This window comes from Uranotaenia lowii, chromosome 2 (assembly GCF_029784155.1).
Source record: "Uranotaenia lowii strain MFRU-FL chromosome 2, ASM2978415v1, whole genome shotgun sequence".
NCBI classification, from domain to species: Eukaryota; Metazoa; Arthropoda; class Insecta; order Diptera; family Culicidae; genus Uranotaenia; species Uranotaenia lowii.
In genome coordinates this window covers 302,546,883-302,683,417 of record NC_073692.1, presented here as the reverse complement: position 1 = coordinate 302,683,417, position 136,535 = coordinate 302,546,883, and the positions used below count along the sequence as shown (strand labels likewise).

Here is a 136,535-nt window from a genome sequence, read left to right as displayed (position 1 = left end):
TATGAAATTTCGGAAAAATTAAAAAAGTTCTTGTACTTAGATTAAAATATCTCGGACGGCATAACAGTAATTTGAAATCTCTCTTTTGCATATTGAAGGTGAATAAATTTTCTATCGATCATCCGAATACTGTTTTTGCGTTTGACTAACAGTATTGTTGATATTAGTGACTTTATAAGGAAAAAAATTATAAAAAACGCATTTTTTTAGAGAAAATTTTGTTTCTACGAAAGTTTTAAACTCGATGATAGCATTTAAAAAATCTGATTTTCTTTTGCACTTAAATGTCAATTTAAAACAAAAATTTCAAGTGGTTATTTATTAAAATAGGTTGAAATTTGAAGAAGTTATGGCTACTTTACCATAACTGTAATTTTTGCAGTTTTTAATAATTTAACGAACCGCAGTACACTTATCATAGCATAGGAAGAATGAAACATGATAAATCTCACTCGCACCAAGTCAAAATTATTTATTAGCTTACCAGAAGGTCTCATGCCAAGTTTCAGGAAGATCTGACCATAGGAAGGGGTTGCTTGAGTCTCAAACGTGAATAAAATTTTGAGGTATTTTGCCCGGAAGGAACGAAAAATACTGGTTTTTCATCAATAACTTTTTTCATCACTAGCTGATTGTTTTTTATGGTTGATTTTCTTAAAGCCTAAGTTGAGACAAATATTTCACCCGAAGACTGTAACTCGATTGGATTTGAAACAGAAAAGTTATTGCGGTTTAAAGGCCGCAAATTTTGTCCAACACGCAATGAGTACTTTTTACCCATTGCGATTTATACGACAATTTTCGACCAAAATACAATCTTTGAACCGCAATAACTTTTCTGTTTCAAATCCAATCGAGTTACAGTCTTCGGGTGAAATATTTTTCTCAACTTAGGCTTTAAGAAAATCAACCATAAAAAACAATCAGATAGTGATGAAAAAAGTTATTGATGAAAAACCAGTATTTTTCGTTCCTTCCGGGCAAAATACCTCAAAATTTTATTCACGTTTGAGACTCAAGCAACCCCTTCCTATGGTCAGATCTTCCTGAAACTTGGCATGAGACCTTCTGGTAAGCTAATAAATAATTTTGACTTGGTGCGAGTGAGATTTATCATGTTTCATTCTTCCTATACTATGATAAGTGTACTGCGGCTCGTTAAAACTGCAAAAATTACAGTTATGGTAAAGCAGCCATAACTTCTTCGAATTTCAACCTATTTTAATAAATAACCACTTGAAATCTTCGTCTTAAATTGAAATTTAAGCGCAAAAGAAAATCAGATTTTTTAAATGCTATCATCGAGTTTAAAACTTTCGTAGAAACAAAATTTTCTCTAAAAAAATGCGTTTTTTATATTTTTTTTCTTCATAAAGTCACTAATATCAACAATACTGTTGGTCAAACGCAAAAACAGTATTCAGATGATCGATAGAAAATTTATTCACCTTCAATATGCAAAAGAGAGATTTCAAATTACTGTTATGCCGTCCGAGATATTTTAATCTAAGTACAAGAACTTTTTTAATTTTTCCGAAATTTCATATTTGGAGCATAACTCAAAAACGGTTCTACTGAGATTTTTTTGAATTTCATTTTCGGATTCAGCGCCCGATTTTACATTGGAAATGACTGTCAGTTTACTGAGTTCAAAAATGCTGTAAACTAGTGTTATTAGTCCTTGCACTACTAAGGTGGCAAGAAATGTCATAAAGCAATAGGATATCTCCATTGGCGGCGGCTCTTTCTTCCAGTGATACTATATAGTAATGTAATGGTGACATGTGAAAATTTGGTGGTGATCGGTCAAGTGATTTTTGAGATGTTATCAAACTTATTCACAAAGTTTAAGAAAAACTGTACGGCTAAAAGTAGTCTTGGCCATTCACAGGTTCGCTTTTTTAACAAATTCCATTGCGGAAACATTCCTAAACCCATTTTGATTTTCAGAAGGAACAACATTTTCCATGATGCCAAATGTATCCATCACATCAAAACTTTCCTTCGAATCTGGATATAATTGCTCTTTTGAATTCCGCGCAAAAAGTAAAAGTTTCGAATAGCTTTTACAGCTACGGTAATATGAGGTACTGGTGGATACCTCTAAAAACACGAAGTACAAATTTTCACTTCCCAGTTTGACTGCTTATGTATAGTTGGAAAACAGAACGGCATAAGTTCTGCTGGCATTTCAGCAAAACAACTCAATTAGAGCCAAAGCCAGGAGACGACATCCGGCAAGAGTTTTTCCCTGGCAACCCAACGAATGGCAGGCCACCAAAAATCGGCCTCAAAAATGTCGAAATCACTTGTTCGGTTCTTCTTAGCCGGAACAACACCGTGAGAGTTGGTTTCATCAGACCCGGAAAAGCGAATGGAGCCGGCAAAGTTCTCTACCAAATCGCAAAACTCAATTTGAATAAAGCTAATGACAAGTTCTAGCATTTTTCATTTTGGCACTCAGGGCGTGTGTCTGTACCTAGATTTTTTTTCTCGTTGCTTCTCGCAGCCGAAAGAATCTTCCCACCGAGCTGGAATTTACTTATTGCTTGTTTTTGGATTTTTCTGAGACGGATATTCTGTTTTTTTCTTCTGTCGTGTTGGTCGTCTTCCGTCGTAAACTGAGATTAAACTTCCACTAAATAGCTCCGAGGAATGATGGTAAAATGTGAAACTGGATTATTAAAACGATAAACGAGTACCGCTCCAGAAAGAGGAGCATACGAAAAAAGAAACAGAGATTGATGGTGGAATTTACAGGAATGAAAAAAAAAACTTTTCTCAGTTACTGTCCCGCGCTTTATATTTTTGGTAACGCCACCAAGTTATTCAATTTTGGAAGTTTTCGATTCCCTTTTCGTGAGTTTACTCTTTCGCATGGATTTGTCTCGTTTTACAAGAAAAAACATTTGATTCATGACTCATTAAATTTGTGTTTCTCTCTTTTCAGGTAAATCATCTTAAATCCATGCTACTGGAAATGATTCGTAAGTAGTATATATGTTTAATTATAGGAAAAAAACTTTTGAACAGCTTTTTTAACCCTCATCCGCATTAGATTTCATTACCCTAATCAGCACTAGGAGTGCTTTTTTTAGCGGTTAGCTAAAATCGTCATAACTCTTTTTATATCTAACCGATTACAATAAAACTTATATCACTAGAAACCTTGTGATGTAAGCTTTGAATTGAAAATAAAGGACTTAAACTGGAATAAAATTTCCAAAACGTTTGTTTTTTTTTGTACCAGACCTTCGAAAGTTCACTAATGAGGCCTTCAGAGCCAAAGGGGTATAAGAGCAAAAATTATCGATTGAAAGCCAAACGATCCCATATGCTTTTAACTATATCTGGAGATTTTTTCAGATTTCCAAAACTTTGTCACAACCCTAACGACATTGCATACTTAGAGGCGCTATTTTATATAATTAAGAGGAAATCGAATTTTTCGGCTCTTATTTCAGAAAATTATTGAAAAAATAAGATATTGGATAAATATTAGTTATATCATAATCAGTCATTATCATTATCAATTCACAAAAGAATATAGAGGAGAATGAGGATACTAAGTCTTGATCCCTGGGGATACGTGATTCCTTAGCTATCAAAGCAATGGAAAACCTCAACTTTTTTTTTTAAAATGTTTTCTAAAGTGTTGATTATGGGTACACTTGATTCCTTGAGTTCAAATCGGAATATTCGTCTTCTGAATGCATCGTGATCATTGCTGATTACGAGATTACTAATATTTTTCCAATAACTAATATTCATCCAACAACTGTCTAAAAAAAGGGCTAACATAACTAATTTTCTCATAATTATAGAAAATAGCGCCTTTAAGCATGCAATGTCTTTAGGGTTGAGACAAAGTTATAGAATTTTTTTTCGGATAGTTATGAATTAAGAAATGAGAAAAAAAACATGACCAAAATAGTCAATTGACATTCTATTTTGGGGTTTTGTTTGATTTTTTTTTCCAAGGATTAGAGCTTCCTGAAGGATCAAGTCTCCTTCAAAAGAAGATCAAGTCTCCCTTAACTTTAAAAATATCGCAATATTTTAACTCCCACGAAAATGCTTCTAGTTCATCTACGGTTTCTACGAGTTTCAATTTTTTTTTCAAAAAAATATGGTGAAAATAAGATAAGGGGCTAAAATATCCCCACTCTCCCCTACAGTTCTTAACTCTAGTGATCAATTGTACCCATAATAAACATTCAAGAAATTTTTTTCTGATAAAAGTTGAGAGTTTTATATTGCTTTGAAAATATGGTATTTTTAAGTTCATATTACACTATAACGATTAATGATTATAATTTTAATGGCATGTGCGGCGGAATGAAAACTAGAGAGAGAATTTATTTTATAGAATTTGAAAGAAAGGTGGATAGACAGGCATTAGTGCGCCACTAGGAGAAAGCTTGATAGGTGTTGAAATTTTAGGCTAGAGGGCATGTTGATGAAAAGCTCCCATGAATTGCTCCCGCCTTTGCTCTGCATTAGCTAACTATACATGAGAAACCCAGAAAGAGAATTCCCATGTAGTATAGCGAGCCCAATGGTTTGAGAGCGTGTTTTTACGCACACTTCAAACGAGCAAAAACGTAGCAACCCATGGGCCTACTGAGCTTTCCTTATGCGAGAACAGTTCTATCGACGTTGCCATTATTTCAGATTCGCTGCGAATAGTTGCTACTTGTCGATTTTTTCGCATTTCACATTTTATCTATTCCGCGTTCTAACTTTTTGGCCAAGTGTCAATTTTTTGAACCATATTTTTCTTGTTGTATTTTTTCTTTTTGCCAATGATTGTTTGATATATGATTTTAATCGCCGTAATTTGTATGATTATAATTTTAATGGCATGTGCGGCGGAATGAAAACTAGAGAGAGAATTTATTTTATAGAATTGGGCTCGCTATACATGGGAATTCTCTTTCTGGGTTTCTCATGTATAGTTAGCTAATGGAGAGCAAAGGCGGGAGCAATTCATGGGAGCTTTTCATCAACATGCCCTCTAGCCTAAAATTTCAACACCTATCAAGCTTTCTCCTAGTGGCGCACTAATGCCTGTCTATCCACCTTTCTTTCAAATTCTATAAAATAAATTCTCTCTCTAGTTTTCATTCCGCCGCACATGCCATTAAAATTATAATCATACAAATTACGGCGATTAAAATCATATATATAACGATTAATATATTGAAACATGTATATGTTGTAAATTTACGGAGATGAAAAAAGATTTTCAAGTCACGTTTTGTGGAATTTTTCAAACAAGGTGCAATAACTCAAAGAGAATTTTGTTAGAATTTATGAGCTCAAGGCATGGTTGCTTTGCTCCATTTGGCACATTTTTCTAGCTAGAACATTTGATCTTTGTAAAACATTCCAGTTCAGAGATATAGCTCAGGGATCAAGTATTCGCAAGGATCAAGTATATCCTCACTCTACTCCAAAGCTTGCATATTTTAAATTTAAGCTAAGGTCTAGCCTTAAAATCAAATCAAGAACCTAGAAGCAGTGTTGTGCTACTGTTTGAGGCATGAGAAAGCTATATTATATTTTTTATATTTGAAGTTTAAAGTGTTTAAAATTTGGAATTTTGGCACGGTTCGATTTTTGCAGCACACAATTCTCAAGCGTGTTGCCAAAAACGAAAGGGGCCGAAGTAAGAAAAAAAGTTGAGGAAAAAAATCGTTCGATTTTGGCAACACAAAATATTCGGGCGTATTGCCAAAAACAACCAGGGTCTGGTTCTTCTAGTTTAGTCCTTTCGTCCAATACCAATATTTTAGGGCTTTCGTGCAATTTTAAGTTATTTACAAAATTATCAAGTTAAGTGGAAGTCGCCATCTTGGATTTCAAGATGACGTCAGAAATAGGGATTCAACTTCTACTGTTTAGCCCTTTAACCTGTATGTCTCGGTGGTCGAGTGGTTAGCGTGGTAAGGCGGTAATCGCTGGTCCACTGACGGCATGGGTTCGATACCCATCTCGGTACTGGAAGTTAAATGTTAATCTTAAGTTGTCCACGTCATTTATTCAGTCTGTAAAGCCTAAATCGGCTAAGACGGTGTATGTCTTTTTAAACCCAATAATAAAAATGTGGACGTTTCATCAGTTTTCAGTGATTAACAGTATTTTAAAGCGAAGCGGAAGCCGCCATCTTGGATTTCAATATGGTGTCAGATAGCCAAATACGACTTTCCCTCGTTGATTTCTTTGAACTTATACCCACATTGTGGAGGGTTTATGCGATTTTCAGTTATTAAAATCATTTATATGTTCAGTAAAAGGCGCCATCTTAGATTTCAAGATGGCGCACATAAGAGTACTCTATGGGAAAAGTTGGCCAAAACCTGTTTTTCTCTTTAAAATGAATAAAAATCTTTTTTTCGTTGTTTTCAAGTATACACAACTCATTTATAACCAAAATTTCAAATTTCTTAATTTTTATCTTTTTGGGTCACTTGCTGCACCCTTATAAAATGTTTGTTTTCAAGTAAATTCCAAGCAAACCAGCCGATCAACTATCAGAAATGATGAAAAATACAATTTTTTTAACAAACAAATCAAACGCAATAAAAAACGTTTGTGTAACACAAAGTAAATGCATGGCATGCTTGCTATCTAAAAAAAAATTAGGGACAAAAATCGCTCAAATTTTTAGATTTCAAAATAGAAAATAGGTCGAGTTCGCAAGTATGCGCACGATTTTTCTTTTGGACATGTTTAAGGAAGTTAGAAGCATTCGTGTGTTATGTGAAATTTTTCCCGACGGAGCCCGGAAGATAAACTTCAACACTAATTTGTAAAAAATAATATAGGTTTGTTAAAAAAAACATTGCACTATTTTGTTTAGCTTCTCTACTACATGTGTTTATCAAGAAATGAACGCAATTTCAACCACAATTCATTGGTCATATTGAAACTGAAGATTTGTAGAAGCAATTTTGTTAATAGTCACATTATTCTGCGTGTTACGCAGTCTGTAATTGTACGTGTTTACACCAAAATTTGGAAGACAAAATTTATAATTTTGATACATCAATGTTTCGAGTTATGCCATTACGAACTCACTAAACCGATGGTTTAAAATCGACAATACTAATATACAACAACTATCTTACAATCAAAAAACCTAAACAAAATTAATTTTTCTCAAATTTTAATTTCGAGGTTTTGGCCAGGATTTGGGGTAAAATACTCCTGTGTGTGGCGTTTGATTACAAAATTCGACTTTTTTCCCCGTCTCAAGGCGGAGTTGGGAAAGAAAGACGAGAATAAGAAATATATGTATGAAGAAAATTTACTTTTTGCGTAGGTTGAAATATCTCTATTATTTGTAGTTCAATTTTTACAAAAACTAATTAAAAATTTTAGCTATGAGTCAGCTTTAAAAGGTTTCAAAATAAAGGAAGAAATGGTTGAGTTGTACAAAAACTACATTCGATGAAGCACTGTTTCAAGTTTGTTAGCCCCTGTGATTGTGCTATTTTTGAATAAAAAATCAATGAATTTTCTGCATCTATAAAGTTTTTCGAAGAAAAAAAAGTTGTAAATTGTAAGATGCTATGAGTTTTTCAGCAAAAAAAAAAAGTTAATTTTCATAGGATTAACTGGGTATTACAGTCATTTCACAAATTTTTGTTTTAAATATATGAAAATCCAGATAAAGCCTTCCAAAATCTTAAATCTATTCTCTGATTCTAATTTTAAGTTAAATATCAACTCTGCGTATTTATCATTTAAGTGATGTCTGGTTTTTGGGTCAAACTGTTTAATAATTTTTGTCGTTGAGGAGTTCCCAAGGATTTTTACGATCAATCAAGGGACTTTTTATGGTTTCTCTTGTACATAGATGTATAACAATCGGTTCGAAAGATCATAACGAGATGAGAAAAAATCACTATGATGCTAAAAAAGCTCTTTCATGGAAGGAAAAGTTATTATATAAATCAGTTGTTTTTATAACAAAATCAGTACAAATGTGACAAGGATTTGCCAGAATTGGCAATTTGGTATTTGGAGGTAAAGTTGTTAATACATTTGTTAAGTCACATCGTATGAAGCAGCATTTGCCGTAATTTTTGGTTTTGTTCGAACTAAATTCTTTATTTTTTATGTATAAAATGTTTGTAAAGAAAAAGCGTGAGGGTGCTGCACAAGGTTGCTGAAAAAAATTCTGTGTTTTTGAGAAAAAAAAATCTGACTTTCTGTGGTTTTACCCTAAATTCTGTGATGGTTTTCTGTGACGCTGTTTCTCTCAATTTCATTGAAAATTCATGATGAATTGTCTTTTTTTACATTTTAGCTGGGAAAAATCAATTGACATTACCAAGCTCATCATTTTTCCCTAATTCAAAGTAAGAAATCTAAATTTCTAAAAAAATGTCTTAAATAATAATAATTTTGAAAACCAATCAAAATTCTGTGAAATCTGTAAATATTTCAAAATTCTGTGTTGTGTGACACAGAATTCTGTGATGAAAATTTCCTCAAAATTCTGTGAATACAGATTAATCTGAGATTTCGGCAACCTGGGTGCTGCATACATTTAGGGGAAAAAACCTACATAAAATTCTACTAGTTGAATTAAAATAAATGTTGAAATGAAATTTAAAAAAATGGTAAAGAGATTAGAAAAGTGAATCTTTGATTAACATTTTGATGAATTTAAGCCCAGACAGGTTACTGAATTATTTTTTTTTCTATTTTGGTGATTGTCCGAAGAATATTTTTACACCAAAACTGTTGGATAGTAAAAGCAATATAAATTCTGACGGTGATATCATTAAGCTAATCCATCATTCTTGGTAAAGTTTTCTACGCCATCGAAAAATGTGAAAATATGTACATCTTTTGCTCGACTTTTAAAATTAACTATGAAAATTAAAAACTTTTAAAACTTTTAAAATTAACTATGAAAATTAAAAACTTTTAAAACCTATCTAACGATGTGAAAAGCTATGACATATTAGACTAGTTCACTTTTCGGCTTTTTTCGCTGATCACAACGCCAATTACAGGGTTTGATCCTCATTCATTTTCAAGAACTCTGGCCAAATTTGAGCTCATTTGAGTAAGTTTCCAGCGTGCGCTAGAAGTTTTATTGAAAAAAGTCCATTTTTCTGGAAAATTTCCATAGATGTGTTCTAGCAAGCTGTTGTTAATATAAAATGATTATTTTATAGTGCTCGGTGATTGGTATGACAAGCATTCGTATGGACCTGTTTTAGATAATTGACTAAATCAAACCGAAAAAAATAAAAAATTCATAAACTACCAACTTTTACAGAAAATTTACTTACAAGTTAAGAGCTAAAAATCAGTAGTAAATAGAAAAAAAATATTTTCGATATAAACTTTTCTTAAAAAGATAGCCTTATTTATAACCTTTAATTTGATGTATAACACTTAATTATCGCAACAGTACAAGCAAAGATATTCAAACATTCACATCACATTCTTTGAATCATAATGTTGTCTCCTTTCAAGTTTTAGCATCATGCAACCTGCAAAACGTGGCATCAAGAGGACTTGCTTACAACTTGATCAAAGCGCGCGCTTTTTTTAACTCCTGGCCCCGTCATGGGGTACTTGATTGAATAAAATATCCTTTCTTGTGCACAAGTTGGTGTGGAGCAAACTTGAATGAAAAATATTTTATCAAATCAAATTTGTTGCATAGATATTTGAATAACTTTGCTAGCACTCTTGCGATCATTAAGTGTTATACATCAAATTAAAGGTTATAAATAAGGCTATTATTTTATGAAAAGTTTATATCGAAAATATTTTTTTTTCTATTTACTACTGATTTTAAGCTCTCAACTTGTAAGTAAATTTTCTGTAAAAGTTGGTAGTTTTTGAATTTTTAAATTTTTTCGGTTTGATTTAGTCAATTATCTAAAACAGGTCCATACGAATGCTTGTCATACCAATCACCGAGCAATATAAAATTATCATTTTATATTAATAACAACTTGCTAGAACACATCTACGGAACTTTTCCAGAAAAATGGACTTTTTTCAATAAATCTCCTAGCGCACGCTGGAAACTTACTCAAATGAGCTCAAATTTGGCCAGAGTACTTGAAAATGAATGAGGATCAAACCTTGTAAGTGGCGTTGTGATCAGCGAAAAAAGCCGAAAAGTGAACTAGTCTAATGACATATGGCCGTAGGAACGGGGGGTGTTTTGGGGGTTACCCACCGCCCCCCCTCCCCATGATGGTCTGAAAAATGGTAAGCAAATTGTCTTCTCTAAATTCGAAATAAAAAAAAATGTAAATTCATGATAAAATATCGATGAACGGGTAAAGTTAATCAAGAGTAACAATCTCGACTCAGAACTAGACCAAAACCTCGAAATCTCATCCCAGGTCCACAATTCTACTATTCATTTTTAAAAATTTCTCAGTTGTTGATAGAAACTTAAAGACTGTACTCGAAAAACGCTATCGAAAGTTATTCACATAATAAGTTGGTGCATGAATTTTTGGTACATTACTTAGTCTCCAATTTCAAATTTTCAGAAAGATTGGACTCACTAAGGTTGCCTGATGGTCCAGATTTTACCCGAATGTTTTTACTTTTTCGCAAATTAATAGAAAAATTTAAATTGGTTGATAACCATTTCGTATTTTGCGTCCAAAACTATTTTTTTAGCATAGTTTATCCAAATAAACTGGCTGATTTGTTTCGATTAAAACAAATTTTAGAGTTTTTTCTTTTTGAATTTAATTGAAGAATTCCTAAACTTCCTTGAATATTGCCCAGGTTTAGGGTTGTCAACTTTGACATCTAATGCTTGGATTTTGCAAGATTTTTAAATAATATAGCCCAGATTTTCCTTGCCCGGATATTTACGAAAAAATATTTGGTGAGCTAAGTTTTGAATAATTTTTAATGTTCCGGTACAATTTTTTGTTTCATAAATCTTAATTTGCTGCTTGTGAGCGGATTGTGGATTCTGAATCTTTTTTATGATTCTTGATTTTCATTTTGGTTCATCATTGGGACAAACCCCTGATCCGAATCTTGGTTTTGCGTATGAAAGTGAAATAAGATTCATTTTACATGTTCGAAACTCATCATTCCGGAATATTTAAAAAAAATTAAATAACAAACCATTTCTAAAATTTGGATTTGAAATTTTTAATCGTAATTCTTATGCCGAATTGAAATTTTAAAAAGTTCCATAATGATGACCCCAGAAATGTAGTATCAGGGTTTCATCATTCGGAATTTTCAGTCAGGATAGGAATTCAAAATTTGTATTCAGGTTCAAAATGCAGAATTCAGATTCGGAATTAAAATTCAAAATTTCCCAAATCAAAACACAAACGGATTTGAACCCCAAACAAGTTTATTTTTCATATAAAATTTCCAAAATCTCTCATTATTTTTTTTTAATTAAAAAATCATATCACTTTTAGGACTTATTTTCGAAAGTAATGATTTGAAATGAATAACTTCTAGTAAAAAGAACTCAAACCCGAATAATGAGATACTTTTAGTACCAAATTTTTCATTATTCTTTATGTATGCATTTTTCAAGCTAAAATGTTCTAGGCAAAATTTTGTCACCAAAACCCCCCTGTAAGGCAATTTTTCCTACAGCCCTGCTATGACAACATCATTTCGTTACAATAAAACAATAACACTTTTACATTATCTACATCAAAATAAAAACTGAATAAGTGTTGCGGTATAAAAATGTTGAATCTAACCCCGCTGTTGCATGATGACCCGTTTGATAGTACCTAATTCATAGCACGTCTGACCTGCAGGTTAAACTGTTATATGTTATATTAGTTGAAGCGAAAGTTATAAATAAGAAATCACAAAATTTCAATCATTCATGAAAAACAACTTTTACATTTAATGTTAATCAACCTTGAGTTGACCCGTGAATTTTTATTCGTGACCCAGATTTTTCTGGGCGTAAACTTCGTCTATATTCCAAATTAACTACTTTTTCTATAATTAAACATGGCTTAAAAAATCATCAAAGTCCAACCAATTTCCAAATTCTCTTAGATCAATCAAATGAAGTACACTGATGCGCAACTGAACAGCAAGGTTGGTACCTGATGCCAGGAATTGAATCGAATAGTACTTGTTTTTCAGAGACAAATAGTTGGGTTTAACGAAACCGAACCAGATTGGTACCGTAATCTAGAAAATTCGGTCGGTCAGTTGGTCAAAATACGGCTCTCGTCTAGGACATTTGTCTAACATTTGTAGCCCTTGAAGCCGAAGAGGTATAAGTGCATTAGATCATATTTTGAGAAAACAAGCTTTGAATTTTGCCTGTTGTGCGTGTTGTTTTCAAACAAAAAAATTTAAAAAAATTTCTTAAAATATTTAAAATTGTACCAAATGTAGTTTGGAATATGAAGTATAGTTTGAAATAATTTACTCAAATTTGACCATTTTGTCACTTATACCCCTTTGGCTTCAAGGGACTCATTTGGCTTTGATGTTCATATCCCAAAAACTAAACTAGGAACCTTCCATCCTCACCTAGCTGCACGTTGGTTTTCGGTTGGCTCAGTTCAGCTTGGGTGTACTTAGTAGGGATGTTGAATGTTTGAACTAGTAAACAAATTGCTTCTCACATCCGTGTACGCCACATGGAAAATTCCAAACAAATAGCTATCGGATAAGCTCGGAGATGGTCCAGAGTCAGAATCCAGCTCAGCACCAATCGGAAGGCCAGTACTCTTCCGGATTGAACGATTCTTTGTGTTTCACACAGATTTCAAACCACTGCCCAAAAACGGATTCATGTTACGGATGGAAGTAAATCATGATCATCCCCCCTTACCGTTCGAAGTGCGCCTTCGTCTCAGAGAGCGGGGGAAGGAGTTTGCATTTATTTTCCAAGATCCAGTCGAGAAGAGCCCGTAAAAAGGCAAACCAAGTCCATTTCGTAGGGATTAACTGCGGTCCGGAAAAAAATCAGAACCAGTAAAAGCTTTCGGCCCAAAGCCTGCCGAAACTTCCACACATACCCGAACAGACACAATTCAACAAAATGGTCGCCCCAATAATGGACGTAATTTGTGGTCGATAGAAAAAAATGTAATCAAAGCAGTTTTGTGAATATTCACCCCGCACTCTCCGTCTTCTGTTTTTCCAATGCAATTTCTCTCCCCTTCTGAGGGAAACTCCGCCAACAACGTTCATGACCGATTCATAAAGTTAACAAAGGCGATTGGTGAAGGGACAAGCAACAACAAAAATACACCCCAACTCCGGAAAACAAGGATGCTGAATAGTTTGGACCGATTCCAATCCCCAGGAATGAATTTTTAGCTGTTCGAATCTGGGGAAGGAATAAAAAAACAACAAACAAGACTGGAGAAACCGTCTGCTTCCCACTATGAGGAAGGGAAAAGGGACGGTTTTATTTTGGTAGAAATTTGCCCTTTCATACTGTATGTGTATGGATCATTTTTTCACAATCTTTCGGATTTCGTCTCTTTGGTCTTTGATCAGACACAAAATGAAAAAAAAAACAACAACAACAAACCATTGCTACCCTGGGTAAATGGAAAACAGAGTTGTTTTGATGTTTGAGATGTGTCCCTTTTTCTTGAACCAGAATAAGGTTTGATGACCTGATTAGGTTCGAATTTCTTCTCTCATAATATTCTGATGTCGAGTTATGGTGATTAGAGCTTAGATACATGTGTGGATAATTTCTTAATAATCCATAGTTTTAGGGCCCTGGGTCTGGTTTGAGATTCAATAAGAATTTGAATGTTCTCAAAAGCAAAGACTGAGAAAAGGCCTGATGATTCTTTGTGAATTTAGACCGATAAGTAGTGACGTGAAGGAAAAAGTGTTTCTATATGCACCTTTTTTTAAGTTGGTAACCACAGATGATAAATCCTGGCTTACGGATTGCCGGCGAGCCACCGCATTTCCCCAGTTTACTACTCTGGGTCCATGGGTACAATGGGAAGACTCATGATATAGGTACTCCGTGTATACCCTCTACTCCGTAAACTCCACCTGGGGCCGCAGACCTAGTTCCTACCTCGAACTGTTTAGCACACTTTATTTCAATAGAGGGACGTCTATTCGCGCTAGTGCGCTCAGAGGCAATACTCATTAATGAGAGTACTTTCAGCAAAACCTCTCTTCTTTACGACTAGACGCCTGAACTCTCCTCTAACGACTTGAGAACCGACATCTCCTCGCAATGACTCGAGATTCCCACACAAACCTCTCCTCTTCGCGACTTGAGGCCTGATCTCTCCTCTAACGACTTGAGATCCGACCCCTCCTCGCATCGACACGAGGTTTACCTCTCCTCTGCACGATTCAAGGCCCGATCTCTCCTCTAACGACTTGAAATCTGACCTCTCCTCGTAATGACTCGAGGTGACCAGTTGTACCCCTCCTCTTGTTGGTAAGGGGCCTGATCCCTCCTCTTACGACTCGAAACCCGACCCCTTAGTGGTACTTCATGAAGCATCCATGACCAGTCAGGAATTGCGTTATATGGCAGTTCATTTCACCATGCCTTCTTCCGATCCATGCGATGTGCGGGATCAGACGATGGGTCCACCTTCCTCTCGCTGAGCTGTCCCACAGCTGCTGCCAGTTGAACATCGAGGCCTCATTGGCGAGATCTCCTACGTTGGGCGTGTCTTTGTTGTCATAGCAATAGACATCCTCCCCTAGCAAAACCAAAATGGGCATGACACCCGCCACTACACAGGCGGCTTCGGACGACATGGTCCGGTATCAGCTGATAACCCGCAGATTCATCAGCCGCTGAGCGCTGCTAAGTCGCTGCAGGTTACAGTGTCTTCCCAGGGACTGCTTCCAGGCCGCTGCTCCGTACCGCAAGATTGATGTGGTCACACTTGCCAGGATCCTCCTTTTACTACTGCAGATTGCCGAAGAGTTCGGCTTCATCCGTGAGAGTGCAGCCGTGGCCATTGCCGATTTCTTGCACACGTAGTCTACATGACTCGTAAAGCTGAGTCTGTCATCTATCATCCCCCCTAGGTAGCTCAACTTCCGCTGTTGAGGAGCCTCTCGCCAAGAAGACTACATCTTCCGCAAACCCTACGAGTTCAGCTCCCAATATGGGAGACTCATCGTATGTGATATTCCACAGAACCGGACCGAGTATTGACCCCTGTGGAACACCCGTCTCACCGGTCATATACTGCAGTTGGGGATTGTGGAAGTAACTTTCCACAAGCCTATACGGATATGCTGGGATCCTCATTTGGATGAGCGACGACGCAATCGCTTTCTAACTGACACTGTTGAAGGCGTTCTTCACGTCTAAAGTAACCACCGCGCAAAAGCGGAGCCCTCTCTTTTTTGTCAACCTAGCTCTGTCCATTACCTCGATGACCGAGCGGATGGCATCTACAGTACTACGACCTCTACGTACAGCAAAATGTTTTTCCGAGAGTCCGCCTTCGCTTTCAGTGTATCTCTGAAGTCGGTTCTGAATTACATTCTCCAGGACCTTACCCGCTGTATCTAGTAGGCAGATCGGCCGATACGCCAGCAATGGGTCTCTTGGAGGCTTACCCGATTTTGGCAGAAGGACGAGATTCTGCCATTTCCACTTGCCACGGAACACCCGTTCCTTCACGTATCGTTGGAACGATGTCCGGAACATATCGGGGAACTCCCTAATCGCGGCCTTGACTGCGAAGTTCGGAATGCCGTCTGGTCCGGGGGCCTTCTTCGGTTGGAGAGACTTAGCGATCTCGCGAAGTTCTTCCACGTAACATCGTGCTGTGGAAACAGCTCATTGATGATGACTCTAAGTTTTCCGGGCAAGTTTCTGCCCATGACTATCCGATAGGCATCACCCCATGGACAGTCGTTGGTGTCACGGTATAACTGCGTGAAACTTGCCCTCTTACTTGCCTTGATGGCCCTGCGGAGGGCCGATCTCGCGCTTTTGAAGAGTGGTCTATGCTCCGTTCTCTCTTCTTGGGTCCTTGCGTTCTGCATTCTGCGCCTTGCCCTATGGCAGTCGGCAGGCAGACCCGCGATTTCCTCTGTCTACCAGTAGACGGGTGGCCTAGTGTTTTTACGCTTGGCCCTTCTTGTCATCGTCAACCCTCGTCAGTTCTTCCACGGATAGGTTGTAAAGGTTCCTCTCTCAGTTCAACACTTCGACAAAGACGTTATGGTCGAACTGTGTTGTCTTCCAGAGGCGTTCCCCTGTCCCAGACTCACGTCTAAATGTCCCCGTACTTGAGCCTAACGAATAGCGAATCGCGAATTACACTTGAAAGTCAAAACTAAAACACGTTTTCCAGTACAGAAGAAGTTGAATCTATCACAGCTTTTTAAAACACTGCCAAACGGCTTGTGATATAGCTGATATAGGATATAGGATAAGTTTTTCAATAACGATCCGCCGACTGCAACGTTGATAAAGTCGCGAATGCCATAAAGATGGTAAAACGACTATAATCGAAACCAAAAAAAACACTGCCAGTTATACCTGTTGAATGTTCAATGCCAGCTATACAATCAATACAATTGTCAAAAATCTTTCTAGAGAACATACATACATAAGAATTTGTTTCTTATACTCCTGTCTTAAGTGAATAAATTTGATTCTTGACTTTCTTTTCTGTTCTTAGTTTAAAAATTAACCGTTTATATAACTGGATAACGTTTGACTTTACATTAGAGTGCTCCAAATTTGAATGGGGAATTTAAAACCTTTTTTTTTCTTAATTTGGAAACATTTTTTTCTTAATTTGGAAACATTTTAGACTGACTCAAGACTACATTTTTTTGGAATTGTTGTTAAAATTGTTTAACAAATAACTGAGGTTTTTTTTTTTAATTTTAGAAGCATGCTCGATAGCAGATTTATCGATTCATTTAAACGTAATAAATTTATCTAATAAGCAATTCCAAACATCAACTTAATTTACTCTTACCTGATTAAAACACTTTTTTCAATCAACAGCGAATAAAACGAATAAACCTTCATTCTTGATTCAAAAAGTACTTTCGCTAGGAGAATCTTAGAAACGAAAGAAAACTGTAAGTTGAATTATTTTACGAAAAATTAACATTTTTGCAGCATTAGAAATCCTTGGTCCATGTGTTTTTCTCTCTGGTGGTTCTGATTGATACAACCATTCTAGATTGGTTTAAAAAGATCCTATGTTTGGTAGAAGAGATGAAACATAAACCTCGCCAAAAGTCGTACAAATATGTACAATGTTTACATTTCGTATAAGTTGAGTTATTTCAGTTGTATGTGAAACAATTTAAACAAGAATTATAAAGAAATGATGCCTTGAGTCAGTCTAAAATGTTTCCAAATTAAGGAAAAAATAGTTGTGAAAAGCATTACAACCGAAAAAAGTCCTGATCCATGCCCCTGTGGTTATGCAATTTAAGGAAAAATGGTCAACAATTTATCCTCAACAATGAAGTTTTTCGTTTAGCAATCATCACAGTTAGCTTATGAATATTTTTATGCGAAAACGGGGCTTTTGGGGGTAATTTTCACTTGAAAATATGATGAAAAAAGCTTTATCGGTGAGGGTTAAAGAGTTGAAAATGAAAGACGGATAGAAGAACAGGAAAAAATTCTAAGGTGGTGAAAAGAGCGAAGAGCATTTGGAATAGAAGCTTGACCACATACACAGTACACAGGTGGTCAAGCTTCTATTCCAAATGCTCTTTGCTCTTTTCATCACCTTAGAATTTTCTTCTGATCTTCTATCCGTCTTTCATTTTCAACTCTTTTACCTCCACCTATTAAGCCGCAACTTAATTTTATAAAGCAAATTCACGATGATTTCTCTTCTTAAATTCTTAAAAAAAAAATTCAATAAGATCGGCTTGGAAACAATTGACCCAGCAAACATTTTTGTAGGTATATTTCTCAAGAATTTTATTATACGTCTCATATACATTATAAAATAATCGTATGAAACTCGAAAAAAATAGCATTTATCCACCAAAGTTGAGGCAATATACGTATATATTTTTAACTTTTGGCTTAAACGATAAGAGTTTACGATTTGGGCGATATTCGACACCATATTCATACATACTGAAAGAATGCAAGAGAGCACAAGTTTTTTCTCTCAATGCATGCTAAACGTCAACCAAATCCCAGAAAGTCGTTTTAGGACCAATTTTTTTAGATATCACCAGATTTTTACACATTTTTAAGTCATTTGACATCAAAATCAAAATTTCAAGTTTTACGATTTCGTTTGGAGCCCCATTTAGTGATTTTTTAAAAGTAACAAACCCGAAACTATGAGCGCTTTGAGGCACCCCTAAATCTAGTCCGATTGTGCTGAAATTTGGCACAGGTCAGTTTTTTGGTCCAATCCACAAAATGTATATGGTCCGTTTGCGAAACTCGACATGATCCATTTGGCTGCCACCCTATTCTACATATTAATTCAGTTTTCCAGATAGTCGTGTTTATTCTGTTTGGGGAAAACAAATCGTGATAAAAAAAAAGTGAAACGAGGTGGCTAAACTGCGTTGAACCAACTGCTGTTGATCTGTCTATTAAAAGTTGTTATACGCTTTTTTGGCGGAAAACTTGCCCAAGATATGGTTTCAATTTGGACCACCACCACCACCGACATCAGCTTTCGGGAACATTGTGCGCAAATCTTCATTTAGAAACCACCCCCACAATCGAGATTGTTTCGGACTTTTTTCCTCATCATTTCTGCTGGAATGATCTGAATGTTCGGAACCAAAATATTGGCCGTGAATGGCGGTGGTTCACTTTCTTTTTGTTTGCTCGCTCCTCTTCGGCAATGCAGTCTCGTCTCATTAGAGCTCTGGAATTTGTTTCGTCTTTCGAAGTCTGCTGCTAGGTTATAGAAATCTGACGCAGACGACGACCGACCTTTGGAATGGGGAAATGATGTTTGCTGTCTAAACTTGGCCAAAGTTCAATTTCCTACAGCAGCAGCACAAATAATTCGGGATAGGGTCTGGGTCAAGAAAGCGCGTTTTCACAAAAAAGTCAAGTTTAGCTGCGAGGATGTTGGTGTAAAGAGTGAAAAAAACACGATTCGCTCAGACAATTCGCTTTTGTTAGCTTTGCGATTGGATTGCAAATTTCAAGTTTTTCACCTGAAAATACGTTTCGGATGAAATAGATATAGGATTTTTCTTCAGAATTTTCAATTTAGAAAATGTTTCGGAACTTTCAACTTATAGTATGTTTAATTTTGAAGATCATTAACTGCGATTTTGCTTCCAAAAACTCTTAAATTCATCCGAAAAGATGATTTTTTTTACCAAACTCAATAAGGACGCGAAAATGTGGCTATGACATGAATTTTCGAGATGCTTGTGAAAATATACCTAATTGTTAAATTTTCAAGATCAGCGCGAGAACTATCAAACCTGTTTCAACTGCCAGCATAACATGATCTACTGGGCCTTTTCGTACATATTTATTGCATACCTTCAGGCGTTTTAAAGATGGGCGGCTGCAAAACAAGAGGCTAATTCAAAGATTGAAGTGCAACTCCAAAAAATTGAAGCGCGGAATCCTCAAGATAATTATTGCTACGTAATCAATGTACGTGTGGAATTTTTGACTTCTATTTTTTTCTATAAAGAACTTTACTTTACTTCTATCTCTTAACACGCATAAAATGCACAAAATTATCGAAAAATTGAACTTTAAAGGAACAAAAGTAAAAGGTTTGAGCGACAATTTTACTAAAATAAACCAAATCAAATAAATGCATTTGTTATTTGTCTTATCTCATACCGTTGTGAACTCGATTTTTCCATAAAACTTCGGAGTTCTTCATAAATCATAAGTTTTTTTTACCGATCGGCTGAAAAACTTTGTTTGTTTTTTACTACCTTTAACTTGATTTAAATTAAACGGTGATCAAAAACATAAATAAAATATGACTTAGATTTTATGATTAATGCCTCTCAAGGCCTAAATTGAAGATTTTTACGTTTTATTCATGACTTAACAACTTCACGAATTGAAACCTCACTGTTTGAATTTGCATTACCAATCAGAATCATAATATGTTGATAATGATGAAAAAATTTATCAAGTTCCAAAATATGCATTTATTATCCTGATTCAAAACTTCATCAACAAATTACAGTTTAATTCTTGATTCATTCATCTCAATTTCAATTCTTAAAGTTGAAATCTGAATTAAATACCAGAATTTTAATCAGAATTCTAAATATAGAATCTAAATTGGTATTCAGAATAAAAATTATTATATTGATATCAAATTTGAAAAAGATTGGATTATTCGAATTTTCGGATGGATGGGTAGAAAAAATACGAAATTTGAATCAGAACTTTGAAAATAATTTATGAATGAAAAAAGTTATCAAAGTTCTCCCAGTTTACGGTACGTCAAAAGTCATGTTCCTTAGCGCCTGTAGTTATGCAATTAAGGAAAAAATTGCCATAAAAAATTCGAAACAATAAAATTTTTCCTTGAATGAAAGTTGTTGAAAATCTTAAAGCTTAGCTTTTGTGAGGTCCCAAAGAAAAAAATGGTTTTTAAGAGGGTTAATGTTTGGGCTTTCTTCCACTGGCAGCACTGGAATTATAATCGATCTCTGCTTTCTTTATGCGATCCTAGATCCAAGATCCATCACAATCGGAAATCTCAACGGAAGAGGAATTTGGGGTTATTTGAAGAGATGACGTCTACTAAGCATTGTTGAGCTGAGACCGTATTGCCGTCGGAAGAAGCCAAGATTTGGTTTGTTCGTCCTAGAACAAGTTTTTTTTTTCGGAAACAATTAAACTGCCACAAAACACACTTTTAAGCTGATTTATTTATTATTTTTTTCATGTTTTAAGTCTGAATGATAAACTTAACTCGAAAAAAAAATTACTGACGAATCTAATGCCACCGTATGACCAGTTTTGAACTGAAGAAAAGTAAAACTTACTAAACATAAGAAACAATGCAAGTTTTCGAATGGTACCGATTCGCAAACTCCTAAAATCTATTTACACATGTATACATCATCGTTAGAGTCCTATTTACACACTTCATGGGAATTTTCTTTTTAATGGGACGATAGTGTCTTACACTTTTAGTTAAGATACTGCACGGTAACTGAAATCAGGAATGAAGGTCTGATACCTCTATTTTGGATGGGAACCTTCTAGCATGCCAAAAGTTTAGCGACCAAAGCCAAAACAGCCATCGACAAAACGCTCACACTCATTTGGGCTGCCCCACTTCGTTTGCTGCTGAAGACTCCTGCCGTTTCCAATCTGCTAGAAATAGGAGTCGTCGACGAGATTCCATAATTAAGTAAACTGTTATCGACTTCGCCGTCGTATCGATACTTCAGGTCGTTGTTGAACACGTTGTCTGGGGTATCAACGTAGCTCAAAGCTCCCGTTTTGGCGCGTAGAATCCGAAAGTTGACCTCATTAGAATTCAGTTTTCCGGCTACGAAGTTGTGCAATCGGTTGACAACTACGTAAAGGTATCCTTCATGGTCGAAACCCATTCCATCAACCCATTGGATGTGGGTCTTGTCCTTTGCCACCACGATTTGGTTTTTAGGAGTAAAAGGTAGGTAAGAGTCCCACCGCGCGATCGCGTGTTCCCCCAAAAGGCCGTAGTACAGCTCACCTTGATTGTCCATGATCATTCCATCAGTTTGGGACATTTTTCGACCATAGTCAGTGACAGACTCCAGGATGTCTCGAGGACTTGCCTTCGCAACAAACTCCGGATCACGGAGCAGCGAAGCCGGAAGTGAGTACAGATGGTAGCTGGATAGAGGACTGTAGTAAACATTTCGTTCGTAGTTTTGGTTAGCCAGCAGCGGATCAACATGAGGATCGATGTCGTTCTGAATGTGAGGATTGTAGAAAGGTCCCAAGGCGATCCCGTCAATGTGAATCGAGAAGTTCAGCTCAGTTCCATTGATTCCAAATCGAACAGCGTTCTGAGCGGCTCTCATTGAGTTGTTTTCCCGGACCTTCCAGGATCGGTTCAGCCGACGGGAGTAAACGACAATACCAGGGTCACCTCCACTGTTATCGGTGATGTAAGCGAATCCTCCGAAAGCGTCATCTACGACAATTTTGTTCAGATAGTTCATACCAGCCGGGACGACATCTTCGGGGAATTCGTAGCGCCACACGACGGTTCCGTTACGCTTCAAGTCCAGCAGCAGCAGTTTAGGTGGGCATGTTACGTGGTTGGTTCCTGAAAATAGAAAATAATACGAAAAATGTTTCATTTCAAACTGTAATCGATGAAATAATATCGTGATTTTTGCCTTTTGAAAAGAATTTGAATTTAAAACAAATTAATTTGAATAAAAAAGGAACAATTTAAGAAAAAAAACTCTACAATCCAAAATCTTATATCTAGAGCCGAATTCATATTTCGATAGCATGTTTAAAACTGAGAAAATGACATTTTTGCAAAAGTTTTGGTATTTTTTTTTTAAGTTTCATCAAGCAAGCTGTTTTTGCAAAAAACTATAGGGGGGAATGGGGATACTTGATCCCTTTTTCTAATTTTCATCATACCATTTTGGAAAAAAAAAATTGCGGATCGTAGTCTTTTGCATTTTCTGACAGAGTATAACTTCAAGTTTATATGCTGAAAAAGTTAGATCGATATATGAAACCTTAGATGACCAAGAAGCGTTTTCGAAAGACTTAAAAAATTGTGATATTTCAAAAGTTAAAAGAGAGTCGATCCTTTAATTAGGTGCCCTAAACTTTCGCAAAAATCATGCAAAATATTTAAGATAAAAGTTCCGTCGACTTTTTGGCCTAGTTTGTTTTCATTTCAGAGTTTTTAAGTGTCAGACAAAAAGAATTATAAAAGTTTTTCTAATACTCTATATTCATTGCATACATAAAGGCGCATTTTTCTAATTTTAAGATAAAAGCACTTTAAAGGTTCATTCTATTTGAAAACTGATGGATAAACGCTAGTGCATTGAATATATATGAATAATTTCGTGCTTAGCAATGAATAACATCTATTTAGATGGAAAATATGTCTTTTTGAACTCGAGGGATCAAGTCAATCCTAAAAATACATTCTGGAAAACTTGTTCTTAAAAAGTGGAGGGTTTACATTTGCTTTGAAAATATCCCATTATAATATTCATATAATACTCTAACGATTGACATATTGTAAAAAATATTTTTATTATAATTTTTTCGAGAGGGAAACATTTTAGAGTGATTAAAAATGATTTTCTAGTCACATTTTGTAAGATTTTTCGAACAAAATGCAATTAAATTGATAAACTTTTATTATATAACGACAACTGGGGCATCATGCAACACTTTTCAACTTCAATGGCGTCTAAAAACTTATTGTTCACAGATAATCATACCGCTTGTACATCAAAAGTATCAAGTTTAATGGGACATTGAATTAACGTAGTCAGAAAAATTGTTGGTGTCACGAGTTATCTTTTAATTAACAATAACAAGCGTAAGCTAAGAAAAAGAGGAAAGGCAACAAACTTTGTTTTTAATGAAAAATCAAAGGAAAACGTTTGAAAAATTACAGTTTTTGATATATTTGTGATGTCATTACGCATAAAACACCAATTGCAATATTTCTTGGTTATGTTCGAAATAAATTTTTCATTTTTTTCTGCCTGAATTGTTATTGAAGAGTGCTGCATACATTTAGGAATCGACCCGCGACCGAATATATCTTTTAATCGCATGAACTCTCTGACAATGTGAAACCAAGTTTTCCTTCGTGAAATTTGTCTTTAAACTGAATAGTTTTTAATTTCACTCCCGTTCGTATTTTCTTTCTCACCTTCACCTCTACGAAAGAATTTCTCTCAGTACTAAGCCTTTTTACCAAGGGTCAATTGTCAATAGAAGAGTTGATCAATTTATCAACTTCCTTAGCCAGTATCAAATAGAGGTGTCCACAATTATTATTCCTTTAACTATGTTATTCGGATTATTTTTTTTGTCCTCATCTTATTTCCTACATCCGTGTTTACCTCTATACTATTTTTAAGTTCTAAATGATAACGTCTATTTTTGTTTTGGAATTTCTCCAATTTTTTCCTTAACCACTTTCCATTTGCATCATATAATCCTTCTATCTCAGAAATTTCCAATTACCAAAAAAATAGAAATGGACGCTCGCATCGCACCGACCGTGCCATTGTCGAAACCGACCGAATTTATTTTCCTCGTACTCTCTGACAATGTGAAACCGAACCTTTCTTCGTTAAATTCGTCTGTAAACTGATTCATTCTTTTTTCATTCCACTGGCGTTCATATTTTCGTTCTCAGCTTCACCTTTATGAGAGATTTTTCAACAACCAGCGATGGAACCAGTACCGACTTTTCGGTATTTACATATACCGATTTTTCACAAAATTTTCGACAAAGAATCGGTACATACCGAAGACCGATTTTGGGCAAAACAATCCGATTTCATACCGGTTTAAAAAAAAATTCAGTTGTTTGTTTATAACTTAAGAATCAAGATATGTGCACGTTCGTGACAAATAGCATTTAATATTGAGAGTTCGGTAGCATGATATTAATGTTTTGAGTGAATAACACAATATAACAATTTTTAACATTAAATATGATGTTTTAAAAGCGATTCAAAGCCAATGTCAAATCGCCAGCCAGCCTTTTATTAAGCATGACTAATGATTGATGCGAAGATAAATCCCAGCCAACATGAAATCGTAATAGAAATGACAATCCATATCGAATATTAAGACATTTTCAATATCCATCGTAAACACGTTGGAATTGGGTGATTTTCTTTCATTCATTTATACATACAGTGGTTTTAAAATAGATAATCCAGTTGAGATAATCCAGGAAGGCGGTGAGCTCAATTTTAAAATTTGGAGGGCGTTGAAAGGGCTTAGGGGGCGATAAAATCGTAATTCACATTTTTACAAATCACGAAAAAACGTTGATTTGGAATATCAACAAGAATATTCGATGCAAAACAATGAAATAACGTAAATTACATCAGTTTCAAGACTGAAATATCTATAATTTTAATATCTATAGGGGAGAATGAGGATACTTGATCCCTGGTGATACTTGATTCCTTAGCTATATCTCGAAACTGGAATGTCTTAAAAAGATCAAATGTTCTAGAAAAATGTGCCAAAATGAGCAAAATAACAATGCTCGTAGTTTAAAGTTTTTTAACAAAATAATTGTTTGAGTAATTGAACTTTGTTTGAAAATTTTCACAAAATGTAACTTGAAGATCTTTTTTTATCACTTTAAAATGTTCCTTACATGGGAAAATTATGAAAAAAATATTTGTTCCAATGTATCAATCGTTCGAGCGTAAAATGAACTTCATAATGCCATATTTTCGAAGCAATGGAAAACTCTCAACTTTTTTCAGAAAAAGTTTTCTAAAATGTTGATTATGGGTACAATTGATCCCCTAGAGTTGGGTACAATTGATCACCCTTCCAAACGGCATATTCTTCTTCTGAATTGATCGTTATGATTGCTGATTGCGAAACTACTAATATTTATCCAAAATCTAATATTTATCAAACAATTGTTTGAAGAAAAGAGCAAAAATAATTAATTTTCTCTTAATTATAAAAAATAGCGCCTTTAAGTATGCAATATTATTAGCATTGAGACAAAGTTTTAGAATTTTCTTCTTATGTCTGCTATAAATTGTGAAATGAGAACAAAAATGACCAAAATAGTCAATTAACATTCTATCTTGGGATTTTGTTTGATTTTTATACAAGGATTAGGGCTTCTTGAATAAAATATCAAGCCTCCTTCAATAGGGGATCAAGTTTCCCATAACTTCAGAAAAATCGCAATTTTTTTACTCCCACGAAAATGCTTCTAGTTCATCAACGGCTCCAAGTATCGTTCTAAATTTTGGAGCATAGAAACTTGAAGTTACAAGCTGTCAGAAAATGTCAAAGACGGCGAGTTGCTAAATTTTTCCAAAAAGATATGGTGAAAATAAGAAAAGGGGATCAAGTATCCCCACTCTCCCCTAACTAAATAATATCTTTAATTATAAAAATATTTTATTATAAGCTAATTTTTGTTCTAGAATCTCAATATTTTTTTTCTAAAAATGTATCTAAAAGATTTTTTTTAATTGTTACAGATTTTGTATTTTTGCATGTTGATCTTGTTCTGTAAGATTATTTTGGATTATACTGAAAAAGATCTATTTTTGATGGCAATGCTTGATAATCTTCAAAATTTATTGTCTCAAAAAATCTGCTAAACAGAAAAGACCTTCGAAAAATCTGTGTAAAAACAGAACAAGAACAGAAAGCGTCTATTACCAGGGGGCTCATATGAGCTTTTTGGTGTGGGGGAGTGTGGTGGGCCGCTTTATATGTGTAAAAAAGGCGTAATTTGTTCATCTTTATTTTAATCGATTCAAAAATTCTATTTTCCATTTGCCATGGATAGACTTTTCACCAATTCGGTTATCACTAACATTGCCGGAATTTATTTATTGGAATTTTTTTTAAATTTTAATACCCGTGAATGCCGCCTAACTTTGAACAGAATTCAAATTTAGATGATAAGAAATAATGCTTTTTTTACGTTATTTCACCGGCTTGACAGTAATTAATTTTATTCAATAATGTAATTTAATGGTGAATATAGAATTCTGTTTACCAAAATTCAAGATTTGTTAAAATAGCAATAATAGACATAATTTGATATCAAAACAAACTAATCAACCATTTAAGTGTTCGTCAAGAAAACTTTACAGAGAATGAAGTTTTTAATGGAGGTTTGAAGCAAAATGAGGCCCTTGGAGCCAAAAGAGTATAAGTGCAAAAAAGCTCATTTTGAGAAAACACGGTTTTAAGTTGTAATGTTTGGTAATTTACCATTAATTTTTCGAAAATTCGAACAAAACAGTATGTACATAAATTTCTAATAATCTGAAAAATCACGAAATATAGTTTGAAATATGAAAAATCGTCTGACAATATTAAATCAAAATCGACCATTTTTACACTTATATTACCCCTACCGTTTTGGCTCTGAAGGTCTCATATAAATTTGATTGAATTTTGTGTTAAGCCTTACAACAACATAATTTTTTTCAAAGCTTTTCTTAAAAAAAGTCCAGGGGGCGCACACAGGGGTAAATGCATCTAATAAGCGATCAAAATTACTTGCGGACAAAGGGTAAACGATAGACATTTGATGTCTTCGCAACATTTTCATATTTTTTGATGATATATTAAATTCTTGAAAGAAAAAAGTGTTTATTTCACCAAGAAGGAAGATAAAAAAAAATATTTCTTGAAATAATTTGTTTAGAGACTTGATGTCTTCACAAAAGTTATAGATCTTATTATTTTAAGCAACTTTGTTGAAGACATCATCAAGATCGCATGAAAATCATAAAAGTTACGAGCATTTTAAAAATAACGAGCATTTTAACAAGTAATTTTAAGTTTTTATTTAATATCTTTTTTAGTATACAAATTACAAACTTGGTATATTTGAAAAAGTTGTTCAAATGGTTGAAACACATAATTTTGTGGAACATTTCAAATACATACTTCAACTAAGAAAGGAGATGTACCGTCAAACGGGGCATCATGCAACAGCGGGGTTCGATGCAACATTTATATAACACTACATTGAATCAATTTTTAATTTAATGTATTGTAATAAAGTTATCTTTTAATGATAACAAAATGATGATGACATAATTTCTCGCATCTTAAGCTAGTTGTATTAAGTTTTTTATTTTTATGTAAAATTTGAAAAATCGAGCAATAAATTTACAAATTTTAACATTTTTTGATGCCGAAAAAAACTTTACCCAGTATGACGGATCGGCTTGATAAAATTACCTACAAACTTTTTACAGGTTTCCTCATATTATACCAACATTGTTTCTGTAAAAATATTTTTCGAACAATCACCCAATTTTTTTAAATGAATATTTTTAATATTCAGTTAGGTGTCTGGGGTTAAATGCAACAAAATGCTAATCAAAGAAATACCTTGTAAATCTCGTTTCCAATTGTTGGAATATGAATGTTTTGAATCACGCGTTTGTAAACATTTAAATTTCATTCATCCAAACATTTATTTTTATGATTTCAGCTTTTAAAATTTTTCGCAGTATTATTTAACCCCTAAATGTATGCAGCATCCTAAATTTCAGAAAAAATGTGAAAATTTGTTTTTACAGACCCAAAAACTACTGCAATTGATGTGGCCATGCGTAATGGTCTTTAAGACATCGCAAATATATTAAAAATTATGAATTTTCGTACGTTTTCATAAGATTCTTCATTAAAAACAAAGTTTGTTGCAAGTTACCCCATTTTCTAAGAAGGGTGAAAATCGCATGTTTTTAGAAAATTAAAAATAACTGAAGAAACCAATAATTTTTTTAACTACGCCAATTTGATGTCCCAGCATCCTTAAAACTTTTGATGCATAAAGGATACGATTAACTGTGAACATAAGTTTTTTAGAAGCTATAGAAGTTGAAAATTGTTGCATGTTGCCCCAGTTGACGGTACTACAAAATATCCAAAATAATGCCTTTTTTCAGTAAGTTAAAACCTTAAAAGTTCGGACGAGTTCGTATAACTTTTTGAGTGGGTTTTGTTGGTCAAGTTAATGGCTTTCCATTGATATATAAATTTAACATTAGTTTTGATAAGATTTTTTACAAACTAGCAATCAAAAATGAGCTTTTTACTCTTAAAACAGGGAAAATTGAGGGTGTTTTTCTTCGAATTTTAAGTGTTTCTAGAGGAAAAAGCGCATTATTGATTGCCAGTTTGTAAAAAATCTTATTCCAATCCATTTGAACAACTTTCTCAAATATACCAAGTTTGTAAATCGTATACTAAAAAATATATTAAATAAAAACTCAAAATTACTTGTTAAAATGCTCGTTATTTTTAAAATGCTTGTAACTTTTATGATTTTCATGCGATCTTGATGGTGTCTTCAACAAAGTTGCTTAAAATAATAAGATCTAGAACTTTTGTGAAGACATCAAGTCTCTAAACTAATTATTTCAAGAAATAAATTTTTTATCTCCTTTCCACGTGAAATAATCACTTTTTTCTTTCAAGAATTTGATAGATCATCAAAAAAATATGAAAATGTTGCGAAGACATCAAATGTCTACCGTTAACCGTTTGTCCGCAAATAATTTTGATCGCTTATTAGGTGCTAAAGGAGGCGATGAGTGAAAAAAGTTTAAAAACCACTGATTTAAGACGAGCTTTGCCCAAAAAATGTTGAATCGGATAGCAGTTTAGTCAATTCGTAAATATGTATCCAAAAAGTTCAAAATATGCTAGTTCGACATAAAAGATATGAGTTTTCTGAAAGTGAACTGATTTACAATAAATGGGCGATGCTTCAATTGACAATCCATCCGGTCTCTTCTTTTCTACCTTTGACCGGTTCATAAAAAGAAAATCTCATCTATAGAGCTAAGGCGTGGATCATATCAACTGATATGTTGACATTGGAGTAAGATATCGGAAAGAAAACTCGGAGGACTGGGATTCAAATCTCGGTCGAGGACATTTTTTTCGTTTTACTCAAATTACTTAAATCGTTTATTTTGTGGAAAAATCGAATCGTTGGAAACGTTTTATTGTAGATATATCGCCTCCACTTTTGTAAGTATATGCTATTTTAGTAAGTTTAATACAATCTTTTCATCTGATATATTTGTTTGAATAATTATGCGATCCTCCTGCGATATACCTTAAGGTCAGTTTTACGCTCGGACGTTGGTACGAACGAACGCAATTTATCTTCGCTCCGAACCTAGTCAGTTGTCAATCCACAGTTTGTGGTTTTTTTTCTTCTTCACGGAATTTACTGCGTTATTCCATCATGGACAAGACCCGAAAACATACGTACAAAATTGCTTTCGGTCCAACCGCTAAGGCTCCAGCTTATCTTGATGTATTACGGTTTGTCGGTAACAAGTTAAAGATATCAGCAGCACAAGTGCACTCGATATATAAGGACGAGAATGAAAGATGTTTCTATCTGAAATTTCTGGACGAAACGGCCTTCAACATGTTTTCCAGCAGCCTTCAGGAACAATACGATTTTGGATATGAAGATGGAACGATTACCTCGGTGAAATTAGAAATTGCGAGCAGTCTATTTCGTTACGTACGAATTTTTAACTTGCCCCCAGAAATAGAGGAAAAGGAAATCGCTTCGGCTTTGGGCCATTTCGGAACGGTAAGGCAACATGTGCGCGAAAAGTTTCCGGCAGAATACGGATTTCAAGTCTACAGTGGCATCAGAGGGGTCCATATGGAAATAACCAAGGAGATACCCGCTAACTTATTCATTGGACACTTTAAGGCGCGACTGTACTACGAGGGCCTTAAGAACAGGTGCTTTTTCTGCAAAGGTGAGGGCCATTTGAAAGCAGATTGTCCTAAGCTCATCAAGTTGAAAACAGTTCAAAATGGGGCATACAGCCAGGTAGTTGCCAATGGTATTCTTGGAGCATCCTCGAGTTCAACCATACTGAAGCCGAACATGACATCACTTCCACTCCCGAATATTAAAAGAACCGAAAAAGAAATCACCAACTCAACTGCCGAACCTGACAAGCACGAGGTGTCGAAACCGTTGGAAAAAAACGATCGTAGCTCGCACGTGACCAGTCCCAATCCCGATAGTGCATCGTTGGATGGTGTTGCTGTCGACGATGATGATATGGAAGTTGAACAACAGACGCTGAAACGCTCATCGGATACGACCTCCAGCACCGACTCGGATAGTTCGCCGAAAGACAAACGTAAAGGCAAAAAGGAGATGAAGACAGCGCCGAGTCCGATCGATGGTATCAGCACGCGTAGCACGACCGCTGGTAAGAAGTGAGATGACGACCACCAAGCCTGTAGGACCAAGTTGCTTTTCAAACGTAAGTTTAGAAGATTTTCAAATGATGGTTTTCGTACTCGGTTTTTCGTTTTTATTGCCTTAACATTTTTCCCAATTTTTGTTTAAGCTCCTCCACAAATTCAGAAATGCATTTTACTCAATCGATCGCGACTATTAACCTCAATGCTATCAGCTCAATGGCAAAAAAACTACTATTGAGAGATTTTGTTAGAGATTTTGATGTTGATGTTGTGTGTTTACAAGAAGTTTCCTTTGAGAATTTTAATTTTTTGAATTCCCATGAAGCATTAGTAAATATCAGTGAAGACGGTAAAGGAACTGCAATTCTAATACGGAAAAACATTCAATTTTCAAATGTTATTCTCAACACAAATGGAAGAATTATTTCTACTTGCATTGGAAGCACTAACCTGATAAATGTTTACTCCCATTCTGGGAGCGGGTTTAAAAAAGAAAGAGATCACCTTTTTACACAGGAAATTTTAGTGCACTTGTCAAATAATAAAGAAAATGTAATTCTGGGGGATTTCAATTGTATTTTGTTACCGGAAGACACAAATGGTTTAGTTAAAAACGTATCCAGTGGATTAAAAAAACTTGTTTCGTCATTAAAATTGATAGATGTTGAAAAGAAAATTAAACAGAATAATACTATATTCACGTTCGTCAGGGGAGATTCGAGTTCTAGACTGGATAGAATATACGCATCATCAGAGTTTATTTCATTTATCAAAGAAATCCGCACAGTTCCTTTGAATTTTTCTGACCATCACGGTGTCATAATGAAATGTAATGTCGAGAATTCTAATAGTTTTGCTTTCATAGGTAAAGGATATTGGAAACTAAATTTAAATGTGTTTAAAAATGAAGATATATTCGATAAATTTAAAGAAATGTATTTAGAATTGAAATCCAGAAGATCTTATGAAGATATCAATTACTGGTGGAATACCCATGCAAAAACAAGCATTAAAAAAATTTTCAAAAAAGAAAACTTCCTGAGAAACCAACAATTTTATCGAGAAAAAAATTTCTATGATAATTGTCTTTTTGAATTATTTAAAAAACAAACTTTAGGTTTAAACGTTCAGTCAGATATGAAAATTGTCAAATCAAAAATTCTAGACTTCCAAGTAAGAAATATGAACGCTCTTAACTACAAATTAAAAGCACATACATTATATGATGAAGAAAAATTAAGTATTTTTCAAATTGCTAATAGACTAAACAGAACCGCAAATTCAAATACTTTGAAACTTAGGATTGAAAATCAGATAACTAATGATACGAATAAGTTAAGATCAACAATTTATGAATATTTCAGCAACATTTTCAAAAAACTCCCAGACATTCGAAATGACTATGAAAATATTTTAAATACACTAAATAATAGAATGAACGATATTGATCAGCAAATGTTAACTAGACCCATAACTTGTGATGAGTTAAAAACAGTAATTGAAACAGCATCTAAAAAAAGTAGTCCTGGCCCTGATGGTTTATGTTACAATTTCTATAGCGTTTTCTTTGAGTTATTAAAAAATGACTTAGTAGCTCTATTCAATCTATATTTGCAAGGTAACACAAATCCAGATAAATCATTTTATGAAGGTATCATTACACTCGTCCCTAAAAAAGGAGATATTTATGATCTTGCAAATCGTAGACCTATTAGTATGCTCAACGCAGATAGCAAACTTTTCACTAAAATTCTTTGGAATAGAGTTAGACCTTTAATGATAAAACTAATAGGCAAAGGGCAATCTGCAGCTGTTGATAACAGATCGTGTGTTGATAACTTGAAAGATTTAAGAAATATCTTGATTCAATCAAACTCGTCTAAGCGATTTAAAGCCGTATTGTTAAGCCTTGACTTAGAGAAAGCATTTGATCGTGTAGATCATGACTTTCTTTGGGCAGTTTTAGACAAATTCAATTTTCCGGTTTCTTTTATTAATTGTTTGAAACGTCTATATAAAAATGCTTATTCTAAAGTTCTTTTCAACGGGTTTTTTACTCCTTTAATATCAATTCAGAGCTCAGTGCGGCAAGGATGCCCACTGAGTATGGCTTTGTTTTCATTATATATTGAACCATTAATTCGGAAACTGAGTGAGAATATACCTGGATGTCTCATAGGAAATAAATTTATTAATGTTATATCCTATGCAGACGATATAAATATTTTAATAAAGAACAATAATGAGTTCGATACGGCTCTAGAGATAGTCAGCTATTTTAGTATTTACTCTAAAATAAAACTGAACTTATCAAAATCATATTTTTTAAGATTTAACTCATGTATGACTGGGCCCCACATAATTCAAGAAAAAGAATCAATAAAAATCTTAGGCGTGGAAATATTTCAAAATATCAAACTTTTATTGGAGAGAAACTATCATTCTTACGTTAATAAATTGAAGTATATAACATCTCTACATTGTTCACGTAACATAACTCTTTTTGAAAAAGTTAATCTATTAAATGTATTTATATTGTCAAAATTATGGTACATATGTCAGGTTTTTCCCCCAGAGAATAAATATCTGGCTCAGATCAAAATGATGTGCGGACGTTTTTTTATGGTCGTCAACAATTTTCAAAGTGCCAAGAAACGAGTTGTATTTGCCTGTGTACAAAGGTGGTTTAGCTTTAATCGATGTTGAATCTAAATCCAAGGCATTGTTTGTGAAAAATATTTTATATCAAAAAGAAAATAATACATTTACAGTAGATGAATTTATGCTTAATCAAAAATACAACATGAAATTATCCAAAAACATGAAAAGTTGGATTTGCGTAGCTAATAATTTGAAAAACGATGATCACTTGAAAAGCTCCAAGAAATTATACGATTATTTTATTGACAATTTGAAGATTGAATGCAAAGTCCAAAAAGATCTACCGTCGATGTGCTGGGAAAACATGTTAGCTAATTTGGATAGTAATTTTCTCAGCTTTAAAAATAAAGATATACTGTTCAGGGTGTATAAAGATATTATACCAAACAAAGTAAAGCTTTTACGTAATAATATAAACGGTAATGATTCTTCAAACTGCGAGAACTGCGGAACTTTACAAACAACAAGTCATATAATAAAATCCTGTACAAATTCTATCTTAATTTGGAAGTGGTTAAAAATTACGTTAAATCAAAATCTCAAGATAAATGTATTTGAGCCAGATGAGTTGTTATCATTGAATATTTCAGTTAAAAATTATAGATATAAAGCAGGACTTCGGTTATTAGCTGAAGTTATAACGTTCAATATAGAAACTAAAGGAACTGGAGATTTGGAAAAGCTTAAACAAAATATAAGAAACGCGCGATTTAATTCCAAGCACCTGTTTGAAAAGCATTTCAGAAATCATTTGAATTTTTTCTAAGCTGTTTGTAATTAAACTATAACTAACCATAAGCAAAAACAACAAAAGTGAACATATTATTGTAATTTGAAAAATAAAGGTAATTTGAAAAAAAAAAAAAAAAAAAAAGGTAAGAATTCTTGAATGTTTACTGAGATAACAGTTTTCAATGTGTTTTATCAGAAAAATGATTTAAAAAAATGGTTTAATCCTTTTCCAATTTCACTTGTAATTTTTTCGAAAAGATTTTCATGTAAACATAAATGAACTTGATTTTGATCATCGGTATTTCTTACCGGTATTTATTCCGATTTTTGGAATTTTTATACCGAATACCGATTTGCTTGAAAATACTAATTTTAATGTGGCATCACTGCTCTTAACGACGCGTCCTGTCAGAAGAAGGGTTGTTCAATTCTATCGTAACATTTCATTAGGGCGAAATTGCCAAATGTAAACAAATCGAGTTAAAGGTAATTCTGGATGTACGCGGTTGCACTTTACCTAATAAACGCGGTTTCGTCTTAAAATCACATAAAATTTTCAAAAAATTGATAAAACTCATTTGGGCGAAACTTCCTGTTGATGCAGTTTCGTTGGAACGTGAAGTTATGCCTATTTAAAATGGGGTTCATTTTTTTATTCGTGTAGAGCCAGTAGGCGTAACTGAGTTGACCGTGTGTGACAAAACGACCTAATTAGTTTTACGTGTAGGACCAAGGGGCTAAACTAAAAAACCAAAACAAAACCGGCCGATCAATTGGGCGAAACTTGCAGGCGTTACTGGAGTTGAAAACAAAATAGGATGAAACTCGAATATATCTAAAATTTAATTAAAAAAAAAGTTACAGTTCTTGATAACCAACAAAATCAGTGAATATATTGCACATTTCTTGATTTTCTTGAACAAAAAATGGTCGATTTTTTAAATTCGAATTGATTAGATGTTCCGAAATTTCAAACGCGTTTTTCTCGTTTCCAGCTAATTGCAAGATTCGCTCTTATGAAATATTACGCTTGAATTAATCAATTTCCTTAGTCAATAAAAAATAGAGGTGCCCTTAATTATTATTTTTTTTACCTAATTATTTATATATATTTGTCCTCATCTTATTTCCTACACTGGGAAATTAATCTTTGATTTGCATCTAGATTCTAGATGCAGTTCAGCCCAGACTGGCAATTGAATTATAAAAATATTGATTTTAAAAAATTTTTGTGATTTTCCGAAAAATATTTTTTCACCAACAGTGTTGGTTAAGGATAATGAAAGCAATATAAAGTTTGTAGGTGGTATCATTAAGCCAACCCGTCACACTGGGTAAATTTATTTACGACATTTAAAAATGTACATCTATTGCTAGATTTTGAAATTTTCATTTATAGTCCAAATCTTTAAAAAAATATCTCACGATATGAAACACTATGATTTCACCATTTTGTTATCATTAAATGATAGCTTAATGTTACATGATCACCCGTTTAACGGTGAGCCATGTTACACGCGCTTGTACCGGTCACAAGTGATTTTTATTTGTTCGCGCATCAAAAAATCTCAAATAATTCAAATCACACAAAACCAACGGAAAATAGAGAAAAAAAAAATTTAAACATGTTTTATATGATCTTGAAAATCTAATTATTTTGTTGGAAAACTGGTTATTTTGACACAATAATATATTGCAATATATGGATTGATTTGTTTTTGGAAGAAAAATTAATACGTTTTGAAGCCAAAAAACTCTACTTTATTTTGTTGAAAGAAGAATTTGTTTATATCCAATGTGTTTGTTTTGAAAAGCGAACAAAACAAACGCAAAAGAGTGAATTCTCGTCACAGAAAAGGGACCTTTTTAATTTTACGAGAGAACTTTGACATTTTCTGACATTAAAAATAAAATCTTCTTTGAAAATTTTAACACGATTCTAAAACACTAAATTTTACAGAAATCGGTTGGAATCTAGTTGAGTTACAACAGCGCAAATGAGAATATTCTCGTCACAAAATTTGAATTTTTGTAAAATTTAATAAGAGGTATATGCTCTGAAAGCTGTTCTGACCCTCCAGATGGTCGGATTTTCACAAATCGAACATAATTTAGTTAATTTTTCAATAAACTCGTTATTTTGAAATAAAAATACAAAAAAAAACTGAAATAAACTTTATTTTTGTTAATCTTTTTATGGAGACTGTGAGAAACAGCAATAATTTTAATGTGTATTTTTTGTTCCGTTTATAGGTCGTTTTATGATTTTCATGGCATTCGTGACTTTATATCAATTTTGCGGTTGGCAGACAGTTATTGAAAAAATTATCGGATGGAACTGTGTTCGATGTTTACTCTTGGACTCGAACTCGTCGACATCGGCTCAGGAAGAAACTGACTTGTCAACTGAGCTATATCACATTATCACAAGCCGAATTTTAACGTTTGATCCCTCAGTATGTTGTTATTCAAGAAGTGTCATTAAAATAAAAGTTAGATGAAGATACTGAAAATTTTTTAAATTTAAAAAGTAGGAACAATAAAATATCGTTAAATAATAGTTGATCAGTAGTAAATCAGACAGCTCATTTAGTGGGGCGCGTTTTGAAAAATTAGAGTGTTTAAGGAAAAATCACGATTTTTTACTGTCCAAACCAAAGTTTAAAGGAAAATTACTTTTACTGTGAAGAATATGATCCATCCTACCAATTTTTCTTAAAATTCATGAAAATCAATGGAAAACTCGGAAAATTTGCAACGGGTTCAAATATAGGAAACTTTCGACTTTGATGTTCCATGTTTAGACCTAACATCACCAAAACTTTGTATCAATACCAACAAATCAACAAAGGTGCGAAATTTTTATTGAGGCATAATTCTAAACCAATATTGAATATTTCTAACAGTTTTTGCCAGCTTTACGCACATAAACTAGAAGTAAGTAGACACAAACAAGTTTTAGCTATTGTTTAGCTGATAGAGCTGACGGGGAATGAAAGTGTTTGTAATATTCTTAACAGAAATTTCAGTTTTTTTAAATGCTAAAAAGCTGTAATACTTTTGTATGATAATAATTGATTGAAGATTACATTTTCACTAAATTTGTTAGTTTATTTCCAAAAAATCATATTTTTATATAAATTTCAGTTCTAGGTCCATTTAAAGGAACCGGTCCAGTACCGAAATAGGAACAGTAGGTTCAATGTTGGAACTTTGCATCATCCATATCTTTGCAAATCTCTCAATAACGGCGAAACCTATGTTAAAAATTTTCATTGAAACTTGCAGATAAGATCATGACTTATAGATGGATTCCCGAAAGGATATAAATTTCCCGTCAATTTTTGAGAAAATCATGATTATTTAAAAACCACCGCTTAAAAGGTCCAAAGAAGGGCAACTAACCCTATATAAAAATGAATTTCTGTCTGTCTGTCTGTCTGTCTGTCTGTCTGTTTCCTATAGACTCGGAAACTACTGAGCCGATTTGCGTGAAACTTGGCAGGTGGAGGTATTGGAGGCCGGGGAAGGTTCCTATTATGGTTTGAGACCCCTCCCTCTTTCAATAAGGGAGGGAGGGGCCTCCAAAACAAAAGACAATTTTTTGCATAACTCGAGCACCCATCAAGCAAATGGTATCAAAATTGGCATGGGGTGGTATTTGAGTACGAAGAATCTTCCTATGAACATAAGGTACCCCTCCCTCCTCTCAGTGGGGTGATAGGAAGGGGGGAGGGGGCTACCTTACAATTTTTCATATAACTCGAAAACTAATCAAGATATTGGAACCAAATTTGGCACGGGGAAGTGTTGGGATACGAAAAATATTTCAATGATTATTTGAGACCCCTCCCTCCTTCCAATTTAAGGGGGAAGGGCCTCTTTCATTTTTTTTACATAACTCAAAAACTAATAAAGCAAATGGAACCAAATTTGGCATGGGCGGGTATTTGTGAACGTGATATGTTCTAATGATTGTTTGAGACCCCTTCTTTCTTCCAGCGGGGAGAAAGGAAAGAAGGAGGGGAGTTTCATTCAATTTTTACTGCATAAGTCAAGAACTACAACAGCAAATGGAACCAAATTTGGCATGGAACGATATTTGGGTACGGGAAATGCTTCTATGAATATTTGGTATCCCACACTCCTTCAAAGAGGATGATGAAAAGGGGGAGGAGACTTCTCCCTTACAAGTTTTAGTATAACTGATCGAGCAAATGGAAACATATTTGGCATGTGTATTTGGATACGAGAAATGTTTCTATTTTAAATATAAGCCCCACCTTTTTTCAGCGGAAAGATACGAAGGGAGAAATGGGGGCTTCCATACATTTTTTTTACATAACTCGAGAATTAATTGAGCAAATGAAACTAAAAGCATCAAAAAGTATTTGAGTACGAAAAATACTGTTTCTATATGAAACAATTCCTTTCTTGCAGTAGGATGATAGAATTGGGAATATAGGAAGGGAAGAGAAGGCTTACATTGAACTTTTTTTTTTATAAAATCCGAGAAATGGACAAAACTTAACAAGGAAAATCATTTTGGTATGATGATTATCTGACACAACATCCTCCTTACAGTGAGTAGGTACATAGGAGGAGGGAGGTGAGCCCAATACAATGTTGTTAGCATAGGTTCTAAACTTATGCAAACGAAACCACCAAATGGAAATGAATATGGCATGGAAAGGTACTTGGTTACGAGATATGTTTCTACGATTGTTATAGACCCTTACGCTTCACAGTGTAGAGAGGGGAAAAAAAAGGAGGAGGCTCCATACAAATTTTGTTGTAAAGCTTAAAAACTTATCAACCAATGGAACTATATTTGACATATGTAGGAGGATTTTTGGGAACGAAAAAAAATGGGTATGATTATTAAAGATCACGACCTACATACAACAGGGGGTGAAGGGAAGGACAGGGGACGGAGGCTCTCTTATCAGTTTTTTAGCATAAATCCAGAACATATCAAGCAAAAACCACCATATTTTATAAGTTAGATTGTTTGTCTACGGTTAATTTGAGACCCTCCAGACTGATTCAAATTATCAGATCTATCACAAATTTATAGAGCAAGATTCAGAATATTAGTTTAAGTTATCTTTGTGTTGCAATTCGAAACTTCAGCCGTAGCTCTCATTTTCGGTTGCTTATGAATTATGTTATAATTTGATTTAAAATAATGCCAGTAAAACAACAAATATTCGAGCAATTTTTGAAACAAATCATTTTGTTTTCAAAGGTGTAGCAAAGCACACCGGGTCAGCTAGTTTTAAATAAGCATAACTTCGTTCATCGTTGTTCGATTGAGAAGCTAAGCACATCAAATTGTGGGTAATTGTTTTTTTCTACAACTCGTTGGAACACACCGATATTCTACTTCCACAGAGAGAATACCAATTCAAAGTTGTATGTACTGAAGTCAAAAATGGCCTATTCTAGTGTGAATTCACGTCACAAAAGTAATCGATCATAACAAAAACATCTTAAATTTTGTTATTACCAAATTGTATTCATTATGAAGGAAATTCAATCTACGACAGTTTGCTACATTATTTTTCATTTTCAAGTAAATTGGTTGACTTCTAGAATGATAACTGTTCAGAAAAGTCCGAAAAAGCGATTTCACGTCACGATGGAATGTGTCCAAAGCCTTTGGTTGAACAAAGATGCGTTTTTAGCGTTGGGAATATATGTGGAATTATTAACCTTTCATTTTTAAGCAGAAGTTTGGTTTAAAAATGCACTTAAGTTTTTTTTATAGATCTAGACCATGGAAAATATAATAAGAGCAACCTAACATTAAACACCCCCAGTATCTACTGGGTGTTGAAAGTTAATCTTAAGTACCTAATTCACGTTAATTCAGCCTGTAAAGCTTTAGTCGGTTAAGATTGTGTATGCGTATTAAAAATGAAATTTATTAATTAGTCATTAGCTTGGAAGCACAGTTTTAATGATTTCCCGATTGTTTTTTTTTTTCTAGACCTGGATTGAAATTTTTTATCGTGATAATGTGCACACGAAAAAAAGTTATGACAAAATGTGTCAGATAATTTTCAAATTTTGATTGCAAGTTCCAATCGATTTGGAGTTGATAGAAACGATGATTTTAAACCAGCTGTTCAAAAATAAATTAAGTAATTTAATACATTAAGGGCTGCAAACAAATCTAAACCCAAAAACCAAAAAATTTGGCATTCTATATCTCAGAAACTAAACCAAATTCATTAGTGTCTTCGAGTTATCGGAAGTGTCTTTATAAAATGTTTCTTATTATGTTAATCATCACGTTATGCTTCTCAGTGAAGCGCACTTGTCCGCAATATGTTAATAGGGAGTTGTTTAGGATGGACTTCAAAGGTGTCTTCATTAGGAAATAACGATGCAAGCTAACGGTTTCCCTAAGTTCATAAAGGGTCACCGAAGAAATTATCTTTGTAAAAAGTCCTTAAGGAAGTTAACTAGTCATAAAATATCATAAAAATTCAATTCGACACTGAAGCTGGTGCCGTATGAAGAAAAACAACATGCTCTATTCCGGTGCTTTTATAACCCCAGCAGCTCACCTGAAGCAAATAAATTTGTAAGGTTCCACCTCTACCAGATCATCTCAACCTATAAACAAGTCTCACCTCTGTGCAGCGTTTCCGTTCGGCCGGAATCCACCACCCACATGATGCCAAACTTGTCGATGGCGATGCCCTGAACGAACTGCAGCGCCGAACAGTTGCCCCGTTTGTTCATCTGCCACGAGGGGAACGGTTCGATTTCCGGATCCGTTCGGCCGTTGTTGTCCGGGCGCACAAAGTAACCGAGGGTCGCCGGAACTCCGGCCAACATCCGGGGAATCGTAACGTACAGCCGGTTGGCGTACGGTTTGCAGTCGGAAATTATGACATTCCGGGGCACATATTCACCCCGGTACAGGGCCTGAGCTCGTTCATCTTCACTGGCGTAGGCAAAGTCCATCATGTTCCACTCGTAGACAACTCGGAATTGGCGGTCCGATTGAGTTGTGGGACTCGATGGCGTCGGTGGCCCCAGGACCGGAGCTTGTTCCGTCGACGTCGCCTCTTGGGTGGAAAGTTCCCGGACGCACAGGAAAATCATCACCACAGCCAAGCAATTCCTCTGGCCTCGGGCCGCCATTTTGGTTCTATTAATTACGCTTCAGCACAATCGCGCAGTCACACTCCAAAAGACGACACTGTTCTACTAAATTGACACCGACCGACAGTAAGTCACACTTGGCTCAACATTCACAGCTCTCGGCAATTAACATATCGTGACCGGCTAATAATCAGATCTTGTCACTGCGATATCTAGTATCTAGATATATTCTTATATTTCTCACTTCTCAAGTACACTCCGAAATGCGATTCACACTTCCACTCAGCCCTACCCTGACCTGTGTCTGATCTGTTCTGATAGGTACCAGCTCAAGATTACTTATGATTATTATGATACCGATATACGATTCGAGATTCTAACAAACTTCCACCCCACTCCGGTAGAACCCAAAAAAGTTGAGAAACAAAAACACAATACGACACCGACGGGGAATGTGTTTTGGAAAGCTCTTCACCCACTTCGAGATGAAGATACCAATGACGATGATGATGATGATTCGTTCGTTCAAGTGACTCGTTCTCTGGGCTCAGCTTCAATTATCACTCTGGTTTATCTGGAAATAGAAGAATAACAAAAATCGAGAATGAGATGAAGTCTCTAGGTATAAAAAATGATATCAGTTGCATGGATCAGGTCCGGAGAACATCACAAGCATCAGTGGGTGTTAATTGAATTATTGCGAATTTATTAGTGGTTCTAAGTTCTGTTGATGGTCTTGGTTCTGGATTCCTAGGTTGTGTGGAACGAATAATTGTTTGAAGACAGTTGGATGCATTCTGGATCTATTTGAGTGTAATTTAGCACTTACACTGCAACAAGGCGTTTAACATTGAGCTCTTTGACTGAAAAATCACGACTCAGATTACACGTGCCCTGGAAGATTTGATAGCATCAAGTTGGTTTCACGTGAACTCAATAACACCCAGGGGTATTTTAATAATTTTTTTAGACTTTCTTATTTTACCGAAGAATAATAAGGAGTGTACTCGAAAAAAAATGCAACACTTTGTTTTGTGAATAACTATTGAATGCATGGATGAAAATTGTTGAAATTTTCAGCGAAGCTGCATAGTAATGTAATGTTTACATAATCAAATTTGTGACTTTGTCTTAAGTGGTTACTGAATTAGGGTTCAATGAAGAAGTTTTTCGGCTTTAATTTTTGGGCACCACGTGCGCCATCTATAGTGTATACTATGAACCACTCTTTTTCCAAACCAAGGAAATTTTAGATAACATTTTCTGTTTGCAGAACCATGACCTAGGAAATTAACTAACATTTTGAATTTGGTAAAATTTATGACAAATTTAGTCGTTTGACCTCTATCGACACAAAACCCACATATTTGAATTTTTTATCATTCCACCACAGATTTTGCGTATTGGCACCATTCCGCATCCAGTAAAAACAGAGTATAAACTTCAAGGGGCGTACTGAAATTCTATGGCAGTATTCTTTGTATATTTAGCTATTTATCGTGTCAATCTTTATGAAACACTGACTTAACGGCAGCTTCTAAAGATCCCCACCCTCCTGAAATGTTTGTGATCAAATTTTTCATTTTTCATTTTTCATTTTTGTTCATCTCCGGAAAATACAAGTGGACTGGTACAGGAAAAGCTTTTGGCTGGAAAGCTGCCAGGTTCCCTCTGAAGAGCTCGTTTTGCTGTCCTTTACTAAATATTTAAAATTTGTTATCCACTAACGGTCCAAATGTATTGCGCACAATTTGACCGCCGTATTTCATATATGTTTTACTGGTGGGCTGCTTTTTACCATGTTGAAGTTAAGTCAGGCCTATTTATTAGTCAGCTAGACGAACAAGTCAGAAACAATGATCTTTTTTATCACTTCCCCTACAGACATTCCCAAATTGCTCTTGATGAAATTCCTAACAATCCATAACTTTATAGAATCAAGTTTTACTTTTATTCAAATTTTAGCTTGCTGTTAGATCCTCTAAGACTCCTTGAACAAATTACTATATGAACTTTAGTCGAATAGTTGGTTTTCTGCTGTTTTTGGGTCTCCCGCTGGGACTTTCCTGAATTTTGTCTTGACCTGGTCCAAAAATTTTTTTTAACAAGTTTAAGTATTGAATGCTATCTCAAAAACTATTTGAAAGATTGTCACTAATTTTACACACGTATACATTATATTACTAGGAAGCTTCACTGAAAACTTAATCAATTTCCACTTATGTATTCAAAAGTTATTCGTTGAATTATTTAATCACTGCGATAAGTTGTTTGTTTTTATTATCGACTTTTTTTTTACGAATAAATAACTACAAAATTACATTTCATTTGATCCGGACACTACGAGCTACTTTTGGCTTTTCACTCCTCTTCAGCGGACCTTGAATAATTTTTTTTTCTTTAATTTATTATGTTACGATACTATTTTAAACTTACTTATTTTAGCGATCGTTTAAACTACTGTTTGAAGTTATTTGTTTACTTTTGATGTTATGTTTAAATTTGTCTGTCAGTATTTTGATCTTAGGTAAAATGGAGTTATAGGCTGACCTCAAATTTATAGAGTCCTTCTGTTCATTGCCTCTAATTTTAATATGGAACTTTTCTGCGCAAATTCTTGTGTTATATTTTGAGACTTTTTCAAGAACGTTCGTGTTTTTAAAGTCAAAAATATGACCATATTCTATGCTATGTTGGGTTAGTCCTGATCCTCTAACCCTTTTGTTTTTTACATCGTTTTTATGTTGCTCTAATCTTTTATGCAAAAACTGACTTGTTTCGCCAATACAAGATTTTTTAAATTCTCTAAATTTTATTTCATAATCTACATAAGCTGTTTTTCCTTTGAAATTTAATCTTTAGTTTTTTATAAAAATTCTGTTTTTAAATTTGTCTTAGGACTAAAAGTCAACGTTGATGTCATATTGCTTAAAATATTGAGCTGGTTTTTCCCCTACAGTATTGCGCAGGTCTTCAGCATAAAAATTTAAGTCGAGACTTTTTAAGTAGTTTACATAATCATTGTTGAAACCCGCGATTGGATAATTCGTCTTTTTACCATCACTGATACAATTTGCAATCGCTAGTTTAGAGAGTAGCTACGTAAGGACCTCACTGTAGTAGTGAATAATGAATTAACTCTATTCCACTATTGAAACCTGCGATGAATAATTCAACTTCAACAAACATTAATTTTATAAGTTTTTCGATGTTTCTATGAATTGCAACAAGGGATCAACGATTGTTTAATTTTCATTTGAGATAAATTAAGGGCCCGGGGCAATTTTAGTCAAGACCCTATAAATCGATGATATTTTTCATATACCATCTTAGAGAACTCATAACTATTGAACAAACGAAGGAACTGAAAATTAGTTCAACATATTGCCTTCAAAAAACCATTATGTCTCGTAGAAGGCAGTTTCTGTATCTTCAAACAATAACACTGGTTTACAAAATTTTAAAAAAATCGTGAACTTGATAAACTGACCAACATTTTTAATGTAAAATCGGGCGCTGAATCCGAAAATGAAATTCAAAAAAATCTCAGTAGAACCGTTTTTGAGTTATGCTCCAAATATGAAATTTCGAAAAAAATAAAAAAGTTCTTGTACTTAGATTAAAATATCTCGGACGGCATAACAGTAATTTGAAATCCCTCTTTTGCATATTGAAGGTGAATAAGTTTTCTATCGATCATCTGAACACTGTTTTTGCGTTTGACCAACAGTATTGCTGGTATTAGTGACTTTATAAGAAAAAAAATTATAAAAAAACGCATTTTTTTAGAGAAAATTTTGTTTCAACAAAAGTTTTAAACTCGATGGTAGCATTTAAAAAATCTGCAACCGCAATAACTTTTCTGTTTCAAATCCAATCGAGTTACAGTTCTAGGGTGAAATATTTGTCTCAACTTAGGCTTTAATAAAATCAAACATAAAAAACAATCAGCTAGTGATGAAAAAAGTTATTGATGAAAATCCAGTATTTTTCGTTCCTTCCGGGCAAAATACCTCAAAATTTTATTCACGTTTGAGACTTAAGCAACCCCTCCCTATGGTCAGATCTTCCTGAAACTTGGCATGTGACCTTCTGGTAAGCTAATAAATAATTTCAACATGGAGCGAGTAAGATTTATCATGTTTCATTCTTCCTATACTATGATAAGTGTAAAGCGGTTCGTTGAATTATTAAACACTCCAAAATTTTTAGTTATGGTAAAGTAGCCATAACTTTTTCAATTTTCAACCGATTTTGATAAATAACCACTTGAAATCTTTGTTTTAAATAGACATTTGAGCGTAAAAGAAAATCAGATTTTTTAAATGCTACCATCGAGTTTAAAACTTTTGTTGAAACAAAATTTTCTCTAAAAAAATGCGTTTTTAATAATTTTTTTTCTCATAAAGTCACTAATACCAGCAATACTGTTGGTCAAACGCAAAAACAGTGTTCAGATGATCGATAGAAAACTTATTCACCTTCAATATGCAAAAGATGGATTTCAAATTACTGTTATGCCGTCCGAGATATTTTAATCTAAGTACAAGAACTTTTTTAATTTTTTCGAAATTTCATATTTGGAGCATAACTCAAAAACGGTTCTACTGAGATTTTTTTGAATTTCATTTTCGGATTCAGCGCCCGATTTCACATTGGAAATAACCTTCAGTTTACTGAGTTCAAAAATGCTGTAAACTAGTGTAATTGTTAAATCATCACATATAAACATCGCGGAACAGTTAATCAACCAATCGAAAATGTAAATTCTGATAAGAGCTGTTAAGTGCCAAATTTTATTCGCAATTTATCTTATAATTCTATCACCAACTAAAATTTTCTATTTTGGGAAAATTCAAATATATAAATAAATAAAGGTTTTTCATTTCATAATTGTGTATCATGGTAAGTGCTTCATCGAAAGCAGAATAGTCGTCATGACAATTGAGAAGTAACATTAACACATCAGACTTAAAATCCAAAATTTCAAAAATTTAACCAAAGAATTCAACTCATCTTCCATGGAGATACACATACAAAATTCAATAGAACAATCCAAGCTCAAGAATCAGATTTTATCCAGAAGCACAATAAAATGTCTCAAATTCAAATCATAATTTCAAATCAAACTCTGACACGAATGCCACAAGGATGGTAAAGGGTCGTTGATAGAACAAATTAAATCAAGATTTTAGAAACATATTACGAAAAAAAAAAATTCAAATACAAAACTGAGAATCATAGTTCCAATCAGAACCAAAACAAAAATTGCAAATTGAAATTGTTGTTTATAATAATGTTTAATAATATTTAATTAATTCAAAACAGAAACAAACGTTTTGATGATATGTGCCAAAAATTTTAAATGTAATGGCGATTTCAATTTTCAATTGAAATAAAGATTCATCATCATCAGATCAAATATTGAAAACAGAAAGTTTTAAAGCAGGCCACTACATAAAGTTTTGGTTTTATAAGGAGTATGAGGAGTCTTATAGAACTATCGGTGTTACTTGGAATAGGTTCTAAATGGTGATGGGATGTTTAAAACACGGATTCAGTACTAAGTAATTAAGTAATTGAAAAATTACATAATGAATCGAAATAAGTAAAGTACATACCTTCTAAAATTATCTCGAGTTCTCAATACTCAGAAAAATATGAAACTTAAGAAACAACACAAAACTTGAAAATCTCAATGAATTTAATCTTTGTGTTAAAATTCAGAAGAAGACTTTAGATTAGAAAAAAAGATTGTTTTGTTTTCAAAGATTCACTTATGGAAATTTGCAATTCAACTATGAGAAGGTTTTTTTTACAATGGGAATGGACGTTCAATTGAAAAATGATATGCTGAATTCAGGAACTCAGAATCAATTGTAGAACACTTTGGTTTTATCAGCTGTAAAAGTTTGATTTCGAATTTAAAACCTTATACTTGATTTGAAAATGAAGTTCGATAAAATAAACTTAGTATTGCCGATTGCACAAATTTAAGCTCTTTTCCCACTCCGACTTCGACGTTTGGAAAGATGTTTTCTGTAGTAAAGTTTTAAGTGTATTGAGGACCCTGTTATTTTGCTTAGAAGTCTTTTTATATTCACTATAAGTCATTATTTGGACCAATTTGTGTTCCGTTGATTTGTATTAACTAGATAAATTTCGAAGATCTCAAAACTAATTATCGAAAAGAGGGTGCATACATAAATTATGCATTATTCATTAGACTGGTCCAAATTTGTATGGGATAGTTTTTAAAACATTTTTTTCAACACGGCACCCCCTAGATTGATGTACTTAGGTGAAAAAATGACTTTTTGAAGGTTTGAGATCATTTGGCAGAAGCACAAGCTGGCGCAGAGGACTTGAAATTTGTTTGGAGATTTTCGGCAAAATGTATGGAAAATCGACATACTTTCACTCTTTGTGTTCTAAAATATGTTTTCAGTATGCTAGAAAGCTCAAAATTTTAGGAATTGTAGTTCAAACAATGACAAACAAGTTTGTAGAAGATTGTGACGCGATACGAGTTGACTGTGATGAGTTATCCCCAATTGAATATGTGATTTTTTTTTCGCATTTTATCGATATATCGTGAACAGTGTATAGTTGGATATTAGTTCTAACTTGATCGCATTGTCACACAATGAGAATAACAGATAGAAAGTTTGTGTCCTCGGCAAAATTGTAGTTTATTTTATAACAAATATCTTTGCAAAAAGTTGAAAGAAAGGTTTGAAAAATTATGAACTGCTGCTTTGTTTTGTTATAAGAAAAAGAGTTTTTAAGCTAATGCGATTATTAGCCCATAATCCGTTCATGATATATCGAAGAAATGCGATAAAAATCTTACATTCAATTGCGGATAACTCATCACAGTCAACTCGTATCGCGTTACAATCTTCTATAAACTTATTTGTCATCGTTTGACCTACCATCCTTGAAATTCTGAGCTTTCTAGCATAATGAAAACATATTTCAGAACACAAAGAGTGAAAGTATGTCGATTTTCCATACACTTTTGCGAAAATTTCCATACAAATTTCAAGTCCTTTGCGCCAGGTCGTGCGTCTGCCAAATGACCTGAAACTTTCAGAAAGTCATTTTTACACCTAAAGGCACCCTAGGTTGGTGCCGCGTTCAATATAAGGATTTTTTTTTGTTATGGGCCAGTCTATTATTCAAACTTATACTTATCATTTTGAAGTCAGCATTCTCAATTACCCATTTTTATTTATTTTATTTTATGCTTATCTCTAGAAAGCTCATAGTTTTGAATGATTTCCAGTTTTTTTTTTCAATTTAATTGTATTTTTTTATTTCAACGATACCTGATTTTTACCCGGGTAATGCCTGGTTAAATTTCTGGAGCGTTTTTAAAAAAAGCCTTTAATTGAATTAAGTATCTTGTTTTTTTACATGACGTTGATACTGAATGAAAACAAGAAATATTTAATTTTATTCTTCTTCTTCTTTCTTTGAAAATAAATAAATTTATCCATAAAAATATGAAAACCAATGGAAATGAGGTAAATTTTATGTTTTTTTTTGTGATATTTATGTGCAGATTTCAAATTCTTGAGTGAATTGAAGTGTCAAATTTGATTTCTGATAATGTTATTGAAAAATTAAATTAAATATTTCAGAGTAGTTTTTTTTATAATGAACACACACATATAAGATCTCAGAGAAACTTCATGTCTCTTTGAATCGATCTAATCCAAACTTAACACTTAGTCCAGCAAACTTAACACCAGACCAAGTCAGAGAAAGAGTACTATGTATACCGTTATCGATATCCGATCTCATGACCTCTGGTTTTGAAGACGTGAACGCTATCCTCTAGGCCACGGCTGGCTGCTAGTTGAGCCAAGGATATCAAAAAGCATAAAGTAAAATCCGATTTAGCTCAGACTTGGTCCTCAATATGTTGAAATTTATTATTCAATACTAGATTTGGTCACCCGATCAGTCGCTTCATTATGAATCCATCACTGATGGAATTAAATGTAATTCAATCTGATGGAATTGAATGTAATTGAACAGAATGGCAATTTTTTTTATCAAAATTCCTTGATTCTCATGAAAATCTATTATATAAAATTCTCTTGTAACGGTGTTTGTAGTACTACTCCTCCGAAATTAGAATATTCTGTAGCCATGCGAATCGGTTTATATCGAATAAAAACAACACAAAGTCGCATCAATTGTCCGTAATTATCAAATTTGTAGTTTTTTGAATGAAATAAAAGTCATGGCTTCCATTTTTTCGAGATTTTTTTTTCCTTTGGGCGGTTTGTTTTTCGTCTCCAAGGTCGAGGCGTCGCGAGCAGACGTCGTTAGAAGATAGTAACCATGGCATAGCATACTGATCAGTTAGAATATTTTGGCGCGTATTTCTCAACAAAGCATATTTTCAATGCAAGTGGTGGCGATATGAAGCCTTGATGTAATTTGTTTTGTTCTTGATACCTAGCTCATTTCTACAGCACATGGTTATGAATGACGCCTAGATGTGACTCAGGTTGACATTTTGCTGATCGAATAAAACATATAATATTTGTTTTGCCAAAATCTGAAATTGAAAAGTCAGGCATCCATTTTTAGAGATTTTCATTTCTTCGAGGGGTTTGTCTTTCGTCTCCATGGGCGAGGCGTCGCTAGCAAACGTCATTGCAAGATAATAGTAACCAAAGCATACTGTTAATTGATCGCTGGAAAAAATTAAAAATTAGGCGCCTATTTCTCAACCAAGTATCTTCTTATATTTCTTATGCACGTGAGGGCGATATGCAACCTAGATGTGTTTTTTTTGCTTATTTGTACACAGCATATGGTAATAAATGACGCCTAGATGTGACACGGATTGATATTTTATCGACCGAATCAAAACCATATAAACGATTTCAAATATTAAAACCATTTTTAATTCGTGTTAATTTAAGTAGTAGATTGTTGTCCAGAAATATGAATTTGATAAAAACAAATATGAAATAATGTTATGACACTTAGCAGACTTTTGAAAATAAGAAATTGGGAAGCTTTACATTCAATTTCGTATTATCCAATACGCCTAGAACGCAAGACACATTAACTGAACAAGAGTCTATTCTATTCTATTTTGTTTATTTATAGAGAATTTTAACCAACTTGGTCATTCGTCCTCTCATCAAGAGTCTGTTCTTGGAAATAGATTAGATAGGATTGAACTATTAGATTTTTTGCAAACGTAAATTGAAGTTATCAATTAAATAATCTACTTTTTAATAACAAAAAGTGAGGATATGCATTTCCGGAAGAATTTTCAATTGAGAAAGTAGATTAGAGCAAGTGCAAACTATCAACTTTTACAAAAAATGTATACATTATTTCTTCATTTAAAAATTGTTTGGTCCAAAAAAATTTGATTAAATAAACTTAACAATTTTTTTAAAATCATTCTCCAAAAAACTGTTTACACGTTAACTGTTTGTTTGCACACACATTTCAAGTACAAACTTAACTTGAAAAGTGTGTTTTTGTTTTACATATTTTGGCTAAATAGAAGAGACTTTTGATTCACTTTTTTGTTGAAAAGTTTTTTTGTGATTGATATTCCAGGGGCAGCAGATTTTTATGATGAACTTTTAATATAACCTGAAAGTGTTAAAAATAATATTAATTCCTGTAATTTATTAGGTGGAATAAGTGAAAACGCGCCATTTAGCTATGAAACATCTACAATTTAAGAAACTCATCTCCAAAATGGCCAGAAAGGATATCCCAAGTGTTGAATCTGAAGCGGATATTCAAAATTATTGTAAATGTCTTTGTAAATCGAGGTCTTTTGGTTGAACAGCATTCAGTGAAATTGAAGTACCAAGCATTAATTTATTCCGGAGAAAAACTTATTAAGGATATAGCAATGAAAGTTGATAAAACAGACAAACAAGAACAAGTATTGAATTCATTTTAAAGTCTTTTCACTGACGCATTTGAAAAAGACCTATGTGTTTTCACTTGCTCCAATAAATGGAACAAATGTACACTTCGATTTTTTTTTCTTTTGTCAACATAACTACTTTTTGTTTTTGAAAAAAATTCTTTATTCAGAGAATATGAAAGTTGAACTGTGGTGATATTCGTTAGCATTTGACCGGTGTTTCATTTATGAAAATTAAGATTTAAAGTAAAAAAGACACATAATTTATATTAAGGTTTTGTTTATATGATAATTTCCAGGAAATAAAATGAACTCATGAAACCATCGTAGCCTGAACAGATTATTTATTTTCAATCTATTAAATTTAAAAAAATCTGCTTTTCAATTAAATGTTATTAAAACTTAAAAATATAACGTAATCCTGAATGAAATCGCAGATCACCACCAACAATGTTCAGGAAATTTATAAATCAGAACTGCTTCAATTAAAATCTTTAAAATAATGGCTGAATATATCTAAACATATATTTTCCTCTTTTTAAAGCCAATCGTTTCTTTGATTCATCGGGTTAAAGTTCAAAGGAATTAATTTGCATTTTTTGCTCGAATAAAAAAAAGGAATTTGCAATACACAGATTTAATGCCATGTAAAGTGCTGTTTGGGAACAATTTAAGTTGAAATGTGTAAAGTATATAACTTAATTATCAGGTGAATCTTTTTGGAAATGATTTTGGTGAAAATATGAATTTTCATTCAAACTGCTTCGAAGGATGGGGATGGTGAATAAAAAGCTGTTTCAAATGGTTAGTAAAAAATCTTTTCTTATTCTTTATTTCTTCAGCTCTAAAAAATACACCATACAAAGCTAATTGGGAGCTGAAAGCGCTGCGTTAGTCAAAATATTCGGCAAATACTCCAAAAATTGTCCCGATATTAAAAACAATATAACAAAACGGAATACAGCAAATGAAACATACATATTATCAACATACAGTTATTCATTGAACAAGTTACAAAAATTGAATTCGAAAAAACCCGATGAGTTTAAATTTTTTGGTTGAATTTTGATAGAATTGAGCCGGACAACTTGAGTAAAGGGAAAGAAGGGTAAGAAGGGAAATGGAAAGAAAACTAGGAAAAATAGAAAATGGACGCCAAACTGAACATGGTAAGACGAAGTTTACCGGGTCTGCTAGTATAGTTATAAAATCATTGAAAATTTTTTTTTATGAATTTTCCAAATTATCAGCTTTGGTTTGTAAAACTAAGCACTTTTATTGTTTCCATATGAGCTCTCAATCTAACTGAATTAATTCAGAATTCAAAATTCTGAAAATGAGAGATTGTAGAGCTCCTTATTTTGCGAAAAGTCCGAAAATTTCATGTACATACCTAGCTTTAACCATTCCTCAAATACCGCTTGGAGGAAATACAGAAAGATCCTAACCGTAAAGGGAGGTTAAGTAGTTTAAATTAAAGAAATGTTAAACCTTTTTTTCAAGGGGGGAGGCGGCAATTGCCCCCCCCCCCCTTAATCCAGCCAGCCTTGGATCAATTGTATTATAAGAAGAAAGCTTGAAGAAATCTTCTCTTTTTGTTTTCTTTATATCTTAAAATAATTATAAAAAAACCATGAGAAATTGCTACTCTCACAGTTTCTTACAACATTTGATACTAAGGTTGAAGAAGACATTTCTCGCGTGAGCTTTCATTACGTCGTATGAAACAAAATGTAAACAAACAGTTTTATTAGGAAAAATTACAAAAACTGACATAAACTAGTTCCAATTTCTTTCCATTTAGAATCATTGTAGCCTGGACAATATATTCTTTATGTTAGATACAAATTTTAAAGTTGTTTTGATAAGTTTTGCTGCAGTTTTCTGTGAATTCTTAAGATGTTTCATACGACGTAATGAAAGCTCACGCGAAATTTCTTTTTTATTAAATCTTTTATAGTTCTATTAATCGCGTTTGACAATTTTTCTCTTCTTTTCTTTTTCTTTTTTTGTAAATTTCGAAAAAAAATCAAGTATCCGAAAGATTACAAGACCAAAGACTAAATTTTGGAAGATAAGAGTTATTTCACCTTTTGTATTCTTGATTTTATTCAATATTTCGATTAAAAAATTACTTGATTTGTAGATTTTGTGCAACTTTTTTTTCTAAAAAGATACGAATTATGATATTCGACAAAGTTGTTCAGCGGAAAATTTCCTGTAAGAAATTTATAACTTGGCACAAAAACCATCAGCAGGCTCGGCTCCACAGAAGTAACAAAAATGATGTTGATTTTTCAGTACAAAATGTTAAATTTTCCCATACAAACCTAAAAGTTCAAATTTACTCATGTAAACGTTACTTAAAAATTCTGCAAAAAATCATGGATGAGTTTTGGACCAAAACGAAGCTTTTAAGACCCCAGGGTTTGAGAAATTCAAAAATGACCCAAAATCGACTCAGTCTAGTGTCCAGTGTCTAGCAAGAGTGACTTTCTTAGAGGTGATGTCAAAAAATTGTAATAATATCTATAAAAATTTCTAAATTGGTAATATGGAGATATCCGATTATTATATGATATTTCTCGCCGCCTTTGTGGTGCAAGGACTAATGCAAGAATGCCGCTGAAAAACCGAGCAGGTCAGCTGCTGACAGATCGAACAGATCAGCTCAAGCGTTGGACTGAGCATTTTGATCAACTTTTTCGAGTTACAAATAGCAATGGCCAACAGAACCCGCAGCTCGAGGCGCCCACAGTAAGTCGCATTAATGGCGTCAACTCGGAAGCGCCCTCGCTGGCTGAAATAGAAGCGGCAATCAAGGACATGAAATCCAACAAAGCGCCTGGAATCGATTGCATTCCTGCTGAAATGCTCAAAGCCGACCCTGCCTTGTCAGCACAAATGTTGCACCGTCTATTCGCTGACATTTGGGATACTGCAACATTCCCGGCCGACTGGATGCAGGGTATCCTCGTAAAGGTCCCAAAGAAAGGAGACCTAACAGAGTGCGGTAACTGGCGTGGCATAACTTTGATCTGTACAACCCTCAAAGTACTCTGCAAAGTGATCCTGAACAGGATCAGGAGAAAATCGACGCTACACTCCGACGGCAACAAGCTGGATTCCGATCCGGACGATCATGTGTGGACCACATCACAACGCTACGAATAATACTGGAACAAATCAACGAATTCCAGGACTCTCTTCTGCTGGTGTTCGTTGATTTCGAAAAAGCATTTGACCGACTGAACCACGAAAACATCTGGGCTGCTCTTAGACGACGAGGGGTCCCAGAGAAACTAGTCCATCTCATCGAAGCACAATACGAGGCATTTTCGTGTAAGGTCTTGCACGACGGTGTCTTGTCCGAACCAATCCCGGTAACTGCTGGAGTGAGACAAGGATGTATTTTGTCACCGCTGCTTTTTCTCATCGTAATGGATGAGATCTTGACTGGATCAATTGACTGTAGACCAAACCGAGGATTGCCGTGGAATCCTTCAACCATGGAGCAACTGAACGACCTTGACCTGGCAGACGATATTGTTTTGCTCGCCCAAACACAACAAGACATGCAGAGCAAACTCGACGACCTCACCGAAAGCTCCAAGGCAGCAGGTCTCAAAATCAATGTCGGAAAGACAAGTCGATGGAAATCAATACAGAAAATCGTTCCAATTTCGTGGTAGCTGGACAACAGGTTGAGACAGTGGAGTGCTTCCAGTATCTTGGTAGCCAGATTACGCCTGATGGTGGGACCAAGAAAGACATCGAGACCCGGATCAGAAAAGCCCGATTTGCGTTTGCGAGTCTCCGAAACATCTGGCGGTCACGCCAGATCTCTCTACGAACTAAGATCCGAATCTTCAACTCAAACGTCAAATCCGTATTGCTGTATGGGTGTGAAACTTGGTGCACATATGTATGCGGTGACGACGCGAAAACTGCAAGTTTTTGTGAATCGCTGCCTGCGGAACATCATCCGCGCTTGGTGGCCTGGCAACTGGATCTCAAACGTTGAACTTCATCGCCGGTGTCATCAAAAAGCGCTAGAAATCGAGATTCGGGAACGTAAGTGGAGATGGATTGGGCACACGCTGCGAAGAGATGAAAACGAGATTTGCAGAGAGGCGCTTGACTGGATTCCAGATGGGCATCGAAGAAGAGGCAGGCCCAAAAGCTTGTGGCGGCGAAGTCTAGCCGCTGAAATCCGCACAGTTGACGAGAACCTCGGCTGGCAGCAAGTGAAGACGCTGGCTCCGGATCGCCAGCAGTGGAGATCTTTTATCTCAGCCCTATGCGCCGGTCAATCGGCGCTGGACCCTTAGGTAGGTAGGTAATATATTAAGTATATTTTTTTTAGCGTTGTATCTCTGAAAATGGAATATCTCAGTAATATCCGAATCCTTGAGTAAATGAAGGAAAAAAAATTCTGTTTCAAATTAAGACCGATTTTACTCCAAACAGTCAAAACTCATCGGTTTTCAAATGATAACTGAAGTTTTTAAAGAATTCGTTTCAAAACTATAGAAAATTATGATATTAATAAAAAGAGATCATAAGAACCAGAATTTTTTCTCATTTCAAAATGATTCTCTTCAAATGTGCTTTGCTAGCAAATAATTTCATATTCCTTAACACGCTTCAACAAACAAATCTTGCCTTGCCACGTGTTTTGGGCAAACATATTTGTCAATTCCCAATCGGAACTCTCAACCCATACAAAGCAGACACACAAATCATGGCCCGGTACAAATCCAAAAATATTATCCTTGTTATTCATCTGCCGAACGTCACGTCACACATGGGAAAATCCGTTTTCCCGGAGCGCATCCGTCCCAAAACTTGAGGAAAACGGAACGTGACTTCTGAGCCGGATTGTTGTGTGTCTGTGTCTCTTTCTAATTAATCAGCACTAATGAAGTGATTTGGTGTTTCATTTCTTCTAACTTTTTTTTCTTCTCCATTTTTTTCATTATTCTACTTGCAGGTGAGACAGAAGTCGGTCCGGTCCTTTCCCATTCACAGATCCGAGAGAAGTCACGTGCTCAAGGATGATGAAATCCTCTAATGACGATCTTTCACGGATGATTAGTCGCCCGCCAACGGGGAAGACTCGGCACGGAAACCAAAGGACACATGTGGGATAAGTCTCTTCCAATTCATTAATTTTTGTCTGATCCGGATTTGTTTTTGGTTGGTGGGGGGAATAGTTGAATGAATATGTTTGATTTCTTGGGTAAAATAACTGAATCCTAAAAAAGCTTCCGTGCTATTCTGTGCAGAGAAGTCCTCACTAAAACAGAATCGAAAATTGCTACTTTTCGGCACTTCTTTTTTGCTTTCTAATGTACATTTCACAATTCGCTTGATCCGAAATTTTTTGTCATTGGCATGGTTGTCCACATGCAATTATGTTAAGATTATTTACCAGAATTTTTTCAGCACGGTTCCGGTCTTTTTTTTAACTAAAAACTTGGAAAAACCCGGGCATTTCATTCACATTACATTACATTACATTACAATACATTATATTGCATTACATTACAGTACATTACATTACATTACATCATATTACATTGCATAACTCCCTTTTTGAATCTTGAGTGTCCATCTTTATATCTCTTATGTTTCTTAACCGATTTGAACAAAATTTATAGTTATAGAAACCTCGGAATTGAATTCAAATGATTTTCAGACAATATTCAGTTGCAACAATCATTTTTAACGTTATGAAAAGTCTAAAAAAATTAAAAAAAACATTCTTCGAAAAAAGACTGTAGATCAGCAGCCAAATGGTCAAAAATCATGAAGTTTCTGAAAAAGCTTAAATCAGAAGCCGTATGTTGCGCACAACTATTTTTTTTTTAATTTTGAAGATAATGACCCAAAAAAAGATGTGCGCATCTGAAAATGAAGTTACGGTCGTTTTAATCTCAATTACCCTATACCCTATATATCTCAAATATCTCAGAAAATGCTTATTCGGACACATTTGACCTAATTTTTGAACTCACTTGAAAGAGATTGCACTAAAAACCACCATTTTAATACTAGAAAAATTTTTAACAATTTAGTATTAAAAATTTGATATTAAGCTACGTAAATTTATAAAGTTCATTGTAAAACTTGTGTGTGCGATAGCCGAACAGCAATGGAAAATTTTAGTTATGTCAACCATAACAATTAATGATGGTTTGAAAGTAAAACAATTTGTGCCTTCAATATTCAAATGAACGTTCGATGCAAATCTATTATGCAAAATTTTCCGCCTTGGTTGGTTGAACAAACAAACCGTTCGTTCCTCAATAAACCCCCTCGGATAAATGGGTTATTCATCGGTAGGTTCGTTAAAATAACAAATAAATTTAATTTTCAAGGCCGTTCCATCCATATTCAGCAGCTTTTGATGCATCAATATCAAAATGAATCATACGAGAACCCTTCGGTGACGTTTCTTGGAAGACTTAAACGAACAAACGAAAAAATAAAAACAAGTTGAGAAATCAACCTAAAAATTGTGAGAATATTTTCCTTGAAATAATAGGTTCATAAAGGCGCTTTACATGCAATCAAATTGATTGATTACAGTAATTTAGGGTTCTAATGATCTAAAGTTCACTTATCTGAGCGAAAACACTTAAATAGAACAGAGGCTGAAAAAAAGCTAGACACCGAGTTGAAAATGACTCATCCAGGTGACAAGGTTGCCGAAATTACAGAACAATCTGTAATTTCACATAACTTTGAGCAAATGTTTATGAAGGATTTCTGTCACCGAACACAGAATTTTGAAATTTCAACGGATTTCACAGAATTTCAGAAATTTTAATGGATTTACAAAATTATAATTTTTTGGCCAATGTAAAATTTTAATTTTTTACTTCGAACTGAAAAAGTTTCAAAACATTGGTCATTTAAATTGATTTTTCCCAACTTAATCGTAAAAAAGACCTTATATACCATGAATTTTTTTAATCAAATGGAAGGAAATAGAATCACAGAAAAACATCACAGAATATTTTGGTGAAATAAAAAAAAAGGGAGATTTTTTTTTCTCAAAAACACAGAATTTTCTTATTCGGCAACCTCGTTTACCGTATGTTGCCTGAGAAATAATTGTGAGTATATTTAAATGTTTTTGTCTTTTTTTTTGTAAATTTACACTGAGTTTAACATTTGAAGAATTGAAATTCATTTTCACAGTGTGGTAAAATTTTCTCAACTTTCAAATTGCTTCTTATGAGCTTAATCCTGATTTCCAAGCGCTGGAACGATTCCGTCAGAATCCGTTATCTTTTCAAAGGAAATCCATTAAGGCCTCAGGGACCAGATATCAAAGATCTCACGGGAAAACTAGCTGCAGGGAAGCACAATATGCGAACGTGATTAGTCAGGTGCAATCAGGCAAGATGCTGTGTAATTAATTTACAATTTATAGATGGCGATTAACATTTTTTCCCACCATCCTCGCTCGGGGATGAACTAATGGGTATCGATGGGAACGGGCTGCTCATGTGTGATGTTATTCTTGTGACACGGTATCTTGCTGTTGAATCTCTGGAATAATCAATACGATAGTTGAGATTTGCTGTTACTTAAGATGTAGCTTACATTGAAATATTCAAATGCCTGTACAGAAGAGTGGCAATGGATGTATGGGAAAAATTTCATGATCGAATTTATAAAACTGCTCATATACATTTTGACCCTCAAAAATCACCCAAAAGGAGGTCCAAAGAAAATAAGAAAAAAAAATCCCTAATCGACTTTTAAATTTCAAAAATGACCAAAGAGGGGACCCAAGAAAACCCGGAAATTCGAAATTCTCATGTTTGTGCCAATTGATTCAAAAATGCATAGCTACGACATTCTGGGACATTCTGGAAAATCGACCGTTTTCGGGAAACCTACTAAGTTCCAGAGAGTTCTTTTTAGACAAAAAAAAATGTATTTAAATATCACCAGATCTTGACGTTTTATACATTTTTAAGATGTTTGAAATCAAAATTCAAATTTTAGTTTTCCGAATTTGCTTTGGTTCCCCCCTTGTTGATTTTTGAAATTTAACCATTAAAGACCGCAAAGAAATCTCAGTCGTGAAACACCAAAATTTGGCACTATAGGGTAAATGTACCCGACCTTGGCACCTAAGGCATGGTTTGCCCTTTTTTTCGACATTTCTACCTTCCTGTTGAGTGCACCATATAACATCCTTTGAAGAATTTACTTGCTAACTTGCTTAGAGTTCAACAAAAATATGTTTTCTCTATGGAACTTTCATTAATGTGAGTAAAATGCATGCAAAGTACTCACTTCGGTGCTCCAATTACTTGGCCGCCGAACCAATTGTTTGCCGTTTCGATGATCCGATTCTTGGCCACCAGCAAAGTGCAATAGATCTTTACCAACAATGCTCAATTGACAGTTAACAGAATCGTTGGCTATTCTGAATATAAGGCCACTGACAGAATGACGTCAGCTGAGCGTAAAGTTCTATGCGACGATGGAACACCGGGCTTCACTCACTCAACAAAAAAGCTTTTGAAAACATTGATGAAATTTGGTTGAAAGGGAAGCACAAAATAAGCTTTCATTTCAAAAAGTCGGAAGTTCAGAAATTCCGTAATGCGATTGCGACACATAGGGTTATTTTCACTACCAAACAACTGTCTTCATATTGTGGAGTTTGGTTTCATAAAGTAAGAAATTGAAAAATTCCTTGAATGGTATTTTAAAATTTTGCCCTTTTGAATTTGTTAGCTGAGATTATGAGCTTCTAGCAAGAGCCATCTCGAATGCCCGGGGCGTTGCGCAGTGCTTTGACACGCCAAATAGATGTTAGAATGTAAACCTTGCTAAAATATTTTTTTAAATTCTACTCACATAAAATATTTTAAAGAATAATTGGAAAGTAAACGATATTTTCCTGAACTTCCAACTTCTGTTTCCATGAAAAAAATTAGAACAAAAATCCAAAAAAAGAAATCAGAGTAGGTATATGGTTCAAAAGCAATAGAAAACGATTCCAAAACTCAATTCGTTATGTATTTTATATACTAAAGTCATAAATTGCCACCGATCTAACAATTTTTAGATAAGAAAAACATCTTAAGCCTTGTGTGCTTAATTTAATTTAGTTTTTTTTAATATTTCGAACCACTGTGTTCTGTAGGAGACCACGTGGCTTTTGCTCGGCAGACTGCAATGCAAATGCTGTTCGCACGCATACCAATGTACCTTCGATTCATGGTTCCCAAATAGCGATTTTTGCATTTTTAATGCTCGGATATGACTTTTAGTTAGTCGAATCACTTATGTTCTCCAACTTATTTCGAAGCTTAAGTTGATAGCAACGGTCTTATCATACAACCCAATTAGTATGAAAACATTTGTGCGTAGTTTTAAATGCAGTTTTAAGGAAAACATCAGCCCAAAAATACCTCTTGAATAAACATGTATTTTTTCCAGCTTCCAACACTGGTGGTGTATTTCGATTGAAGTTGCATGCCAAGAAAAGGAACAAAATTAGTTTTAAATTTTTATTCAAAACCTAAATAAATATTCACTCTTTAGCCTATCTAGTATTTTTTGATTTTTTGCCGAGTTTAACTGTAAGCATGAGTATTTATTGCAAATTTTTCAAATGAATGTCCACGTTTGAAATCGCATGTGAATTGCGCTAGAAAGGTGAGTTCATCTGATTTTCATACGGTGATTTCCAACATAATTTCCTCGGATGCAGGTCGAAAAAAATAAACTTCTTTATTAAAGTACAAACAATCAAAAAATTCGGTATGTACAGATTTGAAACAAATTATTCTCTTCGCAATGAAAATATATTTAAATTTTTTTAAGCTCAATTTGGACCTGAAAAACATGAAAAGACATGTTGGCATGCCAAGAAAAGGACCATGCCAAAATAGGGCTCACTTACTCTATACAGTATTGGACAATACAACTGCGACCATTCCTACAACCTCACGTAACTGACGATATTCTGACCATTCAGATCATTCTCAAGCACAAACTATAGGTAGGATGGTTCATATTTAAAAAAAAATGCACGCAAAACTTTGATGATTTGGTCAACAATGTCGATTATAGGATCACAATTGCTTCCAGAAGCCACCTGAACAAAACAACTGACAAAAATTATGATGAAACTCCGTTTTTCGTAGCGAATGTTTCGTTTTCGATTTTAATTTGCATTTATAAGACGTGAGGAGTAGACCGCTGCAAGCTTTGTATGAAAATTTCAAATTCTTAAATTTTTACACCTCCCATAACTTTTTTAGGTTGGTTTTGCTACCAGAAATAGCAAAAAGATTTTTGGAAGCGATCCATCCAGTCCTGAATTGCGCAACGAGTTTTAATCTTGTATGAAAATTTGTATGGGAACACAAATTTTTCATTTGAAAACCGCCAGAAAAATATTCAACGTTATATAAAATTTTTGTTTTCAAAATTCATTTATTTAATTATATCGGTTTTGATTGCTTGTTCGAAAACTGTGTAACTGTAGGATGGAAATAAAAAATCTCAAAAAACTGCATTGCATTGCCAGAGAATTTATTGATTTATATAATCTTAGCAAAAAACATTTCATGCCATCATTAACAGCTCTAGCAAGCAAAATCCGCAATTTTTAAATACTTTTCAATGGATTCAGATTTTTTATTTGGAAATGGTTGTAACTTTTTTTCATGAAATTCTTAGCTGCTTGTCATGTAAGCAAAATATGAAGCTAAAGAATAGTCAAAACCAAAAATCAAAGACCTACTTCAGTTTAAGCTTATTTGAATTTTCTGGATGATTTAATGAGCAAAAATTTCTTCTTCCATACAAATTTCCATACAAAATTAAAACGCGTTGCGCTAACTCAGGAGTCAAATAAATCATCTCAAATTTTACACTGATGCTTGGTGAACCAAAAGTCATCGAAAAAACATATGGGAGCAAAAAGTCAATTTTTGCAGCGGTCTACTACACATACACCCAAAGAAAAAGGTCGTATATTGGATAATTCATCCCAGAAACAAGAAAATAAAAAAAAAATCCGTGGGAACGTGCGATTTGATCTCACAACAACTATTCTAAACTTTCATTCCGTCCATCGATAGTTGAGCAGCTCAACTTGAGCCATTGTACAACTGTAAGGCATCAATTTAATATGGAAACTACCCAATACCATTTTACAGCCAAACAAGAGGGTCATGAAAACGTTTTTATTTTGTTTTCTTCAGTCATACGCAAAGCGGTTGTGTTGGGAAGTTAATGCCGAGGCGGTCTCAAATGGAATCATCGCCGCTAGCATTTACATCTAATGCAATGCCAATGGCGTTGAAATATTGAGAACTCATGATTGGAGTAAAGGCTGAATTTTTGGTGAAGAAATCGAAATTTACTTACACTTTAACTGAAAAATTTTGAACCTTACAAAGTTTCAATAGCATTTGATATTTTGTTATTTAAAATTAAATTATTTAATCACTTCTACTCTATATTATTTCTTTTCAAAATTTTCACTAATTCATTTGAAGCTTGATACTAAAAATTTTATATCGTCAATGATGGAGATTTTTAATTTACAATTTCAATCAGCGAGGGTTAAAAAGTTTCACATTCCATCATTGAATATTCAAATGAGTCTCCATAGGCTACTCATGTATGCACAATATTTTACCTTCGTTTGAAAAAAAAAAAGCAATAATAATTCCGCATAACAAACATCAACAAGTGACTTTGTTTGAAGGGCCGTTTAATGACAATATTATTCCAGCTGAACACTTTAATGCGGATTTTTCTTGTGATTTATTGGTTGGTAGTGAATTAAGCAATTTATGTTATTCAGCTCAGTACTATGGATTGTGCTTATTTTATGCCTCAACACTAAAAATTTCTCATCTGCAAGTACGCCGGTGATGATTGTAGAAAGGCAAAAAGAAGACAAAAATCTTAAGAAATCTATTTTCAAACTGTGGGATCAATTTGATTAGCTCATTTTGAAATTGAAGCGCCCTACATGCAATCAAAATCAATTGATTGAGGTAATCATTCTATCAAGCTGAGATTTGCTCCTCCAAGCTATTACTTCTCGAAGTGCAATGGAGACTGTAAGAATGCACCCGGTTCCCAGTTTAAAATGACTCATCCAGGTGAGGATCTTAATTCTCAGGTACTTTGCTCGAGAAATAATTAATTGATTGTTAGGAGCATCTCGAGCTTTTATTGGGAACCTAATTTATTACCTCTCATAGTCTGTCATTTTAATGATTCATGAACCGTTACTGAGAAAAGATTTTCAAGAGAGAACAAATTTGTTATGTTACTCTTCAACAAAAAAATACCCTGAAATTTCAAATCCAGATAAAGATATGATTTAAAAACATTTTTTTAATAATCGGTATCAAAGGTTTTTCAGAAGCTTTCCCCAGTGATTCATTTTTGTCAGCTATTTCCCGGAACTAAACGGTCCAAAGGCTGATAAAATGATAATATTATTCCCGCGTTTTTCATCCCCTCCCTAACAACCCCCCTCAAACGGGGACAGACAGCCACGTGCCCGGGTAGATTTTCCCACGATCTAAACCAGAAATAATTATTTTACAGCGGCTCTGCTCAACCGGAGAGTCAATCAACTGACCGCAAACACCCACCGGGCGCGAGAGCTTTCAAAATCCGCTGGCTGGCTGGCTAATTCAAGTGCAACTCTAATCACTTCTGACTGATGTCCGCTGATTCAAGCCGACAGACACACGGGTTGATCCCATTGTTGATGCTTTCGCTACTCCATTTAGTTATTTGGTATCGATTATTTATGATTATTGTATTGTGTTATGCAATCGGGAATGGCTACGTGTTGGAGCATCAAACTGTAATCATTATCATCAGCGTCATCATCATTAGGTTTACGGGCACATTCGGTGTTTGAAGGCTGTGATTCATTCATCAATTCATCCCCCCTTACTCCTTCGAAACTATACAGCTGTAGGAGAACTGTAAGTAGCCAGAACGAATTCCTCATTTCTATGCATTTGACACACTTAGCAGGAACTATTTCCATTTCGGCCCACATCTACTTATGTTTATTGGGGACCAAATTGAAACCGACCGTCGGCCCTTCGACTATAGCCTAGTGGCGCATAATTTGAAACCGCTCAGCCGGAATGCATTTGACAGAGAATTCGTTTTGATTGCCCCTCCGAAAACCAAAGTTGATGCAATCTAGATGCCCGCATTTCTATTCCCGGATAAACGTCGATTAAATTTGGTAACGATCATAAATGAACTTTGATTTCGACTTTCGATTGCCTTTTCGAGATTGATTCTTGGGATTGAAGTAAGATTGAGTAACAATCAAATGCTGGTCAACTTTATCACAAATCGGCGTATATTTTGTACAAGAAATGATTTATTCTTATTATTGTGTCAATTATTTTTGAATATTCCGAGTTCTTGATCAAAAATTTAAAAAAAATCAAAATAATTAACTCGAAAATAAATAAAATGTTGGCTGCTGTACACTATAATGTGCAAGGTTGCCGAAAAAATATTCTGTGTTTTAGTGAAAAAAAACTCTGATTTTCTGTGATTTCACCCAATAATTCTGTGTTCATTTTACCTGAGAAAAATCTATTAACCTTACCAATCGTATCATATTTTTTTCCAATCTTAACTTAGAAATCCGAAAGTTATAATGACATCAAAAATTAAAATTTTGAAAATACGTACAAAATTGAAAAATCTGTGAATATTTCCTAAATTCAGTGTTCTGTGACACAGATTCTGTGATGAAAATTTGCTCAAAATTCTGTGAAATTACAGATTTTTCTGTGATTTTGGCAACCTTGATAATGTGGTCTATAGGGTGGCATTCAAATGGGTCATATAGATTTCCAAAACCGTCAGCAAATATTTTGTAGATTGGCCCAAGAAAACTAACCTGTGCCAAATTTTAAGCTCATTCGGACTTGATTTTGGGGTGCCTCAAAGCGCTCAAATTTTTGATTTTTAACCCGCTAAAACAAGGTTGTCAGAATATTTTCAGTGCGTGTCCGAGCCGGACAAATCCGGACAATTATATAAAAAAAAACCTGGCAAAGTCCGGGCATTTGATTTCAAAATTGACATTAACAAATCCGAGCAATATTCGGAAAATTTAGTCAAAACCCAAAAATTATTCAACAAAAATCAAGAATAAAAAACTGAAAAAAACAATACATATTTTCATCAAAATTTATCCACCGATTTTGATTCGTATTGAAGCCTTCCAAAAAAAAATGTATGATCATTTTTTATAAAATTGGCTCAAAAAATATGTTTTGAGGTATAAATGAAAAAAAAAAATGATTTTTTCATTTGATTTTCCAAATAAACCCGGATCAAACCGGGCTACCTTACTCTTAAATCAACAGAATTGGGACCAAAGGAAACTGAAAACTTTTAAACCAAATGACTTAAAAATGCTTAAAGCATCCAAAACTAATGTTAACCCGAAAAAATTTTTGGTCAAAAATCGACTTCACATTCCGGACCATACATTAGATACCGTCAACTTGGGCAACATGCAACAATTTTCAACTTCAATGGTTTCTAAAATCTTAATGCCTACAGATAATCATACCTCTTGTACATCAAAAGTTTTGAGGTTGGTGGGACACCAAATTTAGGTAGTCTGAAAAAATATTGGTTTTACCAATTTTATTTTGTGTAAACTTGCTGCATACAGTAAGGGGTGAGAAATACTACAAATATTCTATTAGCTTAAATCATGATAATAAATCATAGGATTGATGAAATTTGAATGTTAACAAACGCATAATGCAAAATAATCATATCCCAGCATATGGAAACGCGATTTATGAGATTAAGTTCTGATTTTCACTTTGTTGCATTTAGCCCCAGAGAGCTAACTTAATTATAAAAATACTAGCTGGCCCGGTGTGCTTTGCTACACCTTCCAATAATAAATTTAATTTGTTAAAATAACTGAAATTTAGTTTTATTTCTTAGGCAGCATTTTAAACTGCACTTGGAGTTTCGAATTTCAAGAGGATTTTATAATATTTTCTAAAAATTTATCTCTAGATTTGTTTTTCAAAATCTGAAATTTTACTCTGTTTTTATGGGTTTCAATGATTTTATAGTGAATTCAAAATATATGTTTTAATGACATGGACTTCCAGTCCTTTCCCTTTTGTAATGCATAAAGTGCTCACGAATTAATATTAAATCATTTTTTGTATCATTTTTTTATACTCCACCCAGAAATAAGAAAGGGTCTTAAGTTATTAGTACTCAAGCAACCTCTTTTCCATTTGCTCGATAAATTCTCGATTTATGATAACAAACTTGTATGGAAGCCTTGATTGGTTTCATAAGTTTGCCCTTCCCTTCTCCACACTGCAATGCAGAAAGGTTTGTAAATAGGGACATATCTCGTACCCAAATACCTTCCCATGTTAAAATCATGTTAATATTTTTTTTCGCAAACTTCTTTCAAACTTCTAGACATGACACATTACAACTTAAAGTGATGCTAAACAGCACTTTTGAACGGCAAATTACTATATTTTTATTTGTAGAAGCAAAAAGGGCAAATAAAATTCATATGGATAAGCTGTAACCCAATGAATCAAGGTATATAATGGTTTTAAAGGAGAAAAAAGTATTTAAATTTTGTTATTCGACTGAATCACAGCAATTTTCTCTCTCTTGTGCTGAGGGTCCTTATAAAGATTTTTCAAGATTTGAACTTAAATTTTGAATAAAAGTAGATTTTCAAATATGGAATAAATTTAAAGAAAAAATCCTTCGGAATGAATATTTTCCAGAAATTTTTTTGTGCCGAGAACGGTAACAGCTATCGAAGTTTATTTTTTAATTTTAATTTTAAGTTCAATTCAGATACACCGGGGCAAGTGCAAATGGATTTTACCATAGTTGGACTTTTATACATCTGAAAAAAGCAAATCTAAAAAAACACAAATATTTTTTTGTTGCATTACTAAAAAAGTTCTTAACAAACTTTTGTTAAAAGTAAAATTTGCCAAAATGTTAACATTTGTCCCGTGTATTTAGGCAAGTGAATATACAATGCTTTTTCTGAACTTATTCATTGATATATCTGCAATTTTTCTGCAGTATAAGTTAATGTTTGATACTCCACTTTCACTGAATGCTGTTTTATTCAAAAGACCTTAATTTTTAAAGACTGTTAATAATTTTGAATATCCACTTCAGATTCAACACACGGGATACCCCTTTCTGGCCATTCACACATAATGCTGAATCATTTTGGAGAGGAAATTCTTAAAAGGTATATGTTTCATGGTTAAAAGGCGCGTTTCAGCTTGTTCCATTATGGAATGGATGGGATGGACTGATTGGAGTTAATATTATTTTCAAAACTTTAGGTCAAATTAAAAATATATCAAAAAAAATTCTTCTTCCACTGGAATATGAATCACAAAAAAAAATTCTATAAAAAAGCGGATCAAAAGTCTCTTCAGTGTAGTCAAAACATGTAAACCGAAAACATACTTTTCAATGTTATTACGTACTTGAATTATGTTCAGTGTTTTTCGATGAATGATTTTTCCAAAAAATGTTGAGTTTATTTAGACAGATTGTTTATTCGAGCCCAACAATTTATTGATCAAGTTATAATTTATACATGTTTTGAAAATGATCAATGTTTGCACTTGCTCTCGTGTACTTTTTTAACTGAAAATTCTTCCGGAAAATGCATATCCTCACTTTTTGTAATGAATTTCTGGTTTATTTTATTGATAACTTTCAGTTTTGTTGCTAAAAAACCAAAAAGTTATCTGAATTTGACTTGTAAATACATCAATCTTCTGTTTTTAAGGACAGGTTCTTGTTCAGTTCAGTGTCTGATCATTTTCATCGCATTTTGTTGTTGTTTGAAAAATTTACAAATTTACGCTTGATACATCTTCAGTTAAGTACATTTGTCAATGTTCAAAAAATGTGTTCGATCCATTTCTGTTGATGTTGTACTTTTTTCTCTGTTTTCGATATAAATTAAAACTTACCTTCTAAGCATATTAGATAACCATTATTTCATAAGTATCGGTATTAAATTCACATTTTAGACAACAGTTGTTGCTTTAATTAACACGAAATCAAAATAGTTTAAATTTTTCGAATCGTTTTAAATGGTTTTGATTTGATCGGCAAAATGTCAATCTGGGTAACATCTAGGCGTCATTCATTACCATGTGCTACAAATGATCTAGGAATCAAGAAGAAAAAAAATCACATCTAGGCTTCATAGCGCCACCACGTGCATTGACAGTATGCCCGGTTGAGAAATACGCGCCCAAATATTTCCAATAATTAGTATGCTATGCCATGGTTACTATCTTCTCACGACGTCTGCTCGCGACGCCTCGACCTTGGAGACGAAAAACAAACTGCCCAAAGTAAAGAAAGTCTCGAAAAACTGGATGCCATGACTTTAATTTGATTCAAATAACTACAAATTTAATTATTGCGGACAATTGATGCGACTTTTTGTCATTTTTATTCGATATAAACCGATTCGCATGGCTACAGAATATTCTAAAAATAATTTCATTCGAATCGTTTGGGTAATTTCGGAAGAGTAGTACTACAAACACCGTTACAAGAGAATTTTATATAATAGATTTATTAAAAAAAATAGTGATTGTCCGAAAAATATTTTTACACCAACAGTGTTGGTATACGATAATGAAAGCAATTAAAAGTTTGTAGGTGATATCATTAAGCCAATCCTGGTGGTCATACTGGGTAAAGTTTTTTACGGCATCGAAAAATGTGAAAATTTGTACATCTATTGCTCGATTTTTTAAATTTTTTATGAGAATCAAAAACTTTTGAAAATTTTTTCACGATATTAAAAACTATGTCATCATCAATTGGTTATCATTTAATGATAACTTTATTACAGAATATTGAAATAAAATTTGAGTGAGTGTTGTGGTAAACAAATGTTGCATCTAACTCTGCTTTTGCATGCTGCCCCGTTTTTTCGCTAGCCTCGAGCGTGGTACACTCAGGCATAACGCTAATATAATTTTCAATGATAGTCAACCATTAAATTTTCAAACTTAAATTTTAAATATTAATTTTTTTAAATCAAACTGTTTATAGGTGATTTAGGTCTAATTTCAAAAATAGGTACCCGTTTAGTACCAAAACAGTAACAGCCAAACCTATGTTCAAAAACGTAATTTGAAATTACAGATAAGATAATAAACAAAATATAATTGGGTTTTCTGAAAAACAGTTGGCTCCCTTCTGTTTAGGAGAAAAACGTGGATTTATGATAACCACGGGTTTAACCCCCCACCCCATGGAGATTTTTCCAACTAAAATTTTCACCGTAGAACGGAAAATTACTTAATCTTTAAAGGTGACAAATACTAAGTGTTAACAAGCAAGTCAATTTCATCTAAAACCACTCTTGGTTTAGACATTTCATTTCACGACACTATATGACATTCACAAATTAAATCCTATTTTTTAATTGTAAATTTCGATTTGCAATTCAATCAAACTTTTGTTTTGAAAATCTAAACTTGAAATACAAAAACCCAACTTCTCTTTAGAATGGGTTTTTATTAAAAAGTGTAATTGAACAAGTAAGGGGTTTAAAACCAATCGATTCTTCAAAATAAATAAATCAACATCAACATGCTGGAGACCACGTAACAGGTGTTCACCACTATCGATTGTCATCAAAACATGCAAACCAAAAATCTGAAACCTAGTTTTTTCTTCATGATTTCTAAACATTCTGATTAACAAAAAATCGTTTCATTACAAATATTATGCTGATATGAAATATTCTTCATAAAACTATTTTCAGTCTAAATTTCATTTTGTGTTTCTCGTTTTTTAGAACACTCAACATCACATTAAAAAAGATTTAGATAAATTACACAAAAATTGACATTCTTGCGAGGTGCAAACAATGTAAAGCTAATTTGGGTTTAAAAGGTCATAAATAAAATTAAAAAAAAGTAAAAACGTTTCAGTCTTGTAAGCCAGAGGTCATGAGATCGAGTCTCGTTCGCGGCATACATAGTACTCTGTGGAATGATGGTGTTAGCATTAGTAAGATGCTAGCCATTATATCCTTGAAAGATGTATGGTGGGGTAAAAGTACGACCTTAATGCTATCCTATTTTTAGAAAATTTTGCCGGTTGTTTTCCAAAAAAACAAGAACAGCTTTTGATTCTATAGACTTTTATCTCTCTTTTACAAAATTACGAAGATAATCGATCGACGCATTTGATAGTAGTAGTAAAAATGCCTAACAGCTATCGAAACGTACTCTTACCCCACCTCTGGGGCAAAAGTTCGAATGATGTGGGGTAAAAGTACGACCATTCAAAATTCTACAATTCTGCATGAAGTCAACAGGAAAATTATTTTGTATTAATCTCTGCTTACAGCAGCAGCTTCTTTGTTCGCTTCTGGTACAAATCCTATACATGGACATATAACCTGCGCGAATTTGGAGTTCTCCTCAACTGTCCACATTCAGCAGGTTTTCGAAATTCAGTTCTCATCGTATTTGAGCTATTTTTGGCGCGAGCATGTCTTGTAGAAACAAAAATATGCGCTGATGTTTCCAGAGAATTTGAAAAAGAAGTTTAAATTTTCCGTACAGATTTATTTCAGTAGACCCTCGTACTTTTGCCCCATTTGCAGTTCGTACTTTTGCCCCTTTAAGGTTTCTTATGATTCACAGTTTATTGTGTAGAACAGAGACATAGTAATTCAATTCTTTCTTCGGCATTTGATAGTGATTAAAAACAACTAAAAAGACACATTAAAACTTTCATTGAAAGCCAAACTTTTGATTGCACAAACATGATTGCCGTTATTTGAAATATTACATCATTCGAGCAAAAAAGCAACTTTACCTCATTTTTCGGAGTATTTTCAATTTCTACGAAAAAAAAATATGGCTGGTTGTTGGCAGTCCAAATCACTATCAATCCACGCCAGAGTTTTGAATTTTACTGTTCTCGGTTTGTGATTATCTCAAAAACGTACTTTTACCCGACTCGTACTTTTACCCCACCTTACTCTACGCTTTAGTCTTAAGTAGAGTTTAGATCTCTTCAAAGAAACATGAAGTTTCACTAAGATCCTATATGTGTGTGTTCGTTTTATTTATATACAAAATTGGAATTTCTTGATTTTAATTTTTTTTTATCAGTTTTTTGTTGATCATTTGCGACATGACATGTTCTTTGTCAGAATAATTGAGCATGAAATAAAATTATGAAATTTTTATTTTGAACTTCAAAAAAAGACTTTTGCCTTTTTGTGTGGAACTGGAAGTATTTTATTGCAGAAAACGGTTTCATTTTTCACTTTTATCACTGACTTTCTCGAAGAAATATTAAATATTTTCTACTTTTTATCAAATAAAATTCAATGATCCATTATATCATCATCAACACATTTCAAATCGTGATTTTTTTTTCCCTCAAATTAAAAATACTGCAGGGGATTTTTACAATCAATTTTTGAATTAAAGATAAAGTAAAAAAATGTAAATAAAGATGAATATTTAATAACAATATTTTTAAACTGTGACCCAAAGATGGGTCTTGACTCAAACATTCAGTCAGCGAAACTTTTTTTGTAGAGAAATGAATCCAACTTAGATGAAATTTCAGGGACTAGATAAGGGAAAATTGATGTTGAAAAACATGCGAAAAAAATTCGCCTTGTCTCCCGGTGAGACTTGAACCCACATCTTGCGCCTCTCCGGGGCCCATGTATTAACATTCTACTACAGGAGACCAACCTGGCGTATGAATATTATACTGGTTGAGTGTCGATGTCTATCGGAATGAAGGGAATAGTTCTCCCATGTGATCATAATCATTTTTCCTGGTCTATTTCTATTCCCATCTTTTCATCTTACGGTAGTTGGACTCAAATTTGGATATTTTAGACACGGCAAGATTTGCATTGCCTTCTCATATACTGCACGGGTTGTCAGTTATGATGAGAAATGATGCGTTTGCCGTATTTGGATATCCAACCAAATTCGGTGTTTGGCACCGCAAGGCGATCACATGGGAGAACTATTCCCTTCATTCCGATAGACATCGACACTCAACCAGTATAATATTCATACGCCAGGTTGGTCTCCTGTAGTAGAATGTTAATACATGGGCCCCGGAGAGGCGCAAGATGTGGGTTCAAGTCTCACCGGGAGACAAGGCGAATTTTTTTCGCATGTTTTTCAACATCAATTTTCCCTTTTCTAGTCCCTGAAATTTCATCTAAGTTGGATTCATTTCTCTACATTTAATAACAATTATAATCATTTTCCTAACAAATTTTTATCATAGATAATTTTTGACTAAATCTGACATATTTTTAAGAATTAAAATTTTTCATCTGTGGAAGTATTTATACCAAATTCGAAAACTAGAGTGCTTCAAATTCATTTAAAAGAAAATTTTTTATTCAGAATAAGGAACATCATTTAGAAAAAAAAATCAATGACTTACCGAAAATGGCATTGACGCGAATATTTTTAAATGATTTTTTGGAAAGTTTTGATTGAGTTTTTTAGTAGAATTTTTTAATTTTTAAGTTTGTGTAATAAGCATGAGTGAGAGAATTTTGTTAGAAATCGATTTCCTTATTCATTGTTTTTTTTTGTATTTTTATTATTTTCAGCTAATTTTGAATTTCGAACCCCATCCTCTCCCCCCCCCCTGATCGCATGAACAGTAGGGTGTCCCAAAATTGCATAACTTCTGGGAATCTGGGGGCTCACCCTCCAAATGGTAGATAAAGATGTGCAGAACAAACTTTTGTATAGGGCCGACTGAAAAAAATTATGTTTGGAGGTTCCGCAAGCGCGATCTTTGAAAAAAGTCCACTTTCAAGAGATTTGATTTTAAATAAATTCTGAGTCCAAAAATTTTCATCAAATTTATAAATTTTATATTTTTTTTAATTTTGTTCGAGTTAAATACTACATGTTAAAAATGAAAAAAGAACCAAATTTGTATCAAAATGTAAAACAAGCAAGCTATTTCCAAGAAAAAAAATTTTTTGGTCCAAAAATTTTGAATTCAACTGACCAAAATGTGTACCAAGCGTAAAATATTTTTGATACCAATGCCATCAAAAGATGCGAATTTTTGTGCACTTAAACTTTGCTGAACAAAACATGTTGTTTGTATCATCGTGTGAAGAGCTATTCACGGTTTAATGCTTAATAAAAATCACAATTTAGGATATGATTTATTTAATTTATCAAATTGTCATAATAAATACCTACTTTAAAATCAAAATACTCGCAAAAAAAAAAGACTTGGATGGTTTAAGGAAGTCATCAAAAGACCATATGCCAAATTTGAGCGGAATCGGACAACAGGAAGGGGTTGCACTGAATCTCAAGTGTGAAGGGGATTCTGAGACATAGTGTTCGAAAAAAGCATAAAAAACTGGTTTTCATGATACATTTTTGTCTTTACAAATTGATTGCTTTATTATGTTGATTTTATTAAAATTTCAATTAAGACTAACATTTCACCTGAAGACTGCAACTCGATTGGACTTAAAACAAAAAAGTTATTACTTTTCCAAGATTGTATTTTTGTGGCAAATTGTCGTTTAACACACAATGAGTACATTTTACTCATTGCGTTTTACAGGACAATTTGTAACCAAAATACAATCTTTGAACAGACATAACTTTTTTGTTTTAAGTCCAATTGAGTTGCAGTCTTCAGGTGAAATGCTAGTCTTAATTGAAATTTTGATAGAATCTACACATTCAAGCAATCGATTGGTAGAGAAAAAAATGTACGATGAAAAACCAGTTTTTTATGCTTCTTTAAAACACTATGTCTCAGAATCCCTTTCACACTTGAGATTCAGTGCAACCCCTTCCTGTTGTCCGATTCCCCTGAAATTTGGCATATGGCCTTCTGATGACTTCCTTAAACCATCAAAGTCTTTTTTTGCAAGTATTTTGATTTTAAAGTAGGTATTTATTGAGATTAATTTGATGAATTAAATAAAAAATATTCTTAATTGTGATTTTTATTAAGGATTAAACCGTGAATAGCTCTTCACACAATGATACAAACAACATGTTTAGTTCAGCAAAGTTTAATTTTACAAAAATTCGCATCTTCTGATGGCATTGGTATCAAAAATATTTTACGCTTGGTACACATTTTGGTCAGTTGAATTCAAAATTTTTGGACCAAAAAAATTTTTTTCTTGGAAATAGCTTGCTTGTTTTACATTTTGATACAAATTTGGTTCTTTTTTCATTTTTTACGTATAGTTTTTAACTCGGACAAAATTAAAAAAATATAAAATATATAAATTTTATGAAAATTTTTGGACCCAGAATTTATTTAAAATCAAATCTTTTGAAAGTGGACTTTTTTCAAAGATCGCGCTTGCGGAACCTCTAAACATATTTTTTTTCAGTCGGCCCCATACAAAAGTTTGTTCTGCACATCCTAATCTACGATTTTGAGGGTGAGCCCCCAGATTCCCAGAAGTTATGCAATTTTGGGACACCCTAATGAACAGGTTCTTGCACGGGCATGACTCACCTAGAACCTTACTCAGAGTTCCGATCTTCTGTCAGAATTCTAGACCCTGATCTTGAAACCTGATCCCGAATCATGAAGTTTATCCTTATTTGAGTTTGTCTTTGAGTGAGTCCTTATTTTAACTCCACAAGAGGCATTCGTCCCTACAAATTTGTTCATTTTAGGTTGTCATTGTGGATCTTGATTCGGATTTCAAATTAATGTTGGATTTTATCCTCATACTGGATTGTTTCTAATTCTTATAACTTATCATGGGTCACACCGAAAACAGAAGACCACCCATAAACAGACAAGATAATCGGTTACAGAAAACACACAAAAATCTGCAACCGTCTGACTTATCAATCAACCAGACAATTTATCGGCATCATGACGATGCGATAAATTGTCATTCTTTTGTAGTCTCACCTGGAGATAAAATTTTACTAAACCCCTCTGTTATGTTTTGGCTTTAAAATTTTAAGAAAAAAATTTCAGTTGATGGATTATTTGCCATGTTTGTCCTCCCGTTCGTTTGCCTCTCTCTCCACACGAGCCAATCCTTCATTCCTGTCCAGAAGTAACAGATACCAATTAAGATGACTCTCAACAAAAGTTGTCCAGGTAACAAGGAATGTAAAAGCTCAAACTTTAATGAATCCGTAAGATTAAAATGATTTAAATCCGATGATTAAACGAAATGATTCTGTGGAATTATTTAAAGATTAAAAATAATGCAGAAGAAACAAAACAACAGCGCCTCCAGCCAACGTTTGGACCATGTCGCCTCATGTTTACCCACTTGCAGCAGATGTTTCAATAAATCCGATTACTGACAGTTTGAAAAAAAAAACTCACAGTAGCATCGCGCCTATCGATATTTACCCATCCATAATTGGAGTAATGCGATTCATCTGCCCAAACAACAAGAAAAACATCAAAAAATGCATACACACAACACACAAATAATTAAAAACAGATCCCCGATGGGCTTCCCGAGCGATCATCGGGCCAGGACCTATTACACGAATCATTTGTTATGCAAATAATGACCTTTTTAATCGAAAACATGCAACAGCAAAAATGAAACCAAATATTAAAAATTTTATATCAATCGCCACGGCCTTAATCAAACGGTGGCGGGGCGTTTCGGTCCTCAAAGTTCATGATGGTGGAAAAATTTTGCACCATAAACCAAACACACATCCATTACCGGGTTCATTTTTGTCCCCAAAAAACCTCCAATCAATTATTGACGCACGATGAAGCAAACAGTTTGAAGGTTTGTTGTTAAAACTTTGATTATGCAGGGAAGCCCAATTTTTTTTATGAATCATGTTAATTTCAATAATGTGATCGTTTCAACTTTCACGATACAACTCTTGAATAGATACTATTTTCATATCGACTTTGAAATTTTATCAAATTTAAATCGCTCTAACCAAAACTGATCCAATGATTGACAGTGCGTCATTTGGCTGGAGCTTGTCAATAAAACGGAACGAGGAGACAAGACGTAGTTACAGGTAATCAATGTCATCTTCGTTTTAAATTTACACACATACAGCCTAATGCTCAGTCACGTTCGCATACATAAAAGACACACCCACACTTCCACATCAAGCTAGTAGTGGCTAGCTAGTGGTCAGCGTGGTGTCATTTCATCATTTATGCTAATTTCATTGGCAAATTTTGCGCACCATTTAACGCGCGCTTGCTTTTTGGACCGAGATATGCGAATGCGATAAGAGTGGGCCAGAATTTGTTTATCGAAGAATTTAGTAGCTACCTCTGACTGGTACCTATAGTGGACAAATTATCGACTCGGTGATGCTCTTTCAGTTTTGTTGGTTGATTGCAACTTTTGATGCTCGTTTTAGAATTGACTGGAAAGTAATTGATTTTTGCAGTGCTGAGATCTGACAAATCTTGAAATACATTTTCGAGTTTTTAGAATATCCAACAGCTTCTTATTACAATTGATTCTAGGAAAAAGGCTAGTGGAACTTTCTTGCAAATCTTAGGTGCCATTTTAAGTTGGGTAGCGCCGATGTGGTCTAGCGGATAGGCTGGCCCGAGTCTGGTTTTGGTATGCCAGGCGTACTGATTTCGATTCCCGGTATCGGCAAGAAAACTTTTTGGTTCAAATCCCATAAGTGGCCAACACGTTAGATGTGTTTTCTTTTATAGCTGACTAAAGTCTGCTTCATTTAATATTGGAACAAATTCTTTTGCTCATTGTGGCGCTCCTAGTGGACGGATTTGGAAACTTTTTTCACCCACGTGTCGGGAAATTTATTACCTTTCACCATGTATTTATGTCATAACACCAAACGATAGCATTTTGTAAACAACCGCCATGGAAGCCGAACGGAGAGATCAAATTGTGCACAGTTTTCTTGAAAATCCATTGTTGTCGGCATCGAAGCTAGCTAAACAGCTTAAAATGCCCAGAAATACCGTATGGCGTGTTATCAAGCAGTACAAGGAAACATTGACGACGGCTGGGAAGCCGCATTCAAAGCGTTGGAGTGGAACTGTCGACCGGAAACTGCGTGGGAAAGTCATCAAGGCCGTCAAGAGGAATCCCAATCTTTCAGACCGCGATTTTGCCAATAAGTTCCAGGCCGCTCACAGTACGGTGCGACGAATTCGTCTCCGGGAAGGAATAAGGTCATTCCGAGCCAGCAAACAGCCAAATCGGACGCTGAAGCAGAACAGTGTGGCCAGAATCCGGGCTAGAAAGCTGTACGACCAAGTGCTGACCAAGTTCGACGGATGTAAAGTCTGCTTCATTTAATATTATCTTATTTTAATCGCCGCTGGGATATATTCTTATTTAATTTTTGGCATTTCGGCGAGTTGTGAAAATTCAAGGTAGAATATTTAGAAAGAACATGAAAGTATTATAGGTGGAAAGATCAAAGCTAGCCGCGCTTCCTATCAACATTGAAACGGCGCGCGGCAAAGAATCACGCAAGTAGTTCAAAAGCTGTTCACAAAACAAAAAAAAGCCCTGCTCACATTTTCACCAACTATTCAATTTCTTCTACCCGAAGCGCTCTAGCTTTGATCTTTCCACCTATAATACTTTCATGTTCTTTCTAAATATTCTACCTTGAATTTTCACAACTCGCCGAAATGCCAAAAATTAAATAAGAATTCATTTAATATTGGAACACAAACAATTGCGTGTAGTTCAGTCATTTATTAACGAATTCATAATTTGTTTTTCATACAAATGTAGCATTTTCTTTACTCTTTCATTAAAAAAAATTAAAAAAATTATTCATTGCCGTTTCGAAGAAACTCTCGTACTCGTACTCGTAAGAAAACTGTGCACAATTTGATCTCTCCGTTCGGCTTCCATGGCGGTTGTTTACAAAATGCTATCGTTTGGTGTTATGACATAAATACATGATGAAAGGTAATGAATTTCCCGACACGTGGGTGAAAAAAGTTTCCAAATCCGTCCACTAGGAGCGCCGCAATGAGCAAAAGAATTTGTTCCAATATTAAATGAAGCAGACTTTATTTAGTAAGAATGTTCAATCAGTTGCCAGCTGGCCAGGTTTGCCATGAGTGCCGAATACCTGTCGCACCCATGGTGGATTATTTACATACATACATACATACAAACATCTGAGGTTCCATTTTAAGTTAAAATACTTATATATATTTTTTATTCTATGAACTTTTTTTGCAAAAAAGAATTCTAGAGTTACTTTTGATTAGAGATGTACCGAATAGTGGTATTCGGCGAACGGCCCTTTTCAACGATTCGGCCAAACGAATATTCGGCCGAATATTCGGTTGAATATTCTATTGAGTTTTCAACAGAAATACTTCTATTTCTACTGCTATTTCTAATAGAAATCTTCTATTTCTGCCATCTTAATTCCCTCATATTTTTCAGTCGATTTTTTCCTACCAGATGTATCAGATCTTTTTAAGTAGATGTCTCTTTGATTTTCAAAATGTCACCATTAGCTGAAACGACATAGATAATTTGTCGCTTCTAGGACGTTTATCACAAAAAAGATTGGATTCCACTGAAATCTGGGGGCAAAACATGTTAAAACAGGTGTTAAGCTATTTGAAATTGCTTTTTTATATAAAATTAATTGTCTAATTTTTGGTAGATGTGATCGAAAAAGTTTCAAAAAAAGAAAGATGACCTTCAACCTTATGCATACTTTACCTTCTACGACACGTATTTACGACACGAAATTTAAAGTTTACATCGAATTACAACAGCATTGTTCAAATCGTATCTAACGAATAATTGTTTTGTAACAGAAAATTTAAAAAATTTCAAAGAGATATTTGATTTTTTTTAATTTGATTAGGCAAAAATCTTAATAAACCCTGGTAAAATCCAGAAAGTTAAAAAAAATGTGGCCATCCTGGTTCTGACTGTTTAGCTTTTTTCGAACTCTCCTTTGGTTCATGGGCAAGCCTGGATATATCAAGAAAATTTTGAATAAACGATATTCAAAGTATATAGCTATCTTCAGTGAATAATACACGGATACATCTGAAATGTTTAACTGAAATCATAAGTTTCTGATGATTTTGAAGCTTTTCCAACATAACCTTAGCATATTCAATAAACTGTAAAACATCAGTTGAAAAAGTTGAGAAGTTTGTTTTTATATAAATTTTAAATAATAAATATTCGGCCTATTCGGCCGAATACTTAGCTCAACTATTCGGTGAGCCGAATATTCGGCTTAACGGTTTTTTGGCGGTATTCGGCGCCGAATATTCGGCCGACCGAATATTCGGTACATCTCTACTTTTGATTAAGTAGTATGAACCAATATAATCAAAATCATGCTTTTGACTGCAAACGATAGATAAACATGAACTCAACGTCAGGTAAAAATTTGGTTTCATTTCGCGTCTTCGCAGCAAATGTTTAGGAAAAAAGTGAAAATGATTAAAAATATTAACAATTTAGAAGATCATTATTTGTAAGAGTGACTTATTAAGAAATTTCAATAGAACATCTGATTTAAATTTGTTGCTGGGTAGGTAAAATTAGTGTTATATTTGATTGGTTGAGACAGGCATAACATTTTTATCCTCGACAGATGCATCCAGCGTTGAATATGTTTCTACTCTCCTTGATCGGTTAACGGAGTTAAAGCCCGTGTCTTTAAGAGTATCAACAAGAAGTGTATAGACCAGTGGTTGGCAACCTTTTGAGTAGGAAGAGCCAAAACATCAAATTTTTCAAAATTTCAGAGCTTGAAAGAGCCACATTAAAGATATATTGTTTTTGTTTTTAATTTAAAATAATCAAAATATATGAATGATAAACGTACATTAATTTTACGAAAATAACTTTGTACACATTATAGTTTTTTTCTAACTCTTGGATTTTTCTTTTCAATCTGTTTCTGATTACCATTTAGTGCGTGGATTTTCTTCGGGATCGCCAACTCTTCAAACATGGTATGATTGTATATAAAATTTAATACGTTGGTAAATATCACGTCAAGAAAGTTTTAAGTGCATATAAAAAGCTTAAATGAATACTTTGCATGATGTTAATTTGAAAGATTTGAACATATTTACAAAAGCAGAATTAACAATTTAATCAGTAAAGAAAAGCTTTTATTAAAGACATTCCCCAGTTTTAGGTAATTCTTTCCAAAACCTAGAAGTATGAGAGAAATTTCAACTAACATTTATGTAGTCGAAAATTTTAATCTTCAAAAGTTATGCTCCTGATAACTTGTAGAATTTAAAAAATTCATGACGTCATGCAAACGTGTCCTCAGAATTTTTTGCATCTGGAAAATTTTTAAAATCTCATTTTATGTCACATGTGATTCTTCAGTATTGTGCGTCCAAAAGAATGATAAAACATATTCCATACATTGTATTTTATTCATCAACGCTTGCTAAAGCTCAGATTATTAGAAAAATGTGGTTTGACCAATATAAATCTGTAGTAGAGTAGAGGGTTTTGCCATTCATTCGGTCCCACAAAGGTCCGGTTAGGTTCTGGCCGAACCTGGCAAGCTGCCACTACAGCCGGGATGTCATTAAGTGGTACAGACCCCGTTCGTTTTTGGCAACATTCGATTTTGGCAACATTCGATTTTGGCAACATCCGATTTTGGCACATGTGCCAAAATCGAACGGTTTTTAGAAGGGTAATTACTTTTCAGTTTTCTCTATAACAGGACCAATATAATTTAGACAAACACCAAAAATACGTTTTTACGTTCAGAAATGGTGATAGAATGCAACAACAAAAACAAAAGTTTTTAAAAAAAATTATAATGTACTCAAAATTAACAAAAAGATGAAAAGTTATAAAAAATCAAAAACAAATACAAACAGAAGACCAAAAATGACAAAATCAACATAAAAATGATGAAGAATGACAAAAACAGCAAAAATGACAAAAAAAAAACAAAGATTATAAACAAAACAAAAACAGTGCAAAATGCGTCAAAAACATGAGAAAAAAAACTATAAAAATTTAAAAAATGGTCGGAAAATGACTCAAAATAACGTTAATGATAATAAACATTGTTATTTTGTAAAAATAAGAGAAAAAAAATTCCGAAAAAAAACCATTCGATTTTGGCAACATTCGATTTTGGCAACACAAAATGTTTGGGCATGTTGCCAAAAACGAACGGGGTCTGTATAAGGAGAACAAGATCGATTTTGTTGAAAAAAGTATCAATCCACCAAACTGTCAGGATTTTCGTCCCATCGAGAAATATTGGGCAATAGTTAAGGGCAAACTGAAGAAATGTGGCAGAACCATGAAAAAACCCGCTCAAATGAAAAAGTGGTGGAACAAGATGGCGAGTGAGGTTACAAGCAGTACTGTGCAGAAAATGATGGGTGGTATCACAAAAAAAAATCAAAAAGCTGACGAATGATTTTTATGTTTTTTTTCCTTATAGTGCAATAAAAACCCTACAAAATGTACGTCTCGGTGGTCGAGTAGTTAGCGCGGTAAGACGGTAATCGCTGGTTCACTGATGGCATGGGTTCGATTCCCATCTCGGTACTGGGTGTTACATGTTAATCTTAAGTTGTCTACGTCACTTATTCAGTCTGCAAAGCCTAAACCGGCTAAGACGGTGTATGTCTTTAAAAAAAATTACATTTTTACTTTTATTGTACGTTATTTCTTTGCGGAGAAATTTTATGTGACCAGATTCTATGTGAAACAGACTTTTTTTTCTTTGCTTGCCCGCAATGGGACGGCTAAGACCAATATGGTCCAACTCGCCGAAACAGACTTTATTTCAACTAAGTGAATTCACGTCGCAACTACAAAGAGGTATAACTTTGTTTGTTATTGTTCAATCGAGATGCTACATTCATAAAATTGTTGATAATTGTTTTCTCAACAACCCATTAGAATACACTGATATTCTATTTCCACAGAAATAACAGGAAATCAAAGAGGTATGTACTGAAGCCAAAAAACGGTCAATTCCCGTCGCAAAAGAAATCGATCACAACACAAACAACTTAAACTTTTTTAATGATCAAATTATATTTATTTGAAAAGAAATTCAATTTGCTACCGTTTGCTACTATTTTTTTTCATTTTCAAGTAAATTTTTTTGACTTCTGGAAAGATAACAGTTCAGAAAAGTCTGGAAAAGCGATTTCACGTCACGGTGGAATGTGTCATTTGAGTGTCAATATAACACTATTGGAAGTTTGGTGGCTTTTAACTTTTTATGAGTGCATAAAAATGAAAAAAATCCTAGAGAACCTTAAATGAATTCTTGAAATTTTTAATTTTGCATCATGACTTTTTTATGGACGCACCCTAAAAACCCAAACATAAAAACTCCTAAATCAGACATTGAATGTCAATTTTTCACTCTTGCTTAAAATCGCTATATTTCTCAGGTTTTCCAACCGAATTTAACAAGCTTTATAATTTGGAAACCTTTTGACGTAACTCAGATTTATTTTTCAGGCAATATTCATCGACAAAATTCGAGTTTTCGTTTTTCAAAATCTTAAAAAAATCCGAAAAATATGCTTCGGCCAAAAGACTGTAGATTAACAACGAAATGCTTAAGAAAATAACAATGTTTCCAATAAAGTTGAAGTTACACTCAGAAAAATACTATTATGTATGCCATAAGATTCTCTTATGAAGTGGCGCCATAAGAGAAATTAATGAAATTCATAAGATTGTCTTATGACGCGAATGAATTCTGAAGATGAACGTGAAGATGAAGATGAAATCACTTTCTAATAAGAAAAATTCTACATATTTCATGCTGAAAACATTAACTTTATTGTTTGCCAAATTTGTTGAAAATTGAATCATTCATGGTCACCATCAGCAGTGCATCAACAGACGGCTCCATCAAATTTATTTTTGCTGCATCTTAATCTTCGACCTTTCGTTTTTTGCCGATCAGCTTGCTGAAAAGTAAACAAATTATAATGTATTTTAGTTTACTAATATATTAAACGATCACACCAAACACATCAAATCGAACTTACCATTCCGGAGATAGCAATAACATTTAACTTTGAAGGGAAACTATAATAACTATGCACTGGCGATTGCTTCGTACTGTTAGATGATGAAAAAAAACTGATGCCATGAATGAATGTGTTCATTATTTTTTCACAAAGCCGTTTCTTCTATTTTTCATAAGAACATCGTATGAAAATTGAAAGAATTTCATAAGACTCTTATGAAACATTATTTTACACTCAAAAAAGCGGTTCATAAGATGCATCTTATGAAAATTATAATAAGAATTTGCCTGAGTGTAGGAGCTATTTGTTTTTTTTATTAATTTTTCTAATCACGACAACAAAAAATGTAGAAAAAATGATGTAAAAATCGTACTTTTCGATCAATGAACCGTAAAAATTGTTTAAGTCACACCAGATGAATTAAAAAAAGGATTGAAAAGTTGACGTAATTTGGTATATTTTTTCATTATAAGATTATAAAATTACGAAACACAGAATTTTTAACGTATTTTCAAACGTAGCCATTTTTCGGTCTATTTGTCAATTTGCACTTTCTCATATATTCTTGCATTTATATTAAACTTTGCACTTGATTTTATGTTTACTAACCCAGGACCCAGGAACCCAGTTCTTGTGGTATACAATACTTTCACAAATATGATATTACGAGGTTTTCAAAGCAAACAAAAATCTGTAACATTCGGTTGAATAACAAGAGAGATATAATGGTTTTAGTCAGGGGTTTCAAATTGACAGGGTTAAGAGCTAGGCCGTATTATGGAGGGGGGCAATTGCCCAATTTTGCCCCCCCCCCCCCCCCCCCCCCCCCAAGAAAAAAAGGTTTAATAATTCTTTGATCACACTGCTTCAAGTTCTATAAATCTAGGAGTAGAAGTCGAACCTGGAAAATTGGAATCAAAAACTTTAAATATAACAGGTAAAGGAGCCTCCTTGAAATTATATCTTAGATAGTTTTTCACTAATATCTAAATGTAAAGGGGCCTTCTAGAGTCAGCATTGCGGAAATTGTCCAGCCATTTGCGGGCTGAACAAACCAAAACGTTTTTTCTTTAAATCTGGATTTTTTTTCCGAATTTTTCAAAACAAATTTTTTGAATATCTTTTACGGTGGCTAGAATAGCTTTTTTTTAGCTTTGTCAAAATTTGAATAAATAAAAGAAATTTTCATATTTTAAATGAAAATCTTTAATTAATACACTTTAAACCGTTTCTTTCCCCTTTGAAAAAAAAATCTGAAACTTAAAATCACCTGTAGCTCCATTAATTGGCCCAATCGGCAATACTTAGTTTTTTTCAATTGAATTTCCATTCCAATTTCAGTCTTTGAATAGAAATTCGAACTAAAACATTTTCAACAGATTTTACCGAAGTTTTAAGTACTTCTGTTATAGAACTATCCTATTTCGAAGTTAATATCCTGAATTTATATATTTAGTATTATTTTCCAATCAACCATTTTCAAAATAAAACGAACTCATTGTTGGATTGTGAATTTCATTACGTAAATCTCAGAACATGTTAAAATAAATAAAAATATATTTAAATAAAAAAAAATATCAAAATAAACATGAAAATTTCTATGTTTATCATCTTATCTTTTCCCAGATTAAAATCATTCAAATGCTGAGTCTTGAACACTTAACCCTCCAAAGCCGTTCGGGTCAATATGACCCGAAGCGCACATTTCAAACATCTTTATCATCATTCCAATATACTGATGAACTGGTAGTTTTGACAGACCAAGTATGTTCTATGAAAATAATGAACAAGTTAACGCCAAAAAACTAAAATTTGAGTTTTTAAAATCGGTTCATTGAGAAATGAAATACAGCTAAGCAAAGCCAAAACTGGATGTCGTTTTTTTAAAGTAAGACTTTTTTCTACCGGAAGATCTGTCATAGCGGTAAAAACTTTCATTGGACCCCAACATATCTATACATTGTCGGATAGATGGATTCTTGACAATTTCAAACATCAATGAAATAATTGAATACAGAAAAGCTGTCAGAAGTTATGAGTATTTTAAAAATAAAATCGATTTTTCGGACTTTTAACTTTCTGAACCAGTTTCTGAAAACCTGGTAATACATATCGACTTTATTTTGAAATGTTCAGTAATTAGAATAAATTACCTACACAATGAATATAATATCATCAAAATCGGTTAACATTTACAGCCAGGAGAACGAAATCAAATTACAACTCATATTTCCCCGAAACGGATATTTAGCGAACGGCTTTGGAAGGTTAATTTCCATTTTAAATGTATGTTCTCAAAGGTAACTTTTGTCACATTTTAAAGAACAATTTAAAAAAATATTCTGTTTGTTTTTATCTGTTGTTTATCATGTTCTTCATTAAAAATTGTAAAACGCTTAACATTGTTAATTTTTTAAACTTTACATGTAAATGATTTTTCAAAAACTTGTTGCTCAAGCCCGTCGACAAAAGTTTGCTGGTTTTCCCCAGCACAGTCAATGAGAAGCCTAATTAACACTAAAAACGTTCAAGATTTCTGAAAATGAGGTTATGGAACATTTTCTGAAAATTAAACCAAATTGTGCATCCTCAAATTTGGTTTCTTTTGATTTCTATTATGATACTTTGATTGCTGTCGATCAACAAAAGGTCTCGAATGTGGTTTTACACTTAGGTAAACGTATTCCAATCGTTATATTTGTGCTAAACATTATATTTTTCGAAAAATTTAAAATTTCTGTCTTACCCGCCTTTTCTCTACTACTTACTAACAACATAATTCCACGTCGATTCTCTGGCCCATTTTTTTTAACGGATTTTGAATAAAAACTTAAGAATTTTATTAAGTGGTTTATAGGTTTAAGCAATGTTAATTTTCAGGAACTGCTATTTTCAATCAATCTAAGTTGAAGGCCCAATATGAAGGATGAAATCTCATAAAATTTTAGAGGATAAATTTTGGGAACGAATTAATTTTTTTTTATTTATCTGATCATTGGTATTTAAACATCTATAGGATCATTCATCCCTCAGAAACAAATTAGACAAAATTTAAGAATATTACAGATATTTTGTTTACTCAAAATAAGCATAACAGTCCTTGATTTTCATTCTATGTAGATGGACACCTTTAACGTTAATAACATAAAAGTTTTTTTTCTAATCGACTGAAGGGCTTTTAAATTAAAAAATAAATAAAAGTATTTACTGTATTCAGTTTTTCAAACAAAGAATACCGAATTGAATGAATTTATAATTCTTGATTCTTTGCCCTCCAAATTTCAAATTTAAATTCTTTAAATTTAATGTAGATATTAACAAATAAAAATTTAAACATTCATTGTTTCCATTGCAAAAGTTTAAACCGGAACTTATCCCAACAACGAATCAAAAGTAACTATACATCTCCGCAACTGCCTGAAGTAGATTCATAAACCGAGAGCCGGTCCTAATAACAGTTATTACTGGGCGTAAAATCAATTTACGGCCGAGTTTGAGTTTGGAGCTGTCCGTTTTCCCGATCCCTGTCGTTAGTTTGCTTAGCCAATGGGGCACCCCCAATCTCTGTACTTATGGCTGCTATTAGAGGTGAGATGTGTTGTCTTACTGAGCCTACCTTAATACATCCTCCAACGCAAAAACGGCATGACCACTAATTTAGACGCCTCGAGATCGTGCGTCCATGAGCTTGCATCCGAACCCACATATCAGGCAGAGAGGATCTTGTGTGATATGACGACGATGTCGAAAATGTAGCAGCAACAGCAGCAGAAGTCCGAAGGAAGGTTTCCCTCCACTCGGAAGAATGGAAACCGGACATATGTAGATACACACCTTATACAGGTGCTTCATTTTGTAATCCACTCACAGATGCCCCGACTGAAGGTAGCAAAACGTAAAGAGAGAAACAAAAACAACATCATCATTCGGGCTAAAATGTGACCAAAGGACGGACGATTCTTAAAACCTGCTACTAAATGTCGGTACAGAACCGAGTAGGACGGAGTTCAGGTACCGGCCAAATGTTTAGGCTCGAAAAGCACGTTCCCGTCCAGTTTCCGTCATTCACCGTCTTCTTTGAGTTGTGCAGCAGCAGCAGCAGCACAGAGCTATTATAAGAAGGAAAGCACGCATTTTGCATTCGCAAATACCTCCAGTGAGCTTATGATTGTTGGCCATCAGCCGGCAGCGGGTGGTCGACGGTTTTTGATTGAAAGAACAATCAAGGACGATTCATCAAATTTCAGTCAGACTCTGCTGTGTGAACCTGACTCTGGCTCTGATGACTTCGAGATTGAAAATTATCCTAATGATTTCTGGGAAGGACTTAATTTTACCCTTTATATTTATTTATACTATATCGCTTAGGAAACAGCATGTATAAAAATTTCATGTTGAAATCTATGGTTTCCTCTAAGAATTAACTTTATTTCTGTGACTTTCTGAAAGATTGAAATCTACAAGGCATTCAAATTGATAGCCATAAACTTGATTCAGAAGTCATGAAAACCTTATTTTTTTGAACGTTAAAAAAAAACATTCTACAATTATTGTATTTGGAATAGTTCAAGACATGAAATGAGCCCTAGGATGGCCCAAAAACTAGACTAAATATGTTCCGTTATCAAAACTTTGGGGCGGAGGTGGTGGGGATTTTCGAAATCCAAATGTATTTAAAAATGATAACAATTCCAAATACACACAATAAATTAGGAAATTTCTTTCAAACACTAATTTCTTCTCAAAATACTTCTCAAGACATAAACTCAAAAATTAAAAATGCTACTGATAAATTTTTTTTAATGTCTTTATTATAGAGATTTTCAGCGTTCAGCTGGAGTGACTTTTTCAGAAAATTAATATTCTAAGTTAGGAAGGAAAGATGATACAAAACCCACGTCTGAAGGCGGGGTTGGGAAAGTACGACAAAAAATATACACATTATTTACTTTTCATAACAGTTGAAATATCGCAGCTATATGTGGGCCAATTATAACAAAAACTATGTTTAAATATAGCAATTGGTTGGTGTTAAAATGTGTGAAAGTTTAGGAAGAGATAGTTGAAGTGCGTAAAATCTACAACCGATAAAGTACTGATAGTGAAGTCACGGTGTGTTTCTAGAAGATGTTTAAAAGAAGAAAAAAAACAGTAATTCTAATTTTTTCAAAAATTGAAAATTTAGCCTTTTCTGAGTCATCTCCAGGCAAAAAAAAAATTTGGTCGGTGAGTCCCCATACGATTTGTTTTTTTTTGAAGATGTATAGTCTATTTTTATAAATTTTCAAACTGAAAAATTATTCCAGTGCAATGGAATTGCAATGTTTTTCTTTAAACATTTCTTTTTTTCATTTTTATTCATGTCTTTGTCATTCTGAAACATAAAACAAATTTTAACGTCTAGAAAGATTAGTGATTTGGATTGAAAAACTTATTTCATATAAAATTTTTATTTGAAATATATTATTTGGAATATCCTCGTTATAATTGGTGCGTTGTAAATGTTTTTCAATTTATATTCATATGTGTATATCTTGGAAAACTAATTCTGGCTTGATTAAATAAAAAAAATCATAAATAACAACAGTCCAACATCCTTTGATTGGTTTCCAACGAAATATTAAACAAAAATCTTCTTATTAAAACTTGTTCTTTGAATTAATTACACAATATTTGTATGCTCAGTTGCATATGAATACGCATTTAAGAAAAAATCAAATTTATGATGATAACACTCGATTATGGTATTTTCTTATTTCTTTTACCTCAGTTTAAAATTTAAATAAATATTAGCAGACCAGTTTTCAATAGATTTTAAAATATAAAATTTAGTTAAAAGTAAAACTAATTGCACTGGAAGCCGTACATCTTCGGCTACATAACATCAATTTCCAATTACTTTTTCCCATATTGAAGGTGAATACATTTTATTTTCAATCACCTGAATTTCATTTTTGCGTAAGAATTTAAAAACTGTTGATATTTTTGAACAAATGAATTAAAGATGAAAAACAATTTTTTTTTCCAGGAGAAGTTTCAATTTTATCGACGGTTCAGACCAGATCTTTGCATCTTAATTTTTTTAGTTTTCATGATGTTCTATGGGTAATTCAAACTAATTGTTTCTAGAGGTTTTTACCACAACTGGTATAAAATTGAAGAAATTCATGCTTCATTAATTTTCTAATAAATATTAAAGAAAAACTGCAGTGTTCAGTAGATCAACTTAACTAAAGTATGGGAGCAACAAAACATGATGAATTCAACGTTTCTCAGGCTAGATTGCTATCGATCATTTGCGATTCACTTTTGCCAACAATACTGTTGATTTTTGTGAATTTAAGATCGACAAAAAGATAGAAGTGCTTTTTTCTTGGAATAAATTCAAATTTATCACAGTTTAAACTAGATTCCTCCATTTTTTTAAATTCCTTAAAACTTTGAAATTCAATTTTAAACAAAGAGTTGAAGAGATTATTAAAATAATATAGTGGGTTGAAAACTATAGAAGCTAGGATTATCTAACCTTAAAAGTAATGCTTGCTTTTTGAATAGAATAGGAGAATCACAGTGTAGAGGAGGATTACTAAAATTGGGCTTAAAAATGGAAATAAAACGTTTGATAAAACACTCCAGTCTTATAATGATCATTTTATCAAACGAAAGTAACATGCAAAATTTGGGCAAGATTAAACTGCTGTAGTGACTTGTATTGAGTCTGAAGTGCGAAAGGGGTTTTAAGACCGGAGAAGTATGAAAACTGAATTCTCATCAAAAATTGTTTTTAACGGATCGTTAACTTTTGAATATTGATTTTCTTCATTTATTTAAAGCTTTAACTAAGGCACACGTTTCTAATCCAGATCGCATAACGTTAAGCGTTATCACAAAAAAATTATAGCGATTCCTAGTATTAACTGATTTTCTTAATCATTGAAGCTTTTTAATTGAATACCCTTGAATGTTTCTACAATCAGAATATCTAAAGATATTGAATTCAAATGCATTTTTCTTGATCATTCCAATAATTTCAGATAATTAAACCCTCTCAGACTGCTGACAGAATTTGCCAGCTGATTTTTAAATTTTAGGATAAGAAGATTTTTTTCAATCTTTTTCGTTTTAACGGTTCGGTAACTAGTTTGAAATAATTTTAAATTTTTTTCGAAGTTTTTGATAGGATTGTTGAGCTACCAGTTCAAATTAAAAATATTGAAAGTAAGAACTAAGAGAATTAGCACCTCTGAAATTACAAACACTTAAAATATATGTATATTTATTAAAGATTTCAAATAGAAAATTTTCAAAAAAAAAAAACTTGAATAGGGGGTCTCTGATCAAATATTTTTATATTTGTTGGAAATGATCCGGGAAAAGCTCTTCTTTCTGCCTATGCAAACATTAGCGTTACAGTATATTTTTCTTTAAGTTCTTCTACGTAACACACCGTGAAGTACCTTTGCCCCTGTGTATCTATATATGTATATAAAATTAATTTCTGTCTGTCTGTTCCCTATAGATTCGAAAACTACTGAACCGATCATCGTGAAACTTGGCATCTGAGGATTTTTGGGACCGGAATGGTTCGTATAATAGTTACAAACCGCTCCGATATAGGGAGGGGGGGGGGGGGGGGGAGGCTCCCATACAAAAATATCATAATACATGACACAATTTGATTAATTTTGAAGTGATTTTCATCAAATTTTCTACACAAACATAATTTAACAAAAATAAATGACTAATAATTTTGATTAATTAACTGATAAATAACCGCGCTGAGTTGTTGTTGTTTTCATCGACTTTTTTCGGCGTAAATTAAAACAAAATTACTCGCCAAACATTATTTTGGTAAGCAGGTTTTGATATATTTGGATGAGAAGTTGTATTGAAATATCTGTTTGTTGAAATTTGATTATGATCAAATTTTGCTCAAAATGTAGTTTTTGGTGTCATGAAATTACTTAAAGTACTTTTTTTCTAATCGTTTTTATTCAGGGGGGCTGCTATTGGCTGGTAAACGGTGGATAATGTGCAACACGAGACCCCATAGTGGTCATATCACCTCTTATTCACAACTCCTATCTCTACCTCCCCGCGGTACCGGCTGGGATGCGAGTAACCTAAGCGGAGATCGGGTACCCAACCCCGGTGGATGCTTTGGTCGCATGCAGACTGAGAAGGTGGCCGCACGCGTCTGTTCCCCAGGTCAGGGGCGGCGTGCAACAACAACCGAGCGTCTGTTCTCCAGGTCAGGGGCGGCTCAAACAGCGTCTGTCTTGCAGCAAGCGGCTGAATTTATGAAATGCGGCTCCCGCCAGCTAAGTCCAAGATGGCAGCCCCATCGCGGGATAGGGACTTTAGGCTAACAACCTACTGCTCCTGATATCTTGTATTGTTACAGAAACTGAGAGAAGAAATAACCGAATTGGAACTTTGGCAACGACTTTTAGCATGAAAACACGGACTAGAATTGGAACTTGGAATGTTTTGACCCTTGCCCAGCCAGGAAAGCTGGCTCAACTTGCTAGAGAAGCTGGCCGCCTCAAGCTAGAGATATTGGGACTGAGCGAAGTCCGTTGGCCTAACACTGGAGAACACAAGACACAGTCCGGGCAAGTACTGCTTTACTCTGGCATACGAGGAGAATATGCTACTCGGGAACGAGGAGTTGGTTTCCTGTTAAGCCCGCAGGCCCATGCGGCCCTCATAAGATGGGAACCGATAAACGAAAGAATAATCGTAGCCAGATTCAGAACACGGGTTAGAAACCTTACAATGGTTCAGTGTTATGCGCCAACTGACGTTGCCGATTTGCAGGAGAAAGAGCAGTTTTACAGTCAATTGAACAGCGTGGTTGAGAGAATTCCGAAGGGTGACATTCAAATCCACTTAGGCGACTTCAACGCAAAGATTGGCTCCGATAATCAGGACTTTGAGCGCATCATGGGGCGCCATGGTCTAGGACAGATGAACGAAAACGGAGAGCTGTTTGTAGAATTTTGTGGCAACAACAACATGGTGATCGGTGGATCGCTCTTCCCCCATCGACCAGCACATAAGGTCACTTGGGTATCCCGAGATGGCCGAACAGAAAATCAAATTGACCACATCTGCATCAGCCGAAAATGGAGAAGGAGCCTTCTTGATGTCCGCAACAAACGAAGCGCAGACATTGCATCTGACCATCACCTCGTCCTTGGCGAAATACGACTGAGAGTTGCGCGTGTCCAACGGCGCGAGGAGAAAGTCGGGTGTCGATACGACGTCCGCCGGTTGGAGAATCCAGAGGTGAAAAGGGCATACGTTGAACAGCTAGAATCCCGAGCCTCGGAATTGCCGACAGACGGAACAGTCGAAGAACAGTGGTGTGGAATCAAGAATGCCTTTATCACGACGAGCCATGGTACTCTCGGTAAAGTTTGTGGAAGACGAAGTGAATGGATGTCGGATGAAACCTGGAGGATGATCGATGATCGGAGGAAGGCGAAAGTCGGAATTGAGCAGGCATGTACCGGGTCAGCCAAAGCAGCCGCCCGCTTACGATATGCGGAGCTGGAAAAGGCAGTTAAACGAGCTTGTAGACGAGACAAGAGAGCCTGGACAAACTCCCTAGCCGAAGAGGGAGAAAGAGCCGCCGCCATTGAAGATATCCGATTATTATATGATATTTCTCGCCGCCTTAGTGGTGCAAGGACTAATGCAAGAATGCCGCTGAAAAACCGAGCAGGTCAGCTGCTGACAGATCGAACAGATCAGCTCAAGCGTTGGACTTCAACTTTTCCGAGTTACAAATAGCAATGGCCAACAGAACCCGCAGCTCGAGGCGCCCACAGTAAGTCGCATTAATGGCGTCAACTCGGAAGCGCCCTCGCTGGCTGAAATAGAAGCGGCAATCAAGGACATGAAATCCAACAAAGCGCCTGGAATCGATTGCATTCCTGCTGAAATGCTAAAAGCCGACCCTGCCTTGTCAGCACAAATGTTGCACCGTCTTTTCGCTGACATTTGGGATACTGCAACATTCCCGGCCTACTGGATGCAGGGTATCCTCGTAAAGGTCCCAAAGAAAGGAGACCTGACAGAGTGCGGTAACTGGCGTGGCATAACTTTGATCTGTACAACACTCAAAGTACTCTGCAAAGTGATCCTGAACAGGATCCAGGAGAAAATCGACGCTACACTCCGACGGCAACAAACTGGATTCCGATCCGGACGATCATGTGTGGACCACATCACAACGCTAGCTGTGTGGTGGCGGCTTATAGAATACTACCACTGGGATACTGGTCCACGTCGTAAAAGGCGACTTATCCAGTACTTCCCATATGCGTTAGTCATTCTTCAAATGCGACTATCACATTGGGAGGGGGGGAAACTTGGCTTGGGATTTTGAAGTTCTAAGCCAAGTTTTCTTCAGGGAGGATTCACCAATTGTGCTTATTGCTATTAATGCGCATGCACGAGTTGAATTCTCCTAAATTTTGTAAACACCCGCTTCAGGGTGGTTCTGTGCCTGTGGGCCCCAAAGTGGGGGTAGGAGGGTGTATAATAATCCTACCTTAAGCAGAACGTTGTTAAGGTCTGCACTATAGCCAGGCACTGGTGCAAAGGGCCGTATTTTTCCTGGCAACTCGTGGGATTCAGATTATACACACGATTTTTAAATTTTCATCCTGTATGGGATACCCCGCTTCATGCGTCGATATGAAGGTGCAGGGGTTCTTGTGTGTGATGGAAATATGTGTGGAATTCTTTGATAGAAATGCTTTCTATTAAGGTTGAGAGGAGTAAGCCATGATTTTTGGGCATCACACGCGTTTTTGTTTTCGTCCATAATTTTTTTTAATTAAATTACAATAAAACTAAAAATTTTCAAATTAAACATTGGAAAATGAGAGATTAAGTGACTGGTGGTTGTTTCCGAAGTGGTTCGTACTTTGTTTCGGCATGCTGAATCCTGGTTGAGGGAGTGCGGTAGGAATTCTAAAGTCAGCTGCTCCGGACTAGAGGAAAAGTTTTCTGACGAAAACTTCCAAGACTTATTTGGTGAGATCAAACCTTTTCTATTATATTAAACGTTATTTCCCTTATACACATTGTCATTAGATTAGTGTAGCTATTTTCAAATCATGCTGTAGGTATTTAAATAATCCATATGAAGCGTTTGGTAGGGAACTCCACGCTTTATTCCTCCCCTTGCTCCAGAATCTTTTGCGGTAATTACCACATGGTTGGCCTGGTCGTAGTTATCCCTGCAATGCATGTTGTATGTAACAGAGATAACGTTGAAAAGAAAAATGAAGGACGAAAGTCTTTTCATTTTCCAGGATGCTTACACGTTTTGGCTATGTTGGTAAAAGAAGAAGAAGAAGAAGAAGAAATGCTTTCTATTAAGGTTGCACAGATAAATCTGCAGCACAAAAGAACCGCTACACTTAACTTATGTCGTTTAATCCTTAATGGAACTGCATCAATCGCCTTGGTGCAAGAACCCTATTTCCGAAATGGAACTTTTTACTTAGGGAATTTGCTCAAACCAAACTTTACTGTGTTCAGTGTAATTGGAATGACTAATGCCCGAATAATGCCTCGTGCATGTATATTGATAAACAATTCTTTAAATGCAACACTCATACCCAATCTAACAACAAGAGATATTTGCGTCGTTCAGGTTTCGCTGCCTGATAGAAAATACGTCTACTGTTCAGCATACTCATCATATGAACAATCATCCCCTACGGATGATTTAAAAAATGTCATTTCATTCTGTGAATCACAAAATACACCTCTTGTAATAGGCTGTGATGCCAATGCTCATCATTTTGTATGGGGTAGCTCAGATATCAATCTGAGAGGCTCAAATTTAATGGAATATTTAAGCAGCACTGATTTAGAAATTCTAAATGTAGGAAATAAACCAACTTTTGTTAGGTGTGACAGAGAAGAGGTGATTGACATCACACTTTGTTCTAGAACAATTTCTCAGGAAATTTCAAATTGGCATGTGCCTAACGAAGAATCGATTTCTGACCACAGGTTTATCTATTTTGAACACTCAGGTGAGTTTTTAGAAACAATTACATTCAGAAACCCAAGAACAACTAATTGGGACCTTTATTTGGAGCATATTGCTATTAAATTTCATGGATATACACCTGAAATTACTACTCCTTCTGAGTTGGATGAAGTGGTTGAAAAAACCACCGAAATTATTTTAAATTCTTATGAAGAAGCGTGTCCCGTACGAACGTTGAAATTCAACAAAAACAGTACACCATGGTGGAACTCAAATCTCAGTAAATTACGAAAAAACTGCAGACGCTCTTGGAACCGAAGGCGCACGGAAGGTTTTGATGCCTTCAAGTTGGCTCGCAGAGCTTACCGGAAAGCAACAAGAGCTGCCGAACGCTCAAGTTGGCAGAGCTACTGCACAAACATTTCAAGCTTGCACGAAGCAAGTAGGTTAAATAAAGTCTTAGCCAAATCAAAAGATTATCAGGTTTCATACCTTAAAACCCCTAGTGGTGATTATACATCAAACGACGAAGAAACATTAAGTTGTCTATTCAATACTCACTTTCCAGGATGTGTTGATCAAGATTCATCGATAGAGCCTGAGTTCTTTTCTGGAAGTCTAGATTCCTTGCATTTTGCTCGGAAAATAGTTACTACAGAATCGATCAAATGGGCAATCGATGGTTTTGCTCAATACAAATCTCCTGGAAGTGACGGTTTATTTCCAGTTTTGCTTCAAAAAGGTTTCGATCATTTCAAACACATATTAAGAAAAATAATGATAAGCAGTTTTGCTCATGGATATATTCCTAAACTTTGGCGGCAGATAGCCGTGAAATTCATCCCTAAAGGGGGACGATCATCATACGACGAAGCCAAAAGCTTTCGTCCTATTAGTCTAAGTTCATTTCTATTAAAAGCACTTGAACGTTTAATTGATCATCATATCAGGCAAGAATGCCTTGTCCAACATCCGCTTAATGCGACACAACATGCATACCAAACAGGAAAATCAACATTAACTCTTCTGCACAACGTAGTACATAATATTGAAAATAGTTTTTCACAGAAAGAATCATGTCTAGGAGCATTTCTTGACATAGAAGGAGCATTTGATAATGTCTCGTTTACATCAATAATGGATGCGGCACTACTTCATGGAGTGCCTAGTGTTATAACTAACTGGATAAGCGCTATGCTAAGTAACAGGAATCTTCATTCGTCTTTAAGACAGGCTTCAATAACAAAAGTTAGCACACGTGGTTGCCCACAGGGAGGTGTACTATCACCTCTTTTGTGGAACCTAGTTGCAGACGGCTTGTTGAGAAAACTCAATGACCGTGGAATACCAACCTATGGATTCGCAGATGATTATCTTCTGCTGGTAAGAGGTTTGTGCATAAGCACATTATTTGATATAATGCAACAAGCTCTGCGCTCTGTTGAACGATGGTGTTCTCATGTAGAACTTTCAGTTAATCCTCTAAAAACTAATATTGTTTTATTTACTAAAAAACGTATCACCCGCGGGGTGCGCCCTCTGCTGTTTTATGGTTCCGAAATCACCGTGTCTAATCAAGTTAAATATTTGGGTGTCATTCTTGACTCCAAATTAAACTGGTCTGATCACATCGAATTCAGAATCAAAAAAGCATGCATGGCCTTCGGACAATGCCGACGTGCAATCGGAAAAAACTGGGGACTCAAACCCAAACATATTCACTGGATTTATTCCACAATAGTAAGACCAATTCTGGCCTATGGGTGTCTAGTGTGGTGGCAGAAAGGAGAAGTTTCAACAGTTCGGACTAAACTAAATCACCTTCAAAGAATGTGTCTTTTGGGGATGTCCGGATCGTTCACTACAACTCCTACTGCAGCACTAGAGGCTCTGTTTTCTATCAAACCTCTACACTTGTTCCTAAAACAGGAAGCCTTCTCATGTGCTTTTCGTCTACAGGCAGTTGGTCTCTGGCTGTCAGGAAATATCGAAAGATCATTGAGTCATACAAATGTGTGGCCTGAATTAGTTAGATTTAACAAGTTTAATCTAGCGCCAAACGATTTAACACTCTCGAGTAGTTTTCCCTACATGGGGTTTAAAGTCAAATTTCCTTCTCCTCAAGAATGGTTATCAGGTTTCGTAGAGGACCAAATGTCCTCTCATATTGTATTCTATACTGACGGTTCATTATCAAACGGCCGTGCAGGTGCAGGAATTTACTGTCACGAGTTGAACATAGAATATGCTCAACCTCTAGGAAAATATTGTACAGTCTTTCAGGCTGAGCTATATGCTATTTTGTATGGAGTGCAAATTGCACTTCAAAAGAAGATTATGTTCAGAACAATTTATTTCTGTTCAGATAGCCAAGCAGCTATCAAATCACTCAGTGCTTCCAGTTCTAGATCAAAACTGGTAATCGCATGCCGGAAAGCAATCGAAGAACTTGCTGAAGGCAACGGATTAAACCTTCTATGGGTACCCGGACATAAGGGAATTTTTGGAAACGAGTGCGCCGACGAACTCGCTAGAGCTGGGTCGGAAAAGGAATTTTACGGACCAGAGCCGGCTGTCCCAATATCACCATGTTGGTTCAGAAACCAAATTCAAACTTGGTCCTCTAACCAGCATGAACGATACTGGGAAGAGTTGGACACTTGTCGTCAACTATCACATGCACAACATTCAGCGTGCTGAATCTCCAGTATGTGGTAGTTGTGAATCAGATGTGGAAGATCCCTTCCATCTTATATGTAACTGTCCCTCATTTGCCAGACTACGTTTTCGTACTCTGGGATCTTACGCTTTAAGCGAATCTGAGTTTAAGAAATTAAACTTAAAAAACATTCTATCATTCCTTACCGAATGTAGAAAAGAGCTTTAATGCGAAGGTGGAGCAAGTTAGCAGTAAACAAGAATTGTATGCCCTATCGAAAAACATCAACAAGCGTGGACTGTTTTCTTCCAACTCAACTTCATCTCCAGAGCAACCGGAACCAAAGCGTGTCCAAAACTAAATAATCATACGGAACAGCAAACTCAAACTTTTATTTTAAAATGAATACTTCAAATTTCAATTATTATTATGAAACAATAGAATCTTTAAATAAAAATACAACAAGCTCAAACTCTCGTTTTACTTTGCGTCTAATGCAATTAAATGCTAGAGGTTTGAACAACTTAAGCAAAGTCGATGATATAAATTTTGTTCTTGAGCAATACGTGAATAAAATTGATGTGATCGTTATTGGAGAAACTTGGCTCAAAACGCATGCGGCACAATCTTTAAACTTTCTGGGATACAAGGGGATATTTTCTTGTCGCCACGATAGAGATGGTGGTGGACTTGCGGTTTTCTATAAAGAAGATCTCTCTTGCGACGTAGTCATCAATTACTATTCGGAAGGATTCCACCACATTCATGTAACAACTGAACTAGATTCTCAATTACTTCATCTACATGCCATTTATCGACCTCCTTCATTTAGTATGCCTCTATTTCTGGATAAACTGGAGAGTTTACTAGCTAGTACTAGAAGAGGTGACCCATGTTTAATCGTCGGAGATATCAACATCCCAGCCAACAAAACTCATATCGACTCTACTAGAGACTATTGCTCCATGTTAGACAGTTACAATTTCGCTATAACCAATACGTTTGTAACAAGACCAATAAGTGGTAATATATTGGACCATGTCGTATGCTCGGAAGCTATTGTTGACAGAGTAATTAATGAAACCTTATTATCCGATATAAGCGACCATTGTATAATTTTTTCGAGCGTTAGCCTGGCTAGACGTATTTTCAAAACTATTCTCCAGAAAACCATAGTTGATTATACAAAAGTTGACGCTGAATTCGAAAACTCGACCCGCAATATCTCCGCTAGTTCTGCATCAGAAAAACTCGAATATGTGATCAATCTGCACAAGAATCTCCTTAAAAAATACTCTAAAAAAGTTGAAATTCAAGCCAAAGTAAAAGGTTTCTGCCCTTGGATGAATTACGATGTTTGGGAGTTGCTTAAAGCCAAAAACAATCTCCTAGCACGATGCAAACGCCACCCACATGATTGTCGACTCAAGGAATTACTTGTACAGATGTCTAAAAAAGTTCAACAAGCCAAAACGCTAGCTAAAACAAGTTACTACGGATCACTTTTCCAGTCCTCAAATCAAAAAGCAATGTGGAATACTATAAACGCTCTGACCAATCGAAAAAATGTGAAAGCAAACAAAATAACACTCAACATAAACGAAAAGCTCACCAGTAACCCTTCGTCTGTCGCAAGTCACTTCAACGAGTTTTTTGCGAATATAGGCCCGCAGCTTGCCTCAACTATTAGTAGTCAACGAAATATAAATAAATATGGGACGTTGACCAATGCTATCCCAGAGTCTATTTTTCTTACTCCTACAACTGAACAAGAAGTATTGATCAGAATACATCATTTGGATTCAAAAAAAAGCATCGGACCCGATGAAATTAGTGCACTTTTTGTGAAAAAACATCATGTTTTGTTCGCAAATCTGCTAAGAGATGTGTTTAATGAAAGCGTAGCTACCGGAACCTTTCCGAATTTTCTGAAAGTCGCTCGAATCGTTCCAATTCATAAAAGTGGGCCCAAAAATGACGTAAACAACTATAGACCAATATCTGTCCTCTCAGTATTAAGCAAAATCTTGGAGCAGCTACTAGTTTTTCGAATAACTAGTTTCCTCAAGTCACACGAACTCCTCTACAGCCATCAGTACGGATTTAGAACAGGATCTAGTACTGTAACCGCAGCTAGTGATCTATCCAAGGAAATTTACGATGCATTTGAAAACCAACAATACGCCGCAGTTCTCTTCCTCGATCTTAAAAAAGCCTTCGATACCGTCGATCACATATTGTTGTTGGAAAAACTGAAGTTTTACGGAATCCGAGGAAAAGCGAACGATCTTATTAAAAGTTACCTATCAAATCGTCTCCAGTACGTGGGAGTAAATGATACCGAAAGTGCACTTAGACCGATGTCAGTTGGTATACCTCAAGGAAGTAACATAGGACCGTTCCTGTTTTTAATATACGTGAATGATCTACCGAAGCTTGCACTCGATGGAAGAACCCGCCTGTTTGCTGACGATACATCGCTGACCTATGTTGGAAGAGACACTAATGAACTGGTAAATCGCATGGAACATGATATGCAGATACTAATGGGATTCTTCTCAGAAAACCTGTTATCACTAAATTTATCAAAAACCAAATACGTCATATTTCACTCACCTAGAAAGCGAGTCGAAGAGGTCCGAGAGTTAACTATTGGCTCTACGATTATCGAAAAGGTCGATAATTACAAATATCTTGGGTTGATGTTTGACACCAAACTATCATGGCAGCCTCACATTAATCTTATTAAAAACGATGTTAGCTCAGCTTGTGGCCTGTTATGGAAGGTGTCTAAGTTTGTTCCTACAAAACAGTTAGAGGCCATGTACCTGGCGTTCGTGCAATCCAGATTAAATTACATGGTTTCAATATACGGAAGCGCCACAAAAACAAAACTAAAATCGCTTCAAGCTACTCAAAACCGATGCTTGAAAACGATTTATAGAAAACCACGATTACATCCCACAGTAAACCTGTACGAAGAAGCTACCAAATCAATATTACCCATCCTAGCACTAAGGGAATTACAATGCCTTACACAAGTGCACAACAAATTAAACAACCAATCAACCCATCACAACGAAACGCTAAATTTCCGTATCCATAGATACAATCTGAGAAGTAATCGTATGCTAGATATTAGTCGTCCAAAGTCTAATCTCACTAAATCGTCTCCCAGTTATTTCTCCAAGTCCAAGTACAACCAACTTCCTAACATATTGAAAGAAGAAAGGAACTTGATAAAATTTAAAAATATGTGTAAACAACACATCCGCTGCAAAATCTCCGATTACATTTAGTAAAAACCATCCACCGATGTGTCACTAACTGATCCATAAACCCAGTGTACCTCCTTCAAAGAGATTATATCTCGCTGGAGGTACCAAGCAGCCACCAGTCCTCATCATCTGCGCGTCAACCATTATAAACAGTCGACTAATGCCACTTTTGCAAAATATTTTCTTATTTTCTTCCCTCCACCGAGCCACTACCACCAGCCGCCGCCCACCGCCGACCACCGCCGCTCACCCGCCACACAAACCGCCACCCACCGCCACCTACTACCACCCATCGTCACAAACCATCAATAGCCAATTGAGTTATCACAAAGTGTGAATTGTGAATGAAGAACAAAATTGTATCAACCTTAATGAAAAAATCATATGAAAAAAAAAAATTAAAATAAAATAGTGAGGAGGTTTTATGCCCTTTGGAGGAGTCGTAACTAAACTGCTCCAGGGGACTTTTCCCTGCTCAAAAAAAAAAAAAAAAAAAAAATGCTAATAATCCCTAGTGGAAAGGCTTTATGCCATCTTAAATAGATTGAATTTATTTCTTCCTTTTATAGGTTTTTCAGGTTTCTCAGGTAAATGATGAAATCTTGGATAAAAAAGGCTAGGCACAATTTTCCCGTATGTTTGGATAACGTGCCGCTATTAAGCCTACCCCCATTCTGATACCTGATACCTGCACCGTCTTTTCGCTGACATTTGGGATACTGCAACATTCCCGGCCTACTGGATGCAGGGTATCCTCGTAAAGGTCCCAAAGAAAGGAGACCTGACAGAGTGCGGTAACTGGCGTGGCATAACTTTGATCTGTACAACACTCAAAGTACTCTGCAAAGTGATCCTGAACAGGATCCAGGAGAAAATCGACGCTACACTCCGACGGCAACAAACTGGATTCCGATCCGGACGATCATGTGTGGACCACATCACAACGCTACGAATAATACTGGAACAAATCAACGAATTCCAGGACTCTCTTCTGCTGGTGTTCGTTGATTTCGAAAAAGCATTTGACCGACTGAACCACGAAAACATCTGGGCTGCTCTTAGACGACGAGGGGTCCCAGAGAAACTAGTCCATCTCATCGAAGCACAGTACGAGGCATTTTCGTGCAAGGTCTTGCACGACGGTCTCTTGTCCGAACCAATCCCGGTAACTGCTGGAGTGAGACAAGGATGTATTTTGTCACCGCTGCTTTTTCTCATCGTAATGGATTAGATCTTGACTGGATCGATTGACTGTAGACCAAACCTAGGATTGCCGTGGAATCCTTCAACCATGGAGCAACTGAACGACCTTGACCTGGCAGACGATATTGTTTTGCTCGCCCAAACACAACAAGACATGCAGAGCAAACTCGACGACCTCACCGAAAGTTCCAAGGCAGCAGGTCTCAAAATCAATGTCGGAAAGACCAAGTCGATGGAAATCAATACAGAAAATCGTTCCAATTTCGTGGTAGCTGGACAACAAGTTGAGACAGTGGAGTGCTTCCAGTATCTTGGTAGCCAGATTACGCCTGATGGTGGTACCAAGAAGGATATCGAAACCCGGATCAGAAAAGCCCGATTTGCGTTTGCGAGTCTCCGAAACATCTGGCGGTCACGCCAGATCTCTCTACGAACTAAGATCCGAATCTTCAACTCAAACGTCAAATCCGTATTGCTGTACGGGTGTGAAACTTGGTGCACATATGCGGTGACGACGCGAAAACTGCAAGTTTTTGTGAACCGCTGCCTGCGGACCATCATCCGCGCTTGGTGGCCTGGCAACTGGATCTCAAACGTTGAACTTCATCGCCGGTGTCATCAAAAGGCGCTAGAAATCGAGATTCGGGAACGTAAGTGGAGATGGATTGGGCACACGCTGCGAAGAGATGAAAACGAGATTTGCAGAGAGGCGCTTGACTGGAATCCAGATGGGCATCGAAGAAGAGGCAGGCCCAAAAGCTCGTGGCGGCGAAGTCTAGCAGCTGAAATCCGCACAATTGACGAGAACCTTGGCTGGCAGCAAGTGAAGACGCTGGCTCCGGATCGCCAGCAGTGGAGATCTTTTATCTCAGCCCTATGCGCCGGTCAATCGGCGCTGGACCCTTAGGTAGGTAGGTAGGCTGCTATTCAAAATAAATTGAAACATGTTATTTATTTATTTTTTATTTACATAGTATTCCGTCTCACGACATAACTTGACGAACATAATTCCTAAAATTCACTCGGTCCATGGCAACCGTTCTCCAATTTCTCGGGCACCCCACGTTCGCCAGATCACGCTCCACTTGGTCTAACCACCTCGCTCGTTGCGCCCCCGCTCGTCTTGTTCCTACCGGATTCGTAGCGAACACCTGTTTTGCAGGACAGTCGTCCGGCATTCTCGCAACATGTCCCGCCCAGCGTATCCGGCCGGCTTTCACCACCTTCTGGATACTGGGTTCGCCGTAGAGTCGCGCGAGCTCGTGGTTCATCCTTCGCCTCCACACTCCGTTCTCCTGTACGCCGCCAAAGATGGTTCTTAACACTCGTCGCTCGAATACCCCGAGTGTACGCAGGTCCTCCTCGAGCAATATCCATGTCTCGTGCCCGTAGAGAACAACCGGTCTAATAAGCGTCATATACAGGTTACACTTCGTGCGAGGGCAAAGTCTTCTCGACCGCAGTTGCTTGTGGAGTCCATAGTAGGCACGACTTCCGCTGATAATTCGCCTCCGGATCTCACGGCTGGTGTCATTGTCTGCGGTCACCAGTGAGCCGAGATAGACAAAGTCTTCGACTATCTCCAGCTCGTCGCCGTCGATCGTGACCTTGTTATTAATGGACAAGCGGGTTCGGTCGGTCTCGGATCCGCAGGCCAGCATGTACTTCGTCTTGGACGTATTAATCATCAACCCAATCCTTCCTGCTTCGCGTTTCAGTTTGCGGTAGATCTCCTCCACCGCCGCAGATGATCTGCCGACTATATCAATGTCATCGGCAAAGCAGATAAGTTGACTGGATCTGTTGAAAATCGTGCCCCGCATTTCGCCCACCGCTCGTCGAATAACACCTTCTAGCGCCACGTTGAACATCATGCAGGATAGACCATCACCTTGTCGAAGCCCCCTGCGCGATTCGAATGAACTCGACAATTCACCCGAAATCCGCACACAGCACTGCGTTCCATCCATCGTCGCCTTGATCAGTCTGATTAGCTTCCCGGAAAAGCTGTTTTCGTCCATGATTTTCCATAGCTCGTTACGGTCGATCGTGTCGTATGCGGCTTTGAAGTCGATGAATAGATGATGCGTAGGGACTTGGTGTTCACGGCATTTTTGGAGGATTTGCCGTAATGTGAATATCTGGTCCGTCGTAGACCGTCCCTCCATGAAGCCGGCCTGATGACTTCCTACGAATCTGTTTGCTTGTGGCGTGAGGCGGCGGAGTAGGATTCGGGACAACACTTTGTAGGCGGCATTGAGGACAGTGATCGCTCGGTAGTTCTCACAGTCCAATTTGTCGCCCTTCTTGTAGATGGGGCATATTACCCCTTCCTTCCACTCCTCCGGTAGCTGTTCTATGTCCCAGATCCGGATTATCAACCGGTGTAGGCAATCGGCCAACCTGTCCGGGCCCATTTTGATGAGTTCAGCTGCGATGCCATCCTTCCCAGCCGACTTGTTTCTATTCAGCTGGCGAATGGCTTCCTTAACTTCACTCGTCGTTGGGAGTGGCTCCTCTTCGTCGTTGGCTACGCCGGCGATGTACCTTCCCCCACCGTCTTGATCTCCTGCATGTGCGCCGTTCAGGTGTTCATCGAAGTGCTGCTTCCACCTTTTGATCACCTCACGATTGTCCGTCAGGATACCCCCGTCCTTATCCCGGCACATTTCGGCTTGCGGCACGAAGCCTTTGCGGGATGCGTTGAGTTTCTGATAGAACTTTCGTGTTTCTTGGGAACGATGCAGCTGCTCCAGCTCCTCGAGCTCCTCCTCCTCCAGGCGGCGCTTTTTCTCCTGGAAAAGTCGAACTCGCTGCCTCTTCCGCTGTCGGTGATTTTCCACATTTCGACGGGTGCCTCTTTGCACTACTGCCGCCCGCGCGGCATTCTCTTCGTCCATCACCCTCCTACACTCCTCGTCGAACCAGTCGTTCCGTCGAGATCGCTCCACATAACCGATGACGTTCTCCGCAGCACTGTTGATGGCTGTTTTGATGGTATCCCAACAGTCCTCGAGAGGGGCTTCGTCAAGCTCGCCCTCTGCCGGCAGCGCTGCTTCGACCGATTGCGCGTAGTCTGCCGCGACCTCAGGTTGCTTCAGTCGCGCGATATTTAACCGAGGCGGGCGCCGGTTTCGCGTGTTGTTCACTACGGAGAGTTTTGGGCGCATCTTCACCATCACCAGATAATGGTCCGACTCGATGTTGGCGCCCCGACAAGATCTGACGTCGATGATGTCTGAGAAGTGCCGGCTGTCGATCAAAACGTGGTCGATCTGTGATTGAGTTTGGTACGGTGATCTCCAGGTGTACTTGTGTGGGAGGCGGTGCTGAAAAAAGGTACTACGTACGGCCATTCGTTTGGAGGCGGCGAAATCAATGAGTCTGAGGCCGTTTTCGTTGGTCAGCTGGTGCGCGCTGAACCTTCCAATTGTCGGTTTAAATTCCTCCTCCTGGCCGACCTGAGCATTGAAATCCCCGATGACGATCTTGATATCATGTTTTGGGCAACGGTCGTATTCACGCTCCAGCTGCGCGTAGAATTCGTCTTTGTCGTCACCGGTACTTCCGAGGTGAGGGCTGTGCACGTTGATGATGCTGATGTTGAAGAACCGGCCCTTGATTCTCAACCGGCACATTCGTGAGTTGATCGGCCACCACCCGATCACGCGCTTTTGCATCTTTCCCATCACTATAAAAGCTGTTCCAAGCTCGTGTGTGTTGCCGCAGCTCTGGTAGATGGCACGACCATCTGGATACGTTCGTACCGTGGAGCCCTTCCAGCATACCTCCTGCAGCGCTACGATGTCGAATTTGCGGCTCTTCAATTCGTTGGAGAGCACATGGGTACTGCCCACAAAATTTAGAGATCGGCAGTTCCATGTTCCAAGTTTCCAATCGCTAGTCCCTTTTCGTCGCGTGGGTCTTTGCCGATTTCCATCCGAAATTTGTTGTTCGTTATTCGTTGCTTATGTTTTTTAGTAGTCACAGGCTCGCAAGGCCCGCAGCTAACCCCACTATCTCGCAGGAGGACCGTCGTGATGTTGCTGTTTTGGGTCCCGAACACCACCAGGACGTTGTTGCACTCCGCACGCCGCCCCTAACATGGAGAACAGACGCGTGCGAAGCCCCCTAACTCATTCTGCATGCGACCAAAGCATCCACCGGGGTTGGGTACCCGATCTCCGCTAAGGTTGCTCGCACCCCAGCTAGTACCACGGGGAGGTAGAGAATCAGAGTTGCAGACAAAAGGTGATATGACCACTACCCGAAGGTTGGGTGTATGGGGTCTCGAGTTGCACATTGTCTACTTCACTAGCCAAATTGAAACATGATAAATTCAAATAACTTAGAAAAAAATATTAAAAAAATGAAAAACATAACCGTTTTGTTCACATGAGATAATTCATTGATTGGCAAACAAACGAATTTTACTGAATTACATTAGGCTGGAACAAATATCAATTTCTTCTTTTGTCACGCCCCCCCTTCGGAATTTCCAAAAAACCCGAAGGGAGAAATAAATAAAGTTTGAAGTATTTTACGTAAATTTTGCAAAAATTCAAGTATCCGAAGGATTACAAGACTAAAAATCAAATTTTGGAAGTTGGAAGTTATTTCACCTTTTTGGATTCTTGATTTTATTGAATTTTTCGTAAAAAATTACTTGATTCATATGTTTTGTGCAATGATATGGAATGAAAATTTGTTGCATACAAGCTTCCGTGCAATGTGTTTCAATTTATTTGTTTTTCGCATTATTTCGCAGATGAGAAAGAAGGAGAGAGCCTTTCATCCTTTTTATTAAGATAACTTTACCTTATCAACAAAAGAGAGTAAGTTTTTCATGGGAGGATAGAGTACGAGAAATATTTCTATGGTGATTTTAGACCCCTTCATCCATACAGAGGGATGATAGAAATAAAAAAAGGCACTCATACGCTTTCTTTTATATTCATACCAGAAATCTATCCCTTCTTGCAGAGGGGAGACGAGAGAAATAGAGAGGTTTTAAACATATTTCTGTACAGAACTTGAAAACTAATGAAGAAAATTTTCCAAAATTTTGTATCTGATGCTATGTGTTTAAAAACAAATTCTATGATGATTTTAAACCTGTTCTATATTTGACGGTGAAGAGAAGTGGAATTCCATACACGTGAAACATACATTTTTACATAAATTAAGTGCTGTTGAAGCAAATAAAAGCAGAGTACGCATTTGAGAATTTGAATAATGATAGAAAAACATACTTTAGAAAAGGTTTTTACAACATAAAAACATCATTCACGAAAATTAGAATTATTTCTCTCAGTATTGCAGTTCGAAGCTGAAATTGAAGCTTCCATTTTAAAGAACAATTTGAAATTATAATTTGAGTAAACTTCTGATAAAAATTTCACTGATTTTAAAAGGTTTTGCAAAGCACACCGGGTCAGCTATTTTTAATAAATGTAACATACATGTTATAAATAAAACCAATGTATTATGGTTTTCATAAAGTCTGGTACACTTTTAAATTTTGTTCAAATTTGCCTGTTTCTAAATACTATTCTCACTTCGAAAAAATGAGCGATTTTTTTAATTTAAAGGGCTTTTTAATTGAATTAAATATCCCTCCTATTTTTTTCTAAAGGGTGGCGCCTTCAACCTAAAACCCATCAAATTACGTTAAGACTTAGTGCAATCTATACGCTCAGATGCCATGAAAAATGGTTCGCTTTTGAATAATGTTGAAATTTAATTAAGAAAGAAATTTATTTTAATTGAAATCATTTAAACGAACTTCATTTTATCCATGGAAGGAGTAGCAAAACACTCCGGGTCAGCTAGTATGCTATATTTGTAGAAATTGAAATTTTTTTATTCTCATCTCTGACGTTTTTCGTAGAACGTTCATTAAACTTTATATAAATATTTGATAAAGAAAATGATAAGAATTTCTCCTGAATATTACCGTCAACTGGGGCATCATGCAACACTTATCAACTCCAATGGCTTCTTAATACTTAATATCCACAGATAATCATACCACTTGTACATTAAAAGTTTTAAGGTTGATGGGACATCAAAATGACGTGGTCAGAAAAATTATTGGTTGCGCCAGTTATTTTTAGATTCACAAAAACATGCAATTTTCACCTTACCAAGAAAAAGGGATGAGTTGTAACAAACTTTGTATTAGTTGAAAAATCAAATGAAAACCTTGTTTTTGATATATCAGTGATGCCATAACAGATGAAGCATTGATTTTTGGTTTTGTAAGAATTAAATTTTACATTTTTTCTGTCAAAAATATTTTTAAAGAAAAAACAAAAGGGTGCTGCATATAGGGGAGAAAATACTACACAAAATTCTACTAGCTCAAATCATTAAAATTAATGTTTGGATGGATTGGATGGATTGCATTTGGATGCATTTGAGCTCAGACTGGTAACTGAATTATAAAAATATTAATTTAAAAAAATTGGTAATTGTTAAAAAATATGTTCACACCGACAATATTAAATTAGGATAATAAAAGCGGTATAAAATTTTTAGGTGATATCATCAAGCCAATCCCTCAAATTGGGAAACTTTTTTGCTCCAACGCATAATGTCCAATTTTGTACATCTATTGTTCGATTTTTTAAATTTTCTATGAGAAGCAAAAACTTTAAAAACAATCTCACGATTATTTATTTATTTTATTTTTATTTACATAGTATTCCGTCTTACGACATAACTTGACGAACATAATTCCTAAAATTCACTCGGTTCATAGCAACCGTTCTCCAATTTCTCGGGCACCCCACGTTCGCCAGATCACGCTCACGATATGAGAAACTATTTCATCATCAATCTGCTATCACTGAAGGATAACTTTATAACATTATATTAAAATAAAAATTGATAAGTGTTGTGGTATACATTGGGGAGAGTGGGGTATCGTGGGCCACTTTTAATATCTCAGATGTGTGTTGAGATAAAAATCTCAAACCAACTTTCATTGTTGTTGTTGACTGAAATACGCATCATATGTTAGAAATATGATAGTTAGAAAAATTTACTTACATAATTAAAAAAAACACCCGCTAATTTTATCGATAGGAAACGTAAAGTGTATTACAAAAATATGTTCATACGCTTATGATCTTGGTTTTGTCATGATCTTTCACGTGGAAAAGGAATTTTTGATGAAACATCAATAAGACACACAAACGCTACCAATCTGCAAATCATAGCTTGTGGGGAATCGTGGGCCACACATCTTGAACCACCTATATTTTTATGTTTTTATAAACATTCCGAACTTTAAATACGTTTTTCATATCTGCAAAGTTTTATTATGCCAAATGAAGAGTTAAGAAAAATATTTTGTACATCCTATTTAAGAAATTTTGCCAAAATGTTTGCGAGCCAGGGTTTGGAATCTATGCAATCATACACAGCTCTCTTTTTTATTTCATCATCTGAAATTGCTTTAAAATAACGAAATGAATTAGGAAATCACAGTTTTGGGTCAACTCATGAACTTTGCATGTTATTTGGTCAATTTGGATTTGGTGGCCCACGATTCCCCACCATTTTTCAAAATCAAAAAAGTATTGCTTTTTTTCAAACAGTCAGAATTTGGGGAAAATAACTCATAATTTTTTTTAAAAAAATACCTTATGATACCTTGAAAATGTGGAAAACCATACCATTTCTTATTTTCAGATTATCTTTTATAATAAAGAAGTTATGGAACAACGAAAAAAAAGTGGCCCATAATTCCCCACTCTCCCATACATATATTGCATCTAACCCTTTGTTGCGTGATGCTTCGTATGACGGTTATTTGCTTCACGCTTCATGAATTTTCTTCTAAGTAAATACTTTAATTTAAAAATAGAATAAACTGTAGGCATCTCATTCGAACTAGTCAATTTTCATTAGTCACCTGCACCAGCTACGTGTATATAAATAAAGTTATTTAAATTTCAATCCATTCAAGTTGAATAGAAAATCCACCCGCACCACGGCGGGGATTTACTTCCAGAATCCCTCAGTTACAACACCTATCGACAATTTTCCATTAGTTCAATCATTTATCATTCGAGATGTTTATAGCCGCGTGTGAATTGTTCCGTATCAATCGATAGAGACGGCGACCGACCCGTGAGAACTTCTGGCCGGCGGCGGGGTGGGAGTCATCTATCTGCGAATCTCGGACACAAGCGCCAAGGCGGGGGTCACCCGGCTAGTCGGCGCAAAATGGCTCAGAATCGTGACGATGGATAATGAATATGCATTGAGAAGCCGCCCCGCGTGTACTGAGACGACACATCGCAACCAGGTCCATTCAAAACGGGAATCTGCCCCTGAGTTGCCGGAATGAACTTTGCCCAACGGTAGTACGTCCTCCAATCAATATGGAAGACGCGCTCGAGGATGTCCGCTTGATTCCAGACTAGCACACATAGTTCACAGCAGCAGATAGCTGGGTATCATTAAGGGGGGGGTAGGGTCTAACACTTTTAAAAAATCGATTTTTTTATTTTTTTATTTTCTTATTGTAAAACATTTCAAGAATGTTGTGTGAAATTTTCAAGTCAATTGAAGCAAAACTGTAGAAGTTATAGGCCTTTATCTCCCCCTATCTTATACTGCAAGAAAGCAAGAGCAGAAACTTCAAACGCGTTTTTCTCGAAAGCACATTTTTAAAGTCCGTGGACATCGTCATTTGAAAACTACTTATCCGATTCTTTTCAAATTTGGAACATATTTTCTACATATAAAATACCAGACCCCAACGTTTTTCTTTTTCGATTTTTTTACTTTGGGGAGATTTTACAGGTGAAAAATGGCGGATTTTTAAGTAAAAAATCGTAGTTTTTACTTCAAACAGCCACAAAAATTTCATAAAAATATTTTTTAGTTAAATAAAAACGTTGGGGTCCAGAAAAATATCTATTAAAAATATTTTGCTCTGATTTTTTGACTTCAGATGATTCTGTGCTGAGATACAGTGTCCACCGCAAATCCTGTTTTATAAACGGCATCCTCGAAAATGCTCCGTCACCGGCTCATTTTTTCAATATTTTTCTACGAAAAAATTACTAAATGTTCTTTTAACAATGCTTTGTATAATGCAAAAAATTTGAATACATTTGTTTGAACGATAGCTCTAGAAAAAAATCGTGAAAATGGTGTTTTTTTTTACTCGTTAGACCCTACCCCCCCCTTAACCGAAAATAGCCGCTGAGGAGTGCCAACAGGGAACCACACCCGGATTTTTTGCTCTTTTCCTACTTGTTCGGTGGCGGTCTTCTCAAAGTTCTAGCTCAAGTACCTTACGAGAGTACCTATTCCATAAACGAGTGCGAGCAGCAAATTTCATCACCGGTAGTGGTTGAGAATGGATGGCCACTTTCTGCGTGTCGAAAGCACTTCAACACGTCTCTCACGCTAATCGTGTACACGAGTTTTAGCGCATTCGATGGACGAACTCAATCCGGAAGTAGTTCCTCACTCTCCTGTTAGCTATTAACATCTCCATGATAGAACCACTTGAACATCATATTATGAGCCAGCGTCAACACAAACACTCTTCCTAGAGAGAACTTTCCAAATAGTCCAACACGGGTTCAGAAGAATCTGACGATCCTTCAAAATTATAGCAAAACAGGAACCAGAAACCCAAAGAACCGGAAGGAAGTTTTCTTAACCCCCCTTAAAGCCGTCCCAACTTCCGGCAGCTTTCATCATAATCAAAAGCACACTTACGGCAGATTTTTTGCGGCTCCTCCAAGAAAAACGGGGGTGGTCGATGGCTTGGGTTGTTCGTCTTCAGCAGTTGCTCAAGCATAAAAGTCGGTATCACTTAGCCCAACAACAACTGCCAGAGCTACTATCTCGAGAATCACTCAGACAATTTTCTTCTTCACACTTTTTTTCCTATCCACTCTTTGATGTGCCTCACTCAGAACGGTTCATTCATCAAGTCCATTGACGAACAGGGCGGGAAAAATATTTAATTGAGCAAACACTTTCCACGTGATGTAAAAATTGCCGTAGTCCTTCACAATCAAAACAAACACTCACACACCGAGGAGAGTCACTTTAATTTTCACGAGAAAATTAATCCCAAAATTCTTGGAGTGTTATTTGTTTTTCAATCAACTCACGCTTCCCCCAAAACCAAAAAAGCACGATTCGTTCAACGATTGTTCAGAAAAAAAATGGTTGCTACCCGTAGATCGTCCAGTTGTGAACTGAGCGGCATCAGCGATCGCCGAGTCGTTGATATATGGAAAGAGATAGCTTAGAAGCAGCCATGTATTACCCTCCTAGTAGGTATGTTGTCGAGTTGAGATATCACAGGGCATCACTCAGGGCCTGGCAGCGTTTGGAATATCGTACTACAATTTGTGCATCGACTTGCTCTCACGGCGCTTCAGCGCGTTCACAGCATTTTGTTGGTTGATTCTCGTTTTTTCGCGGGTGGAGGTGATCAATTAGAAGCCTCTGGCTTGGGCGGTCACACTTAGGGCAGTGGCGTCTTAATTAGCGGGGTAGTAGAGTTGTTTTTATTGAGATCGTTTGATTTTTTTTTGTTGGAAATTATTTATGAAAAAATATCCAATTCATAGAATCATATAAAAAATTTTGTTTGATGTTTTTGTGTCTTTATATGCAAATAGTTCTTCTTGAATAATTTTTACTTATTAGATCCATAACATTCTTTGATTTGAGAGTTGCACCCTTGAAAATAAATCGTGCTCAACTTGAAAATGAAAGTTTATTTTGTTTTAAGTGTTTCGACGATAAAAAAAATCTATTCACTCCCTACTGGATGAATTTTGGAAGCATTTACAAACAATTTTTTTCCGGTGAATATGAACTTTTCTACCTCTAACTAAGACATTATTACGAGAAAAATAGAATGATTTAAATACTGTCGGGGATACAAATAATTTTTGATGACAAATATTTAAAGGATTTTCCATTATGTTTACGCACAATTTAAAATTAACAGTATAATCACAATTTGGGATCAAATCCGAATTTCATTTCCCTTTAATTTACTCTAGGGGGGAAGCGGGCTATATGCGCCTATTAAGCAGAACACTGATTTAATCAAATATTGCATCGAAAATGTGTACAAAAACTATATACACATGAGCAGGCTGCTGTTTTTTTATACATTGAAGTAATTTTTATGTTGAAATCTCCTTCAGTTTTTGAGAAATCGATTTTATTATAACTGTTGTCAAAATTGCCGAACCTCAAACCGTGCGGGCTAAATGCGCCTATTTATGTTTTAGGCAAAATTTCTGTTATTTCGGCAATATTTCCGTTAAACTTCATTGGAAATGCTAGAAACTGATACGTTTCATACGACAAAGCTGAAGTTTTATTGAAATCTATTTCTTTTATTATTTTATAGAATAAAACATATTTTTGAGGCAGTTCATCCCTAAGAAAAACTTTATCCAATCTGTTTTGAGATCTTCTAAAAGTGATGAATAGAGCTTAAATTCGAAGTTTTAACTATAAAAATTATATATTTATTCTTATAAACCTGTTATTTTAGGAAAGCGGCATTTAACATGATTGGAGCATACAAAAACATTCTCTTATTCCACTTTCCAATCATTATAAAACCATTACCAGAGCTTAAATTTGTTTTACTTCTAAGGTTCATTTAAAAAAGAAACAAAAACTATCAAACTTTTTGTTTTGAGCTTCTTTACGTATAATTTTTAAAAGTCAAATTTTACATCAAAAAGTATCAAAACCTTGTATGATTTTTTAAATTTTCCTTAGCCCCTGTGGTTATGCAATTTAGATTAAAAAATAGTCAAAAACATTTCTCGAAAAATTTCCGTTGGACAAAAGTCGTTTATAATCATAAAACTATGCTTCTGTGGTTTTTCATCAAAAAAAAGGTTCGCGCACCGTTTCGCCTGGACTACTCTCCAAACGATCATGTGAATATGTTTTGCTACCAAATATTTGAAAAAATCCAAAGATTATACAATCTAATTGAAATCGATCATTATTTGACGAAATAGCATGAATTTCAAATTGAGTGTTCCGGTCGAGGCGGTCTAACATTTTGACGTCTCATCAACAATGATAAATACCATCCCTAAAAATGTTATACTTTTGAAGCTTAATAACTTTTTACCTTAACTCTTATCGAAATGCTATCTTCGGATGAAATATTTTTCAAAATTTAAACTTCAAGAAAAACCGTTTTCAAAAGAAATCATTACAAAACAACAAAAAATATTGGAGAAAAACTTGTTTTTTCATGTACCTCCCAAACAAAATGTATCAAAATCCCAAACTAACTTCAGGCCCGTTGAGCGACCCTTTTTCGTGGTCCGATCCGGCCCAAATTTGGCATCGGACCTTGTACTATGTCAAGGTTCAATTTTAGCCTGCAGCGAAAATCAAGTTAAATAAATTTTCCAAATGAATCTTCGAGTTTTAAATCGTTTTCAAATTTGACAGTTACACTAGAAAGGTGAGTTCATGAAACAAAACGTTTTAGAGCAAAAAATATGCAAAAACTGACATGAACTAGCAGCAACTTCGCTTCAGTTAGTGTTGGGGTGCTGGGGTACCTTGGGTGGACTGTATTGGTTCGTTGGGCGATTCTGGGTGGCGAATTGGTAGGGCTTCCTTCAGGTGAGTACTCGATCCGTATGGGGGGGTTTATCGGTGCCAATTCCGCAATGAAAATCCGTGGGTTTCACAATTACACAATTGATCACAACTTTATTTGGGTTTTGGTACTATTTATTCACAACACATTATTTAGGAAAAATCAATGCTGAACTTTAACATTTATTAACTACAATTTAACATGACTACATCTAACGATCATCTATTTCGAATGGCGAATCTAATTAACTAAAGGACTGGATACAATACAAAAATGGTGTTGTTGGTAAGGGACAAAATAATACAATTTGATACTTTTTCGTCTTCTATCTCATCAGACAGGTGCAGCGATCAGCTGCTATTTAGAGATGTTGACAGTTCCCAAATGAATCTCCCTTAATCGTCCGTCTTCCTCAGTGACTCAGGGTTGTAAGAAGGGTCTTCGATACGCTCTCTAGTAACCCAACATCCTCGCCCATCCTGAAACCGCTTGCGTTTCTGAAAATAAAAGAACAATCTCACGAACACAAGGGGGTGGTCTGATCTGTCTGGTTTTCGTAGGAACGTGGGTCATCTTCTTGAGGCTGAAACGCTTCTGGTAGTATGCAGAGTTTCTCAATTGGTCGCGTAGAAGGTCCTGTAGCGGTCTTCAGAGTTACTACTCTCACAACACCGTCTGATCCTGGATGCAGCTTCTCAACTCGTCCCATCTTCCAGCGGCAGGGTGGTAGATTATCGTCTTTGATGATGACTAGTCTCCCAACAGATATTTTAACCGGCGACTTCCATCTCTTATACCGTCCTTGCAGCTGCGTAAGATACTCAACACTCCATCTATCCCAGAAATGCTGAAGTTTCTTCTGTAGAACTTGGCTCTGATTTAGTCGATTCATCGGTATCTCACTGTAGTCTCTTTCTGGTAGTTGTTGAAACGCCTCACCAATTAAGAAATGCCCGGGTGTCAATGGTTGAAGATTATTTGGGTCATCGCTTAACGCAGTGATTGGTCTCGAGTTCAAACAGTTCTCTACTTGAACTAGAATCGTGGTCATATCTTCGAAGGTAACAGCGTTTTCTCCAAGAACCTTGAGAAGATGCTTCTTGGCCGATCGAACTGCGGCTTCCCAAAGGCCTCCGAAGTGCGGAGCTGCTGGAGGGATGAAATGCCATTGGATATGGTTGGTTGCACACTCCTTGGTCACCTTCTCCTGATGTTGACGGTTACGCAAAAGATTTAGCAATTCTCGAAGAAAATTGCGAGCTCCAACGAAGTTGGTCCCATTATCTGAATAGATATCCGAACAATGTCCTCTTCTCCCAGTGAATCGACGCAATGCTTGTAAGAAACGATCCGTTGAAAGGTCTGAGACTAGCTCGAGGTGTACCGCCTTTGTGCAAAGACAGATGAAAACTGCTACGTATGCCTTGATTGCTGGTCGTCTTGGTGCTAAGCGAACGTATACTGGTCCAAAGTAGTCCACGCCGGTCTTGGAAAACGGTCTGGATCTTGTTACACGTGCTAAAGGTAGTTCACCCATAAACTGCTGAATGGGACTCGGCTTGGAGCGGAAACACTGCTTACAGTTGTGTACAATCTGCCGGGGGACATTCCGACCTCCAAGTGGCCAATACTTCAAACGAACGGAACTAAGCAACAACTGTGATCCAGCGTGCATCAATTTCTGATGATAGTGTTCGTACAACATAACTGTAAAAGGGTGTTTCGCTGGTAAGACTATGGGGTGTTTGGTATCTTCTGACGCCTCCGATTTCCCTAATCGGCCGCCAACTCGTATCAAATTCTCCGAAGAAATTCGTGGAACGAACCATCTTAGGGGTGAACTTCGATGAACATCCTTCCCTTCGGCTAGGCACTTCCATTCTTCGGGAAACGTCTCCTGCTGTATTCGGCGGATTACGGCGTATTCGGCATCTCTAAGCTCCATCACCGTTAGAAAACTCTTGGGATTTGATTCATTTTTCCTCAAAATTCGCATCAGTCGCATCCAGTATGCGGTGCTGCGTATAAGCTTGTTGAACGACGAGAATTTGCTAACGTATTCCATTCCGAAATCGGTCTGACTTGTTGTCAGGTTCGCTGCAACATGCCGAACTTCTGCTTCTGTTACCTCAGTGCAAAAGCTGCTGGGTTGTTCCGGATAATAATTTTTCAGTAGCCATTCGGGACCACTCCACCAAAGTTTGTGATCCTGGATCTGATCGGGATTTAAGCCACGGGAAATTAGATCTGCTGGATTCTGTACCCCTGGAACATGTCTCCAAACACAGTTCTCCGTCGCTGATTGGATTTTCGCTACACGGTTTGCAACGAACGTAGCCCACGTCGTAGGAATCGCCTTCAACCACTGCAGTACGCATGTTGAATCCGTCCAGGAAAACATCTCCATTTCGACCTTCAACGCCTCTCGTACCTTTCCGGATAATTCAGCTGATAAAAGTGCTCCGCACAGCTCCAACCTGGGTATCGACTGGCATTTCAGAGGGGCGACCTTCGATTTCGACGCTAGTAGATGCACGGAAATCTTTCCTTGTGGATCGATGCTTTTGATGTATGCGCAGGCACCATACGCCTTCTCCGACGCGTCCGAGAAGAAGTGCAACTCCATCTTAACGAAATTCGGGATGACTGCACACCGCTGTAGCTTCAACTCGTTCATCAAGTGGAGCTGCCGATGGAAATTACGCCATTCTCGTTCAACTTCAGGTGGAACCGGATGATCCCAGCCAAGCCTTTCTCCTTTTTCGTCCAATTTCCACAGCCTCTGCATGAAAATTTTGGCAGTTGTGGTGACAGCTCCTACCATACCAAGCGGGTCGAATAACATTGCTATTGCCGACAGAATTTTTCGTTTCGTTAGCCTTTCGTTTTCCGGGGTATCCAATATGGTGAAGTTGAATCGCAAAATGTCAGTTCGGGGTTGCCACACAAGTCCTAGGGTTTTGACTGCCGGGTCTGGATCCAATTGTATTTCGGTCGTATGCGGCAACGCAAGGTCTTCCTCGTCTACTAATCGCAAGGCCGTCGTCGAATTGGATGCGAACTTTCTCAATCGAAATCCACCGCTTTTCGTTAGCCCTATGAGTTGTTCGCAAAGTGTCGAAGCTGCTTCTTCGTTATCCGTTCCGGTTAAAACGTCATCCATGTAAACGTCTTCCATGATTGCCTTGGACCCCATTGGATAAGATTCCTGCTCATCGGTGGCCAACTGCTTCAGTGTTCTCGTGGCGAGAAACGGTGCCGGTTTGGTTCCGTATGTAACGGTGGTGAGTTCATACGTTTCTACTTCCTCCGAAGAATCCTTCCTCCACAGAATGCTTTGTAGCGGCATGTCGACTCTGTCGATACCTATTTGTCGGAACATTTTCTCGACATCCGCGACAATCATTATCTGCTTCATTCGGCAACGCATGATGAGGGCTCGTAGTTCGTCTTGGATCACAGGTCCTGCCAGGAGTGCGTCGTTCAGAGAAACGCCACTGCTGCTCTTACACGATGCATCAAATACCACTCGAACCTTGGTTGTTGTGCTTGCCTGTTTGATGACCGGATGGTGTGGTAAATAACAACGCTTCTCTGGGCCCACATGCGCCCTACGCATGTGCCCTAGGTCCATGTACTCCTCCATAAACTGGTTGTATTGGTTTCGCAACTCGGGATCTCTCGCCAATCTACGTTCCAAGCCATGCAGTCGCTGAAGTGCTATGCCTCGCGACTCGCCCATCGTCGAAAATACCTGGTCGTTCTTTGGTAAACCCACAGTATATCGTCCGTCAGAACTCCTCTGGATTGTGCGAACAAACTGCGCCTCGCAGCGTTGTTCTTCCGGGGAAAATGTATTCGGAGACCCTATCTCCTCACACGACCAAAACCTGGTGAGAAGTTCATCTAGATGTACTGTAGAAGCCGTATTACAAACGATGCGCCGAGTTGAACCCTGGTGTTCAACTGCTCCGGTGACTAACCAACCAAATACTGAATCTATCAGCATGGGCAATCCATTGCCTAGCGGGATTTTGTTGTCGGTTTGGAAGAACGAAAAGAAATGCTGTATACCAAGTACCATATCTACCGCCTTCGATTGGAAAAAACCTGGATCTGCTAGTTCCACACCCTGTGGGAACTTCCATGATGATACTGTAACGCTGGTAGTAGGCAGGGGTGTTATACTCCTCAAAACAGCACAATGTGTTCTAAAAGCACAATGTGAGCTCAAGATTTCTAGAACTGCGCGCACGGCGTTAGAATATCTACTGCTCACTCTCTTACTGCGCGCCGATAGTCGAATTTACTGAGAGGTTTATCACAAAGATGAAAAACACAATGAGCTGATCCACTCTGCTCAATGTGCTGCTCAATGTGAACTCTGGCTTTAGAAACTTGGCAAGCACTCTTCTTCGTTATATTTTTTTCTTCTCATCAAAAGAAAATAAAAACGATCATCGTTCATGCAGTCCGGCACGAAGACACACACACCGGCTGCTTGCAAGGAAGAAAATAACTCATAAACAAGCAACAGCAACAACACAAACGAAATTCGATCTGGCTCGGCCTGCCGGCTGCCGAGCAGCGATGCCACGAAAATCTGTACCATCAGTGTATTTAATTCTGTTAAATTGGGACACGTGTGGGCGAGGATCAGACTAATTTATGATACAGATTTTTTTGTGGCAACGGTGTTCGGCAGCCGGCAGGCCGAGCTCGCCCAAATTTCAGCTGTGTTGTTGCTGTTGCTTGTTTATTGGGAAAGAATTCGTTTTCGTTTGTTGAATTCAGCGTTGTGGTGGTATACTGGTACACATTGTGCTGCTCAATGAGCTGAGGGCTACCGCTGCGTAGCTCAGTGATTTGCTTCGATGTGGCACATTGATGGACAGCTAGCTCAGGTAGTGCTCGGTTTTGCTCTCTCAATGTGCTATGGAAAAAATGCACATTGAGCTCATTGTGTGAGCAAATGACACCCCTGGTAGTAGGCAGATCTGCGGTAACTGTTGGTAGAAGTAGAAACTCCATATTTTTTACGAAACTAGTTGTGCGTGACCTGACAACTGCTGAAATCTGGTACTTCACATTTGTGTTTGCGTTGCCGATCCCAAGCACCGAGATATTGGAACGCCTTCGGGAGATCTTCATCCGCTGACAGAGCCTCTCTGTCATGAAGTTGCTTTCTGATCCGGAGTCTAGTAAAGCCCTTGCGTGGAAAGCCTTTCCTGTGTCGTCTTCAACCAAAACGACTGCTGTGGCGAGGATTATCGTCGATGAGTGGTTCCTGGCAACATTTGACGAGATTGTTCCTGCTGATGTATCTGTTGGCTGAGATGACTGTTGACCTCTTCTGGGGGGTGTTGCTATTCGAGGGTTCCGATATACTCCTTCATCTTCTCTGAAGCACACTAAAGTGTGGTGCTTTCCTCTGCATTTACGACACACTTGCATGGATCTGCATTCTGTAGCTTGATGACCACGTCGGAAACAATTTCTGCATAGAGAATGCTGCCTCAATAGTTTATCGCGAGGGGATGGACTCAACCTTAAAAACGTCGGACACGTGTAAAGCAGATGAGACTCTGGGCAAGCAATACACGTTACAGATGACACCTGAGCTGCGCTGTAGCTTGTTTTAGAGGCGAAGTTCTTTTTAAGAGGTTGTGAGGGTTCCAGCTTCGTATCCTGAGTCTTCGATGGTAGTGAGGCAAGGATTTTGACTCGCGTTTGTAGAAATTGGGTGAGATCTTTAACAGTATCCTGGGTCTGCAGCGCGCTGTGTTCCTCCCACGCACGACGAGTTACGGGATCCAGCCTAGCGCACAATATCTCCAACAGCAACAGATCCTTGTAATCCTCGGCCTTCACCAATTGATCCAAAGTTTGCACCACTCGCTCGAAGCCTTCCAGTAATACCTGAATTTCCGATGACGATTCCTTCATAACCTTTGGGAGTTTGAATAGGTTTGCCACTTGTCTGCGTTTTAAGACCTTACTATCGTTGTATCTCGTCATCAGTGTTTCCCAGGCGATGGTGTAGTTGGCCCTTGTCAATGCCAAAGGGTCGATGAGAGCTCTGGCTTCTCCGGCTAGGCATCCCTTCAGATAATGGAATTTTTCAACATCCGGTAAGTCCACCTTGGAATGGATCAGCGACAGTAAAAGATCCCGGAAACTTAACCACTGATCTATGTTGCCGTCGAACGTCTGCAGCCTAATTTGGGGCAACCTCACGTGTTCCGTTACTGGCTGAATGGATGAATCCATGATGCGGGTGGACTGCAGAACACTGGTGTTCGCTGCGTTGCCTTCTAACTCCTTGATCCGGTCTAACATGCTCGCCTTAGCATCGTAGAAGCGTGTGGTGAAGTCCAACCTAATGCTTGGACATGTGCCTTCCTTTGCCGAATACTCATCATGCATTTCTACATCCATGATAGCATCGTTGACCTTGTCCCACAAATCATTCAGCTTTTCCAACCTCACCTGGATTTGTTGAATCGATGTTACCTCCCCCAAAGTATTCGAGAAAATGGTTAGTGCTTTGAACATCTCCAGCATCGCCTTTAATCGAGTCTGAAGATTCCTCAGCGGTGGGTTCCTAGTAGACGATGAGGCGCCGGAAGTAGCCATGGTTCTCGTTGAACGGTTGCACGCAGTGATTCACAATAATACAAACAACAGGTGAGTATTCGAACTAATTTCAAGCTTCGGCAATGGACATATACACTGTAGAGCTTAACTTACTTTAGAGAAACTAAAGTTGCACTCCTCTACAGGTATCGATCGACTCCCGAAAGCGTTGACGTGAACACGTGTGCGTTGTCTTCAAAAAACGTGGGTACGCGCCTCAATATGCGCCTCAACATGCGCCTCAATATACGCCTCAATATGCGCCGCGGTGGTGATGATTTGTACTCAGACCAGATCAGTTAACAGGATACATACGAGAAAATATCGATGTAATATTCAAATTCGACCAAGCTTCGGCAAAGAACATATACTGTGAAGCTTAACTTACTTTTAAAAAAAATAAGGCTGAACACCTTTACAGGTATGCTCGTCCAGGCCTCAAATTCCGAGTCGAGGAAAACTTCACGCCTCGTTTCCGTGTTTAAATTTGTAAATGACCAACTCGTCGATGTCCTGATCGAAAACTTGTTGAACGGATTCAATTCCAAAATATTCGAATCCAAAATTTTGTTGACCGGTGTATGATGTTCGATTTGCACACAGTACCGTTAGTGCATCATACAAAATACCGTTGCTCCAAATCAATAGCCAAACAGAAACTCATTCATATGGGGGTACAATTTGTGTTCGTGAGATATATAGGGTATATATAGGGTTGTATGGGTACGGTACAGCTTCAGCTGCCAGTTGTAATCGGACGGTAGAAATAAGTGCGCAGTTTTTAACTCACCTCCGCGATCGGTGCTGTTGTTCGGTCGAGAAGTGCTTTCCGTGGATTATTCGGCCGGGTGACGATTTGCGGGTGTTGTTTGGTTGGTACCGTTCGTCGTGAAACCAAACAACAACGATTTTAACAGGATCTTCCAGGTGAGTTCAAGGTTTGGATATGACCTTGAAAATATCCAGTGGCAGCAACAATGGCTTCTCGCATCTATCATCAACCGTGCAGATGATTAATATGATGTTGTTTGTTGAGCCGGGTTCATGTGATTCGCCTTATCAATCCACTCTAGGATTCGGAAAGTGATTGAGAAATTCCCTTGGGGTGATAACCGTAGTGCCGAAATGTGTTTGGGAAAAGTGATGTGGTGACGTCAGGGCAGTTTGCAATCAGTGATGATCGCAAATTGATGATTGCTGATATGACGTCAACGCTGCCAGTAGTGTTGGTGATCGTTTCTCCCAAAGCTCCAAGCGATGGGTAGTGGTGAGATTCGTCGGTTCGGATGCAGTAGTGTTGATGATCGATGTAGCGTGTTGGGGTTGGTGAGATGTCTCACGTGCGATGTTTACGAATGAGATGGGAAACAACGTTGTAGTAAACGAAAATATCCAAGGCTTAGACTGAACATAACTATTCTCGTGTAATTTACCTGAGAACCGTTTTTAGCGGCTAAATGGTGGATATCCTGCGCTGACCGGAGTGTTGATGGGTAGATGGGCTGGTGGATGATGGAAATTCCAGGTGATATTCAGCGCCGATTCCAAGTGATGTTCAGTGTCGAAGATTCCAAAGGCATCAATCAACAGAAGGAGTGCTAAACGCAACGTTTGAGTTTTAAACGGCGATAGCTGACTTCTGTTGCACGGAGGTGGCTAAAGTCTACCAGCTAATAGTGAGCCGGTGACTTAGTGATGAGCGTTGATTGGTTGTGAGTTAATTGTGCTGATTTGGGGACCTTCTTCTAGTGCCAAATTTTCGGAGCAATGGCGACTGAAGTTGTGATTTCTAGCGGTGTTATCGGGTTGGGCTGGCTGATCCGGTTCGGATGGACCAAAATGTTGGGGTGCTGGGGTACCTTGGGTGGACTGTATTGGTTCGTTGGGCGATTCTGGGTGGCGAATTGGTAGGGCTTCCTTCAGGTGAGTACTCGATCCGTATGGGGGGGTTTATCGGTGCCAATTCCGCAATGAAAATCCGTGGGTTTCACAGTTACACAATTGATCACAACTTTATTTGGGTTTTGGTACTATTTATTCACAACACATTATTTAGGAAAAATCAATGCTGAACTTTAACATTTATTAACTACAATTTAACATGACTACATCTAACGATCATCTATTTCGAATGGCGAATCTAATTAACTAAAGGACTGGATACAATACAAAAATGGTGTTGTTGGTAAGGGACAAAATAATACAATTTGATACTTTTTCGTCTTCTATCTCATCAGACAGGTGCAGCGATCAGCTGCTAATTAGAGATGTTGACAGTTCCCAAATGAATCTCCCTTAATCGTCCGTCTTCCTCAGTGACTCAGGGTTGTAAGAAGGGTCTTCGATACGCTCTCTAGTAACCCAACAGTTAGAATATTTGTGGTTTGGTAAACTTATTCTGGATGTGAAATGTCAAATTCAAAGTTGTTTCCCTTACTTTTACAGCAGTTTTCGCTGAGTCTTGATGATATTTCATATGACGTCATGAAAGCTCACGCGAGAATTGGTGATTTCCAACATCATTGTCCCGTATGTAGATCTAATAAGATTAACCACTCTAATAAAGTAAATCTATCAGAAAAATCGATATGCACACTAGACATATTCTTGAACGCCAAAAAGAGTACGTTTTATTTATATTTCAAAATATTTAGGAGAAACTGAAGAAACCAGCAATTTTAAGGCCATTGAAATGTGACAATTAGTTGCTAGTTATGTGACTTACCTGGCAATTATGACTTTTCAAAAAATTCTTTTACAAATTGAAAGTTATCGTTTTGAGTTTTTTTTTTCATTTTCTTGTAGATTTTTAGTGAAAAGTCAAAGGATCGTTGGATTATTCAAAGAGATAGAAATCAGAACATCGCAAACATGAGAAAATGATGCACTTCAAAAAGAGTTCAAACAGCTGTTGTGGTTTTTGCCAATTGTTTGGAAGCTATTTGCATATTCAAAGGCGCTGATTGACTGCACAATTTATTTCGACGCCTGGGAGAAGTTTTTCTTAGAAGCGGTTTCAATTCTTTCGAAGTTGTTGTTTTTTACATATAGAAAAGTACTGCTGATGAAAAAGCAAACTTGTTTTCAACGAAACACCTAGGTTTTAATCGATTTATACTCAACAAAATTGAGAAACCTGAAGTACTGCGCGTCATGAATGCATAAAGTGTTGTATTTCTTTCGCACTTATTGTATATATAGGAAGTTCGTATTAAGAACACAAACTCGGAAAATGAAAGAAATAAGTTCATTTCTCTGATAAAATGTCTTTCAACAAAAAAAGAGTATATTCCGCCAGATTTCCCGAACAGAAGAGTACGCTCATTTCTCGATCGGAAAAGAGTTCATGTACTCTTTGAAGAGTACGTATGGTAACCCTACACTAGACTGTGTCGATTTGCGATAATTTTTGAATTTCTTGAACGCTGGGTTCTTAAAAGCTTTGTTTTGATCCAAAACTCATCCATGATTTTTTGTAGAATTTTTAAGTAACGTTTACATGAGTAAACTTGAACTTTTAGATTTGTATGGGAAAATTGAATATTTTGTACTGAATAATCGACATCATTTTTTTTCTTCTGTGAAACCCTGCTTGCTAATGGTTTTTGTGCCAATTTATATATTTTGCAAAGAAATTTTCCTATGAAGAACTTTATCGAATATCATAAGATACGAAATCTTTAAAAGATTCTTTTTAGATAAAAAAAAAGTTATCAGCTATTTAACAGGTGTATGTCTTTTGGCAATGATAGAAAAATTATTTCAACTGACACCACTGCTGGGTGCCTAGTGAGGTATTGCATGTTCACTTTTCATGCAACACTTTTATACAAATACTTGATTATTCAGTACAAAATATTCAATTTTCCCATACAAACCTAGAAGCTCAAATTTACTTATGTAAAAGTTACTTATAAATTCTACAAAAAATCATGGATGGTTTGTTGACCAAATCGAAGCTTTTGAGACCCCAGGGTTTCAGAAATTCAAAAATTACCCCAAATCGATTCAGTCTTATGTACACTCTTTAAACAAATTAATTTCTTCGCAATGAAATGTATTATTATTTTTTGTTTGGTTCAATTGGAACCTGTAAAACATAAAATGGCATGTTGGCATGCCAAGAAAGTGATCATGCCAAAATAGGCTAAAGTGAATAAATCCGGGCAAAATCTGGGCATTCTCCAATGATATCCGGGCAACCGGGCCAAGCCGGACTGTTCCCAAAGTTTGTATAAAATATCCGGGCTAACCCGGATTTAATCGGGCGTTATAGAAACCTTATATTAGATGATTTTTTCATAGTTGAGTTTTCCAACCTCACCTATCTTCACCACCGACCGTCAATCTATAATGTATTCAAGATCTTGTTAAGGAATTCATGCCAGAAGATATTTTTAATGTAACTTTTTTTCTTTTTTATTGTTTCGTTCTTATTTCCGAGGAGTTTTTAAACTTGAAGATATTTTATCAATATCAAGTTTAACTCTTCTCTTTTTATCTTGAATACATTTTTAATTTTGACAATAACAATGAATCTTTTCTCTTTTCAGGGTTGATATTATTCAAGTTTATTTTCTGAAAACAATTCTATGTAAGGAATTAGAACCCTATTTATGACTATTTTTTCATACTGGTCGGTCAAAGAACGGATTTCTCAATCTTATTCTTAAATTACTAGCTGACCCGATGAGCTTTGCTACCCTTCCATGGAAAAAATAAGTTCGTTAAAATTATTATAAACGCAATGAACGTCCTTTCAAAATAAATTTAAACATTATTCAAAGGCGAATCATTTTTCATGGCATCTAAGCTTCTCGATTATCTTGATTCTCAACGTAACTTGAAGATTTGAAAGTTGAATATGCTACCTTTGAAAATGAGGAATCTTCTATTCAATAAATTAACCCTAGTAAATAAAAATAAAAATTGCCGCTTTTGAAGCAGGTGGAGTATTTGAATACAGGCAAATTTGTAGATCTAAAATCTAACGTTCATCAATTTTAAACTAAAAATTTTCGAGGATTATTAAAATTTTGTCACTTTTTTGTTAATTTTGCATGGCAGCCTTTCCTTTATTCGGGTTCGGAGGGCTTTGAAAATACTATAGAAACCATTCCTGAACATTTGGCAACACACCAATTTTCACGTTGATCGGTTGAGTTGTTTCCGAAAATTGGGTCAAATTTTTGTTAACCTTGTATGGGAGCCCTCTATTTTTGAATTTGGAAAGGTTTAAAAGTATAATAAAAACCGTTCCCGGTCTTGAAAACGGCTACAAACCAAATAGCATGTGGAACGGTTCAGTTATTTCTGAAAATTGTTCGAAATGTTGAATATTTTTATTAGTTTTGTTTGGGAGCACCGCCCTCCCCCCTCATTTAAGTTGGAGCGGTGTGAAAATAATATGAAACCTATCTACTATCTTAAATACCAAATATTGAAGCTGAACAAAAGATCTTTTGAAGTAATATTTTTTTTCGGTTTCCACTGTCATACGCCATTAATGGAAATTTAGGAAAAACTGAAAAATCAGTGACTATTCTCTTGAAAACCAATGTTTTTTCACTGAATAATCAGCTCATGTTGATAATACTTCGTTGATAAATGATTCCTTTAAAAAAAACCCGATTTAATACACTTATCAGTGGATTGGAGGCTTTCTTACAGAGTGTCAATTATCTTTGGAAATAAATGACACAATAATGGATTCCTTATTTCTGAATTATTTATTATTAATCTATAAAAAAGATTATGATTAAAGAAAATCGATAGCAAAAATTACTAAACTCAATATAAAAAACCCGATTTAATACACTTAACAGTGGATTAGAGCCTTTCTCACAGATTTAAAAATAAATTCTCGCGTGAGCTTTCATTACGGCGTGTGAAACATCTTGAGAATTCACAGAAAACTGCTGCATAAGTTATCACAACAACTTTAAAATTTGTATTTCACATATAGAATATGTTTTCCAGACTACAAATATCCTAAATTGAAAGAAGTTGTGACAAGTTTATTTCAGTTTTTGTATTTTTCCTAATAAATCTGCTAGTTTATATTTTGTTTCATACGACGTAATGAAAGCTCACGCGAGATTTATTATAATAAAAATAAATTAAATGATGTTTCCAATTCTCATAATTACACATTTTAAGCTATGATGGTACTGTAAAAATGCAGTGTTTTCGATAATCAACGATCAATAAAGTGAGCATTATATATGGAGCAAAAGTGTTTGATTTTATAATAGGTTATGAAAATTAACATTTTTTATCATCTCAAACATATTTTTCTCGATTCTAGCCAACTGCTGGACTCGTGCTTGTGTATTGTTACGCGGATATAATTCTTAGCAGCTCTCACGCAAGCGGAAATCCGTTGGCGAGCCACACTCAACAACAAAGTCATTCACGCTTGTTCTGACTGCACAGTCGACAGCCGCATCAAAAAGAGTCTCGACAGCATAAACCAATATTCCTAGCAACCATATATTCGATAACTGGGGAGGGGAAGAGCTGTGGTATTTAGCGAATGAATAGAAGACCAAGGGATTATCGTGTCTATTCACAATATGACAACATGTTGCAAAAGTGATCGCTGTACAGTGTCAGTTTACTGCCCGCAACATTGCCGACTTAGGCCGGTACTAACGGTGTATCCAAAACACAATTTTGGAACCATCCTAAAACAGTCCGTCTGGTCTGTTTGGGTAACATTGGATGAGATATAATTATTGCTTTTTGAGATAATTATTATTAAATATTTTTTCCCACTACAACCAGCCTATACAAAACATAAATTAAGAAAAGATGTTAACAAATAAAAACATGTCATGAGTAAAAATTATGTCACACTATTCTTCACTTGATATAATGAAATAAATAGCTTTTCATTTAGGCTCAACGAATTAGTGAGTTCAATCAGCAATTTTGAAAGCAAACCTTATATGAATATAAGAAAGGGGAAACAACAGAATCCTTATAAATAAACGTAAAATCCCTTTTGCAGATTTCATAAAAAAAATTAAAATAAAATCTCAATCATATTTTTTCTCAGAAGTCAAAATTATTCGCGGTCTTCGGGAAATTTGATCATTGAGTTTGAACATTTATTTATAAAAAAAAAAATGGCAATGTATATAACAAATAGCTTTGCCAAACAACTGAAAATTTCGTTTAAAGAATTTTCACCTATTTTCAAAAGGTATCTCGAAACAAGGACTGATAGGAAAAAAAAAACTTAATGGATATTTGTGATCAGCACCCCAGAATTAGTCAAATAGGCTCTCATATATGATTTAATTTTTAATTACTGGTATTATTATGAAACAACATTTTAAATGCCTAATATCCTGGTAGAATAGTTGAAATCATGATTCTGCCAAAAACAATGTTCGTAGAATAAATTTGAAGACTATCTAAGCGTGAAACTCAAAACATATGCAATTATCTAATAAAATGGGATTATTCCTCTCAATTATTGAGTGTCTGCAAAGGAAGTGTATCCGTTTTAAATTTAGAATCACATAGTTGGGAAGAGCGTGTTTTAGCCGATTCAAAAATTTAAAAATGTGCTTAACTGTTATACCTAAAACCAATATTTACGGCAGTATCGTTTCAGTTGTCCTTACGTTGCATGAGAATTTGATATCTGTGTGTAACATTAGCTTCGTTCAACCGTTGGTAAAAATCGGTTTCAACTGGTTTCTGTCAACTGATAGATGTTCAACGAGCCAATGTTTTGGTCGAAACTGGTCAGGTCGTTGTTCAATGAAACAAGTTGAAACTAATCGAAACCAATCCAGCTCGGCAGCAGGATTAGTTTTTTTTTTTTGTAATTTCTTATTTGAAACGGCTCATACCTTGAGGCTTTAAGGAGCCAAATTCGTTTTAGGATTAGTTTCGACTTGGTAGAAATCGGTCGAAGTCAATTGGAAAGAGTCAATTTTATATCGATGGGCTGACGTTAAATCAATAAAGCACAATTACAATTACAAGAGACAGGTGATCAACTGTCAATCAATTTCTACATGTTTCGACCCGTTTCGACTAAACTTCATTGAACAGACATATTATAAATGCATACAAATGTTCATCTTAATTGAATCGTGGACACACAATGTTCAGCCCTGTTAACACAATTGTTGGCTCATGTTTAAAACTAATGTTTTTTTGCATTTATGTGACTCAGCGTGTAATGGTAAAAGTAAACAAATTTGTTTTTGTTTGTTATCTTTTCCGAGTTCGGTATTTTTTTTTTATTTGCTTGACCATTATGGCCCATCTTAGCCGACTTTTCATCAAAATTACTGTCACTACCAGCCTATAACAACCTTCATTGAAAACAAAGGCTCAGGTAATTACCGCTTATTTATAAAAAAAATAACTATTATCACGGGCAGGCTAATTACTATATCATTCGGTAGGACTATTTTATTCACCCATAACAACGCTTTACAAATCAACAACCAAGCGACTAAATCCGATTCCATCACGAATAACGATTCAACAAAATGTACCCGAAAACATCCAATACTGGACCAAGAAAAGTGAAAAATATGAAAGTACATCAACAGCAAAATCAACTCACTCAGGCGACTGTAAATACATTCAAACAGCCAGACCTTGTGAGGGAATTCCTGCTAATAACAGTTCTTGGTTTCGAAACTCTTCTGTTCCTCAACGAAGTTCGCGCTCCATTTATTCTGAAAACCGTTATGCGACCACCATAGCCAGCACAGCGCAATATTTCCTTGGTACAACTCAACCAACTTGTGGCCATAAACTCATCCCAGGACTGCCGCCATAAACCCAACTGTGACTTGGAAAATTTGGAGTACGTTTCACGGAATCTCCAATATCTTCAACACAATTTTCTGGATGCGCCAACATAGGACGAAAACAGGTGAAGTGAATTGTTTTACGCTGAAGTTGTCCATTCCAAACGCCTAATTATATCTATTTTCCAACAGCCCATGCAAAACATTTAACTTGGAAAATCTTGTTTGTCGTTTTCCACTGGACTTACTGTTTCTCCGGAGAGATCAACTGGACACCTATAAAAATATTAACATCAAGTCAAGTTAATCATTCCACATTCAACCTTTTCATTACCAGTTGTGCAACCTTAATGCCCGATTGCTTGGGACCGCTCAAATAAGTTTTGTGTGCCGAACCGTACCACATATGGATGACTCTGGTAAGCTATGTCATGTCGTAACTAAAAATCCAGCAAAGGGTTTCCTCATTTTGACATTTGCTGGGCATTTCAGGACTGGATTTAATTCGAAAATTCGATGAATGGAACCCAAACTTTCTTAAATTAAACTTCTTGTCACCTCAAGTCTACCAAACAAAAAGGTGGAACCAAAACGAAAGTACAACTCAATACCACATTCAAATCAAGAAGCTGCAATAAATTATAATGAGGACTCCATTGACCGATGAACCTGAGACGTTTTGTTCCAAAAGGAGACTCTTCAGCTAAGCGCGTCTCATAGGTCTTGCAGAGCCAGGATTCGGGAGTTTCAGACTGTATGTGTGGAAGATAGCTCTGCTACTAGTATTGCAATCAGTTCCAAAGGATTACTCAATGAACCACCGGGAACAAAAGAATGTCTATAACGATTTGAACGAATTAATTCATGTCGTTGGTGTCAATTTTGTCTTATTGGTGGGATTGCTTTTGAATCTAGACGCAATTATGGACAAGCCGTAATGTCCTACAAATTCAACTGCATCTTACAGCTATATACAATCAGACTCTGTCAGCGCTAACCCTGACCCACACGCCGGAACATTTTCGTAGGTTGCTCGACGGAAAAGAAAGACTCATAAAACATTTTTTATTTCAACAACAAACTAGTTGGCGACGTATAAATAAAATTTTCGATACACCATTACACAAACTGTAGCAAGATGATCACTTGTAACCAACTGCCACACATACCGAAGGTTTGCTACTTGGATGGCCATTTACTTGTCCAAGTTAGATATCAGTGGATTCTTGCATGTTTCGAGCCTGGACAAGAACTGCATGGCTCTTTTATTGTTGCAGTCGATCGATCGAAATGTTTTCTTCGTGCTAAAGTGACCAAGCAAGAGGTAATGGAAATATTCTTTAGATTATCCAGATGATACAATCAGCTTAAAGTAACACCTCTTTTTCTCTTTCACCAGAAAATTAACTGTACTAAGTATCTGTACTAAGTACATCTAAGGTGTGCTGAACATGAAAGGCATTAATATGAAGAACGCATTAATATGAAGAGTTTCACCTATACAAAAGCAATTCAAACGATTTGTTACTGCGTTCGAAAATGACCACCACCGGCAGAGCATCGGTTAAAAAGGATCGAGAGTACCTATCCCGAATCGCATCATCGCCTCTACAAGTTAGTCCGTCAAACTGATGTATAGATGTAGCAAAAACATTGTGCTGGCACGGCAAGACAAAAGGTTTGTTGACAATCCTTTTCAAAAACTTCAACGTTTGAATTTTATTCAAAGGCAAATTGATGTAAACATTATTTCCCTTCGTTTACGATTCTAATGTAAGAAAACTTACTTGGTGGACGAAAATGACGTTGTTGTTAAATTGTTCCTTATTTGATAAATTGAAAACCGTTTCAAATAAACGAACTACAAAAAAATAAAAATAAATTAAATTGAAAACGAAAGTACTTTGCATTGAAAACTGGGTTTCCTGTCAATTACTTGAAGAAAAAATAATTAGAACAAAAAAAAAACAAATATTGATTGATCGGTAAAATTGAAAGCGTATAAACTTATGTAGAATTGTGATAAAAGGTCGATTATTATAATTGATTCCACTCCACAGTCATTTTTGGTCTTCACACAATAAAAAGATAAAATAAGTTTGAAGTTGAGTCAGAATACTCTATTTTATAAAATTCAATTTTAAAACCGTTTCAAGGAAATAAATTATACTCGCAAAAAATTGTTTACTGCAAATAGAATTAATCATCTTAAACAAGCCCTCGTTGAAACCCTGTTCAGTCCAGATGGTTGTATAAGATACTTTTAATCTTCTCTTCAGAACCTCCTGTAGATGGCCTTTTAACAATTTTAAGTGTTATATGTAGATGTTTTAAATTAAAACCAGTGTAGAGAATAATGGTAGTGTGATGCTAATTAAATTAAATATTTTACATACTCAAAAGGATGAAGGCAACGGTTTATTCAAAAAAGTATTATTCAGGGAACGGGATTGTATGACTTTCAGCGTAACGCTTCTAGTTGACAGCAATTCGAGTCAATGCCAGCAAAAGAGAATATCTCGATTAAGCATGAAGATGTGTGAGTCATATGACGATGTTCTCGGATAAAAAAATAATAGAAGAGAACGAGAGGATTCTCCCGTTCTCTTCTATTATTTTTTTATCCGAGAACATCGTCATATGACTCACACATCTTCATGCTTAATCGAGATATTCTCTTTTGCTGGCATTGACTCGAATTGCTGTCAACTAGAAGCGTTACGCTGAAAGTCATACAATCCCGTTCCCTGAATAATACTTTTTTGAATAAACCGTTGCCTTCATCCTTTTGAGTATGTAAAATATTTAATTTAATTAGCATCACACTACCATTATTCTCTACAACCAGGTGACCTGATTTTTCAGGACTTGAAATTTTCAATTTAGTAAATGGTATGTCGTGCTGGTCTCAACGCATAAGTATATCGATCATAAAAAAAAAACATACCGATCAAAAACAATTAAAAAGACGAATATAAAATTAAAGTCAACTTTTTTAACCATTTTATAATTTTTACATGAGAACTACCATCATCCTGTGCTAGATTTGGACTACATGTTCGAAATCTACCTTTTTCTAAAAGCTATCGATCTTCGTCTATAATTTCTTTTTTATTTTCATATTTCCCTTTCTATCTTCCTTTCTCCTCTCACAAAGTGTTAAGTTAAGAAAACAATTGTAAACAACAAAATCGATTTTGGCTCCTTAAAGCCTAAAGGTATGAGCCGTTTCAAATAAAGAATTGTTAAAAAAAAAAACTACCATCATGATTGCAGTTTTGCCAAAAATTCATTCAAAAGCAACAATATTAAATTATTAATTAAGCAACCATATAAAATGGTAAATGAAAATGAGCGTGTGAAGAAATTGATATGGTGTGCTTCGTTCTCCCACACGCGCCCCTTCGTCGTTTTGTCCTTCTCAGAGCAACCTGAATATAATGTTGGGCGAATCTCGAAGTAACAATCACTTTCGTACCATGCAGTGTGGGCATGACGTACTCATCAACGACTTCATTAATTTCGGGGTCGTACCCCTTGATGAAAACCATGTTCATGATTATAATTCGGAGCTTCGGTTCCGAAAATTTTTGTAATGGTTCGGTTTTTCAAACTGAACCATGAAAATGTAAAATTCAATCATTGATCGAAAGAATTTGACCTGACGTTTTTCTCCCACACGGTTTCTGTCACGATGACATCAAACCTGAGTGGGAGTGAAGCCTGTCTGTTCTCCCTTCCACACATCGACAGATCCATACATTTAGATAGCATGCGCGTATCTATGACGTCACGTATAATTTGACGTCATAGACACGATAATCTTGATTTTAGTGATTGCTGGTTGTGGCTAGCAAGCCAAATTGACACGTTTTTTGGAGTGATGATTTGATGATAATTACTATGAAAATTTTTTTTTCAAACTATTTTGTTTTTTTTCTTTCTTTTATAGGTTGAAGAAGAAAAAAAATCAAATTTTTCAAGATAAAAATCATTTTTATTGTACTGCTCAGTTTCACAAAAACGTCGAGAACAAAGTTAACAAAAATTCACACAAATACACACAAATACACAGACATCATCAGAACTCATCGAGCTGATTCGATAGGTACCTATAAAGGTATATCTAAGACCCATAATTAATGATCTCCCAAATCGACCGATAACTATACCTTTCTGTAAGAAAGGCAAAAAGGTGCCCAGTACGTTTTTTGGAGGATAAACGAACTTATATTCAACGAGTTCATTTATAATCCAAATAATTCAAACTGTTAAAGTTTGAGAGCCACATATCTCGACGCTCACTAGTGGTCAAGGGGTTAACCTCCTAAACTCTCATGCTAGATGGCGTGGGAACGATTCTCTGCTGTTTTATGAAATTTTTGTCAAATTTTTGATCGCCTTTGTAATTAATTTAGCGATTGCTGGCTACTGCTGCTGAGCAAATGGCTACCTTTTTTGGAGCCAACGTAAGCATGATATGTTCTATGGAATAGAAAAATTTTAAACAATTTTGTTTTTTTTTTTTGGTTTTGAAATAAGTCCTACAGGAAAAAAAATGCAATTTTTTGATACTAAATTCATCAAAATCGTGAAACCTAGAATAGGAGTTAATGTGTTAAGAACGTTTTTATGGAACATACAAATTCCCGGACATCATCGTAACTCGTCGAGCTGAGTCGATTGGTACCTATAAAGTGGGGTCTTGGACCCTTAATTAATGATATCCCCAACTGACCGTTCCCTATGCCTTTCTGTAAGAAAGCCAAAACATCGAAATCAAAGAAAAATTACTATTTTGCGATTTTTTATCACATTCAGAACCACAAAAAACACAGAATGAGAGATTTCCGCAGCACGACGTGCCTTGTTTCATATTCTTAAAGGGTCGTTTTTTATCATTTCTATAGAATTATTTGATAAATGAATTTAAATTCATAGAAAAGTTGTGCGCACTTCAACGAAAAGTGTTAAACGAAAATAGATATACCTCAGATTTGGTCCACAATATGTTGAAATTCATAAGCATAAGTTTGCCAGAATTTTTTCAGCATGTACCCGAGCCGGACAAATCGACCGAACATCCGAGCATTATTCGGGCAAATTTGGTTTAAACCCAAAAACTACTCAAAACAAATCAAGAAAAAAACTTGAAAAACATTCTATTTGAAATCGTATCTTATTTATCTAATCAAAAGCTTTTCAATGCGACCTCAATAAAATGAGCTACTTTTGATGCAAAACACCCATTTCTAAGAATTTTTTGGCTTTGAGGTTGTTTTCTTCAATCATAATCAGGGCCGGATTAAGCCATCGGAGGGCCTGGGGCAATTTTTCGTGGGGGGGGCCTATGATTCGATTTTTTTTTCAAATGCTATTCCAGAGAAAACAAAACATTTTAAACATGTTAAAGAAGTGGATATGAGCTCAGTTTACAGCCTTCGAATTGCCATGTTGTCTGCACTGAAGATAATTTCTGGTACCTTTATATAAAATTTTTTTATTAATCAGGTGCAAACATTGCGGAAGAGTTAAGACATTTTTAACAATGAAAGCATTGATTTGAGCTGTAAAATGCTGAGTTTAATTCTCTTTTTTTTTAAATATCCTTATCACCAACAAAAATTCTGTGATTTATAAACATTACCGAACAGATATTTTAAATGATTTTCATTTCATAATAGATCATATGGTTTGTGATTCATCGAGAAATATTTACCTCATGACAATTGGTAAGTATCATGAAGATTTGAAACATTGAATACAAAATTTAAAAAAAAAAATAAACAAGATAATTAAATTGAAATTCCATAGAGATACAGATATAAGAGTTAAAGAATTCAAAACTTTTAATCAGGTTATATTAAGAACCAAAATTCAGT

The 136,535-nt window shown here is 35.8% G+C and overlaps 3 protein-coding genes and 1 long non-coding RNA gene across 4 annotated transcripts; 1 reads left to right on the top strand and 3 right to left on the bottom strand.

Annotated features, from left to right (window-relative positions):
• Positions 1-20,820: 20,820 nt before the first annotated feature.
• On the bottom strand, positions 20,821-112,860 carry LOC129744981 (protein yellow-like). The gene is made up of 3 exons (XM_055737802.1): positions 112,345-112,860; positions 40,933-41,984; positions 20,821-22,235 (listed from the first exon to the last, which is right to left on the bottom strand). Exons 2-3 carry the CDS (start codon positions 41,447-41,449, stop codon positions 21,175-21,177), a joined length of 1,578 nt encoding a protein of 525 aa, XP_055593777.1. The 5' UTR covers positions 41,450-41,984; positions 112,345-112,860; the 3' UTR covers positions 20,821-21,174.
• Positions 112,861-115,751: 2,891 nt separating this feature from the next.
• On the bottom strand, positions 115,752-119,846 carry LOC129742828 (uncharacterized). Its single transcript, XM_055734768.1, has 2 exons — positions 119,785-119,846; positions 115,752-119,445 (listed from the first exon to the last, which is right to left on the bottom strand). Exons 1-2 carry the CDS (start codon positions 119,844-119,846, stop codon positions 115,752-115,754), a joined length of 3,756 nt encoding a protein of 1,251 aa, XP_055590743.1.
• Positions 119,847-119,890: 44 nt separating this feature from the next.
• LOC129742827 (uncharacterized) lies at positions 119,891-121,870 on the bottom strand. The gene has a single exon (XM_055734767.1). It carries the CDS (start codon positions 121,868-121,870, stop codon positions 119,891-119,893), a length of 1,980 nt encoding a protein of 659 aa, XP_055590742.1.
• Positions 121,871-130,105: 8,235 nt separating this feature from the next.
• Positions 130,106-132,442, top strand: LOC129749603 (uncharacterized). The gene is made up of 5 exons (XR_008738100.1): positions 130,106-130,229; positions 130,300-130,778; positions 130,846-131,072; positions 131,146-131,977; positions 132,053-132,442. It is a non-coding gene; the product is annotated as an uncharacterized LOC129749603 (long non-coding RNA).
• Positions 132,443-136,535: the final 4,093 nt, after the last annotated feature.

What these genes read in the sequence shown, in the direction of transcription:
- LOC129744981 (XM_055737802.1), bottom strand. Translation starts at nt 41,449, where the DNA reads ATGGCGGCCCGAGGCCAGAGGAATTGCTTGGCTGTGGTGATGATTTTC. An exon ending in AACGGAAACGCTGCACAGAG is followed by an intron (nt 22,236 to 40,932) that starts GTGAGACTTGTT and finishes TTCTATTTTCAG; the next exon opens with GAACCAACCACGTAACATGC.
- LOC129742828 (XM_055734768.1), bottom strand. Translation starts at nt 119,846, where the DNA reads ATGGTACAGATTTTCGTGGCATCGCTGCTCGGCAGCCGGCAGGCCGAG. An exon ending in GCCGAGCCAGATCGAATTTC is followed by an intron (nt 119,446 to 119,784) that starts GTTTGTGTTGTT and finishes TTGTGCTTTTAG; the next exon opens with AACACATTGTGCTGTTTTGA.
- LOC129742827 (XM_055734767.1), bottom strand. Translation starts at nt 121,870, where the DNA reads ATGGCTACTTCCGGCGCCTCATCGTCTACTAGGAACCCACCGCTGAGG.